At 42.4% G+C, this 144,179-nt stretch overlaps 1 protein-coding gene across 1 annotated transcript; it reads left to right on the forward strand.

The window, feature by feature from the left end:
* Positions 1-18,392: 18,392 nt before the first annotated feature.
* Positions 18,393-105,923, forward strand: TFEC (transcription factor EC). The gene is made up of 8 exons (XM_090042241.1): positions 18,393-18,433; positions 35,961-36,212; positions 38,045-38,140; positions 80,544-80,658; positions 81,539-81,595; positions 89,966-90,041; positions 99,525-99,672; positions 100,609-105,923. The coding sequence occupies exons 2-8, from the start codon at positions 36,036-36,038 to the stop codon at positions 100,987-100,989; spliced, it is 1,050 nt and encodes a 349-aa protein (XP_089898367.1). The 5' UTR covers positions 18,393-18,433; positions 35,961-36,035; the 3' UTR covers positions 100,990-105,923.
* The last annotated feature ends 38,256 nt before the right edge of the window (positions 105,924-144,179 follow it).

The raw sequence follows: 144,179 nt of genomic DNA on the forward strand, positions 1-144,179 counted from the left end.
TTACTAATAGTCATAGCCTGATGTTAAAGCTCATCCTCTTAATGGTTTGTTTGCTTGCATGTTCTAAGCAATACCCTTAGATGTAGTGTGAGAGTCTTGAAAATTAAAGCAGGTTTAGTATCTTTCTTCTTAGTAGAAATACATAAAAATAACTGAAAATACTGTGCTTATTACCTTTAATTTACATCTATTTGCCTTTTATGTTCAGACATGTTTGCCTACTTTCCTCTATTGCATTCCCTCCTCATCTATCCCTACTCTCCTCTCTTACCCTTTGGTAAAGCAGGACCTTTTATACAAAGAAAAACAGAGGGAGAAAATCTGTCTCCTGAATGTGAACCTATGACTTTGCTTGGACAAATAGGTTTAAAACCCATATTTTTGGAACTAGTTAAATACTTTCAGATATACCCAGAGCAGAAATGATGACCATTCCCTAAAAATAAAACAAAATTGCATCTCAATTGGATGATTGAGAACATGGCCACAACTTTTCAAAAAAGCTTAAGGAAACATATTCTGATTTTTAGCAATTATTCATAATTTTGAAGAAATCATTGCATTACAAGCCCCCGTTGATTATAGCACTTCTTTAATCTCATTTCAAGATAAACTTTCTGGATCACTACCTATACCTGAGTTGCCCTTTTAAATACCCCAAACCTTGATCCATATTCAGAACTTTTTTTTAATCTACCTGCTGTGATAAAAGAGTCACCTCATCTTGTATTAAATTTGTCTGGTATGTGGAATATTATTATGTTATAGCTTTTAGGATAGGTTTCCTGCTATATTTCAGAGAGTCTTACTTTTTAAATTAATATGTCCTTTTCAGTTAAAAAAAAAAGAAAGTGTTGTGGTTGCATTGGGAGATATTTGGAATTTATTTTCTTCATTTGGAACACATTGTTCTTCAGCAATTACATAAGGATACATTAGGTTAATTTTGGAGGAGGGTAACTGATGTGTACCATATTTCGGTGCTTTTTAACATCCAAATCCTGCCTCCACCCTCTACATTCTAATTAGGTGTGTTTGATGCTTCCACTGCAGACATGAGAGATCAGGATTTGGGAAACCTTATATTTAATGTCCTCTGTTCAGCAATTCGGAGCTCCAATCTTTCAATAGCACCTGTATCCAGCATGGTGAACAGGGTGGCAGAGAGGGGACAGAAGCCAGGGGCTGTGTACCTACCCACTGATCATTTTTTTCTTCTTCCCAATGGAGCCTATTACTCATGTCATGAGAAGCTTGTGCAGCATCAGAAGCTTCAATATTGGCTGTGGGGCAATCCAGCTACTGTGCCACTCCTGTGGTGAGTTCCTGAGCATGCAGCTCAATCAGTCTGACTGCATTCTGGTTCTAGTGTCTGGCTGAAACGGTAGCTGCAGAACAGTCTTTAATTGTTTAGATGTTAATAATTTATTTAGACGCTCATGTTTTAACTGTAGTTGAACTTGCAGTGTTTTTTTGTGACAGGAACTGATTAGTTTACAAGTTATTTTCAATGTCATCTGGGTTTTAGACCATGGTACAATTAAACTATTGTACTTCTTTAGCTGTTGCATTGCACCATAACTAACTGGGGTTAAGCTAGACCGTTAACCTAATATACTACTTACTGAGGAGACAGGAACATTTTTTTCCAGTTTTCTAAAATGAAATTTGTTTTTTGATAAAGCAGCAACATGTTTTTCACTGCTCATTTCAGCAGAAAAATTGTCAACACTCAAATAATACTCCATTTTTTCTAGTAGCCTGTGTTATATTCAATTATAACCATTATGAATGTGTAGCTGTATGTATGTATTTTGGTGGATGAGTGATAGAAAGAAAAACTCTTTACATTTCCCATTGTAAATACTATATAGATGTGTTTTTGTTCCCAAAGGGAAAAAATAAGAAATTATAAATAAAATGTAACAATTACGGATTTGAATCTGGTTACTTTAATAATTCTTAATTGTACTTCCTTCAAAGTCTTGCCCAACATTTTCCAGTTGGATGTATAAATGAGGATGGGGTTTTCAAAACCATTTAAATGGCCTAGGAGCATGAGTCTCAGTAAAAATCGGTGCTGTTTCTGTCCTTAAGATAGGTTTATGGTTTTTAAAAAGCCAATCTATATGCACACTTTTGCACTTAGCTCAGTTTCCTAATTTTCAGTGATGATATGCAGTGAAAGGTTCTCATGGACTTCAAGGTGCTAAACTGCTTTGAGAATCAGACCACCTGTTTATCTTACATCTATACTTAGGCACTTCAAACATTTTAAAACAGCCTAAGTCACTCAAAATCTTAAGTCCCATTTTCAAAAGGGACATAGGATCTTAGTGAAATTAAAATAAAACTTTTCTTTTAGGGTTTTAGAAAAATAGCAGCACAATATCCCATTGTGTTAGACCTGTGCAAACACCTTGTTAGACACAATCTGTAACCTGATGATTGTAACAAGAGAAGATGGACAAAAGGTGGGCGGATAAAGAGAGTTCAGGGAGGTGGCTTCAGTTGCCTGAAGTTGCACTGCAAGTCTGTGGTAGCACAGGGACAGAACCTTGCTCTCCTGAATTTAAATCTAGTGCCCTATCTACTGAATTCACTTCAAGGTAATATATTATTTACTTTTGCACATATCTCTACATTTCCAGGTTTAAGTCAGAGTTACAAGCAGTGAGTAAGGTATGAAGAAAAGATCTTCTCTGACAAAGTTTCCAATATAGTCAAAAACAGGAGGTACTGTACAGTTTTCAAGCAATGGAAAGCAAAGTCTCGGAAGATGTTTAGCTGGTTTTGCAGATACACCGAGCAATGCTGCAATCCATTTCAACTCTGTTGAATATACCAGAGTTATGCTGACCATTTGAAATTAGTCCAGCCAATGTGGATAGTTGTATTTTTTTTCTTACTTTTTGGGTACATCTATACAAGTTGCTATGGTGCTGTAGCATCTGTTGGCAAAAACCGTGATGCTGCCACTATGTCTCTGTAGCAAAAGGCTCAGTCATTATAGGGTGTTGCTATGATGACATAGTGGCCAAAAATAACTGTGCGTGGCCCATACAGCACAATACAGGCTGTTACTGCGCTGTCTTTTAGTGCTTCCAAAAGGAAATACTAAGTAATGGTGCTGTAACAAAGGTGCTGTATGGCCATGTGTAGATGCGCCCTTTGTATATTAAGTGCTGAATGTGCTCAGGGCTGTAGATCAGTTTCTTAGGTGGTAGTAGACAAATGAATGACTAGTGGCCAGAAAAGCTCTGTCATTTGGCACTTAATTCCATTGGCTAAAATTCACTGAAACATAGCTACAAATATTCAAAATACTTTCCTTGTTTTACTTTTACATAAAATTGCTTTAGTTCCACACAGCTGTTACGTTGGTGCAAATTCAGGGAGTTTCATAGATTTCATAGACATCAGGGCTGGAAGGGACCTCGGGAGATCATCGAGTCCAGTTGGTGGACTATAAGGCAGTTACTTATATTAAATATAATACACATTTTGAAAAGATTTGAGAACCAGCTACTGAAAAGGACACAAAACAGATGTAGCTTCCTCAAAGAGCTCACTGTTGAGTACAGACAGAAAAAGCATGATCCACGAAACTGAGTTGGGAAAAAAAATTAGAGATGTATTTAGTTACTCTACTTAGCTTCTTCAATAACATGGAAACAAATATCCAAACTTAAAGATGTTTACCTAAACAAGAGTTACCTTGTACACCTAGTACTTTGTGCTTATCCATATTCCGAAGAGATCACTCTTATAAAAATCCCCAGTGGACTTCACCATTTTGACTTTCATCAATCTGTACTTTTCTGGCTGGAAATCTGTTTAAAATCAACTTCTAAAAATAGGCCAGTGAAATTTCATGACCGTAAGCAGCTATGACATGGCTCATATTACTACTTCTTAGAGTACATTGTTGACCCTTGCAAAGTCACAGGAAAGACGGCATTAGCTTAGCTGTAGGCTATTGTCTTCACAGAGCTCTGGTACCTACTGAAGTATTCTTTGTTTTACAATCTAAAATGTTGATGCAGTATAAAGTTAAAATGAAATGGATTGGATCCTCAAATGGTGTAAATCAGTGTAGCTCCTTTTACTGTAATGGGGCCCACCCTGTTTTATACCATTTGATGACCTGGCCCAACATGACCAATCTACATTTAGCCTACCTGCTCTCGTGGTTCAGTGCTAGAATCCTTGTCTACTATGTGGGTAGACCTAGGTTCAATTCCCAGATGCCCATATATCTACAGTCATTGAGGCACTGAGCATTTGGATTTAGACTGGTGTTTAGAGTCTGTCTCGGTGGTCTAAAGTGGGATGGAAGGTCTGGGCAGCCTCCACTTCTCCATACTCCTGCCTAGGCATACTCATTCAAGGTCCTGGTGACCTTTCACATATACAACATGATCCAGAAGGAGCAACAGTTGCCTACTACTACATTTAGCTCTTATCTTTCATTGTAGAAAAACCCAATGTTATTTAGTAAATACAGTAAAAATCATATCAGTAACACATTTGAATAAAAGTATTTAGATATGACAAACATTAATTGAAACAAGTACTGTTTCGCTGAAGTCCTGGAATGTTTCAGGCAACGATATGGGGCCTTAATTTCAGGAAGTATATCTATGGTGCGACTAAAGTCTAAAGTACTAATCTGATACCTCTCTGATGGGGGAGTGGTGGGGAGCAAAAATGCCAGTTTATTCCCCCCAGAAGGGTTAGGGTGGGTAGGAAGGTTATGTAGCACACATAACAGGAGGACTTTTAAACATTACTTGAAGCTCCATCAGCAGGTTTCCTAGGAAGCAGTGGATATGTAAGGTTTGATTTTGCAAGGTGCTGAATACCTTTGAGACATTTTCATAACCCCCTGGATAAGCTGTGCTTGGACTTACTGTCCTTACTGGGGTTGCTCAGAGCAACCCAGGAAGCATTCACCACTTTACTGGAATAACCCCTTTAAAGTTGCCCCTTCCTCTGCCTGAATCCCTGAGTGAGCCACATTGTCCAAATATTTCCTGGTTTCCTATAGGATAAATCCTCTTGTACTAAACTATGGCTTGTACAGGTATAAAGGAGTTCAGTTCCTTGCCTGGATCTTCAGTTTCTAGCATTTTACACTAAAATCCAAGAAAAAAAATTAACCAATTATAAACACCAACAGGAATCCTAGTTTATCTTTATAGTTATTAACATGATAGCAAGTTGAAATATTCCTTCTTCCTAACCAAACTGAATTAATCAAACTTATCTTTCTCTTTGATGCCTATAACTCATCTTCCATGATGCAGTCTGCAAAATGCTCAAAGGGTTAAATTAAAGATGAAATAGCATGCAATAGCATTTGGCAAAACCTAAAAAAAAATCATATTTAAATGATAAAAAGCCTTTCTACAGGGTTAGTTCCAAACTGTGTAGTTCCTGTTACATTTAATAATGTAACTTCATACATAATGATAAAACTTAATTCTTTCAAATTTAATTTTTGGAATTACCGGAATGAACTTTTTCTATTTATGTCAAACAGGAACTGAAACAATTCACTTGCTGTTTGCCCCAGTATTATTTAAAGTTAAATGTTTATGTAATATACAACCTTTCTTCCCCAACATTTGTTACTGGGATTTAATATTAAAGCTGTTCTTTCATGTTAATTCTATCAATTTCAAATTTTCTACGTGCTCTCTTTTGAGTTAATGTAATTTCAATTAGATTTTATTTTAAATTTTAACTGTGTAGAAATTGTATGTTCTGTTTTTACATTATGAAGTTTTGCCAAGAGCACGCGCCAGTGTGGACAATCACTTAGTATTTAGAAAATGGCAGCAGCTCTACTAAATGAAATTAAATAAGAGCGCTCCAAAGGGTTTTGCAACTACTGGGAGCCTGAAAGATGATATTCTTCTTTGGCCTTTTTCATAAAACAAGGACTAGGGATACATTCAATGAAACTGAAAACAAGTACATTTAAAACTGATAACAAAAAGACTTCTAATGTGACCTATGAAACTTATTATTGCCAGGTTTCATGAAGGTCATCCAAAACTTCTGTTTCATATTAATAATTAATTCCACTCTTATTTGAAATTCAAAAGTGACATCCTGTTGTCTTATGTTTTCTCTGGATAACTTTTGGACTGACAGCATGGTTGGTAGTCAGTGCTAAAAAACATAAGTAGACTCTACTCTGTAATGGTAGAAACTCAAAAACAACTGTGTCCTGGATCCACAGAAAAGGCTTGAATGGGATTTAAGTTCCCAAGTCCAGAATTGAACTGCTCAAAATTCCAGCTCAAATGCTACCTGACCCTGGAAGTCTATAGGCATCATAGTTTTCAACCTTAAAGTTCCCTAAACAGCTACACTTCTGCTTGTGCACATGTCTAAAAATGCAGTCTCAGAGGAGCTGATCAGCCCCACCAGGATCTGCAAACAGGATCCATAAACACAGTTTCTTCCACCTGAGTTGCCTGAGGGTTTTATCTGATAGGAATTCTTAGAACATGTATACTGAACTGGGCTCCAGACAAAATGCAACAGCAGCCGTCATTGCTTTAAGACGACAATGACATTTCCATTCTACCACATAAATTAGCTCAGTGCTAGAATAGTCACCCAAGATGTGTACTACTCTACTCTTATTTTCTCCTGTGCCTTAGGGGATTCAAAACCATACCCCCCACCAGGACATCTAAACCACCACCATGAGCACTTGCAAACAGCACCAGTTATGACTAGTAGTTGAGCATGTTCCCCCTGCCTCCCAATGCCCAAATATCCTATAACCTGGAAGCTATAGGCAGGTATCAGGTATTACTTTGAATTCCACCCTTGCAATGGAGGGATCTAAAACTGATGACCTCTCTACACTGTACACAGATATTTGAGTTCAGGTACTGGGAACAGCTATAGCTGCATTAATTCACTGCTCCACCTGGGCTAAAAAGCAAAGCATCTTATCCCTGGTAGAGTGCTGTACTAAGTTGACCAAATTGCTTCTGGTACCCAAAATAAATGATAGAGAGCTACTTTAAGAATGTCTTCGAGGAGATGATCACCAGGCTATTGGCAAAGAAGAAATGGAGGGAGGGCACTGTCTGGGACTTCTAATATCTTGTATTGAGTTATATAAAATGCACAAACAGACACAAGAGAACCCTATCATCAGTGGATTTCAGTCACTCTCTTTTTAGTTCTTCTGGTTCTACCACTTCTGCACCCTTGGCCATGTAATAGCTCGGCTTCAGCTGGTAGGGTGGAAATTGCCCCTTCAGCTTTGCCAGTTCCTGGGTTATTTGGGTACCCCTCAGTGAAGTGTAAATCTGAAATCCTTTTGGGTATGATGGACTAGGTCCTAGGTTTCCCATTTCAAAGTCAAATATTTTAAGCATAGACTATTATATATAAGATGGGTGGTAACAGAACTGCTCCCAGTGTTTTAATACTGGTTGCCTAAACACAAAGGGATGACTTACACACTTATATCTGCTTAGGGATTTGGAGTGGGAATCTCCAATTTCACAGGATCATCTAAGTCTGGGAACATTTCCTAGTAGCGTATTTTGGTGTATGTCTGTAGTGTGATAAACGTTGTGAATCCTAACAGGTGTTTGATTAAAACTGTAGGGAAATTAGGGCTGCCTATACATGAGCTCTGATGCATTCTATTAGAACGTATTGGAGCAGACTATTAATTGAGTTTGCCCCATGTTTTAACTGGAATGCTGCAGCATCAGCCATGGCATCACATGTATTAAGCCCCCACACATTTAAAAATGGGTGCAGGGCACTTTATCGAAACTTCATTCAAAGTGTCCCACAGCCATTTTAAAATGCATGGGGGCTTAACGCACATGACACTGTGACGTTTTAATTACAGCAGCTTCACAGAAACTACTCTAATTAAACCCACTCCCTCCCCACCTGTGAGCACATGAATAGGCAGCCTAGGTGGCTAACTTGGATTAATAAATTCTACTTCTGGAACCAGGTACCTAACTTTTAGGCTGTACTAATTGCATGTGGCCCTAGGTGCCTGAAAGCACTGTGACACTTATATCCTTTTGTGCATCTGGGTCTATTTATTTATCCAAAGACCTATTCTCTTTGGTTTTGGGAACATAAGGGATGACTGCTTTTCTCCAGGCAAGTTCGAAATATATGTTAAAATTATGTAGAGAGTTGGGAGTGGTGTGCAGAGATTATCATTGAATGTACGCTGATGAAGAGGGGTGAGGGGGGATGTTGTGATGAATGTCCACACTGCAATCCATCCAAGGCTAGATAGAAAGCATGGTTATCAGTCACTGTGCTCTATGTTTTACAACAGCTGAGCTCCCAAAAGCACCAGTTCCTATTGTGCAACTGAAGATGCTCCTTCAGCCCCTGTTCAAAAAGAGCAGTAAGATGGACATATGAACTAGTTTGTTTAAAGTACTTGGATATATTTATAGCCTTTCAGTAAGTTTGTTAAAGTAATAATATTAGTACTGGATCCATAATAATCGACAAAGGTATATAAAAGTGATTTTTTTCTTAGCTTCCTATGACGGTGAACCAGATGTTACTATAGCTTACAGCAGACTTTCAAATCTGGAGACATAGGTTTAGAAACCTGCTGTAGTTTCACAAATGAAATGTGTTAGCTCCTATTAATTAGTCCTTTGATACACGTCCTGGGATGTGTATCCTTATCACAAAACCACTGTATTGTATAAGGATGGTAGAGGTAAGCCCCAGTAATTGAATAACTGTAGTGCTCCCAGTGAGGTGTACAGAGAATCTTCTATAGCTGTACAAGCACTCTGTAGCAGCAATTATTGTTTTGTTCATAATTTATACGTTGTCTAGCAGTAATTTTCCACTAGGGTGCTGTGATATTATGGGGTGTTACAAGTTCCTTTTAAGGGTGCCACAGGTTGCTTTGCAGTATTATCATTGTTAGGTGTGCACGCATTTACTCATGATTAACAAGATAGGCCCAGAGATTTCAAAAAGGAATCCATAGTGTCAGAAACATTGTGACCTGTTGGAGTCTTTCTGGGTTCTTTGAAACAGCAGAATTGCTCTACTATTTTTCCATACATAGAGAACTGGCATTCTCTAAGGAGTGCCTTGAGTCTGAAAAGGCTGATGGCAGTACATATCAATAATAATAGTAGCAGTAAACAGCAGTTCTATCCTGAAGACTGTGAAATCTAGTGTAAGGTGCGGTGGTGAGTGTACAGCATGGCAGCTGGAATTGGAGATGTGCCAAACTCATTTCCTATGAAGGGCTATCAGGAATCCATTTGATGTGAAGAGCTTTTGATCTGCTGAGCTGGGCAGTATTTAAACTGGTGGTCTGCAGAGAAAAGCCTGTTTTAGCTCATCAGCAATGCTCCAAGTCTTCATCAAACATTAGTATTACACCCTGAAGTATGACACTTTCTGATCTTTTGAGAATGTGCTTAAAAAAGGGTGTGCCATTTCCTGGACACTTCCTTGTTCACATTAAATGAAAGGGAGAGTTTCCATTACCCAAATTCGAGTAATAAAATGCAACAGCAAATCAAAAATTCAAATTGACTTCTAAATGAGATATTTTGTTCTATAACTAGAAACGCAGTCCTTTCATCCTAATGATGGGTTTGGAGTCCTTCCACCAGTTCTTATACAGACATGTTTTGTTTTCATGTCCGTGCAAGTTATCAATAAGATATCAACCCCCAACCTTCATATCTACAGCTCTAGGAGGGAGTGTGCATTCTATTGCCTATTGTGTAGATATACCTCTGTAAGATGACATAACACTAGGGGCGGATCCAGAGGGGTACAGTAGTGCAGTAAAATGTCGTGGCTCACCTACATTTTAAAACCAACTGCCTGGCAATGGCAGCAGAATTCCTATTCAACAATGGGGGAGTCAGTTGACTTCATTGCTCATTATAATCTACTTAATTTCTTCTACAGTTCTGCTGTCTCTTACCTGCTTCTGGTAATGTAGCTCCTATTTCACAGTGCTATGGGCTGTTTTTAACTCGAGCTGAAAATGTGTGGAAATGTCAACTCAGGTGAATGTTAATTCAGTTGTGGAAATAACTTCCAGTGAAGTATTAGATACACTGTCAAGCCACTCAAGAAGGCTAGATTTTGTTTCATGAATCTGAACAAGAGATGTGCATTTAATTCTAATGATTATTTTTTAAATCAACATACTTTGATTACTTTCTGTCTAGTTTGTTTTGTTTTTATACATGATGTATGATATAGCAAACTAATGCACATTCCTATAAACTTAAACTTGCTTTTGCTTCAATCTTAAACTGAACACTGTAGTCCTAGGTTATTAGTAAAGCTTCCAGTTTCTTTTTAATTAGAGAAAAATGTGTTGTGTTGCATGTAATAATATACCATACTATCTGTACCCCTTTTCTCAAAATACTATGCACATGCACAACTTGCACGCATTTTTTAGTTACACAAGAATCTTGGAAACTTGTTGAATCCTGGGCATCAGAATTCTTTTCGTCAGTTACTTATTCTGGAAGAATAATGTGAATGTACTAAAAATTCTGTTGGAGTCATTTGGAAAGGTTTGATGCAGAATTTCTGAATATAAAAGAGTGATCATCTGGTGGCCCATCTGGCATGTGGCCTGTGAGGGGTTAAGTTGCTGCCCCTGCATTCTGACCCAGCTGCTGCTGCTGCTTCCCCCATTGTGTCAAGTGCAGCAATAGGCAAGGCTCTGGGCTCTCCCTCCTTCTGACTTCCACTTCCTGTTTTTGCTCCGGGGCCAGGGTGGGGAAGTATGGCCTGCAGTACAAGGAGACCCCTTGACCTGGAATGCCTACATAGCATGGTGCAGTGCAGCAGTGGAGCTTGCAGCCAGGGAACGAGATGAAGTTAGGGTATCTCATGCAGTGGAGGTGAGAGTGTCTGTATGTGCCCTGCTGGGGGGGATGGGGGCATGCAGCCAGATTAAGCCAGTGTAGAACTGGATCCATGGACTGATGCCCCCCTCCCCTCCCTGCACAGACTTCACACAGGATCTGCCCTGTGGACTGCCCCTGTACCGTCATCCAGCCCATGAAGCCAGGTTAGGGTAGGTGCCATTAGGTTAAGAGTTTAATATTTCATGCCCCTTTTGAAATTCAGTGCCACTAAGTTGCTGAGGTTTGGCTTGTGTATATTATAGACCTGGTTTTAATCTTCACTTCAATTTGAAGTGATTTTATACAGACTCTCAGTTACTTCAGTTATGGAACTGGTGAATGATAATTACCTCACAATATATGAAAACTTGGCTCAGGATAATGGTAGTAAAGAGTAGAAAAATATTAATGACAATTAGAAGAGCTGGACCAGGAAGTCATAGTCTGTAGGTTCAAATCTTGTTGGAATCACTAGCTAGCTGCTACCTCCTGGGAAAAGGGAAGAAGTCATGCCTCTCTTTGATACATGATTCTATCTATGCTTTTATTCAGCCATATTATACAGGCCTTCAGTTTGTAAGGGTCAAGTATTTAGGCTTCATTTTTGCAGCAGAAGATATCATTACTCTCTCAAGCATATACTTCTTATGAGATTGTGTGTATTTTATGTGTAGCCCTTCACATAGGCCAAGTACAGAAAGTCAAAAAGCCCAAGGCAGAAACAATTCAATCTTCTCAAGTTCTCTGAGCTGCACAGACTGAACTGGCATTCCCTTTGCAGTTGGGAAAGGCAGCCAGATGCCTGCACTGACCCGAGCTAGAAAGTGGAGGCCGCTACAGCACGCCTCCCAGACTGCCAAGCATTGCTAAGCCCAGCCAACCAAACTGAACCCAGCCTAACTGGTTACCTAGCACCCCCCCCAGCCCCTGCTGTCTCCCTATGGGGGGTGGGAGGACCCCCATCCAGGTGCAAGCCCCTATAGCCCAGGGTCTGCCCATGAGGGGGAGCCCAAGGTTTGCCTCAGGGGGTTTCCCCTGGAACTCTTGGGATCCCCCAAGCCCTGGTCTCCTCCCCTGCTGTGGGAATCTGGGGGATTTCCTCCTCTCCCACTCACCCACACAGTTTGGCTGATGCTCAGCCCACCTCTGCAGGTGGGAGGGGGGAAGCACTCCCCCATCCCTGCAGTTGGAGGGCTGCCCACATGGGGGGGGCACCTCAGGGTGTTTCCCCTGGCCAACCCAGAGTCCCCCTTTCCCCTCCTACCCCTCCAAGATGACAGGGACAGGCAGGATGCAGGCTAGGAAGCAGCAGCTTTGCTGCCTCAGCGGGGCTGGCCTGGCTTGCCTGGAACAGACACTGAGGCTGAGGCTAGCCTGCTCGCCCTGCAAGGTAGGGTTGGGAGAGGCACAAGGCATGCTGGGATGCAAGGGAATTGGACCTAGCTTAAGTCAGGGAGTGATCTGAAACAGAAGTTCAGTAGACTGGTTTAACTTAAATTAGTTAAGTCTGATATTGCATCCATCCAGGTCTATTTTAAACTGGGTTTGGCCATTTTGAAACTGGTCCATGTGCACTGAAATTCTGTTCTGTTACAGGTTTAAACTGGTTTCCAATCATTTATACTGGTTTACGTGTAATTTCTGTCCATAGCCATAGTGTTGCATGTGGTGCCTGATTTTTTAATATGTTTCAGGGACGGATAACAAAAAATAAATTAAACATTCCTAATGTAAACTGGTGATGTTTTTGAGATTCTTGAGAAAGATTCAATTATATTTTGTGTTTGACAAAAGATTGTTCTTCAGGCCTGTTCCAAGTGCTAAAACCAGCCCTAGTTTGAATGGAGACTTGCTCTGAAGTACAACACATCTGTAACCATTGTTAATAAGGACAAGATTTTAATTTTCTGTATCGTGTGGGTGCACAGGTGGAAGGAGAAGATGTAAGACAGGGATTTATTAGCCCTAAGTGCCTAGGGTAATAAAGAGTCCTGTATTCTGCATCCGGAGAATCCCAAGCTTTTGAAAAATAAAGGGCTGGCTTCTCAGCTGGCATAATCCACCTAGCTCATTTGATTTCAATACAGCCGCGCTGATTTACGTCATCTGAGGTGTAAGTCTCATTTTAAAATTTTTCTGAGTTTTGCAAGGAAGGCCACACTTTGCATCTGTCTTTTAAAACAAAAAAATCATGTAAATCTTGTCCCCATCTATACTCATCAAACATACTGTTGAGTTTGATAGTCCTATCATATTTAAGCTACATATATTGTTGCTTTAATGCATTCCCTCACTACTTTGATAAAAGCCTTAAGATGCTGCCACTAGTCCTTTGATGTTTCCTTCTGATGTTACAGAATCTCTCTTCTTTTTTTTCTCTCTCTGCCAAAAATTCTGTTTTGCATAAACATGAGCAGGGAAGACATTTCTAGTTATGGGTAGAAACAACATTTTATCAATAAAAGGACAAAACCCAGGTAATATAGACTTTTATGTGTTTTTGTTAAGCTCTCATAGATCAAGAAAATGTCCCATGTGGCTGTTTACACTGTGTATATGGCAAAAATGTATCATTAATACCAAATTAAACATTAACATTGTCAATGTATTTTCTTATAGTGCTGCATCTACCTCCCAGTAATATGTATGAAAATTATGTCTAGGTGTCTGAAAAAACAGACCTTTATTGCTTGTGAGTTAAGAGTTTGTTTCTTGATCTGGTCTTCTATAAATCTATATCTTCTTCTCAAACTATAATTAAGGATTGATTTATTGTTAAAATTGAGGCTAAACTCAATATTGGCATGGCATATATTAGCCTCCAAACAGTATTTTTATCTTGAGGGGGGAAAAAAAACTTATTAGACCATTTTAATGTTTGTAAGTAAAAATATCAGGAAATAACTATTTTATCATTAGGGATTACTGTTGGAATGTCTGCAGATGAAGATCAAGCTCTGAACTCTGCAAAACCACAGTTTGCTGCTCCAATGAATTTGCAATCTGAATAGATTTTAAAAAATGTTGAAAAAAGGGAATTTTATTATTATTATTATTTCCATTTAACAGATGGGAACCTGAGGCATAGATGGCTCCTATAGATGTGGAGCAAGACTGCTCTGATGTGCTGTAAATCCAGCACATTGAAGCAGATTCGATTAATTCGGTGTGCTGGAGCACAGAAATTAACATGCTCCAGCAGCTTCCAGCATCACGTGCATCAGTGTCCCCACACTGAAAAATGGTGGTGGCATGCTTTAAACTAAAACTTGTTCAATAAGCTTTAGTTCGCAGCACCCTGCTGTAATTTTTCAGCATGGGGACACTGTTACACATGACACTTGGGCACTTTTAATTAGATCAGCTTGCTAATTAAAGCCTCCTCCCCCCTCACCTCCCAGAGCACACCTATAAATGCCCAGAAAGAGTTAGGGTGAAGTTACATGTTATACTCAGACCATGCTAAGGGTACTTAAAACACAAGCTTCTGCACATTAAAGCTCTTTATGCCAAGTGCCCTCTGAACACCTCAATTTTACTACTTTGGGTGAGGGCCACACTACCTAGCTCAGGGGCAGGCAATTATTTTGGGCAGAGGGCCACTTACTGAGTTTTGGCAAGTCATTGAGAGGTGCATGACAGGCAGCCCGATGCAGATAAATATTAATTTTCTAAATTTTTTTAGGGGCCCTGCGGGCCAGATAGAATGGCCTAGCAGGTTGCATCTGGCCCCTGGGCCGCATTTTGCCCACCCCTGACCTAGCTCATGTTAAGAGGGAAAATGAGCAGTTTGCAGTCCTCCAGCATCCCAAGATGCACTGCTCCGAGCCTCCGTCCACCCTTTTCCGAGAGCAGAGATAAAACCTGGTTGTCCTGGATCCTAGCAACACCACTGCTTGCCACCCCTCTAGTAGTAAGTCAGAGCTATGCAAGCAAGACACGGTATTAACTCTTAACATACAACTGCTCATAGACCATTCTAACTTCATCATGGTTTAGCATGTCACAGATTTAGTATGGCCTAAGTGTAACATAACTTCACCCTAAGCGACTTACCCAAAATTGCACAAGAAATATGTGACAGTCAAGGATTGAAGATGCACACACCTCCTGAATTCCAGTCATGTTGAATTAAGCAGGACTTTACCAGTAAGTGTTGTAAAAAGGATTTTTTCCTTAGGAACGGCATGACATATTACTGTAAGTAATTCTTACACTATTTCTGAAGACAATACAGAGCTGCAGCCTAGTCTAGTCACCGAAGAATGCAGAATTAAATCAAGAACTTCCATTTTATAATTCATGCATTTGTGCATCATTGGGTTAGTCAAATTCCTTATTGATTTATTTGAGAATAAGATTAAAACAAACATACTATTATACAATATCATTTTAGGTTGAGATTTTGAAGTAAGTCTAAAAGATTTATTGTTCAACTCCCATATTGGTTATTGAGTAAACCATAAATGGTCATCTTCTTCATATGCAGGTCTCTGCTTTGACCCTCTGAATGCAGATCATGTTCCCCTGGCTTCCTCTCCTGCTCATCCTCCAGGCAATTGAAAGTTCTGGACCCTAGATTCTAAGGACTTTTCCTTACCGTGTGAAGATTTTGACTTTCACTAGCCAGTGAAATAAGTGGGATGTTTTCAGTGGTAGACCTCTTACCCAAAGGATAAGGGAGCAGCCATATTCTACAACCCTTACTGCCTTCATACACAGGGCTAAGGGGTGTAGGAAAGAGTGCATTAGATTAGTTTTATCTGGGTAACAGGCCTAAAACATAAGTTAGTGATAGTAATAGCCACTCTTGATCTTTCTTATAATATGGGTCTCATGCCAACATCTAATCCTAATACCAATGCACAGTTGTGTTCTACTGGAACAAGAGGCACTTCTCTGCATGTTATGGATCTACTCTGTAGCTGCAGTATCTGTAGGGATTCTTTTGTCCTTCACCAACCAAAGTATGGTCAGTGCACTTAGACCTGACAGCTCCTCTCTAAGCCCACCTCCAGGACTCTCTGGCATCATGACATTCATTGGGCCTACTACTGAGCAGTTCTATACTACACAAGGGGTTTGGTTGGTGTTTTAGTATGCCACTTCTATACCTCTCACATAATAAAACTGCAGGCAGGGTCCTCTGCTCATGCTAGAGGGCACAGAAAGATTTGCCTCTGAGATGACAGTCAAAGGGAGCTTCAAATTCTTCATTTGTCTTTCTGTTGACTACCTGAAACTGATCACCAGAAGATTACTAACCACAGCAAAAAGGCTGTGGTTAAGCCATGAGGTGGTCAAAATCCTCACTGACTTCAGCATCATTCTTTTAATAGCTTTGTAAGACCTTTCTTATGCTAGTCATTTCATTCCAACTAAACCAGCTTAAATACTTGTGCTGGACGCAATATTTTCTGCAAATAACACTGTGAGCTGAACATAGAAATTGCACAAGCGGTGAATTTCAGTGTGCAATTAATAAACTCTTTCAGTTGCTTGTGTGATTTATTTATTTATTTTGGTACGAAAACAAAGTTGGATTTGTCCCATATTAAAATAACTCCCATACAAGACTTCCAGTTATCATCACTTTTTCCCTTTTGCCAAATCTGGTTATGGATTCTTAACATGTCTTTCTACTTTTCTTGCTACTGGCACCTGACCTATCCCAGGCAATCCACACTCTTCACTCTCATGATAGAGAGAAGAAATATAGATAACTTCTGTCTTCCAGCATTGCTGCCTTCATTGCAATATTTCTTTCTTTACAGCTTACGTAGTTCCTATAAGCTGATTTTGCTTATTATTTGGTTTTCATTGTGAAAGCAAACATACATTATCCCCGTTTCACTTTCCAGTTTCATCCCCTGTGTTTTCTTGGTTAAATACCTTTTGGTTTTATTTTAAAAATATCCTGGCTAATAGTACAAAGATATCTAAAAATACGTTTACAAGTAAAGATGGAATTTAATGCTCATGATTTTTGGTCCTCCAGAAGGTCTTTATTGAGCCTCTTTTCATCTCATCTCTTTAGGTTGGATTAACTAATGTCCATGGTTCCAGATTCTAGTTATTTTTCTCCATATTCTTTTCTTCTGTTGGAATTGTCAAACGTGATTCTGGTCTTCTGTATATTCATCATGAGTCAACATTTCCTACTCCTCCATACTGAAATTTCTGATCATTGCTTCAAAGCTTTCCAGCAAATATGATAATATCATCTGCAAATCAAAGGTGACTCAGGTACTCTCCATTGATATTTCTACACATTTCTTCTATTCAGGGTTTATGAAGACCTTCCTCAGGCAGAAGGTGAAGTGTTTTGGTGAGAGAGTTCAACGTGCTCTATTCACTTGCCTTGTCAAACATAACTGTCAACTCAACTGCACTAAAATGTTTTTGAAGACAGAAAAATCTACAGTAATGTGAACTGAACCTTTGGAAATGAAAATGAAACTTTAGTAGTTAACATGAAAGTCTTGCTTCAGGAATTGAAAATGTGGGTAAAATTTAGCTGGGCTGAAAACTGGAGCATTAATGTGACATACTGAATTCTTACACTGGAAATTCAGATTTGGGGGTGACAATGGAAATTTTGCACTTCAAATTAGTGGCATGTCTATGGGAAGGGTAGTGTTGTGCTATATTTGGAGGATTTGTGCATATTGTACAAATACAACTAGGACAGAGGAATCTACAGTAGAAAAATAAGGAGGGGAAAAATCAGCAGAACAAAGAATGGTACCTATTAAAATCTGGGGCCAGTTCTCCTCACAGTTATGCATCATACATTCTGGCAAGTATCTACTCTCCCTAGTAATATTTTCTTTATATATATAATATATATATAGAAAGAGATAGTATTATGTAATATATAATAATAATAATAGATATATAAAAGGAAAATTAATGTAATCAATTATGGAGGAGCAAATTACTTAAGAACAGTGAAGTGTACACTGAACTGGGTTGAGGATGTTTCTAATGCTTGAGGGACTGTTAATCTTAATGCAGAAGAAGCTGATCCATTCTAGACAAGAATAATAATATATTGTACTAATATGAATACTGAATCCTATCCAGGTGTTTCTCCTTGTTCTCTTTGCAAGGAAATAGTGGTGACAGAGCAATAAAGTGATTAAAGGAAACCACTAACATGACCATACCATTATCCTGTAGGTTCACTGCAGCATTGATTCTTCAGTTAATAATACACCAAAGACACAGACGGGCTTTTTTTCCCTTAAAAGTGCTGTTTCATTTCTTCTTTTTAACTGAAATTCCAGCTAGTATTCAGGAAATACCCTAATGCACCACTTCTCTTTTCTCTTCCGTCAACTAACTGGATTTGCACAAACCATACTATATATTATTTATGGTCAGATACTTTATGGTCTTCTCTTCTCCCTAGTAAGCTGCTTGTGTTCTGGTAACTGGAATGTGAGAGTTGGTGCTGCTTTGTAGAGGTGATAAAACTGATAGAAATCCAGTCACTACTGGTAGGTAACTACGCTGGCAAGTCAATATTTCTGCACTTTACCATAGTGATGAAAAGCAATCTAATCAATTCTTGCTCTATATTGCATGTATAACTTAATCACAGTTTATCTGTTATCAAATTGGATGCATTGTTTTCCATACTGTGGCTTACTAATACTGCTGCTAACTCATTCAGCAATTTTACCGTTTTACACTGAATTCTTTGTTTGCTGTGACAACTTGTGACATTCCTTTATTGTCACACCAGATATAACAACTAAAAAGTAAAATAGAAGTCAGACCAAAGGCATAAGTATCCACAGACCTATTAACAGTGTGTTTCTTTTTTCATGATGATTTAATTTTAAACGTTTGTTTTACCTCATAACAGTTAAATTATACTACTCTAGGAAGAGCCTGTGCATGATTTCATAATGTAGTTTCTTTTTTTTTTTTTAAAGCTGGATCTGTCTGCTTTTTTCTTTAATTATATTTAGAAACAAGCCCTTTTCACTGAGGTAAATAACTGGAAATTATTTTCTGTGCAATTCTATATTTATAGCTTGTACATGGTTTTTTCCCATCAGGACTACTGTATTTGAAGATGTAGTAAGTTGCCTTATACTGTTCTGTATGCCTTAGAATTAATATGCCTAATAATAAGTTATGCATAATAATACTTAATTCCTTATTGACATAAAATTACTCTTAAAATTAAATGGGAGTTTCATCTGCTTAAAGGCAGTGGGATTGGTATTTTTATTTCCTTTTTGGCTGATTGAAATATTCTTATATAAGTAGATATAATGACTGAAAGCTGATGAATTGTAAATTGACAATCAAGAAAACTACCTTTGAGATTGATAGGGAAATGTCCATATGCTAATAATAGCACCTAGTCCTGCAGTTCCTTACTGTTGTGGAGTTGTGCTTTCTCACACCATTGTCCTCTGTATAGAGTATATTCACGTAAGTAAAGGTACATCATGCCTAGCTCTGGACATAAATGATTTGAAGTAAAATCACAAAACCAAATGCTATTTTGAGGTCAGTTTGCCTTTTAAATCTGTTTTATGATGCTTGTGGAACTCAATAAGCTAAAAAAAGGTAGTTCTGTTTTCAAATGGTTTTTTGCATTGGAGACGGAACTGAAAGTTTGATGTGTTGCACATTAGGAAGATTCTAAAAGATATATTTTTTTCTTAGCTAATTGAGTGGCCACTAAACTGGACATGTAATCAATTAAGATTTGTGAAAATATATGTTGTATGTCAAAATAATTCGCTTAGTTTACTATGAAGAGTACCGATTTATACTATTCTAGTGGGATTTCTAGTAAAAGTGGAATATAGCAAAAATGAGTTTTGTGGTGTTTACAGTTCTACCACCAAAATTTTTCTTCCTACATTTTGAGCTCCTGGTCACTTAAATGCACTTAAATACAGGATATTCAGATTGGCATAAGTATGAATGCTACCTTTTTTCAGGTTCTGACCAGAAAAGTACAACTTTAGGACAGATGCACACACAATGAATGAACTCTTATGAAGCAGCAGGTTATGTAAGTTTAACTTGCAACTTCTGCTCCCACAATGGGTACTTTTATTAGTGTTGAAGATCTTTATTTGACTGTAGGCATTAACAAGTAATAAGACAAACCAATTTTAGAAATGGTCAAATTAAGGGTTACTTAACTCCTTCACTCGAATGCTACTTTTCATGTATCCGCAGTATAAATATGATGCTCTAGAATTGTAATGCCAAGAAAAAATCAACACAATTTTGTGTAACATGCAATGAATAATGTTAATAACACACAAAGAAGAATATAAGGACCCAATTTATTTCTATACTATGAAACAATGATACTTAATAGTAAATAAATGTGTTGCATGAGCTAATGAGAAAAGTTGAGTGATCAAGAGAATAATTTTATTCCAGTAACATTTAGAACTTCAGTAAGGTATCAGAAATATGCTGGAGAGAATAGAGTCCACATCTTTGTCATTCATAGCCATAAAACACTGGGAATAGAAACTGTTTGGCAACTGTTACATTTGCCTGTTGACTGCTCATAATTATTATATGCTATTTTCTTTTTCTGCTCCATCCCAGTACCTGTGGTTGTCCACTAGTATTTTGATGGAAATATCACTTAACTATATTAGCTATTCCAGTTTGCTCCTGTACTGTGAAGATGAACTTCATGGACCAGATCCTGAGCTGATGTAAACTGTTGTAGCTCTACTCATGTCATGGGTACACTGCCAATTAACACCAGATCAGGATCTGGCTGCAAAATGCTTACTTTGCCCATAATCCTTTACAATACTTTCTATGGATTAGTAAAAGAAAGTAGAATCCAAGAATGCAACATGCTGAAGGCAGGCTAAAAACATTTTGTATTGTATTGGTTTGGATATTTATGTAAGGAAAGATCAATTTTGAGATGTATCACCAACAATCCTTACTGCTGCTGTTAAGGATTCTTGATCAAACAGCCAATTTCCTTGCTAAGGAACAGTTTACTCAGCACTATCATTTGACAGTGTTGAAAATTGGTGATGGTGGTGGTTGTTTTATATTTTGTTCTACTAACAACCATATACATAATGACAGTGAATGCCTCCCTTGTGGTAGGTGCATTATAAACATGCAGGACAGCCTATATCTGCCCCAAAACAACTTCCATTTCAAAAGGACAAGTTTTCACATTCCCATGTGACCATCATGTTTGCTTGGGAGTCTTCCATTACTTTTGAAGTCTTTTTTGTTTACAGAAGCTAAAAATATTCATGATCATGTTGTATATGTCATTAAAAAATGAAGCACAACATAGTCATGACCATCTATCATGTAATGGTATCAGAACTTTATTACACCTAATCTGTGTTTATAATGGTATAGTATTCAGTAATAAATATGTAGGAATTGTGTTGTTTTAAAGGTAGTGCACAAAGATATAATTTAGTTTCTTCTCTTTCTTGGTTCAGGAAGACAGTACACACAGAGGTCAATAATAAATGATACCACCATCTGGTGGTGAAATTGCAAACCAATTCTTTAGCAAGCTAAACATTCAACTATGTTACATATATGTTTTCACAAACAGGTTCCAGAGTTTTGTGGAATTCCATATGAATTCTCGTATGTGAAAAATTTTGCTTTACACCACTAGATGAGATTCTTCATCCGACTTCACTAAGGATAATTCCATATTTATACCAGAGTAAATGAGATTAGAGTCAAGCCTATTATGCCCTGCTTTTCTCCTGTAGTTTCTTCCTGGCAGACAGAAATACAGATAGTTTCTTGCAACTAAAGTTGTTCTCGCTGATAACTTGGAATGAGAAGGCAATCTTGGCTACTGATATTAAGAGAAAAGAAGGAAAGGATGTAAGGAAACACAAACTTGAACACAGTAAGATCCAGAGTAATATTTCTGCCACTGCTTTTCTTGAACACCATGAGGAAATTCATCTCTTATTAACATCTTGGATTTGGCCTGCTGAAAGTGACTGAATAGAACAGCAGACAATATTATCTCCCTTGCATCTCAAACAATAGACTCATTGCTCTTTGAGTTACCCCAAAGAAAGATATGACCAAAGTAAGAACTGATGCTTCTTTTCACTGCTTACCCATGGTCCCTTGAGCTAACATCTTGGTTTGTTTTGGGTTTTTTTGTTTTGTTTTTTGCAGCTCCCAAAGTTTAAGAGATTCGGGTGAACAAGCCTGAGTATCTGTCACATGAAAAACGATGAAGAATTCAGTATTGTGTCTTTTTTTTTTTAATGTTGAACAGGGGATTTTATTAGACTAAGGAAAACACTGTTCTGCAAAAGCAACTTTCTCTCTCTGCTCCACTGCATAGTGTTTTTTTCTTTTAACTTTTTTTCCAGACCCCCTCCCCACTGACTTCCTGATATTAATTTAAAGAACCAGTACACACATTCTCATAATTCTCTCTGAAGCTTCTCCCACAACCTAATTTCTGTTTCACTCATAATGTCCAAATGTGTAAGTTTCCATAATGCAATTCTTTCTTGCATGATTTGATCAGGTGTCGATTAGTTGCTCATCTTGTTTTAACAAAGATAAGTAAGAATGCAAAAGCCACCCTTTCACATTTCCCATGTTGTCTACAAAGTTCTCTGAATTCTAGCTTTTACAACAGACATTTTTTGTTGTGATTTTTTTGTTATAATATTCTAGATCTGTGAATAAAACACTTCCCTTACTTCTGGTATTTTATGTTGCAGATTTGCAATTGCTGCAGCAGTCAAATAAGGATATTTTTTAATACAGCTATTTTGTTTTTATTGTGAAAACCTAGCAAAATAAAGTAGTTACAGGTAAACCTAGCAAAATAAAGTAGTTACAGGTCTCAGTTGAATTAACTTAATTAAAACCAGATAATAGTTTTTTTTTCATGTTCAAAAAATACCTAATATGAGTAGTAAAATCTTAAGGTTTCATGAAGGGTTTGCTACCTATACTTCAGTTGGTGGCACCTTGACACTATTGGGACAATTCATGGAAATGAATGATATTAAGTGAGTAATGGTATCAAAATCTGGCTTTTCCTTTCTGCAGACAGCTGTGTCTGGTTTCTCTCCACTGAACACTTGTAAGGAACACAGTTGTCAGTCCCTTTAATAATATCAGCAATAAGGTGCCTTACAAGCCACTGTTCATTGTGATTAAGGACTTCTAAATTTGTTCCATAATTTAACTGTGGTACCTTGGTGTGCTTGTATCACCCTATTAGTTGTACCATATTGTCTTGCTCCTTTTTTATTTTTGAGCTCCAATCTTTAATGTAAATCAAAGATAAGCTTTGTAAAAATGACTCCAGTAGCCTGCATTTTTTTTAAACTTTACATTTGTGGGACCCATTCTATGATCACATGGCTTACTTTAAGCCCTGTGCTTATAGTTTGGGTCCCACTTGTGCAGACATTTGGCAGTGCTGGGAGCTGTGCTGGGAACCCAATCTAAGTAGCTTGGGGTGGGTGCAGAGGCAGGTGGGATGGGGGTGGGCTAGTGAGTGTATGGGAAGGTTGGCAGGATTGGGGTGGGGGCTGGTGGGTTTGTGTGGGGGAGATTGGTAGGTTCATGGGTAGGGTCAGAGACTACCCTAGCAGGGTGTGGGACCCGGGGCAAATCAGCCTGTGTGGGGCCAAGCCTGGGGCAGTAGCCCACCCCACCCCAATCCCATGTGCTCTGGATATGAAGAAGCTGGTGGTGGCGGCTGGGCGGGGGGAGGGAGGTGGTGAGCAGCTGGATGTGAAGCCAGTGGTGGGAGGGGTGGCAAGCAGCCAGATGTGAAGCACTAGGCAGGCCCTGCAGGAGGGGTCATGGCTGCTTCGCCGAAGGTGGTCACCCCAATTCGCTCCCCCCTGGGACAGCCCTGGGTAGGGTTGTCCATCTGGGGGTTGAAGGATCAGGGGGCTAAAAATAGCCTGGTCAAAGTGTGGTGGGGGGTCGGAATAGGGCATCCTTGGGTTTGGGGTAAGTAGCTGGGCTTTCTCAGCCCCAGGGCTGTACTCTGAACATGTAGAGACAATCAGTAGATCACATTAACCCATTCCCAATCCCAATTCACTTCCGTAGATGAACTAAGGTAGATCAGTCTGGATATTTTTTTTCCTGATCTAACCTCCTCAAATATCTGTAGAGATTGACACTTAGATTGACTTAACTATAGTTAGGTTGATCTAAATGCAATTTCTGCGCATACCTTTAGACTCAATGTTTTTACATTTGTAAGTCCTTTTGACTGAAGGATTTATTTTCAAACAACAAAAAGGACTGCACAGTAACAGCAACTTACATTTTAAAATGTGATAAGCTGGCCTTAAAGCCTTAGGGCTTCTTTCCCAAAAGCCAGAATCAGATGGTTTTGGCAAAGGAGCCATAAGAGGCATGTATATCCTGATTACATGGGTTCAATTAAGGAGCTCAAAGTCTCAACAGTATGTCAGTGCAATCATGACTGTATGCTTTGATGATACCCCTGTTGTTGTATAGTCCTGATCTTTTTGTGTGAACAATGATGTTAACACCAAAAAATAGAGGAAGGAAAGGAATGAGTTCAACCAAGGCTGCATGAATGTCAACAAACATAATCATGGGGGAATACTGTCATTTGTTGCCCATACATCTTAAAAATAACTTGTAAGGAAATGCCTCTAAGAGTTATACTTACGTGAATTACCAGTATGTACAGACTTTCTGTCCATGATGTAGTAGTAAAGATTAACTCCTTTCCTGAGGGCTGACATGATTGCATTGACAGGAAGTTGTCAGCCATCTTGTGTGTAGGCAATTGTAATAAAGCCCTTTTGAGAGCAAGAAGTCTCCTTGCCTTCCTGAGCTATGAGATAGTACATATGAGACAGCAGATATTCTACGTATGCATTTGTTTTCATCTCTTAGAAATCTTCCTGATGTAACACTGTCATTTGAATGGTCTTTTGTCATTAAAGTGCCCCTTCTCTACTTCATTTCAACTGCCAGTTTGCTAAACCACTTACTCCTTTAGCTCCAGCTGTGTCTGCTTGAACTTATTCCAGTTTTCTGTCAGCTAAGTTGAATTTCACAAAACTGAAAATAATTTCATTGTAAAAAAATTCTGCAGTGATTATTGCATCCTACTCTGTCTTTATCTTGCAAGATGGTTGGAGTGCAGTGAGTCCTGGTAGATGCATTCTTAGTATCTGAGTTGTTCTGCTTGGGTAGTAAAGCCATTCCCACAGAAGTTTGCAGGACTGGCAACCTGTTCGTCCTCTTTATTTTCAGGTTTTATTCAGACAGACCAAAAGACATTTCTGGGTGTGTTTAGCCAGTTGGACAAACCCTGGAACTGATGTTATTTATAAAGCAGAATTTGCTTCAGAAGTTTGTTAACCAGTCTGGAAAATCTTGTTAGTTTGTTTTCAATTAGATTTCTGAGAATTTTATTACTGAAAATGTACTACTTAAAAGATTTCTCCCCAAGACTCTCTTTGAGTCCAGTAGGAAGAGGACAAGGTCAAAATGTGAACATCTAGGAAATAGGTGGTTAGAAGAAAATACTGTAGCTTAAGATCCTGATTCAGGAAAGAACTTTGTGTACTTAACTCAATCCCTATTTAAGAAAGCATTGGTTTCAGTGAGACTTAATATATTTAACTGTATTTCTCCTATGATAGAAATAAACACCTGATTATCATAACCACAATCATATAACTCAATCTGATATTTCAAACTCTTGGTTCAATCTCATCAGTGGCTTTGTATTACACAATTAATCTGTTTTTTAGTTAAAAAAGTGTTCCCTGTGTATTATAATTATTTAAACATTAAATCTTACATTTTCTTTTGTGTTTGAGATCAACACAAATACCCTATACACTTCTTATAAGAACATACATAATAAAATTAATGTAAGGATTTATTATTTTAGTTGCTACTGAGCTACAATAACAAATATATACCCAAAATCATACAGCGTTTTTGTATGGGCTAACAGCCATGATAGAGATATGCATTTCCCCCTGCTCTCCCAATATATAACTACCAGCTATTTTAGGATATTGAGATACCAAAATAGAGAAGGCCATAATGATAGCTGAAGACAAGGTCTTTGTAAAAGAACTAAAAATGTTGCTTCTTTAGTCTTTTTGTCCTTGAAAGAACATTCACAACTTCTTGATGACTATGATGTCAAAAGGTTAAACTGGATGAAAAATAGTGCATTAGAGTCACATGAAATTTTTTTTTTAAACTTTAAAGCTATTATATGGCATCAACTAAACATAGTTGTGAATCGCCAGACTGGATGTCTTTTCCTTTGTAATCTCTCTTCATGCATATTAACAAACAAGGTCTCCATCTAACTAGATCAAAGTTTCAATCAATGCAATTTCACATAAAAAAATAATTACACTGTTTAACTTATATAATTAATTGACATAGTTACATATACATCTAGACACCAAACATTAAAATGAACAGCAATGTTATTTGGTGATATTTTTGATGGAATAAAAATACTCTGTTGTTAGCTTTAATTGAAATTTATTTCCAGCATGAAACAGCTTGACAAACACATGCTGTTTCTAATAAAACTTAACAAGTTTAATAAAATGATCAGGACAAATAAGCAATTTTTGTTCAGTGCTGTTAGAAGTTAGGAAAGGCTATTTCATCACAAGATATACTAATGTTTTTAAAGGAAGTTGAAGAACTAACTGAACAAATGTTATAATAGTCCATATTTCTGCTGTGTTTGTTATTTTAAAATGGAATTGCAGTATCTTTGGGTACTTAGAAAACATTTCAGTAACAAAGAAGTTCTAATTAGGAACTTACTTTATCATACTACAATAGAAAAACCACATAAAACCTTATAATTACAACAGTTACTCTGAAGTGTTGTATTCACAACTAATGTGATCACATCTGTGTGAAGAATTTTGTATATATAAATACTGGCAGAAATTAGTTTCTGTCACAAATGGACAACCTTAATGAAGTCCACTGGGTGTCTACTACCCAGAAGCTTAATTTCATCCTGGGTGCATCTATATGAGATGCTGGATATGCTGTAGCATCACGTGATAGGAAGTGTGACGAGATGCTACTGTGCAATCAGCATCAGTTAAAAGCTGTTCTGTGCAGTCGGTTGCCATCATTATCATGTTGATGATTTTGTAATGGACTTTTCTAGTTATAAGATTAGTTTGCTGAAAATTCAAAATTAGTTTTCCTCAAAGGAAAGGTTGTAAAATCATTTTGTCTGATTTCCTGTTCATCACACACCATTATGTTTCACCCAGCTATCCCTGTGTGCTCAACAAAAGCATAATTTGAATTTGGCTAAAGCAAATCTTTGAGACAGCTGTGAACTCTTGATTTGAATATGACAACCAGAAATGGGCCTCTTTCCCTGGTAACTTGTTTCAGTGTTGTTTATTGTTTCAAATGTTAATTTGTCGGTTTCAGCTTCTGAGTAGTGAGTGGTTCTTCCTATGCCTCTTTTCTGATGAATTAAAGAGTGCTTTCATACCCAGTATTTTCCCCAGGGAGATGCTTATGCACTATAATCATCATGTCTCAATCTTTTTCTTGCTAAGTTAAACATAATTGAGATAATTATGTTTCTCACTATAAGGCATTTTCTGTAGTCCCAAAAGTATTTTTGCCTCTTTTTTTCACTTTCTCCAATTTTGCATCAGCTTTCTTAAAATATGGACATCAGAAGTGTGGGAGTTTTATACACGTGCTCCAGGAGGCAATGAGGCAGGTATTTTAATTAAAGCGGTTCTGAGAGCCACTCTAATTTAAAGCTCCCGGACTGTCATATGTATCAGCATCCCTGCATTGAAAATATGGCCACAGGAACACTTTAACTAAAGCTCATTCAATGAGCTTTAGTTAAAGTGTCCCCATGGCCATTTTTCAGTGTGGGGATGCTGATTATATGTGATGTGGGAGTCGGCTGGAGCATAGTAATTGCCACTCTCCAGCTGACTTGATTAATTGAGTCTGCTTCCACATGCTGTAATTGCATGTGTATAAGTGCGTGGTGTGCTGTATTTTTCTCAGCTGTGCTGTATTCAGAAGTAAAATTAATATACCCTATTCAACTCATTATGTCCTTGTTTATGAATTCAAAGATCATAGCCCTTTTTGTTCCATCATACTAGATGCTTATGATTAATGGCTTGTCGATACTGAGTTTAACACTAAATAGCATAGGACCCAATAGGGCACTATTGATACTCCGTTTGATTTCTCATTGAAAATTGTTTTTTAGATCTGTTAGGCATTAATATGATTAATGTGTGCTTTACTGGTCTAGTGACATTTTTAAGTAAAATGTTACATGAGGCTAAGTTAGATAGGGGCATGCAGGCAGAGCACTTTAGGCAAGTTCAAGCTTTCCTCTGGATTCATGGCAAAAATGACTCTCCACTTGATCCAGCTGTAAATGGGTACCCAGTCATTCATGATGGAGTGTCAAAGGCAGCTGGATGTGATATTAACTGCATCATTCCTTTGTGTGACGTTAGCTACAGAAACCGGTGTGAATTGACCACCCCAGATGACCCTTAGGAGTAAACCTTTGAGTTAACTTAAATATCTAGGTATCTTATAGTTACATAGTTAACTTTATCAACCAAAATAGCAGTCTTATTAAAGAGTATAATTTGATTTGTTTGTCAAGACCTATTTTCCATAACACAGTGTAGACTGGCATTTAATTATATTCTTAACCTTTCATTATTTATTAATTGAATTTAACTTCTCCATCATTTTTGCCCAAGATTGATGTCCATTCAACCAGCTAATAAGTATAAACATTGTTATTTATTGGGCTATTTGAAAACATTGCTCATGACTTGAACACATCTAGCAAATATGTGCTTTCTCTTATGCCTGTAAACACAGAAATGGTTTTTCAACTGAAAAATACCATCAGCAAACATAGAAATAAACTTATGGATTTTTTAAAAAAAGAAGTCCTAATTGTGACATTGTGCAAGATATTAAAAATGAAAGTAAAATTAAGCTGAATTTAAAGTTCCTCTGGGGAAAAATATTGCACAACTTTACCACAGATTTACAACAGCATCAAGATCTCTGCTTAAATTAGAAAGAAAAAATAAAGAGTTTTGGTTATTTATGCACAACTTCTGAAGACGGTTAAGTTTGTACTCATAACTGACTAGTACTCATAACGGTTAATGGGATAAAAATTAGAAATAAATAGGATTGGGAGCATTTTGACTGTTCAGTCTTGAATTTAGACACCTTTTCCAATGTGTAGAGTATCTGGATGCTGTATTTGGTTAGGCTTGAATCCTGAAGTTTGGATTTGGATTTACATTGGGATTTGATGCCTCCAGGATTCAGGACTCATGAATTAAGGCCTGTGGCTGGGGGTAGTAGATATGCTGGAGGGTAGGGCTAGGATTCAGTGACCTACACAAATTGGAGGATTGGGCCAAAAGAAATCTCATAAGGTTCAACAAGGACAAGTGCGAATTTCTGTACCTAGGACAGAAGAATCCCATGTACCAGTACAGGCTGGGGGCTGACTGTCTGGGAAGCAGCTCTGCAGAAAAGGACCTGTGGACAATTAGGTAGATATGAGCCAGCAGTGTGTCCTTGCTGCCAAGAAGGCTAACGACAGTAGGTGTGTTGCCAGTAGGTCAAGGGAAGTGATTCAGCACTGATATATATTCAGGACTGGGAAATCTAAAAGAATGTGAAAATGGATGGGGTATATAAATGTTCCCTGATAGAATTTATGCTTTATTCCTCAGCTCCATGCCACTCACCTGGGCCATGGGGTCAGAAGTGGTGCCAGAAGATGGAGCACCACTGTTCCAAACAGTTCTTAAGTGAGCCTCAATCTCTCCTCTCCACTTTGTATAAATAATTAAATATTCTTTGAACCAGATTGGGGAGATGGTCTCAAGTGGTCAGGGTACTTTCCTGGCATGTAGGACAGTCACCTTGGAAGTCCTTACTCCCATGAAGTCAGACATGGAACATCTGGAGACATTGAGGCAGAATGGTGCTAGAATACCCAGTAGGCCTGTGCAAATAGGGAAGTATTTGATTTGGATCCGGTCAATTTGCAGGACAGTGATTCGATTCAGAGATACGGGTCACTTTCCTGAATCGATTTGGCTGAATCAGCTTCAGAAGATTCAGCACTGATTCAGAGACATTTAGTAATTTGGATTGGCTAGGGATAGGCAGGCATGGCAGCTACCCCATGGTATGGGTGCAGTGTGGCTCTGCAGGGCACTGCATGCTGCCTGGGAGCTGGGACTGCTGCTGCTGAGCAGTGCCAGCCTCTGGCTGACACATGGAGCTGCCTCAGCTCCCAGACAGTGCACAGCACCCTGCTGAACTGCTCTGCACCTGCACCATAGGGCAGATGCTATGTGGGTACCAAGCGGGGCAGGGCGATTCTCGCTGCCTTGCACTGCACAGGAGGGCTCTACCATGCGCCGTCAGAGGCCCCTAGTTGCTGCTGCAGGGGCTGGTGAGTGCGGGGTGGCTTTCCCTTTTTTTTTTTAAGAGCCAAGGAGCTGGGGGTGGGGGATGGGTCCGGGCAGGGCAGTCATGGGGGCTTCTCTCGCAGCTCCTCTGGCTGTGCCTGCTTCTGCCCTGGCAGGGGAAGCTGTGGGGGCTATGCACTGCTGCCACTTGCCCAGCCGGCGGGGAGGGGGGGTGAACAATACAGATGCGGTTTGCTCTGGGTGGGGGCAGGATATAGCCCCCACTCACAGTGCTGCTGTGCCCACATCAGTGCTGGGAGCAGGAGCTCTTCCCTGCTGCCACTTGCCAGCCAGCAGGGGGGTGTGCAGAATGTGGGTGCAGCAGCACTGGGAGCAGGGGCTATGCCCTGCTGCCCCTTGCCCCCTTCCACCTGGAATGAGCTGCACCCACATCCCGCCCCCCCCGCCCTGGCTAGGCAGTTGGCAGCAGGGCAGAGTCCCCACTCTCAGCACTGCTGTGCCCTCATCCTGTGCCCCCCGCCACCCCTCCCTGAGTAATAAACCCCTCACCCTGACCAGGAAGCTTGTCCCAGCCCCAATCCCTCCCTCCCCCATGCCCCTTCCCTTCCACGTCCCCCAACCCCAACAGACTTCCCAGTTGGAGGCAACTCTCATCTGCCTGTTTAGTCTATGGCCGAATCTCTGAATCGGCAAAATCTTTTCCAAAACTTTTTCCAATTCTATTTGGATGCTTCAAATCAATTTGGAGCTTTTACTTGATCTCTCGATTCAATTCAGATTGGGAGATTTCAGTCTCTGAATTGGGTTGAATCTCCTCTGAATTGAATTGGCTACTGAAGCTTTGCACAGCCCTAATATCCAGCTGATACCTAGCTGGATTGCTTGACTGACCAGCTCTGTCTTGTGTAAGGTTCCAAATCAGGTGGATTTGCTCTGATAAAAACAACTGGATTTATCCACACAGTTATAATAGCTCAGTCAATATTGTTTGAGAACCTCACAGGAACCTAGGTATGAGCTAGAGTTCCATATAAGACCGAGGCAGTTTTGTGTTTTCCCACTGGAGGATTCTTCGGCAGCAGAAACTCAGTACCAACAAGGGAAGGCAGCAGTGGAATGGACTTTTGCAGATGTCAGTAGCACTTTAATTTTGGGTTTTTGGACTTTTATATCAATATGTCCTTATTTAGCCCCCAAATAATTAAGGTGCTTTGAAAAATTTCTTCTTCACAATTAAATCATTTACATTTCTTTTTCATAATTATTTTTTAAAAAGTGAAAAAATAATATGTTTATATACTGTAAGCCAGTGATTCTGAACAAGGGTGCTGTGACACCTTTGCATGCTATGAGATCCTTTTAAGGGTGCCATGCAATGTAATCACTTTTAGGTGTGCAAACACCTACGCATGATTCTCAGGATATAGTCAGAGATTTCAAATATTAATCCATAGTGCTCAACACAATCTGACCTGTTGTCATTTTTTGAGTTCTTTGCAACAGAATTGCTATAGTCATTTTTTTCCTATAGGCAAAATATGAGTGAAAGCTAAGACTTGGCATTTTCCAAGGGGTACTTTTAATCTAACAAGGTTGAGAGCTACTGATCTAAACAGATAGACCCAAATTCGGCTAACATTTAAAAGTGAATAATTTTATGCACATGAATAATCCTACTGAATTCAATAGCCCAAATCAATTAAAGGGACTACTCATGTATGTAAGAATTCATTTTGAACTGGGTTCTAAAGCAGGAGTCGTCTTTGGGGGATAATGGCAGAACATAAGGATACTTACTTTATTGTTTAGTCCTCTAATCCCATGGACTGAGTGTTTCAGTGACAGTGCTTTAACCAGCATGTGTGAATTTCTCCAGTTGAGCATACATGATGAGGCTTTTGTTTTCAACTTGCACAGAAAGAATTGCTAATATAATAGTTAAATAAAAACTCAAAATGAAATTTTAAATTGTTGCCAAAGTTACAAATACTAAAAAGAGGGATTTCTATTAGCTACTGCAAGCCTAAAATGACCATAACATTATTGACACAAGATAATGTGAATCATCTGGTATGCCAGTGGAGAATTAACTTGTTTTCAATCATATTGTGTCTAATTCATATTTCACTTTCAAACTCATAAACTTTATTAATAATGCTTTGAATTTTCACTCCTACTTTAAGTGTTTTGTACAGGGAGGCAATTCTGTCATTTCTAATGTTTTAAGCATTTGACTTTACAACCTTCATTATCTTCTAACATAGCATTTTCTTTTATATTTTATGTATTTTAGTTAAGTTTTGGAAAGCTAAGTCCCCCATTGAACCTAAACAAATGTGTCAGTGGTCTACAGGTTCCTTTAACTCAATAGTTAATGGAAATGCATAGTTGGGAGCATGTTTTCCAAAACTGGCACAGGTCGCTTCAACTCAAACAGTTCAACTTTTGTTCTACAGTAGTGGCTTTTGTAACTTGCATGTTAGAGACCATGGGCAGGTCTGAAAAACTATAGCTCCGGAAATGGCTGCATCTTTTAACAGAGGAGCTTTGCATTCTTTTCCTGTGTCTGTAATTCCACAACAACATTGTCAGGATCATTATATATGCCAAGAGAAAATGGTGTAAGAAGAACACTTATAACAAGCTTGATTTCTGACTACCACTGGTCAATGCTTACTTGACTTTCATTCGTGAAAACCATGCAGGGGAATGACACAATGTAGGAAGTGGTGTTTCTTTAGGTAATCATATTCCACAGGAGTTTTAGTTTTCCCTGGCACTGATGACCCCAAAATTCACAGTAAACAAAAGAGAGCTATCACTCTCCCAGTCAAGTTCCTTGTAATAATATCTACTTAATGATGAAATTTCCTATAGTTTGACAGAAAACTTTAAAGGATGGCACATATTGATTTATCTAATGAACTATAAATTCCTTATAATGTCCATGTTTTTTTTATATCTAGTAATACATTTGAATGTTCCATTCAAGAATGTTGAGTTAATATTGCTTTATGCAAGATTAAGAGGTCATCACCTTCATTTAAGTATGGTATGGAGGCCAGTGCAAAACTCTCTTCAGTTTGTCTCTGGATGACCCTTTCAGCCCTACTTTTCTATTATTCTATGATTCTTTTTCTATGATTCTATGTAAAGGAGTCCTTTAGGGGTTCCACTGACAGAGCTAATGGAAGTTACTATACAATACTGGTAGCATTTCTGCACTAGCCTAGATGGGGTGAAGGTCAGGATAGGTTTTGCTTTTATGTGAATTCTGTAGTAGTAGAACTTTGCACAGTTAACATGGGGAATATATGGCTACTTGTGGAATAGCAGCGTGAAGAAAAGTGATCAGCCACTGTGGACCCTTGGCCCTATGTTTAGGTGGATTTTATCTCACTTACTATGCAGCACACTACTCGGAGAGACCTCATATATCTATGTTTAAGAAGCATGGAGTGGATTTTAAGCTGAAATCCTAATTGATGAAAGCACTTTGGCACATGCCAAACTTTGAAAATGGGCTTAAGTTCCATTGGCTCTGAAGGAACTTAAATATATCCATAAGTACTTTGGAGAGGGATAGACTTAAGCATGTATTTAAGTATTTTGACCAAGTAAGGCCTAAATAAATAGCAAAATACATCCTTGCCTCAACTAACATGAATGGAGATCTTCAAAAGGAGACTGGACGCGCACCTTGCTGAAGTTATTTATCCCCAGCAGTCTTTCCTGCCCACAGCAGGGGGGACTGGACTCGATCTTACAAGGTCCCTTCCAGCCCTAAACTTCTGTGAATAATTCAAGCAAGACCTAAATAATATTTTTTGTTTGAAGTCAATCCCAAATATGTTGTCTTTTCAGAAGTCATATAAGAGCTTAAAGTATCCCTAACTTAAAACTATAGAGTCCTCTAAAAAATGCACTTACGCTGCTGATGGATATAAAAAAAACTCCCACCCCAACACTTTACCAGAAACAGTAGCATGTTAACTTGACCTAGCTCTACAGCATCTGTATAGGTCAGGTGCTTTAGTGGGGCTTTTTGGTGCTTTTATCTAATGTTGAATCAATCAGCTATTAGATAAAAGCAACAAAAAGCCACACTAAAGTGCCTAACCTATACAGACATTGGGCGAGCTGGCTCCAAATAACACAATGCCTCTTCTGGGCATGTGCTGGGTTCAGCATGGGGGCACACTGAGTTTAAAGTAAAGCGCCATTTTTTGGGGGTGGGGGGAGGGGTTGCATCTGTAAGCAGCCTCTATTTTTATATCATTATTTTTAATAAAATTGTACTTAACTTGAAAACTTATATCAGTATAATTAATAGTGTGTTTGTGTGTGTGTGTGTGTTCATTATAGATTTAAATCTTTTTCTATGCCTAGAAATTAGTTTATGTAACTGTAATTAAAATAATTCTAAATGGACCAGTTTAACACTATTAAAATAATATAAGTAGTGCAATATAGTAGCAAAATGTAGCTAATTTAAGTCCAATACATTTTTATATGGGTTATTTATCTCTGCTTGTACATGTTAGGGAAATTAAAAATCAGTTTAAGTGGAATGAAGAAAATAGAGGAAATAATGGCTGCAAACCAAGCTTTACCATTACTGACCAAAATGAAACATGCTTATACAAAGGCTGTTTCAGGAAAATTTATTACAAGAAATTTGTGTCTAGTCATACCATAGCCTGGAAAGAAAGCCACAGGGCTGAGATGACAGTATAGTTTGTGTATGTAGTGGTTAAATTATAGGAATGTGACATTGATCTGAAATGGGAGTCTTTTGAAGTAGTAACTGTCAATCTGTGCAATCAAAGGATGGCCCAAGTCTTACCCAATTAGGTCTTTTGGCATGACCACTTTATAAATTAAGTCCTGCTGTCTTAAAAAAATGTCATTCTTCAAGCAGAGACTCTAAAGGACTGCACAGTTTCGGAATAGTGAGCACCCATTCACTGCCTTGCCTTTTCTTTTTGCAAAAATGCCTCATTTACCAGACTGCTCTTACTATAAGGTGAGCCAATCATATATGTTATCAGATTCAATGAATATCTTTTGCTGTTTAGTTACTCTACTCTATGTTTTGGTTTATACATTTGTTTGCTGTGGTAGACACAAAACAATATGTATGGCGTGATGTTTAGTTTAGCATACATTTGTTACCATTTTATGGAAGGATAATCAATACTTTTAATTATAGACCAGTCATCAGTTTGAAAAAGAAAAGATATGTGATATAATTGCAATGTAGTCTCAAGATTATGCATAGTGATTGAATTTTTCCAAATAGTTGTTTAAACAAATCATATAGCTATTTTGGAGGAAAATGTAAAGTAGTTAATTGTCTAAAGGGAATGAAGTCTTAAAAAAATTAGAGATTTATAATAACAGTTATAAATGTCTGGCATAAATGTCAGGTCTTCAGCTGTTCTTCAGCTGCCTTTATAGATAACAAATCATACTGATAAATACAGACTTCAACAGGTTTTTTTTTTCTTTTTCTCCATAGGTACAAACACACTTGGAAAATCAATCTAGATATCACGTACAGCAGAGCCAGAGACATCAAGTGAAACAGTACCTGATGCTTGATACCAAACTTTCCAGCCAGACACTCTCACTGTCCCATTCGCATACAGCCCAGCCTGCAGGAGTTGCGCCTGTACTAAGAAATGGACACATGCCTCCTGTCAGTGACATTGGTGATCCAGAAAGTCCAGTTTCCAAGTTATTGCCTCTTGGAGAAGAACATGAGAATGTGGTATGGCATGTTGATCTAAGATATAGACAAGGCCGAAGGAAAGCGGGGGAAATAGTGATTGCTTCTTTGAGGGGGGAAAATGTTATTTGGCACAACTTGTATTACTTGTGAGTAAAAACTGAATGTAGATGCCAGTTTTTGTGCAAGCGCTTCAATGTTTCCTTGTCTAGGGTCTTATTTTGTACATTCATTCACCAGAGTGCTCTTGTCTTAAAAAGACAGTTCCATGGCAATCAATAAGCATGTCAGTGTACACAAGTTTTTGCAGGAACAGACCCTTAAAGTACTACAATATTCAGAGCATGTGTATACAAAAAACACCTGAAAAATATAGAAGTTGAAAGTAAAATATTGTCATGAATGTTCTGCATATTTGCTTTGAGGGGCAAACTCTTTTCCAAAGTTATTTCTCTCTAAAAATATCAGTCCAAATATATAATAAAATTAAATACCAAAGCAGTCTAAGGTGTAAATGTAACAACTGTTCATTAATTTTTCAGTTCACTGGCATATTTGCATCTGAGCCAGTTCTACAGTTGGTATAGAATGATGTAGATCGCCACTTGGCTGAGGATCTGGCCTGTATATGTTGTAGACAAGATGTAGATTGTTGATCTTTAGTCTGTTTGGTCTTTCAATAGATTTCAAGAGCTGTTGCATAGTAGCAAAAAGGAAAATTCATATTCTGTTATAAAGTGAGATTCTTTGTCATCTGAAGGACTTTAAGTGGAATAAAATAGTTCTTATGAACAGAGAGGTATCGCAGGGTAAAAAATGTATATGACTTGAATAGTCATTCAGCAAGTATGTGAAGAGGCTGGGGAAATTTAAATCCAATACCTTTGCTTGTAACCAGCTTGTGGGTCTAGCGTATTTTTCCTCCTCCACAGATGTTATTGACAACTGGCACACAGCAATTGAACAGAGCTACCAGAAGTGCACAACTATTTTTTGATTGTCTTGGCAGTAGCAGCATGAAGTCCTATTCCATATAGCAGGAATCCAGGCACCCAATGCAGCTGCTCCACCCATTTCTCCTTTAAAAACTTCTCAGGGGTTTAGAGGCCCATATGCAAGCCTTCATCAGTTGAGCACATCTAACGTACAGACAACAGCATTAGAAGTGTTTTGACTTGGCTGCTTTGTAGAGACAACCAGAGTTTGTGAACCAATCAAAACTGTCTAAAACTTAAACCAAACCCAAACTGAAACTAAGCTGAACCTCTACTGACATTTGAAAAAGGGATTCTTCCCCCCTCAATTTCACATGCTTTTTCAGTGCTCTGATTAAAAAAGAGAGCGATGAGAATGTTGGATTAGTATCTATTGTGTATAAAGATGTGTCCTTTTTATGTTTCAAAACTCATCATGTAAATTGGCCTCCTGAATTTTGGCCATGGTGTGAAACACTGTGGCATGAGTGACTCAGACTCTTGAATAACCACAGAGTCTTTGCAGCCTTCCTGGAACAGCAGACAAATGTGTTACGGATATGACACTTGAGTAGGGGTTGGGGATGCTGGTTATTAGTTGCCCACAGCCTCCTGACATCTGATCTTGGTGTGGCTCAAAAAAGGACTGGGTTGAGGACTGCTGGTACTCAGGGAGGGGGAAAGTAACAATGAACCACAAACACTTTTGTTTTACTCAGAGGAAGTAAGAAATATGAATGCACAGCTCAGCTAGAAGAGTTTGTTTGCAGTAAAAGAGTGTGATCTTTGCTTTTCATAGTTGTATTGTTATGATACTGGTCAGGATTATATTCTCTTTTGTTTCCTAATCCAAAAATATGGCTCATTTGTAATGATTAGTTTTACATTATCGTTTATTAGATGGAGGAGGTTATTGATGACATAATCAATATGGAATCACGTTTTAATGATGAAGGGATAGGTTGCTCTGAAGCTCCCCTACTAATGCAAAGAACTGTAAGTATTTTTTTTTTTACTTTGGTCCTACTGCTACTAATATAGAATCACAGTGGAAAGATTGAGGGGGAAATAAACTGTATTACCAATGGGTCAGATTTTCTTTCCATTTTCTTGAGTTACTTTTTTTTGTGCCTGGATATGCCAGATGAGCTGAGGGGGATGACATCTATACTCCCTATATGTGGCCAGCCATAGGATCCAGGGTTCCAGCCCAATCCCTCTATTTTTTACCAGGGGATGGAATAATAGCTTCAGTTTGTCAATTTAGAGGTTTGAAGAATCATAAGAACAATGAAAACCTTTTTGATGCCAAGTTAAAGACCTGTTGTAGCACATAAGTTCAGAGCTGCCTTGAGCATGTGTAATTTTTTTTCCTGTGTTATTCTGAATGAAGTGGTGAAGTAAGCTTTGTTGCAGATGGCCTTGTGCTGACCTTTTGTATCTGGATAAACAGAACTAATATTGAATACATTCTAAGTGCTGAGATGAAAATGCAGCCTTTTGTATGAAACACACCACTAGGATAATAATAGCTTAGGAAAATGCATTATTCTATTAGTGATACAATAATATGTTAATAATATTAAAACACTGTTATCGTGTGCTGTTTCCCAAAGTGTGAAGCATAGTCTATGGCGGGAGCGGGCAATTATTTTGGGTGGATGGACGTTTATTCAGTTTTGGCAAGCTGTCGAGGGCTGCATGGGTAGCCCCACCCCTTGACAGGTGTCCCACCCCCTGGTAACCATCTTGGGGCCAATGCCTCAGGGCCAGCACTGGTGTAGCCCAGAGTGGGGTGCAGGCTGGCAGGGGTCTGTGGAGCTGGGCTGGGCTGCACCAGCAGGGAGAGGGGGGAGCTGGCCCAGCTCCATAGAGCCCCTGCCAGCTGGGACCCTGTATTCCTGCCACCCTGATCTGGGCCCCACCAGTGCTAGCCCTGGGACACTGGTGTGGGCCCCATGCACTTGCCCACTCCCAGTGCCCTCCAGCCCCATGGTTCAGGCAGGGGGCAGTGTGCAGCCTCAATCCCCTGTTCCCTGGCAGGGAATGAGCTGGTGCTGAGCATGGGTAAGAGTGTCCCCTCCTACTCCCCATGGCCAGCGCTCCCTGATGCAGCCACTCGCAGCCCATGCAGGGCTGTCCTGAGCAGGCACAGGCAGCCCCATGTGGGCTGCGAGTGGCTGTAGTATGGGGCCCTGGCCATAGGGTAGAGGAGGGGCCAATTTTCCCATGCTTAGCAACAGCTTGTAACCTGCCCCCTGCTGCCAGCCTGGGCCTCATGATGGCTCTGGATTCGCCCATTGGGGCTGCACATAGATTTCATAGATTTCATAGACATTAGGGCTGGAAGGGACCTCGGGAGATCATCGAGTCCAGCCCCCTGCCCAAAGGGCAGGAAGTCAGCTGGGGTCATAGGATCCCAGCAAGATAAGCATCCAATTTACTCTTGAAGGTGTTCAATGTAGGTGCTTGAACCACCTCCGCTGGCAGACTGTTCCAGACCTTGGGGGCTCGGACAGTAAAGAAATTCTTTCTTATGTCCAGCCTGAAACGGTCTTGCAGGAGTTTGTGACCGTTCGACCTCGTCATTCCTTGGGGCGCTCTGGTGAACAGACGTTCCCCCAGATCCTGGTGGTCACCCCGATAAACTTACAGGTCGCCATCAGATCACCCCTGAGCCTGCGCTTTTCCAGGCTAAAGAGTCCCATGGCTCTCAGCCTATCATCGTAAGATCTGTTTTCCTGACCTCTGATCATGCGCGTGGCTCTCCTCTGGACTCTCTCAAGCTTCTCCACATCCTTTTTGAATTGTGGAGCCCAAAACTGGATGCAGTACTCCAGCTGCGGCCTCACCAAGGCCGAGTACAAGGGGAGAATGATGTCCCAGGATTTGCTCAAGAAGCATCTATGGATGCACGCCAGCATTTTGGTCACTTTACTAGCCGCAGCATTGCATTGCAGGCTCATGTTCATAAGGCACCAGCCTTATGGAGGCACCAGCTGCGGCTCCCCTACTTGCAACACCAGGCAGCGATTGCCATCACCGCCTCTGGGCTGCCCAGCATGTGAGCTCCAGGTGGGCAGCAGCAACAGCAGCAAACACTGCCCAGCATGGCAAGTGTGGGGGGGTGCGGAGCTGCTACCGCCATGGTGCTGCCCCGATGGGCAAGCCAGGTGCCAGCGTGGGGCCCAGGCTGGCAGCGGAGGTGAGTTACAAGCTGGTGCTGAGTTTGGGAAAAGCAGCCTCTCCCCATGGCCACTGCCCTGTGATCACAGCCCATGTGGGGCTGCCTGTGCCTGCTCAGGACAGCTCTGCATGGACTGCGAGTGGCTGCAGCAGGGAGCGCCATCCATGGGGTGGACAAGGAGCTGCTTTTCCCCGGGCTCCTTCCCTGCCTGCAGTCCTCCCCCACCCCCATACCTGAGGTTCTGGCACTGGTGCAGCCACATGGTCCCAGGCCAGAAGCCTCTGCCGGGGGGCGGGGAGCCCTGCTGTTGCGGGAGTCCAGCCGGCTTCCCCTGGGTCCTACTTGCCCTGGATCCTGGTATTTTTGAAGGAACCAAAGACAGATGAATATTTATTCTCTAAATTATTTAGGGGCCTCGCAGGCCAGGATAGAATGGCCTTGTGGGCTGTATTTGGCCTGTGGGCTGTATTTTGCCCATCCCTTGTCTATGGCTACCTCACATAGGTTACAAGTTTGAAGAAGCAGGCTGGATAAGATTTGTAAAGGTCATGAAATGCAGCATTATACATTTGGCTGCCAAATAATAATAGCTGTCAGTGCCAAGCAGCTTAAACTTTCTTTAAGAGATCTATCTCAGCCTTGATTCCTGTGTGAGCCTTCTTTCTTGATTTCCTTCTCCTTTATAGTGGGAATATTGTCAATAGGCATCAAGAATGAGTCTTTGCTGAGCAGTTACTAATCGCAGAACTATGTGAGGGACATTTCAACTGGGCAATGTTATGGATAGAAGGCAACAGGTTTCATGAAAAGGGGGATTTGGAAGCTCTCTTAAAAATGAGCTATGGGAAACCATAATAATCAAAGCTTCATTAATCCTTATATTTAGTAATGGGACCTGTGCTCTGTCTTCTGTGGGCATGTCTACATGTGCACATTTAATGCGCAGCAACCTGCATTATACAGATATCAAATTTATGCCTGATTAGTTACTGCACAGTAATGTATGTTTACAGGCCTTACTCCACACAGACACACACAGTGTTACTGCAGTTTAATGCCTGCACATGTAGACACCAGTCTAAACACCACTTCCTGCACATGCTGTGCAGTAAATTGAATGTGCAGTAAATGAACGTGTAGACACACCCTGTGTGGTGTTGTATTGATGGCTGTCTTTTAGAAGATGTAAGTTACTATCTTGTTTTGTATCTGTAAAATACCAAAGGCCTGAATCTTCTTCCCTTTGAACCTATTGTAACACCACTGGAACTCCACTGGGGCAAATAATATCATTCATTTGCATGACCGATGTTACAAAAGCAGTTGCAGAACCTGGTTCAACTACATTTGGTTCAGTTAAACTATAACCATTGAGGTTTAGTTATCATACAGTGATGATAATAACTAAATGGTAGCTGAATGAGATATAACCCCATCCATATGTATTATGTTACGTGTTGTAAACATTATTGGGTTGTAATGTGTAACATTTATCATGGCCTTTAGGTGATGGCTTGTATTGGGGAAGTTAAAGTGGGGGTAGCCAGGGAAGCTAAAAAAGCAGCACAGGGTATGTCTTTTAGGGTGATGCAATGGATTCTGCATAGTACATCTGGACTATACCAAATGTCAGTAGGGAGGAAGGTGATTAGGCCAGGGTTCTACCCCTTTCATGTAATCTACGAATCTGTCTTCTTTGGGAAATGGTCCTTTGTCACAAGCCCAAGCCCAAACCAAAAACAGTAACTGCCATACCTACTAAACCTCAGGGGTTCCCTGTGATTTTTCAGGCAGGTGCACAAACTTGCCTGCTAAATGTCAGTGTTTATAGTGTTGCAGTTATGAAAAGTGTATTGAATGGAATGAAAGGGAGAATAGAAAGATGGGACCAAGGCCCCTGCCCCACTGGAGCTCAGCAACAGAGCAACAGGTACAAACCTCTTGCAGCCCCAGCACAGCCCGCCAAGTTGCCAGCTCCCGCAGGCAACACAGGCTCAACTGTAGCTACTGCCCCCATTCTCCCCAAGACAAAACACAAAGTGTTTGTCATGGGAGACTCAATCCTGAGGGGGACTGAGGAGGTAATCTGCTGCTCCGACCCCTTAGCCCGAGAAGTCTGCTGCTTCCCAGGGGCCCAAATCCAAGACATTGCAGAGAAGATCCCTAAGTTCCTCCAGCCCACAGACCATTATCCCATGCTCCTTAATCATGTGGGCACCAATGACATGGTTCAGAGTGCTTTCAGCTGGGTCATGAGGCACTACACGGATTTGGGAACAGAGCTAAAGGGTCTGGGGGCACAGCTGGTGTTTTCTTTGATCCTTCCAGTCTCGGGCTATTGGCTGAGGAGGGAAAGGAGGATCCAGGTAGTTAACCAAAGACTGCAGCACTGGTGTCATCAGGAAGGCTTTGGCTTCCATGACCACAGCCCGCTCTTTGGTGAGAAAGGCAGCGAGCTGCTGGGAAGAGATGGCTTTCACCTCTCTCTGCTGGGGAAGAGGTTCTTCTTGGCCAGACTGGCTGACTTGCTCCACTGGGCTTTAAATTAAGCCTGCTGGGGTTGGGTGGGACTACTGCCACTGCTGGCCCAATGAGCAACCCTTGCAAAGCCAGCAGGCCAAGGTACTTAAGGGAGCCCATCCCTGCCCCAGCCCTCGTACAATCCATGGGCAAGGCAAGAGCCCCCAAGAGGACACTTGCTTGCCTGTACACAAATGCCAGGAGCTTGGGGAATAAGTGGGATGAACTCGTCCTCCTACTTAACACAAATAATTATGATGTCATAGGGATAACAGAGACCTGGTGGGACTCCACCCATGACTGGACCATGGGTATAGATGGCTATACCCTGTACAGAAGAGATCGAGTATATAAAAGGGGCTATGTACTATGTTAAGGAAAGCTACACATCCCTGCAAGCTGATACTGGTGACCAGAATGGACGGCTGGAGAACCTCTGGGTTAAAATCCATGGGGAACACAGCATGGGGGACACAACAGTGGGAGTCTACTACAGACCTCCCACCCAAAGTCAAAAGCTTGACCAGAAGTTCGCCTTGGAACTGGCTGAGGCTGCATACTCCAGGACCATGGTTGTCATGGGTGACTTCAACTACCCAGACATCTTGTGGGAGGGTCACTCAGCAAAATCCGAGCAGTTGCAAAGCTTCTTCTCCTGTGTGGATGACCTCTACCTGACCCAAGAAGTCTACAGGCCAATTAGAGGTAAAGCGCTGCTCGACCTGGTACTGGATTACCTAATCAGTGACCTAGTGATCAATGGGAAGCTGAGTGACAGTGACCACAAGCTGATCACCTTCACCATGCACCGTAAAGCTGGTAAGTCAGTCAGCAACACTGAAGTCCTTGACTTCAGGAAAGCTGACTTTGACAAGCTCAGGAGGCTTGTCAGTGAGGCCCTAAGGGACCACGACCCCAGGGGGAGGGGAGCCTAGGAAGAGTGGTTGCTTCTCAAGGGAGCAAGCCTCAATGCACAAGCTAATTTGATTCCATCTCAGAGGAAAGGCGCAAGAGGGCACAGCAGCCCCCCATGGCTCTTCCAGGGGTATAACAGACCTCCTGAGGCTAAAAAGAAAAGCCTACAAAGAATAGAGGATGGGATTCACCTCCAAGGAGGATTATTCTGCACTGGTCTTGTCCTGCAGGGAGCAAACCAGGAAAGCCAAGGCTGCAACTGAACTCCAACTAGCTTCGAGTATCAAGGACAATAAAAAGTCCTTTTTCAGATATGTGGGGAGCTGGAGGAAAAGCAAGGGCAACATTGGACCCCTGCTAAACCAGATGGGGCAACTGACAACTGACCCCAGAAAAAAGCCAACCTATTAAATGGGTACTTTGTGTCAGTCTTTCATCAGTCCCATGGGACACCCATGCCCACTATGTGACAGGGAAGTCTGGGTGAGGGTGATCCCCTCCCCTCCATAAATGCTGACCTTGTGAAGGAACACCTTGAGAGGCTGGATACCTTCAAGTCAGCTGGCCCTGACAATCTATACCCCAGGATACTCAAGGAGTTGGCAAGCATCATAGCCCAGGCCCTGGCATGAATCTTTGAGAACTCCTGGCACTTTGTGTAGTGCCCAAAGAGTGAATGCCAATGTGGTACCTATCTTCAAGAAAGGGAGGAAAGTGAATCTGGCAAACTACAGGCCCATCAGCCTGACTTCTATCCCAGGGAAAGTCTTAGAAAAGTTTATTAAAGAGGCCATCCTTAATGGACTGGCCGACCCCAGCATCCTGAGAGACAGCCAGCATGGGTTTGTTGCAGGTAAGTCTTGCTTGACTAATCTCATTTCCTTTTATGACCAGGTGATCTATCACCTGGACAAGGGAGAAGAGATTGATGTCATATATCTTGATTTAAAAAAAGCCTTCGATCTTGTATCCCATGATAACCTCTTGGCGAAACTGGCTAACTGTCCTTGGGTCCACCATGATCTGCTGGCTGAGAAATTGGCCTTGTGGTCGACCAAGAGGGTAGTAATTGATGGAAATCAATCATCATGGTGCCCTGTTACCAGTTAACAATTTCTTTGCCTCCATTTTTCTGAGCAGGGACTAGGACACCTCCCCCACTGGGACCTCCATAGACCCAAGGGGAGGCCCACCCAGGCCTAGGGTCAGTGAGGACCTAGTCAGGGAACTTCTGCAGGAACTGGATGTATTTAAATCAGCTGGTCCTGATGATCTCCACCCCAGAGTGCTGAGGGGTCATTGCGGGACCCCTGGCATGGCTTTACAAGTACTCATGGTGCTCTGGTGTGCCCGAGGACTGGAAAAGGGCCAATGTGGTTCCCATCTTCAAAAAAGGAAGGAAGGAGGACCCAGGAAACTAGGCTAGTTAGTCTTACCTTGATCCTGGGTAAGCTTTTTGAGAGAATTATCCTGGCGCATGTCTGTCAAGGGCCAGCAGGGGAGATTATGCTTAGGGAAATGAACATGGGTTCATTAGAGGTAGGTTCTGTCAGACCAACCTGGTGGCCTTCTATGCCCAGGTCACAAAATTCTTAGATGCAGGGGTAGCAGTGGATGTAGTATTTCTGGACTTTAGGAACGCCTTCAACACTGTCTCTTACCCCATTCTCATTAAAAAAAACCCAGGGGACTGTGGTGTCAACACCTACACAGTGAATTGGGTCACTAACTGGATGGAGGGCTGCACCCAGAGAGTGGTGGTGGGTGGGTCATTTTTGACCTGGAGGGATGTGGGAAGTGGGGTTCCACAGGGCTTGGTCCTTGGACCTACAGTGTTCAACATCTTCATCAGCGACTTGAACGCGGGGATAAAAAGCACCCTGTTCAAATTCGCAGATGATGCTAAGATGTGGGGGGACGTGGGAACACTAGAAGGAAGGAATAGGCTGCAATCAGACCTAGACAGATTACAGGGATGGGCGGATGAGAACAGGATGGGTTTCAACACTGACAAGTGCAAGGTGATGCACTATAGGCTGGGGAACTCCCTTCTCATCAGTGCAGAGGCAGAAAAGGATCTTGGAGTCATCACTGATGCCAAAATGTACATGGGCTGACAGTGTGGGGAAGCAGTTAGGGAGGCCAACCGTACCTTGTCATGCATCCCCAGATGTATCTCAAGCAGGTCCAAGGAGATGATCCTTCCCCTCTGTGCGACACTGGTCAGGCCACAGTTGGATTACTGTATCCAGTTCTGGGTGCCGCACTTCAAGAGGGATGTGGACAACATGGAGAGAGTCCAGAGGAGGGCCAGTCGCATGGTCAGGGGGCAGCAGGGCAGGCCCTACGAGGACAGGCTATGGGACCTGAACCTGTTCAGCCTCCCCAAGTGAAGGCTGAAGGGGGATCTAGTAGCAGTTTACAAACTAGTCAGAGGAGACCAGCAGGTATTGGGGGAGTCCCTGTTCCCCCTAGCACTACCAGGAGTGACTAGAAAAAATGGTCACAAGCTGGCAGAAGGTATATTCAGACTAGACATCAGGAGGTGCTACTTCACTGTCAGGATGGCTAGGATTTGGAACCAACTTCCAAGAGAAGTGGTGCTGGCTCCTACCCTGGGGGTCTTTAAGAGGAGGCGAGATGAACACCTTGCTGGGGTCATTTGACCCCCGTACTTTTTCCTGCCATGGCAAAAGGTCGGACTTGATGATCTGCTCAGGTCCCTTCTGACCTACCATCTATGAAACTATGAAGACTCTGTCCTTGGAGCCATATTGATCAGCATCTTCATTAAGGATATGGATATTGGAGTCAAAAGTGGACTGGCCAAGTTTGCCAATGACACCGAACTCTGGGGCAAAGCATCTACACCAGAATACAGGAGAGCAATCCAGGCTGACCTGGACAGGCTCAGAACCTAATGAGATGGATGAGAACCTGATGGTGTTTAGCACTGTAAAATGCAAGGTTCTCCATCTTCAGAGGAAAAACCTGTAGCATCCTTATAGGCTTGGCAATGCTACGCTGGCTAGCACTATGGAAGAAAGAGACTTGGGAGTCATCATTGACCATGAGATGAACATGAGCCTGCAGTGTGATGCCGCAGCTAGTAAGTGACCAAAATGCTGGCTTGCATCCATAGATACTTTTCAAGCAAATCCTGAGACGTCATACTCCCCTTGTACTCGGCCTTGGTGAGGCTGCAGCTGAAGTACTGCATCCAGTTTTGGGCTCCACAATTCAAAAAGGATGTGGAGAAGCTTGAGAGAGTCCAGAGAAGAGCCATGCCCATGATCAGAGGTCAGGAAAAGAGACCTTATGATGACAGGCTGAGAGCCATGGGGCTCTTTAGCCTGGAAAAGCGCAGGCTCAGGGGTGATCTGATGGCCACCTATAAGTTTATCAGGGGTGATCACTAGTATCTGGGGGAACATTTGTTCACCAGAGCACCGCAAGAGATGGCGAGGTCAAATAGTTATAAACTCCTGCAAGACCGTTTCAGGCTGGACATAAGAATTTCTTTACTGTCCAAGCCCCCAGGGTCTGGAACAGCCTGCCATCAGAGGTGGTTCAAGCACTTACACTGAATACCTTCAAGGGTCCTGCTTAGGTAGGCTGCAGAGATCACATTTTTTACTTTCTTCAGAGCTACTGTTGTAAAGCAGGTGAATATATGATTTCCCCAAGTCAAAATTCAAATGTAATACATTCTTGGTTCTATTATGAAAGGAGCTCCAGGGACAGGGATGTGGAAGTCAAGTTTAACATTGCAGGCTTTGTAGGGCCTTGTTACACCTTATACTGTGAGCTGCATATATGTTGATTAGTGTTAGTGCTAGCTCAAGCTTGGAGCAGTCACATTACAGGTTAGTAGGGGTCTGAAGTACTGAAAAGTAAGAATCCTCCCTCACCCCCTGTGGCGGGCCAGTAGGGGGCGCTCCTGTGTTGAGCTGCCCTCCTCCCTGCGCCTGACCACCTTCCAGGCTCTGAATGCCTCCCTAGGGCCACCTTATGCTTGGTTGGCCCCTCTCCCGGAGCACACTCACTAGTCTGGGGGTAACTTCCCCGCCAGCACCCTGAGAAGGGACTGTCTCGGCCCTGTGTCCTTGGGGAAACACAGGCCTAATAGTTCGACGGGTACTTGACCCAGTACAGGCACTTGGGGCACTTCCCCAAGTCAGGGGGCAAAAAGTAAAGTCTCTCTTAGTCCACAGACCTAAGGGGTCTCTTAGGCATAATTTAGACCCACCCCTCAATAATTCTCCCACACCAGTCAAAAAGGAGAGCTTTATTGATTACAAGGGGTAGGGTAAACTAGGGTACAGGATTGAGCAATATCTTAGAAATCCTAAAGAGCAAACAGTCTGGCTGAGGTAGCCTTTTGATCACACATCTGAGTTACTGCCAGCTAGATATCTAATCAGCTCTCGAGTAGCTTACTCACATGCTTCTTCCAAAGGCAGGTGAAGTTTCCCTTTAGAGGCAGGCAGTTCCTTGCTCATGAGTTTTGGGGTGAGAGAGAGGTAGTTTCAGATGGTAAGGCTTCTCTGTGTCCCCCGCATGGCTACTGCTTTACCTCATGGCCGAAGAGAGAGCCCGCCACCTTCCCACCTCTAACTTATATAGCCCCTGTGACCTCATTCATTTGGTCCAGTGGAGGTCAGCCCCAGTTGGCTGTCAGCCAACCAATTTGAAATACATCACCTGTTACCGGGCAGATTCCAGCTGCCCAGGTAGAAACCCCTTACCCAGGTAATTTATGCAAGTCACATAGGCAGAGGGAGCAGGTTTCCCCCCTCCCTCAGGAATGCAGCCGGCTCAAGTTACCTAAATAGACAGGCTGAGGGTGCGGTCCCCTGTGTGCAGAGCCCACCCTAATCAAATGGTTGCAGCTCAGAGATTTTAGTCACAGTGTCACAGGACAGAGATTTTGGGGAGAAACCAAGGTGGCTTTCTGCCACACCCCGCATGGAATTACTTACTTATGTCTGCCTGCTCTGTCTGTCACAGGGGGCAGCCAGGAAAGGGTTAACCTGCCTGCCCACCACCACTGCTGCTTTTGTGGCCCAGATAGTAGTAGCACTGGCAGTGGACCAGTAGGCAGGTTAACCCTTCCTTGGCCACTTCTCTGAGACTATGGTTGCCTGCACTAGTAGCAGGGGGGATGGGGGGGACAGGGGGTGAAAGGACATTGAGTGGGGATCTGGGATGCCTGGGAGGGCAGTGAGCCCAATATGGGCCAGCGGGGGAGGGGGCAGTTGGGGTGTTTACAATAAGGTGTAGTCTAGCATGGCTGCACCTTAGTGTAACATGAGCTGGGTAGTATGGATCAGAGATAATCCTGTCCTGGAGTGGTATAGCTTTAAATTACCTAATGAGTGCTTAAAACTGGTTTCAGGTGGTAATGTGCAGATAGTGCAGGGATTAAGAGCTCCAGGAGCTACTCAAATTACTGTGTAACAAGGACTTTCGTTTTCTACACTAAGCGGCCATTCTTGCCCATGATGGTGGTTCACAGTTACAGTATAAGAGTAGCATGGGGTGAATCCTTCCACTCTGTGAAACTTCACAAAGGCTTATCATAATTGCTCCTAAATTGCACTGGAGCGAGATCAGAACCAGGCTCTAAGGCTAGGGACAGATGTTCAAAAAGCCTGAACTTGAATTGATTCAATCTTTGCAGGTTAGCGTAACTTGGCTAGGCTGAACCGGTTTGTAACCAGACAGACATTCCCTCTGGACTGAGGAAATTCAGGCACATGCCTGCAGTAGCTCAGGTCAGAAGCTGTGGGGTACTACAGCAGCCCTGTCTTCCCTTCTACTGTGCTGAGCTTGGTTGGGGAGGGAATGGCCAGGCGTTGGCAGGACATTCTCATTAGGGAAGTCTGCCTGCACCATCCCAGGCTCTTCCCTGCTTGCTGCTCAAGTGGGAGGACTGTTGACAGCCCCCAGCCCCCTGCTAGCACTCTGAGGCAAGGGTGTATGTGCAGTGCATGTATTTGTTGATGATACAGAGCTTTTCAATCCCCCTCCGTGCTTTTTTATATTGTCTGCAGCAAACTGACAAGCGAGAGAGCCAGCAGGGGGGTGATAACAGTGTTTATCACCCGATCAGCAAAATAATAACCTCTCTCTGTTACTTCAAACTCTTACCAGCTGACCTGTTGATTAGCTCCAAACAGCCCTAAGCAGTCACTGTTCTGCCTGCCTGTCCCATTGAAGTTGGAGACACACACATGTCTGCATTAGCTAGCATACCACATGCCTTGGATCCATGGTGCTGGAGTCCCTGCTGTGGGAGATGGGAGGGATGGGGGAGAGCGGTTCCTGCATGAACAGTGAGAGGTGGGTAGGGCAGGGGGAAGCCAGGCAGACCCTACTGTGCCCAGAAGTCTCTGCTGGAGCTCCAGCCAGGGAGCAGAGGGGAGGGGAGGGGAGGGACCAGCCCTGCTGTGGCGCAGAGAGCCCTGCCTAGCCCAGCCCAGAGAGCATGCTGGGATGCTGGGGGAGTCTGGTTTAACTTAAACCAGCAAGAGGTCTAGGACAGACATTGAATAAACCAGTTTGAGCCAAATTAATTAAGTCTGATACTACAATCAATCAGATTTATCTCAGACTGGGTTCAGCCATTTTCAAACTGGTTTATGTGCACTGAACATCTATTCTGTTACAGGTTTAAACAAGTTTCTGATCATTTCAGCTAGTTTATGTATAATGTCTGTCCCTAGCCAAAATGACTATGGACCTAGCTCCTTATACTTCATTATTGCTGCTGGGAGTTACTGAAGTATTTTTAGAGACAAACTTTGGGTTTGTGCTTCTTTGGCATTATTTTTGGTTTCTTTTTTCTTTGTGGATTGTATTCACTCCAACATTGTCCTAGACTTCAGCTTTATTTTCCTTCCTACTACAATATAAGACTAATAATTTCACAAAAAGTTTTGCTTCATGGGACCTAATCTATAGAACGTTTGTGTTTCTAATCTCTCCTTAGTGAATGGGGAGTAGGGATGGGGAATTTGTATTGCTGTCCATTGCGTGTACTTATAAGGAAATATTTGTCTTAGTTGAATCTGCGCATGCTCCACTTAAATGGACACATTAAATGAGCACAGTGAATTCGATGAGACTGCTCATGTGAATAATTGCTCAGAGGTTCAACATCTACCCTTAATTAATGAATTACAGTCATGAATTAATAAAATCAGAGGGGTAAGAACAGGAATGCTTTCCCCCCTCTCTTACAGTCTTAAAAACTGGTATAGCTACCCTAAAGCATCTTATCTGGGTTTTATTGAGGTTAGGCCTAATTGAATTTATATCTTAAAGGTGTTTTAAAGGAGCAACGCAGTCCCTTCCCTGTCTGGATGCAGCCAGCAGCTGGGCTGGCGCTGCACTCCTCCCACTCAGCTGAGGACTTGCCTCCGTGCCATGGCTCCTGACAAAGGGTGCTCAGTCCACAGGTGGATCTCTTGGGCGCAATCCTGCATGGCAGATCCATCTGTCACATGCCTTTGGGCTGGAAGAGCCACTGTGGGTCCTTGCTGAGCAGCAGCTGCTACAGCCTGGGGGTTAGGCAGGCAGGAGGTGGGCACCACCTGGGGCTCCAGGTACATGCAGGCCTAGAGGCACCACATGGGTGCAGTGCAGCTGTTGTGGCAGGTGGGAGCTCCTATGGGTGCTATGGGGGGGAGGGTGCTGGGCTCCATGCAAACTGCCCCTGAGGTATCCAATGGCAGCCCCACGACTGCATTTGCTCCTATTTAAGCCCAACAGCTCTGCCCAGCTCTGTTCCTTCAGGTAATCACTAGTTACCTCCCTTGGAGCAGCTGCATGATGCTGCGGCCCAGATCCACACTGCCTCCCAGGCAGCTCCTGCCAGAGCCGCTCCCTTGCCAGCAGGCAGCACTGAGCTGGGAGGTATATGGTAAACGTTAGACAGTATAAATATAATTACCGTTTAACCTTTTGCATCCCTAATTTCCATGCTTTTCAGGTTTTTATTATATACCACAATGTGACCTTAACTGTTAAGGTTAAGAAAGGTAGTTTTTGTTGTTAATACATATGTATGTTTTCAAGACTCTAGGGAACACACTGTAGATTGGGAAGAATAACACTGAGTTCCATGAAAAGGGCTTATAATTTTCAATATTTATTACAGAGTGACAGATGAAATACCACTATTTTGCCAATACTTTTAATCAGAAGTAACTACAAAACCTGAGATGATCTGTGTCTAGCTTCTGATGATAAACACCTTTTTAATAATCTGCTTCATGCTGTTATATCTAAAACTTACATTAAAAGAATTATTGAATTGATTATTTGGATAAGAAACCAAATGTCAAGTTTCAAAATTTCTGTTCTTCTCAAGAGGGAAAATGAGACCTTTTACAAATCGTCATGAAGAAACTATAGAACAGCCAACAGCCGGGTAATTAGGGTATTCCCTTGGGCTGTGAGAGACCCAGGGTCAAATCTATGTTGAATCAGACAGGGTAGTTACTTCAACTTGGCTTTCCCACATCCGATTCAAGTGCCAAAATTTACCAGACTATGAAGTCAATTGTGCTCATGTAAAAAACATTTAAATAGAATAGCTCAAGGAAGAATAATAGAGAGAGAACTATTTTCTTAATGGAAAAAAATTGTAACTATGTTTTATCAGTTGTATTGCTGAATAGAGATGGCAAAATGGTCTTTATATATTTATATATCCATTTGTAATTTTTAATTTATTTGTCTTAGTGTACATTGGCATGTGTGTTCTAGTGAGTTTACTAGCAAGAATGTTTCCCAGAAACAGTGAATTATATATATTAAAAAATAGAGAATATTGATAGAAGGACATCTCAAATTAGTACATACGATTTTTAAGAACCATGCACATGCAGTTAGGGAACATAAGCAATCCTGGTGACACAGAAACAAAGCTAACCAAAACAGCTTTGAAAACAGGTTCTTTTCATAAATCTACCACATATTTGCCAAAGTTATTCATTCATGGAAAAACAGATTAAAGCCACAGAATGCTGTGAACTATTCCATCAGTGCTAACTTGGGGAGCTCTAAATTGCAATGGAAGCCATTGTGGATTGTTGACATTTTGCAGTTCACAGCACCTCAGAGATTTTAGGCTGTCATAAGCACTGCGTTCTTTGTTAGGAAACCTTTTCTAATTATGAATTTGCCCAATGACTATCAGTCCTGTTTTGGCTCCTGTTTGATATATTGAAAGAGTACTTTCTCTCATGGTGTTTGTGCTCTAGGCTAAATTAGATAAAAAAAAAAAATTAAATAGAAATGCTATTTTTAGAAGTCTATGAAATTTGCTTGAAGCTCAGGAAAGGCCTGAGTTTCTTTGATTAAAATTGTAAGCAAAATTTGATATCAGTTATAATTTTAACATAATTAGTTTATTGGATCCTAGTTACTTATACTGATAGACATTTTGGGGCCTACCTTTTTTAAATTACTAAACCCTCAAACATTGAATGATGTTCTGTCTATTACAGTAAATAGAAACAATACTTGTTTTCATTAAAATATCTCTTTAGAACATATGGTTAACTGATGCTGCAAGCAATCAAATTATGCTGTCCAGGGGAAAGCTACAAAGGAAGTCCTGAGATAAGAGAAAAGCCATGATCCTACAGATTGGCAGGTTTTTCAGGGCTCAAGGCCAAAAGCCTTCATAGGCATACATATAGAGATGTAGAGTAAGGAGCAACAAAACTCACAAAGAATACTTTACCAATCCTATGGAAAGCAGCTGGAGAGTGATAGGAGAGTGCATACATTTGAAAGCTCTATGGTTCTGCAATTCCATTTCCATGCAACCACTAACATGTTATAGACACTTATATACTAATTCAAGTCGATTCAGTTTTATTATTAAGGATTCTGGCTAAATGCCATGCTCTCAAAGACGAGGTAAAACACATAAACCCATAATATAAATAAGTTTGAACAAAGTAACCAAACTACAAATATTGTACAAAAAATAGAGCCCACCAACCTACAAACATGACTAATATATAGTAGTAAATCAAGACCTGAATCTATAATGTTGTACATATATCCACAATTGATACAAGAAAATCAAGTCTAATGTTAAAATGTATCACTCATATCAGTAATAAAGGATATTTAACTCTAATCGCCTCAGCCTTGTAAGTGAAAATTGTGAGACGGTTTACTACATTTGGATCTGTTGACTGTAAAAGCCAGATTAGTTTCTCTCTGTTTGAGAAATGTATCAATTTCTGCAAGTGCGGTAATAAACAGGTTCTCCTTATGTCATTATATAAAGTACATTCTAATACATAGTGGATAGTATCTTCCAAAACTCCTAGACAGACTGGGCAACATCTTTTAGCCCTTGGAATGCAAAATCCATGTCCAGCCAGAACAGCTGTGGGCATCTGTTCAGTCCTGAGTCTAGTCAAAGAGGATCACCACCACCTATAAATACCTTTCTTCTCCCCCTCTTCTCCCCGCCCCCATCTAATTTCCAAAGAGTATATAAAAGGGCATTGGGAGTAGCCCTAGCCACTGCAAAATCATTCTGCCTGGCAATATTTTGTATCCTCTGGAAAACCCGAACTTTTTCTATGGGGGAGAAAGCTAGTGCAAAAGTGTGGGAAAGAAAAGCTAACCATGGTGATTGGAGAGGAGGGGGATTATTAATATCTTCTAGGTAGCATAATTTAAGCAGATGAGATGGTAAAAGGGGCAGGATTTTAAACCAAAATCCTGCCTTTCTAATAATAACATTAGTTAAAATAGAATCCATTCCCATCTCTAATATCAGAAAAGATGCAGGAATTGAGGGAGGAAGACCCCTAAGAAACATGTTCTGAGGTATGTCTACATCATTACTAGTGGCATAACCCCTTACTTCAGTGCCATATTAGATCTGAGAGGTAACTTTGGGTCTGTATACCGATATAGGAGCTTGGACTGATCGTCCTGCTGTAGTTTCATAACATTTCTTTATAGCCACAGCTGATTGGGCTGCCTTAGTTTTAGCTGACTGCCTCCTGTACTGCTGGCTCTCTGAACTCTGCCACCCTCCCCCCACTTTCTTGCAGAGTTTGCCTAGCGTGCAAACACTGCTTTTATGATATTGTATTTGAGGTTCCAATAGGCAATGGTGGGAATGATGGAGGCAAGCAGAAGAGTCACTCTACTAGTCACAAAGAGTAAAAAGTGGCTGGGAGTCTCAAAGGGCCATTGTCCTTCCAGCAAATAGAAAGAAATATCAAGAAACTGAAGCCTGAAAAATGTCTTGCATTCTTCCTGAGGCACTAGAATAAACAAGAAGCCATCCCTGCAGCTTAGCAGAATAAAACAGTGCACAGCTGTGTTAGCATGTTGCAATGGAATGCTTTTTCAGGGGCCTGCAGGAATTGCTTCGCCCTGCTAATGAGGAAGGTAGCTGCACTCTTCAGAGGTCTGACACTACTAGAAGGAAGGATATAGTTTAGCTGTTCAGCCCAGTAAGCAGATAAATGGCTTACTGAGCAAATTCTCAATTGTCCAGTAGTTCAGTCAAGTCTAGGCCTTGGAACATTTACAATCTTCAAGCAGTCAGAATGTACTGTTGGGAGCAATCTTGCTGTGGTATCAGTCTGGACTGGCTGACCTGATAGGTCTTTTCTAACTCTAACTTCTATCATTCTGTTAACTGCAGTGGATAGAAAGTTCTCATTATAGCTGTTGAACCCCGCATTTGATTCTATGGAGACTCTATTTATTGACGAAAGCACCATGCGATCTGTCTGGAAAATCTCATTGCTATTGCAAGGTCTTTGAGGTCACAGTTTCTCATCATGGCATTAATAATTTGTATTTGTATTAATTATTTGTCAAATAGTGATAGCTACCATTTGGTATTTGGACAGATTACAAAAATTACCATTCCCAGAAACCATACAAAAAGTCCTGGTAGGATAGTCCTCAAAGTACTTTACTTAATAAGTATGATGATTATTTCATCATGAAATAATAGGAGATATTCATTTGGGGGTGCATATAATACAGCTAATATAGGCAGCCCAGTTCTGCATATAGTATGGTTGTTTTTAATCAGTAAACATTGGTGTCATCTAGCAATTTTTGTCAACTGCTAGAGTTCAAAACCATTCTGCAGAAAGGGCCAGAGTAAATATTAACAGATCCTTTGCTTAGCTTGGGTCACTTGAAAAGGCTGCATACCAACAATGAAAATGCTTTGTCAATCACATTCTATACTGGATTAGTCTTAAAGTCCACGGAAGAATCAAAGTTCACCCTGGTACATACGCTTCAACATAGCATTCCCTGATATTGCTTGCAGGTTTAACAAAAAAGAAAACATGAAGGAGAGAGAACAAGCTTTAACTATTGTGGAAATTATAGACTCTTCAAAAATAAAACTGGTGAGCAAATATTTTCCTTGTCGTTCTTCAATAATCTGAATTTAAAAATATGTAGTGTGTGTGGACTCTTGAACTATTAATCCTAAAACTAATTCTAGACTGGAAGTTACCTCTCTAAAAGGCAGAGCACTAACAATGCAGGATGTTAAATTAAGTTTCCCAGAGCTGTTTACCATAGCAAGTGCAGACATCTCAAATCAGAGAGGACACTAAGTTCTGATTGTCATAGAACTTCAAATGAATTTTGATTACAAGCTTTTCATCTCTTATGAGTTTGTAGCAGCTTTTCATCTCCCCAGTTTGCAGCAGGGGTCTATGGGTGAACTCAATCATGGTTGTGGAGGCACAGGACTCTGCATCAGATAAACCCTCTATATGGGGATTGCATTGAGAGCGTGGATATGGAATGGTTCTCATACACCAACTCGGTATCATGGAATAGTAGGATAGGACAATACAGCACCTACAGCAATTGTAGTCTAGTCACAAGTCCACCTTTACATGACATGAGTACCCCACCACATAGCATGATGAGGCATATGATATATCCTCTGCATTCAGAGTAGCCCCTTTTCTACTAGAGGTGGATAGGGTACATACACCCTTGGGAGAGGTAGGATACAACAATTCACCCTGTGCCTGAAAAAATTTTGTGTAGAGATGGTAGACAGGATTCTTTAGAATAGGATCTAATTCTCCTAACTTGCTCACTCCTTTCACTTTAAGTAAGTTTATACCATCCTATCAAGTCAGGATCTTTGAGGAAAAGTGCAAATAGTTATTTATGTAAGAATTCTGAAAGTTGATGTTTAAAACAGTATCTTGATAACCTTACTATTGGTAATATACCATCCCAATTGAGGAGAAGGCAAGGGTCCAAGTGAATGTACTTAAATATTATAAGTCTCTACAGTACTCTACTAGTACTGTTCAAATGTCAACAGTACTGATTTTTATCAAGTACAAAGTTAAAGAACAGTAATAGAACACACAGATCTCTCTCCAGTTCTGCTGAGCACCTTCACTGTAGTCAGTGCAGTCACTGTAAACGTGCAAGCAATAAGGACTCAAATAGCAGCAATGTACAGACAATGTATAGTTCTATATCTCCTTCACCCCACATAATCTTGTTTCCCCCCTAATGGCATGAAGATAGTCCAAGGATGAACAAAAGCTGTTTGAAGCAGTACCTGAACAGGACGGAGGTTATGCTGCTGAGCAGAGGAAAGCATTGTGAAACGTTTGCCGTAGCATGGTCTCCTTTGGTTTTAAGGTACGCATCACAATTGGTCAATTCAGTGTGAAATTCAGCAAGTCTGAATTCCTCACTGAGAACTTCTTAGATAGTAGAATCTGTAATGTTTTCTTTTAGCTCTTATTGACAAGGCAATACAATTCCGTTCAGGAAGTTGACATACATAAAGTTTCCATGCCTTCATCATCTCTAATCTCTACAACAGCAATGCAGTATCTTTATTTAGTCTTAGTAAAATTTGGGTAGTTCAAAGTCTTATATTTTGCCAAAAATAATACAGGGGTAGTTGAAATATAAGCACTGTTACAGACAGAGGTCACTCTAAATCAGTGGTCGCCAACCAATGGATCTCAATCCACTGGTAGATCTTGTAGCCTCTTGTACTAGATCTCAGACCCTCTTGGGGTAGATCCAAGGCTGGGGTGGGAGCCAAGTGTTTGCGTGCCCCAGCCCAGCAGGTTAGTCCATGGGGGTGGTAAGAGGTGGGGGCTAGATTGAGGCCCCTACGGTAGGACAGTGCTGCAGAACAGCGTTCCCTCTAAGCACATGCCACACAGCTTAGAGGGAACGTTGCCACAGAGACAGGACCAGGGGTAAGTTGAGTGAGGTCCCAGCCAGATGGGACTTACCTGCTGGGGAGATGTGCCCCCAAATAATTTTTTCTCCCTCTGCCTCGATCCACGCCCCCCTTCCCACCCCACAGACTTACCTGCTGGGTGGGGGGGATGGTGGCGGCGGTGCACAATGGATCTTGGGTTGCTTTTAAATGCCAGAGGTGATCTCCTACTTAAAAAAGTTGGAGACCACTGGTCTAGGTGATGTAATAATTTTCCTGAGTTTCAAATGTCAATGCCTTGGTTCCAGCATATCTAAAAGATCACCACCAACTCCAAAATGAAGGTAGCAGTGAACAGTTCTTCTCTTCTGATGTAATAGATTTTTTTTCCATGAGGATAAAACTTATCTGTGCAAGAAACAAGCTTTCTTAGAAGCCAGTTAATAGGTATGGTGTGAATTCCCAAAGGAATTATGGACTGTAAATATAAGACTTACGAGTCTCCTCTTCAAGTGCAAGGTGCATTTCTTTGACCTTGCCTTCTTTAATATAAATATGTAGGAGTGTGCATATTTAAATTCAACAGCAACAAAAAAGAAACTTGACCCAAACAAAGCAGAGGAATGAGAAAGAGAGAATAAATCATATGACAGACATCACTTAATATTTTACTGGCAAGAACTGAGATATTACTGTGGTTAGTGCAATATAAAGTCTTGTATAGAAGCAAATATTACTGTGAGATTAAAAATATGTAAGAATGTGTATCTAACAGAGGATGCCTATATTAATATTTTAATATAAAGTCAATTTTATTCTTTCCCCTCCTTTTTTACTTTTTGTATGTCAGGTTTTTGTGCTGACAAAACAAACGTGCATTTGTTCAGGGAAAAATTTGAATGATTTGATATGTGGAATTACAAGGAACTGTTTGGGACCTTGTATTAATTCAGGGGTGCTCAACCCCTCTTTCCCTCCACCTCCCACCCCCCCTGTGGGCCAGATCCGGCTCCTGGCACCATGTCTTCTAGCCTGCAAGGCTCCCTATGGGTTTATAGGGACTCCTGGAGGCCATGGCCCTGCACACTAGATTGGGCATGAAGCACAGTACAGGGCTCAATGCTGGTGGTGGAGCCACTTAGGAGTGGCACATGGCTCTGGAGCCTGACCTTGGCCTGATGTGCTGGGAAGAGGTGGTGTAAGGCCCTGGGGGCCGAATTTTGGCAAACGGGGCTAGGTTGGGGCAGCACAGGACCTTGGGACCCAATCCCAGCAGGTGGGGTCCAGTCCGACCTGCAGACCAGGCCCATGCCTCTAATTTGGCCCACAGGGTCAAAAGGTTGAAACCACTGCATTTGTTCACTAATTAAATATTACTCTTAACATGAGCAGTAGTAAAATAGCTAATGATGGTCCAAATTAAATTGTGCACTTTAGGCTTCTGGACCATGAGATGAATGGGATAGATTTTGTTTCTGACTTGTCAGTTGGATCAGTTTGCTTTTGCTTTTGTCTTGGCTCTCATAATATATAGAAACATTAAAAAAGCACATAATTAAAAGTTTCCACCTCAAAACACAGCTCTCTAAAAAGAGTTTGAGCTTACAGGAAATTTCCATTGCTTTTCCACTTCTGATCCTGCATTTGGCTAAATGACACACACACGCACACACACACTTTTCCAGGAATATGCTGTAAGTGCGAATCTGGATCTGGTTCATTTTTCAGTTGTGAATAATGACCCAGCTTGAAGATCATTATTCAAAGATAAAAAATGAGCTAGTTTTCATACATTATATATAATATATTATAATATATCTGAACATTAGGTACTTGGTTGAGCATCATACGATTATGAATCAGGTTAAAGATAAATATAGAAGGTGCTGCAATTTGTCCTGGGTGCAAGATAAGAGACCTGAAACTTGGTACATTTGCTAGTTTTCTTTATTTTTCAAGAAAAATAGCAAAGGGAACTGCTGTAGTTTGTTGTTGTTTGTTAGATATATTTATTTCTGATTTATTTCCTAATATAAGTAAGTGTTTCATAGGTCAATTACATCAGCATCTAAAATCTTCAACTGTATTCTAGTGTGCCAGGCAACATAACAACATGTAGTAAGATACAGCTCTTGCCCCAGACAGTCTCTAAATTAGGGGTTAGCAAAATACAGCCCACGGGCTGGATTCAGCCTGCCAATTGATTGGATCTGGCCCACAGGGTGTGGCTGCCAGGTGATTTGATCTGGTGGCTGCAGCTACTCCTGTGGTGTTCCACATGGGGTTGAGCCTAGCCTGGGGCAGCCCGCACCTCGCTTCAGCCTGCACCCACTGACCTGGCCCTGGGCAGCATGCAGAGCTTCTGTGGGGGGGGCTGCTCCTGGTGCAGCTGCAAAATCTTGGGTGCTGCTTTGCTCTCCTCACCTCCTGCAGCAGCTGCTCCTGCAGGCCAAATCAGCACCCTCCCCACCACAACAACTCACAGGCAGGGAGCAGTGATCGGGAGTGAAACAGGCTGGCAAGACCAGGATCATGGAGCAGGGTTGTGAGGCAGCCCCCTGCCTCACAACTCATGGCTTGGAGGAAGCTGCAGCCAAGTGGCTCCTGCCCCAGCATGTAGGGTTCTGGCCCCAAATCTTGGCTACCTTCCACCGATCCTGCCTGGCTTGCCTGCCTGGCACAGGCAGCCAGAGTAGTTGGAAGGCAGCCAGGAGCTTCCGGTGGACAGCTCCTGCCCCAGCATGTGAGACTCTGGCTCTGGGTCCAGCTTTTTGCTGCCTTCCACCCACTCTGCCTGCTGAAAAGGGCTGGTGCACAGCATGCGCTGCCTCAGGTGGGAGCAGTCAGGGCTTGGCCTCATGCAGAGTGCACAGGATTAGCTGTAGACTGCAACATCTGGGTGAGCTTTGAATATGCCCCATGCCCCCTCCTCCTTTCTTTCACCCCGTGCTGGCTCTTGGGACCCTAGTACCTAGGCACCCATCCCCACACATGAACACATGTCCTGCTCGACACTTTCCCACTCCCCTCCCAACAGGGCAGGGGGCTGCCTCACATCCCTGCTCCATGAAAAGTTATCATCCAGTGGGTACGCCTGGATGTTCACTAATGCACCTTAGATACTGCTCATTTAGTTTAGTACTTGCTTAATAAAGTACTAACTAACTAGAGTTACTGCACAGTTGTGCTGGCACACAGTTATTTTGTGATGCTTAATGTTTATTAGCCTAGTAACACTGTGCAGTAAGCTATTAGTGCAGTTTTAAACCATCTCACTATCATTCAGTGTTACTAGGCTAATGTGCAGTAAGCGTCTCATGTAGACACATCCACTGTCTTTTTCATAGAGAGAGGTTAACAACTTTCCCTCATAACGCAGCAAATCTCTGACTAAACCAACAGCTGAACATATCTCTCAAGCTCTGCTTCAGTGCTGAATCACAAAGCTTTCCTTCCCATCTACTGTTTCTTTTGGTTTTCTAAGCAGCTACCACAAAAAGAAAGAGTGAGAAGTATTTGAACTAATTCTATTTTCCCCTCAATAAAAAAGGGTAGTCTGTAGTATCTTATCTATTATTGGAGGCATCTACACATGCATTTTACTGTGGTGTTGGCCAATTAGCACTGCAGTAAAGTGTCACCATCTATACACATGGCGCAACTAGCCCTCAGTAACTAATTAACACTGGGGTAGGATCGTACTGCCCAACACAAATACTATCCTACAGTGGAGTTTAGTGGGCTGTAACCCATGTGTAGATGGGAGCCAGGACTGGCTGAGGCATGAAAGTGCTACAGTGTAGGGCTACCTGCCAGCTAGTCCCAATGTAGCACACTTGTACCCCAGCCAGCCCCTCCTCAGCAACCTGAGCCATGGCAGAGCAGCTCTGGGCTGGCAGGCTGAGTCTCTAGGTCCCCTGACAGCCAGGGCTTCACCATTCTAGCTCAGCATGCTACGATCCTGGGTGCACATGTAAACACTGCACCCAGGAGCAATAAACTTCAGAGTAAACTGCTCCAGAGTTTATTCAACCACACTAATTGCACATGCACGTGCGCCTACTGTTTAGGAAATGTTCTTGCAACAACTAGTTCAATATCCAGTTATTGACCAAACTGAAGAAAAATTCAGTGCATATTCTGAAATGCATATGTCTGTTTGAAAGATTAAGCCAACTCTGTTAACTGGATACATTGAATAAACAGAAAATAAATGATAAGCAATTAAACACTTTAAAAAAAATTAGAAACTGAAAAAGTAACACAAACAAATTGAATTTTATTTGGTATGTGAAATGTTTGATGAACTTGGGTCCAATAGTAGATGCCTTTTTCAGAGGTGTAGCTGATGCCATCATAAACCTTACAAAGCCTGGCCAAGATTTTCATAAATTCATAGATGTTAGGGTCTGAAGGGACCTCAGTATGTCATTGAGTCTGACCCCCTGCCCTGGGCAGGAAAGAGTGCTGGAGTCAGATAACCCCAGCTAGGTGCTTGTCCAGCTTCCTCTTGAAGACCCCTGGGGTAGGGGAGAGCACCACTTCTCTTGGAAGCCCATTCCAGAATCTGACAACCCTTACTGTGAAGAAATTCTTTCTAATGTCTAACCTAAATTTGTTCTCTTTCAATTTATGGCCATTGTTCCTAGTTACTTCAGGGGGTGCCCTAGTAAATAGAGCATCTCCTATTCCCTGTTGCCCTCCCCTAATGAATTTCTAGGCAGCCACAGGATCACCTCTCAGCCTTCTTTTGCGAAGGCATAAGAGTTTTAGGTCCCTCAGTCTCTCCTCGTAGGCAGGCCTGCAGGCCTCTGACTATATAAGTGCATCCCTCTCGAAGTGCGATGCCCAAAATTGGAAGCAGTACTCCAACTGTGGCCTGACCAGTGCCACATTACCTCTCTGGACCTGCTTGTCATGCATCTGCTAATGCATGATAAAGTGCGGTTAGCTTTGTTGATCACTTCGTCACATTGATGACTCATGGTCATCTTGGTGTCAACTATGACTCCAAGATCCCTTTCTGCTGCTGTGCTGCTGAGAAGATCACGCCCAGCCTGTAAGTGTGTTGGTGGTTCTTTTTGCTCAGATGTAGCACTTTGTACTCGTCTTTGTTGAACTGCATCCTATTTTATTCTGCCCATTTTTGCAACCTGTCCAGATCCACCTGGATCCTCTCCCTACTCTCTGGTGTGTTAACTTTGCCCCATAATTTGATATAATCTGTGAACTTGCACAGGGTGCTCTCCATGCCATCGTCCAAGTCACTGATGAAGACATTGAATAGCACTGGTCCAAGGACTGAGCCTTGTGGGACTCCACTGCCCACATCTTTCCAGGTTGATATCAACCCGTCCACCACCACTATCTGGGTGTGACCCCTAAGCCAATATGCTACCCACCTGACCATGTAATCATCTACATCACAGCCTGACAGTTTATTTGTGAGAACAGAATGAGATACCATATCGAAGGCCTTTTTAAAGTCTAGGTAGATGACGTCTACCTCGACTCCTGAGTCTAAGCATTTTGTAACCTGGTCATAAAAAGAAACAAGTTTAGTCAGACAGTATTTACCTGCAGTGAATCCATGCTGATTTCCTTTCAGCATTATTTCACCTGCTGGGCTCCCACAAATGAGATCCTTAATTATTTTTTCCAGAGTTTTCCCAAGGACAGAGGTGAGACTAATTGGCCTATAGCTTCCCAGGTCCTCCCTCCTTCCCTTCTTGAAAATAGGGACCACATTGGCTCTTTTCCAGTCCTCTGGGACCTGACCAGAGCACCATGAGTGCTCAAACAGCCGTGCCAGTGGCTCTGCTATGACACTAGCCAATTCCTTCAGCACCTTTGGATGGAGCTCATCCAGGTCCGCTGATTTGAACACATCCCACCCCTCCAAGTGCCCCTTCACTAAGTCTGTGCTAACAGTTGGTGGGCTGGTTTCTCTCCTGTGTCTCTTTATGATCCAATTGCAGGATTTTTCTTGGTCTGTGTCTAGGAATACAGATGCAAAGAACTCATTGAAGAGCTCAGCTTTGTGTCTCCCCCACCCTCGCTGTCACCAGTTGCCCTAGTTTGTCCTGTAGGGGTCCTATGCTACCCTGTGCCTTCCTTTTGCTCCCTATATACCTGAAGAAGCACATTTTGTTGTCCTTAATTTTTGTAATTTATAATTACATTTCATAAGAAAGCTTAGTATGTAAATACAATGGTGGTAACATGTTTTTCTCAGTATAGAAAGGCTAGTTTCACTTTACAAACTATTTTGTAAAATTAAACTATAGATTAGAGTCTGGTATTAATATGTGGGTTTTACATAGGGAGTAAATGTAAATGAAAGATTGGACTACTTACATTCAGTTTCTTATTGCATATATTTAGGAGCACTGTGCACTCGTATTAGTAGGTCAGCTTAGTGTAGCTGTTACTAGTAGGTGCATATGCACAAAGGCTTCTACTCTTAAGATATGTATATATCTTCCAATGATCTAAATGTATGACAACATACTTTTTGGAGATCTAGCAAAACAGCGATGGCTGTTCACTATTTTAGTGCCTCTCCCTAACTAATCCTAAAATTATTCTGAATTGAATGATTTTAACTTAATTACATGGATAAACAGTTTAACCCTCCGGTTTAAAATCCACGGGGAACATGGTACAGGGGACACAACGGTGGGACACAACTACAGAGCTCCCACCCAATGTCAAGATCTTGATCAGGAGTTCGGCCGGGGAACTGCCTGAGGCTGCATGCTCCAGGATCATGGTTTTCATGGATGACTTCTATTACCCAGACTTATCGTTGGAGGATCACTCAGCAAAATCCGAGCAGTCACAAAGCTTCCTCTCATGCATGGATGACCTCCACCTAACTCAAGAAGTCTATGGGCCAGTGAGAGGTAAAGTGCTGCTCAACCTGGTACTGGCTACTGGGGATGACCTAATCGGCAACCTAGTGATTGATGGGAAGCTGGGTGACAGCAACCACAAGCTGATCACCTTCACCATCTGCTGTAAAGCTGGTAAGTCAGTCAGCAACACTGAAGTCCTTGACTTCAGGAAAGCTGACTTTGACAAGCGCAGGAGGCTTGTCAGTGAGGCCCTAAGGGACCATGACCCCAGGGGGAGGGGAGTCTAGGAAGAGTAGTTGCTCCTCAAGGGAGCAAGCCTCAATGCACAAGCTAATTTGATTCCATCTCATAGGAAAGGCAGCAAGAGGGCACAGCATCCCCCCTGGCTCTCCAGGGATCTAGCAGACTTTCTGAGGCTAAAAAGAAAGGCCTACAAAGGATGGAGGATGGGATTCGCCTCCCAGGAGGAATATTCTGCACTGGTCTGGTCTTTCAGGGAGCAAACCAGGAAAGCCAAGGCTACAACTGAACTCCAACTAGCTTCGAGCATCAAGGACAATAAAAAGTCCTTTTTCAGATATGTGGGGAGCTGGAGGAAAAGCAAGGGCAACATTGAACCTCTGCTGAACCAGGTGGGCAACTCACAAGTGACGCCCAGGAAAAAGCCAAACTATTAAATGGGTACTTCGCATTGGTCTTTCATCAGTCCAATGGGATGCCCATGCTCGCTATGGGACAGGGAGGTCCAGGTGAGGGACGTACCCTGCCTTCCATCAATGCTGACTCTGTAAAGGTTGTAAAGGTTGGATACGTTCAAGTCAGCTGGCCCTGACAATCTACACCCCAGGGTGCTCAAGGAGCTAGTGAGCATCATAGCTCAGCCCCTGGCACGGATCTTTGAGAACTCCTGGTGCTCTGGTGTAGTGCCCAAAGACTGGAAGAAGGCCAACGTGGTGCCTATCTTCAAGAAAGCGAGGAAAGTGAATCCGGCAAACTGTAGGCCCATCAGCCTGACATCTATCCCAGGGAAGATCTTAGAAAAGTTTATTAAAGAAGCCATCCTTAATGGACTGGCTGACGCCAACATCCTGAGGGATAGCCAGCACGGGTTTGTTGCGGGTAGGTCTTGCTTGACTAATTTCGTTTCCTTTATGGTCAGGTGACCTATCACCTGGACAAGGGAGAAGAGATTGATGTCATATATCGTGACTTAAAAAAAGCCTTTGATCTGGTATCCCATGATCACCTCTTGGCGAAACTGGCCAATTGTGGCCTTGGGTCCACCATGGTCTGCTGGCTGGGAAACTGGCTCCATGGCTGGACCCAGAGAGTAGTAATTGATGGAAGCCAATTGTCATGGTGCCCTGTGACCTGTGGGGTCCCCCAAGGCTCTGTCCTTGGACCCATATTGTTCAACATCTTCATTAACGATGTGGACATTGGAGTCAGGAGTGGACTGGCCAAGTTCGCCAATGACACCAAACTTTGGGGCAAAGCATCCACACCAGAAGACAGGACGGCAATCCAGGCTGACCTGGACAGGCTCAGCAAATGGGTGAACGAGAACTTGATGGTGTTTAACGCTGAAAAATGGAAGGTTCTCCACCTTGGGAGGAAAGACCTGCAGCATCCTTATAGGCTCGGCAGTGCTATGCTGGTTAGCACTACGGAAGAAAGAGACTTGGGGGTCATCATTGACCACAAGATGAACATGAGCCTGCAATGTGAAGCTTTAGCTAGTAAAGTGACCAAAATGCTGGCTTGCATCCATAGATGCTTTTCAAGCAAATCGTGGGACGTCAGTCATTCTCCCCTTGTACTCGGCCTTGGTGAGGCCGCAGCTGGAGTACTGCGTCCAGTTTTGGGCTCCACAATTCAAAAAGAATGTGGAGAAGCTTGAGAGAGTCCAGAGGAGAGCCACGCGCATGATCAGAGGTCAGGAAAACTGACCTTATGATGACAGGCTGAGAGCCATGGGGCTCTTTAGCCTGGAAAAGCTCAGGCTCAGGGGTGATCTGATGGCCACCTATGAGTTTATCAGGGGTGACCACCAGTATCTGAGGGAACATTTGTTCACCAGAGTGCCCCAAGGGATGACGAGGTTGAACGGTTATAAACTACTGCAAGAATGTTTCAGGTTGGACATAAGGAAGAATTTCTTTACTGTCTGAGCCCCCAAGGTCTGGAACAGCCTGCCATTGGAGGTGGCTCAAGCACCTACATTGAACACCTTCAAGAGGAAATTGGATGCTTATCCTATGACACCAGCTGACTTCTTGCCCTTTAGGCGGGTGGCTGGACATGATGATCTTCCGAGGTCCCTTCCAGCCCTAATGTCTATGACGCATCTATAAAAAAGAGGAATAGAGATTATGAAAGGGTAAAATAATCCATCCAGAACTCTGTGGGTAAGGAATTAGCTAAGGGGTATATGTCTATGGGCTATTTGGCTTGAGGAGGTTATAAATAGAGTTCCTCAAGGACTAGTCTTTAGTTCAGTATTATTCTATATTTTCATTACTGGCCCTGGCACAACAAGTAGAAATTTGCTGATGACATTTAGTGATGACATGAAATTGGGAGGCATTGTCAATACAGAGGAGGAGCAAAATATTATCTCAAAACTATTCAGTGACTTTGAGAACAGATAGAATGAAAATGGAATGAAATTTAATATTGTAAATTGCAAGAACCTCCACTCAGGAACTGCAGGCTAGTATTTCTTCCAGCATTAAGAGGGGGACTTATTATCTAGAAATGACAGAGGAGGAGAAAGCCCTGGATGTATTAGTGATCACAGGATGACAATGTGGCACCAATGTGATAAGGCTCTGAAAAAAGGCAAATGAGGTCTTCAGATGTATCAGGCAAAGTCTTTATGGTTGAGATAGTGAAGTATTATTCCAATATACAATACCCTGGTGAGACCTATTCTCAAACAGAATGTACAATTATGGTTGTCCATTTTTAGAAAGATTAATACAAGCTAGAACAGGAGCAGACTGAATGCTATGATAATTAGGGGTGTGGAAAGCTTAAATAGGAAGCATGATTTACAAAAGAAGGTTGGAGTAACAGATTTAGTCTGGAGGAGAGAAGAATACATGAAGGGTTGTTATGAAGAGAATGATGACAGACGGTTCTCTGTGGCTGCAGGGGACAGGAGAAGGAGTAATGGTCTTAAATTACAAAAATGGAAATTTATATTTGATATTACGAAAAATAATTATGAGGATGGTTAAATATTGGAAAATACCTAAAGAAGTTGTGGAATCTCTATCTTTTGAAGTTTTTAAGAGCAAGTTAGACAAAACTTTACCTGGAATGGTTGAGACAGGAATGACCTTGCCTTGAGTAGGGGGTTGGACTAGATAACTTCTTGAGGTCACTTAGCACTATTTTTCCTGGTTCTTTGATTTGTCATAACATGTTAGTATTTTCCATAGAAAAAATGCTATTTGGTGTGATCACTGTTGATAACTATCAGCTGTAGTAGCAACCCTGATCATGTCTATAGCCATACTTTTTTAATTTAATCAAGTATCACAAACTTCAGTATGTGGGGGGTAAGAATAGGAGAAATGCAGGGAATGTTTCTGGGAATGCTATGTGCTATGGACTCCATCTTGCAAGGCAACACAGAACCCAAGCCAGAGGCTTGCTCAGTTATTTGAATATACAGTCATTAAAGATCCCATGACACTTTTTATGAAAGCAAGAGTGTTAACCCCAGTGTCCTTGCCAAATGCTAACTTGGTTAATTACATTCTTTTTTCTTTAATTCTTCTTGCACTTTTAATTATAGTATTATTCAATTCCAGTACCACACTGTCACTGGCTGTGCCTTAACTATTTGCTAAGGAAAGAGCTATTTTTTCTTTAGGGCTGGCTACATTTCATAAGTGGATGAAATGGTTCATTATAGATGTGTTTTTATATAGGAGAGTGCATTTGCTATGTACAAAGTACTTAGGCATTCATAAATATTTACCTGTCTGTGTATCCACCTAAACTGAGGTTAAGTATTTATATTTTTGGGAGAGTACTATAGAGTCTATCAGGTTTAGTGGTGCGACATTAAAGTAAATAATGGAAAGCACATAAGTGTTAGAATTTGCTGTTAGGTTATTTGGTTATTTGTTTTTGTTTGCTTTTCTAAAGCAGGTATGTCAAACATGACCTGATGGATGGATCTGGCCCATGAAGCTGTATGATCCAACCCATGGGTTTTGGACTGACCCCACGTACCTCATGTGGTATGTGGAGCTGATCCTGCCTGTGGGCTGGACCTGGTGTTATGAGCATGTAAGCAGCATGGGACATGTGCTGCATGCAGCACTCCTGCCAGACTGGCCCTGCGTGTTGACTCTGCGGCCCGTCTGGGTCGAGTTCTGTTGGAGCTACTGAACATGACTGGTCCAGTAGGCTGCTGCATGCAGTGCGTGTCCTGTGCCAGATCCCTGTGCTACATGCAGCACCCACAGCACTGGGTCTGGCCCTCATTCTGCCTGGAGTGTAAGCTCTGGAGTGGGGCTGACACATACTGCCTGCAGTGTAGGGGATGACGCAAGGATGGTGCTGCCATTGGCACCCCACTGGCCCTGTATGCTGGCTGTGGTATGGCCCAATTCAACACACACACCAGCCCAGAGACCCTCATACAACTCCCAGGACTACATGAATGTAACATCCCTGGTCTAAAGCAACTTCAAATACTCAGAGATTTTTAACAATTAATCTAAATTTGTAAACAAGTTTAAAATCATAGCTCATAATGTCTGGAGGAGGAAGGTCGAACCACTCTGGAAGATCATCTAGATTTTAGAAAAAGAAGAAGGGATAGGACCTTTGACTTCCAGACTTCCTTTCCTAGCTTTCTCACTAGCAGTGTAATAATAATTTGTATTTACATAGCACTTTACAGGCATGTATTTCATTTGATTGTTTCAATAATAAATAAATATATTTATCCTAATTTTACAAGAGGAGAAACTGACACTCAAAGAGGTTAAATAACTTATCCACAGTCACAGTAGAAATCAGATCTCTAAGGGCCTTGTTACATGGTAATTTTGGGCAGCTTCTAGGGCTCTAAATATTTGGATTGTCCATACATTAACGCCTGAAATTAGTTTTAAGCACTCATTAGCTGGCTCAAAGTTATGCCACTCCAGGCCAGGATTATCTCTGATCTGTGTTACCCAGCTCATTTTACACTAAGGTGTGGCCACTATAAGCTACAGTGTGTATAATACCTCACCTACACTTCATCCGCCACTAGACCAGATTGGGACTACTGCCCCCTTGCCCCTTCCTGCCCTCACTTACTAGTGGCTGCCCGCATTGTCTGTCCCAGAGGACCAGGTAGTTAAGGGTTAACCTGTCTTCCTGGCTGCCACTAGAGCTGTGTGAAACTCCAGGTGCTGATTCGATCCAAAGGAGATTTGGCCTGATTTTGGCAGCTGAATCTCCAAATCCGAATTGAATCAGGAAACTAATAAAAAGGTCTGAATTGATTTGAAGCTCTCCAAATCAATATGGAAAAGATTTGTTTGATTTGGAGATTTTGGCCTACCTGCCACCACCTCTGCTGCAGCTCTCTGGGCTGAGCTCAGCCAGGAGACAAGCAGCGTGGGCTGAGCAGGCAGATTAACTCTTCCCTGCTTGTACACCTGGGACAGACAGTCGTGACAGCCACAAGTAAGTAGGGCAGGGGGGCAGAGATGATCTCCAAGGGACTAGGGGGAGGAAGGGATCCTGGGCCCAGGGGGCAGGGGGCACCCAGAATGGGAGTGGGAGGGGATTTTTACCTTTTGGTCCTCCAGGCCCCTGTTGGCCTGAAGTGTGACTATTCCAAACTCAAGCTAGAATTAACATTGATCAACATTTGTGCAGCTCACAGAGTAAGGTGTAACAAGGTCCTAAGAACTGAAACTTGCTCCTAATCCTCTGTAATGCAGTGTGTAGCATAGTTATTTTAGAAAAGTACAAACTGGGTATAAACAGGTATTTTGATTTACTTCCAAGTGGCATAAATTTCTAAATGAGGTGCCACGCAGCTGAAAAGAACACTTGTGTCCAAGCAAAATAGCTTAGGACTGATTCCATGAAAAGACCTAGATGTTGCAATCCTTGACATTATAACACCTAACTTTTTGGGCTCCTTATGCAATGTCTGGAAAGAGTAAGGCTCCTCAGAAGAGGCTTGACAAGAGGTAGCACAAGCAAGGGGGAGCTGCTTAGTCTAATTGGTAGGTTTAATTAATACTGAAGTGTGAAACATTGCCTTTCCCAGGAGTTTAGGAAGCTAAGTCTTGACAGCAGGGAAATACCTGTATAATAGTGGGATTCACAATGTACAATCTTTAGTAATGCCTTTTTTCCAAGATATTGTCAAAGGAGGTGATGACAGAACTACTATGTCTAGGGGTAAGAAATACAACTTCAATACACTCCTCATCTGTTGAGTTCAAACCCACAACTTTTGTCTTTCAAAAGTCTCCTAATCATCTGGAAATAGGCTATTGTGGGTGGTAATACTCACAACTTCTACTGAAATTCTGCGTCTATAGAACTTAATTCAATATGCATTGGGCTGGTGAGAAAAAATGTGATATTGTAGTCCAATGGTTAGGGTGTTTGCTTGGGAGAATGATTGTGGTTCTGGCAGCCTTTCGCTGGTGTCTTTCTTGATTTTGTTCTTTCCTTTCCAAGTGATTTTGGAGGGTAATTTGGGGTAATTCAGTCTTGCCAAAGTGTGTCTTGCATACAGCGTCTTAAGAGTCTGTTTTGACACTGTTCCTGTTTAACACATATATGGGATATTTAAGAGAGTGAGATGATTTGGACTGCACCTGCACTTCTCTTAGTATATGGATGCCATCAAGCTGTGTTTCATTTTTATTACATACAGATGGTGTTGTGGCTGTTCTTTCCCAGTACCTGGTTGTGATTTCAGCATGGATGAGAAAAAAAACTGTCTGACACTTAATCTGTATGAAACAAAGATGATGATTGTAGGTTGGGGAAGATCCTGTGCCTTGTGCATCCATTGTGCAGGAATGATTTTAGCCTATTTTAAAGACTGAAGATGTTTGTCCACCTTTGTTAAAATGATTGTCACTGTAGGTATAGTTTTGAATTGACATCTGCTCTTGGACAGCAAGGTGACTTCCTTGACCAATGGGCCATTTTTGTATTGGCATCTGCTTAGATATTGTATGACACTTTTTCTCAGAGTTGGACCTTGTTATAATTCATGATTGTATGACTGGATTGTAAAAATGCTGACTTTATTTAGATGATACAGATGGCTTAAGTATTGAGAATTATGAAGTGATCTTAAATTCATCTTGTGTTTTTCATCCACTCTCTTGTCATCTACAGCTTCTTATTTTTTTCCTTTAATGGTAAGAGTAGCATTACAAATTATAGTGTATTTACTGCTAATAAGTTTTTGAACACGTTTATAGAACTGCATGAACAGTTTGTATGCAAGAAAACTCTTAATTTTTTTAATAGTTATCATTTCCTAGCCTTTCAAAAATCAATTAATATGACTCCTTATTATGGGCCCCAGTCAAAAGCCCATTGAAAACAGATTCATATTGATGTAGGGAGGTTTAGATCAAACCCTGGATAACCAGGGAAGTCATCTTCATACGGCTGCAAAGGGCCAAAGTATGCTTTAATTTCTACTACATTAGGAAGTCTCTAAATACATACTTAGAGCTAATGTAATTTCAACTATTATAGTTATAGTATGACTGCAATAAAGACTTAACAAAATTAAAACTAGAATGAGTACTGTAGTACTCACTGGTTCACTACTAAGGAATGAAATACAGGTACTTAGGGTAAGAATGCTCTTAGCATTCAAATCCTTCATATTAAATGTTCCTTGTTCATGAGTAATACTCAACTGAATTCTGAACATTCTTTAAAATGTATTTTCATTGAGAGATCAAATATTTAACTGGATTTTCAAAACTGGTTTGACATGGTGATTTCTAATGGTGTTTAGGAATTCTCAGGCTCTGTAGTAGGAGATTTCTACATAAGGTACTTAAAGTGTAGAGGAGATGTTGCTTGTGTAGGTTCAACCTGTACGCTGGTTGTTTCATTCTATGACTGGTTATTAGGAGAATTTCAGGTGAACTAAACTTCTAGGTGAAAAATTAGAAACATTAAAGTTTTCATAGATTGTAAGGCTGGAAGAGATCTTGGAAGATCTTTGGGTCCACCCCCTGCACCAAGCAGGAAAGATAACTGGGGATCAGATGACCCCAGCAAGGTAATGGTAAAGTCTCCTCTAAAAAAAATTTCTCATTAGGAAGGTAGTGAGGCACTTGAACAAGTTACCAGAGTGGTTGTGGAATCTCCGTCTTTGGAGGTTTTTAGGACCATCTAGACAAAGACTTGGCAATGGCTGGGATGATATAGTTGGGGGTGGTCCTGCTTTGAGCAAGGGGTTGCACTAGATGACCTCCTGAGGCCCCTTCTACCCTAATATGCTATGATTCTCTGAAATTTGCATGTGTAAATATATGCGCTTGAGTCAGGGGCGATGCGTAGGGGGTGCATGCAGGTGCACGTGCACCCCCTATGTGTGGCGGGGCACCCCCTGCAAAAAGGCACTGCCGACACGGTCAGCAGTGCCTGCGGGTGGTCGCTTCTTGCCACCTTGCTGCTGGCACTGCTGGCAGCATCTGCAGGCAGTTCCTGATCGTCCTTAGCCGCTGCTGCCGGTAGTGCCTATGGGTGGTCGCCGACTTGTGGTCAGTGCTTGCCACCCTGCCCCCACTACTGACTGTGCTGGCGGCATCTGTGGGAGCTCTCCGCTCCTGCCACCACTGGCTCAGCCATGCCCCACCAGCCACTGGGGACATGCGCCGTTCATGACTGAAGTGCTCAGGGAAGCAAAACAATAAGATGACTTGAAACAGATCAAAAACTAGAATTTCCATTCTGCAGGAAATTCTGGTACCTCTCTTCCAACAAAAAGTAAATGAAAAAACAAAACCTCTAATTATGCTTTGTTTTTTAAAATTAAATTTATTTATGTTAAAGACATGGAACAAATAATGTAACACTAGTATGACATAGATAAAGGCTGAACAAATCTTTCAAAAACACCTCAGTCCCAACAGCTTGGGGATACAAGAGGCCCATTAAGGAATGCACAGAAAGAGTTAAATAGGGGCTCAGAACAGAGCTCACCAGAAATTTTGTTGGAAACACACTACTTTGTTGAGCCTGAAATTTATTTTGAAATAACTCCAGTTTGACAAATGTTTGTCAAATCTAAGGCAAGGTTCCTGGGTCCAGAGATTGAGAAGAGACTTCCCTGGGACCAGAAACTTTTGTTTCTTGCATCAATTTTCTACACATGGTGCTTTCCAATTCATATTGGGTATGGCTCTCTCTACTTCATAACTGAACCAGGAAGGATTTTTCATCAGTGATCTGCGTCCTTGATAGTGGAATCTTGTTTTGTCCATCTGATACATCCTCCTTAAAGAACTCTCCATTTCTGTTTTTATAAATCTATCCAAATATTTCTTAATCGGTTTCACTAATAATTTTCATCAGCTTTGAGAAATTAGCCTTTTTAAAGTACCAAATATGTTTTACTGTTTGGGATTGTCCTTTGTTTGCCCATAATAAATGTAGTTAGGATATGTTCACTGTTCTCTATGGATTAGCAATTTCCAGTCCAGTGATTAATTCATCCTTATCCAGCATAATGAGAAACAGAAGTACTTCATGACATGTCTAATATTTTTTGTGTTAGAAAATTGCTTTCTATATTTTCCAGAAACTTTAATAATATTTTTATCTGGTTGAATGGAACCACCAGCAAACATCTCCAAGGTGGAAGCCCCACAGAATAATACAATTTTTCTTCCTGTATATTACAGTCAGATGCTTAAGAAGGAATTCACCCTGTCCTCTAGTTTGATCTATTGGTCTCAAGCCCAGCCAGAATCTTCCCCTTGGTTTTGTTAGTTAACAAACTGATCCACAGTTAATGCAACCAAGTCCTGAAGTTCTGAGATGATCAAAACTCCAAAAGAAGTAACAGTGTCTTTATTAAAGGGCATAACTGTCCTTTTACCCATTCTGTCTTTTTAAATCCTGTTATAACCAGAGATGATAAGATTTTAATCATGCTAATTGTCTCATCAGTTTTCAGAGGTGTCAATTATAACAAATGTCTTAATACTTCTTAGGGTGGCATTGCTGATTACCTTTAAACCATCATAAAGACACTTAAAATGGGAGCATTCATCCATTAAAATATGATAACCTGTGCTAAGTACCCTGTAAATGTCTTAAAGTTATGCCAGTTCAAGCTGGGGGTATCTTTGATCTGCTTTACCCAGGTCATTCCAGGGTATTGTTAGTCTGCTCCAGGGAAATAAAATGCTTTATTTTAATTTCTCCAGCATCCCAGGATGCATCATTACTTACATTTCACACTCCTTTTCTCCATGGGCAAACTTGCAACTCTCCTGGAATCTACTGCCCATGGGAATGGTGCTGGCTCTGGCCAGCATCCCCTTCTGCCCCTAGGGCAGGGGTGGGCAAAATGGTGGATCCAGCTGGTAGCTGGACTCCATTTCCCAGCAGCCCCTGCCCACATGGCTAGGGCTGGTCTCATGGAGACCCAAGCTGCAACTGTGCTGTGATAGCACAGGGCTGGGGTTGCCATGGAGACTGGTCCCCGCTACCCTGGTAGGGTGTGTGGCAGGAGAGGGCAGGAGGCTGTTCTGGAGCCCTGGGATCTGGCAGTGGGAGCAGCTTGGTCCAGGGCCTGCACATTTGATCTGCAGCCTGCACACTGTGGGCAGATACATGCAGGCAGCAGATCATAGCTCTGCCCTAGCTCCTTGCAGTGGTGACAGCCTGGTCTAGAACTGGGGCAGAGCTGCAATCTGCTGCCTGCATGCCCCTACTCCAAGCATGCAGGCTGCAGATCATGGCTATGCCCTGGACCCAGACCAAGCTGTCCCCACTGCAAGATCCCAGGCCTCCAGAGCAGCCCCCTGCCCTGCCCTACTGTGTACCCTGGTAGTGTGGCTAGGGCAGGTCTTCATAGCAACTCCAGCCTTGTGCTATCACAGTGCAGCTGTGGCTGGGGTCTCCCTGGAGACTGGCCCCAGCCATGTGGCAGGGGCTGCTGGGAAATTGAGTCCACTGCTGGCTGGATCCAGCCTGTGGGCATGACTTTGCCCACCCCTGCCAACTCTGAGGACTCAGATGCAGCTCACCAGTCTGCTGCGGATCAGTAACCTCCAACATGTGCCAAAATCTGGCTTGTGAAGGCATTTTGCATATATGTGTGCCTGGGGCAGGTGACAGGGAAGCTGCAAGGGGCCTAATCCTTGTTGTGGCAGTACAGCCCCAGTCCCTTCCCCTTCCCCACCATCTGCCCCAAAGCATGGATGCATCTGCCACCAGCAATGAGCTAGGTCAGGGCTCTATGGATCCTGGTACTTGCAGCCTCCTCACCACCTGCTGCAAGCAGTCTGGGCTCTGTGATGGGTGGCAGGGCCTGCTCATTGCTCAGGCTGCATGTGGCAGGCAGCCAGAAGGCTGTAAGCAGCTGCATTTGGGTGCCCAGCTTGTTGCTGGTAGTGGTTTCACGTGTGCCTCAGGGTGGCTGACATAGAAGGGCAGGGCTGCATTGCCACAAGAAGGATTGGGTCTCTTGCAGCTTCCCTGACATTTGCCCCTGGCACACCAACATCTTACAAATTGAGGTTGCAGATGTTTTTGCCACTTTGCCCCAAAATATTGCCAACTCCTGCTCTAGCACCCCTGTGTACTTGATTGGCCATCTGTTGGGGCAAGGGGAGTGGTTAAAAAGCAAATTAACTGATAATGAGAACAGATAATTGGATTTTAGTGCTGGGCAACCATCTTCTTTCCCATCCACCCTGACCTCTCCGTACTGCTGCCGGCCATTGCACCGTGGCTTAGTTTCCTCTCCCCCACAGTATTAATTTGAACTGAATCACTGTTCATTTGAAATGGCTCTGTCAGCATCCCCGTTACCCAACCCATGCAGTTAGCCTGCTGGGTCTCAGCTTTGACCCAGTGTGGCATGTATGCAGCCAGCCCTCTGGGTCTCAGGTCCATGCTAGTATAAGCATAATTGAACTCCTGCCCCCTTTCCCACCAAACGCCCTCCCCAACCCAATCCCAATTCAGTGAAACATGCAAAATTTTGGCCCAAGGCCTATATATTTTTTGGGTTTTGGGTTCCCCCCCCCACGCTTTTCTCTTTACTTTTTCCCCTTGCCATTCATTACAAACAATTTTTTTTTAAAGACTGTTTTTCTCCCATACACAACTCTGTCAGGCTCCTGCTCATTATAGTGAGGGAAGCCACATTGTCGTGTCTCTGTCTCTGAGCTACCTGCTGCTCCCCTCCCCCACTTCTCTCACCCCAAAGAAGGAAATGAGTGCTGGCTTCTGTCCACACCCTTGCTCACTAGTCCCTCCAGGCTAGGGACAGCAGTTGTACACAAACAAATTTAAGTGATGAGAAACGGGCTGTAACAAAACATAAGTTCAGTGCACATAAATCAGTTTCAAAATGCCTGAAACTTGTTTAAGATAAACTTGGTTCAGTGTAACATCAGACTTAACTGATCTGGGTCAAACCACTTTATGTAACTTCTGTCTCAGACTCCTTCCTGGTTTAAGTTAAACCAGAGTCCTCCGGCATCCCAGCATACTCTGCAGTCCTGGGCTGGGCTGTGCTCTCTGCTCCAGAAAGTAGGACTGGCCCCACCCTTCTGCTCTCTAGCCTGAGCAGGAGTAGAGATGTGCCCAGACACATCCTGGCATGGCCCAGTTAAGGCAAAGTGGGCAGGGAGGGGGTTATTTCTTCCCTCCTTCCCCTCCACACCACCCACTGCAGCCTGGGTCTCTCTGTGCAGGCAAGCTGGGGCTGGCAGATCCCAGCTGTGGTCCCCGGAGGCAGAAGGGACAGAGGTAGGTATTAACCTTCTATCTTAATGGGGCCATATCTCCCTCCCCTGCCACTGCAGCAGCAATGGGATAGGGAGGGGCAGCAGCCTCTATCAGAGTGCCCAGGAGGGGGTTTATTCCCCTCTCCCTTTCCTGTCTGACTGTCAGGGACCACAGCCATCTTAGCATGGCCACATTAAGGCTAAGGGGGCAGGAAGGAGGTTAATTCCCCCCCGCCACTGGGGTACTGGAGCCAGGGTGGATCAGTCCCCCTCTACAGCTATTGCAGGGTGGGGAGGGGGACTCTGTGCAGTGCTGGATGGGGACTCTTCCCCATTCTCCCCTACCTGTGCCACTTCAGTGCAGGGATGGGGGCTCTGTGAGGTGCTGTCCAGCCTGATCCAGCCCAGCCTGGGCATGGGGAGTGGCTGTTGCTGAGCTGCAGCTTACTGAGAGCGGCCCAGCAGCCCAGGCCAGCCCCAGTCAGCCCTGGCTGAGGCATCTGTATGGCAGGGCCAGCCTAAGCCACAGGGGTGGGGGCCTCCTCAGTGGCTGCAGCTTGGTGACAGGGAAGCTGAGCCCTGTCAGTGAGAGAAGCCTGGCTTGGCGTGCATGGGTAGTGCTGGCTGAGCAGCAGGCTACCAGGGCCAGCTTGGAGGCATAGCAGGGGCTTGTGTGTCCCCAGTGAGCCCTTGTGGCAGGCACCTGCTGGGCCAGAAGAGTCAGATAAGTCCTTCTCTGAGACCAGGCAGCACTGCACAGGACCCCTCTCCCTGCCCTGCAGCAGTGGGGGAGAGGGAGGAGGAGGATTGGAGAGAATCCCCCTCTGAGGCCAGGCATTGGAACTGTGTGCCTAGATTGCTCCTGGATGTCAGGGAGTTACTGTGGCAGGCAGAGCTCTCCCCCTCTTCCTTTTTCCCTGTCATGGGGGTTTGACCGTGCCCCTGTCTGGCTATGCTTCCTCTTCCTCCACCCTCTGAACCCTGCAGGCCAAGGTAGGGATTTAAACTCCTTCTCAGTCATACTCAGGCCTGCTGGGGCCTGGCCATACCCCTCATTCCCCCAGATCAGCTTACCTGAGGAAGGTAAGGGAGGGCTGCTCTAGCACCCCCAGGCTTCTGGCTTCAGCTACTGCATGTGCCTGAAGTTCCAGAATGAAAGGTGGATGTCTGTCCACTTGCAAATCAGTTCAATCTCTGCAGGTTAGACTAATTTGAATGTCTGTCCCTATCTCTGGTGCCAAATTAGTTCTGCAGGTCTGAGATGGCATTAAATCTTAACCTGTGGCTACACTGAAAGTGTTCTAACTTTATGATGGCAAAGCATTCCACAAATACAAAATGTTTTAAAGATAACCTGTGACAGTCCCCTTATTTGTTATCCGGAGGAAAGAGAATTTATTTCTCCTATTGTCACAAATCATCTATGTTAATTTCTTCTCTTAGGTTTGGGGTTTTTGGAACTTGACTAACAAAAACCACAGCACTGACTCTTTGTATATTGGTCCAGGTTGGAGGACAGCTTCACCCAGAGGTTGCACAGGCCATAAAAATAAATAATACTATCTTTCATTTTTTTTCTCCTTGTTTCTTGCTACACTCTGGTTTTATTGTCTGAGGAGTTGGTGTGGGTCGCACAGTTGTTTTCTATGTTTAGTTATGCCAGAGGAAGTGATAATTAGTGATGAAGGGTTGATTATATAGTAGTGGAAGCACTGACTCAAACAGACATTACTTATTTCTAGAGTTCTAATTTTTAGGAGTTATTGAATTATTCAAAGAAAAGTACTCTTTAGTGGCATTATCTGAAATTCCTCAGACCATACTTTCAACATTTTTGTTTCTTTTGGCATAACGTGCTACACTTTAGAAAGAACAGAACAACAATAATAATATAGGTTATCACAAACATGGAACAGATCAGGTTAGCTGGTCTATCCTTGTAGCAGTGCAGGATTTTTACCTTATAACATATTTTCTCTCCACTCCCATAGTTCTCTCTCCACTCCCATTTTAAATCTTGCATATAGTTAGGCCTTCTGCTCTTTAAACTGTTTATGCTCTAACAATATCAAGTTTTAATTTTAAGTCCAGTGGCATGGTTAAATATTCACTAGAGACTAGGTTAAGATTAGCAAGGTTATTTTCCCTTTCAGCTGAACTCATGTTTGAAGTGTAGTTTCAGTAATCCTGTTATTGGAAATGTTGCTATAGCATTAATTCAGAATTAGACATCAGGACCATATCCTGCCTTCAGTCTGCATACAAAATTCATACAGACTTCAGTCAGCATGCTTTGCACGTGGAACAATGGCAGGCTTTTAATTTTACAGTACAGGATAAGGGCAAATTCTCATGTCAGAGCAATGGTTTTCACCCTTTTTCATTTGCAGACCCCTAAAAAATTTCAAATGGAGGTGTGGACCCCTTTGAATTGTAAGTGTGGGCATTTATATACTTTTGATTGATCAGAATAACCTTTTATGGACCCCTTAGACATAATCTGTGGACCCCCAGAGGCCCACAGACTACAGGTTGAAAACCACTGCTTTACAGGCATCTTTGAGGAATAAATATATGATGATGCATGAATACACATCTATGAAAGTGATTTTCTATAAGCATTTACATTTTTTTTAACCTTTAAATCCTTCAACTTTATTCTGATTCTCTTTTTTCCTATTTTTTCCTTTGTTTCCTTAAGCTGTCTAATAACATTTTGGATATATACAACAGTGACCAGGGAATATCACCTGCTAATATGGGTCTTACAAATGCTTCCTGCCCAGCTATCCTACCAGTAAAAAGGGAAATCACAGGTAATATATTTCTGGGATCTTGGCATGTTTGTTGTAAAAGTTCAAGTAATCTTACAATAAGATACTCGTGAAATGTATTTTTTCTTTAATATTATGTTACTTAAGACTTACAGGGTATGTGCTATTCCATTTAAAAAGCTGAGCAAAGATCAAGGGAAATGTTTACACTGTGTTCTCTACTTTAGCAACTTAGAAACAATGTCTATCCTGTGACTTTTATGAACATCATGCTTCTAATGAACCTAATTATTTTAGGAAACCACGGATCCTTCCACATTTTGGCTCCTGATCAATGGTATAAATAAATTATCATCCATTAAATTTGTTCCAGGGTAGAACAAATGGCTCTTTTAAAAGCTTACAATAAGTCTATTCAAGGTAAATCTATATTAATGGATTAACAACTTTAAAAGTTACATTCAATTAATCCAAAGAATGCTAACAACCATGTACAGTTTATTAGTGTCACTCAAAGGAAACAGTGAGTTTGTTCAATGTGAGTATCTTAAAATCTGATTTACTCTTGCATTATGGGATATACAAATCCTGATTCACATTAGTTTATTGTAAGGACTTTTTTCTGTGATGTAAAGTTCAGTAAATTGGAGAAAAGTACTAAATGCAATGTACTTTTTCAGTATTTCTAAATGTTTTAAATAAAAATGCATGATAAATACATCTTTAGAAACCTGCCAGACACTTGAAAATGTATTACTGGTTGAATGTAGATGTAGTGGCATTGTCTTTTTGTGGGAATTGATAAAAAATGCTAAAGGCATAGCCTAAAAACCTTGTCTTAATGAAAAGGGGCATTGTAACAGGAAACCAGTATTGTAACTTCAACCCAAGGACTTATTTAATAAATGTTCCTTTCTGTCAGAAGCAGATACACGAGCAATGGCAAAGGAGAGACAAAAAAAGGATAACCACAACCTCAGTGAGTATATGCTCTTCAATATTATTATGTTGTGTAGAGAGAGTACAGGAAGAGAACTTGCCAGCTATCAGCTCTTTGCTGTTGTCCAAGATTAAAAGAAGAGATGCATATTTGTAGGTAAAATGAAAAAGCACTCAGTCTACAAACACAGAGAAACATATTTGTTTTCTTTCTCGAGATGAAACTGTTACTTTGAAAGTGTACTGTTTTTTTCACTTGCAGAACACCTCCCACATGTAGAATTAATTAATTAAAATAACACCTGTTTCTTTAGACTATTTAATAATCTTTGGTGCAGACATAAGTTATATTTATTGCACAACAGGCCCCCTGAAAGCACTCTACAGTCATGCCTGGACACATGTTCATGGCTGCAAAGTGCTATAAAGGGGCTGATCACATGACAAATTAACACTTATCTAATGAGGGATCAGATGAAGGCACTCCGAAGTGGAGCACCATGTCTGTTCCCTAGGGTCAGTCTGTCAGTGCAACCAGGGCTAGGCTGATGCAGCCCAGCCCCATCCCTGTTGTGGTCTGCAGGGAGGGAGGAGGGGGAGGGGAAACTGTGGGCTAGGGTTTGCCCAGCATGAGCTGGAGTGTGGGGGGTGTGGACTGGAGCCCCACAACCTTTGGACCCACTCCTTCAGTTCAGGCCAGGCAAACCCCAGCCTCAAACTGTCTTCTTCCTCCCTCCCCCTGCAGACAGCACTAGAGCTGGTAGGGGGTGTGGGGCTGAATGAGCCCTGCCCCAATCATGGGACAAGTAGACAGGCTCAAACTCTAGCCCCCTGACCTAACAGGCAAACATCTGTTGAGTTGACGGGGAGGTGGAGGGTCACTCTAACCCATGGCACTTTGACTAAGGCATTCCCATTCTCTTCATAATTTAGTATGCTAATTATGATTTGTCAGAAGCTTTCAAAGAAACATTTTGGTAAATATATCAACCCTGGTAGGATGCCAGGGATCCCAGAACTTCTACAGCTTGTGACTCTGGGGGAATCTTGCTATGCAAACTGCTTGAGTAACAAAGATTCCACGGCTTCCATGGTATGCGACTCCAGGCAGCTTCACCATGTTAACTCTTTTGCATTTGAGGACATTAGGGCTTCCTGAAGACTTTATGCTTGGGGTTCCAAGACTTTTCAGCTCCTTCATCCATTACAGAAAATGCCCTGACTCCAGGGATTTTCCAGACTGCTTCTGACTCTACAAGATACCCTCATGTAAGCAGACTTCCTAGACTGATCTTGAATCCACAGAAAGTGATATAAGGCAAGCTTGAGAGCCATGTCTGCCAGCTGCTCCATTTTATTTCAGAAAATGTTTTGGGGAGCATGGTCTTTGCAATATCATGTTTTGCTTTTAATAAGCTTACATTGTTCTGTGGGGATGATGTAGTCAAACTGCTGCCCTTTGCATTCAGAGTGGAAGCTGGTGAGGCTTGTGATGGTTTCATAGTTTCATAGTTCGTAGGGTCGGAAGGGACCTGAGCAGATCATCAAGTCTGACCCCCTGCCATGGCAGAAAAGAGTACTGGGGTCAAACGACCCCATCAAGGTGTACATCTAGCCTCCTCTTAAAGACCCCCAGGGTAGGAGCCAGCACCACTTCTCTTGGAAGTTGGTTCCAGATCCTAGCTGCCTTGACTGTGAAGTAGCGCCTCCTGATATCTAGCCTAAATCTACCCTCTGCCAGCTTGTGACCATTATTCCTAGTCACTCCTGGCAATGCTTGGGGGAACAGGGACTCCCCCAGTGCCTGCTGGTCCCCTCTGACTAGTTTGTAAACTGCCACTAGATCCCCCCTCAGCCTTCTCTTGTGGAGGCTGAACAGGTTCAGGTCTTGTAGCCTCTCCACGTAGGGCCTGCCCTGCTGCCCCCTGATCATGCTAGTGGCCCTCCTCTGGACTCTCTCCATGTTGTCCACATCCCTCTTGAAGTGCGGCACCCAGAACTGGACACAGTATTCCAGCTGTGGCTGACCAGTGCTGCATAGAGGGGAAGTATCACCTCCTTGGATCTGCTTGAGATGCATCTGTGGATGCATGACAAGTTGTGGTTGGCCTTCCTGACTGCATCCCCACACTGCCAGCCCATGTTCATCTTGACATCAATGATGACTCCCAGATCCTTTTCTGCCTCTGCACTGATGAGAAGGGAGTTCCCCAGCCTGTAGGTATGCTGCTGGTTCGTCTTCCCTAGGTGCAGCACCTTGCACTTGTCGGTGTTAAATCCCATCCTAGTCTCATCTGCCCACCCCTGTAACCTGTCTAGGTCTGATTGCAGCCTATTCCTCCCTTCTAGCATACCCACATCCCCCCACATCTTAGTGTCATCAGCAAATTTGAATAGGGTGCTTTTTACCCCCTCGTCCAAGTCACTGATGAAGATGTTGAACAGTGCAGGCCCGAGGACTGAGCCCTGCAGAACCCCACTGCCCACATCCCTCCAGGTTGAAAATGACCCATCCACCACCACTCTCTGGGTTCGACCCTCCAGCCAGTTGGAGACCCATTTGACTGTGTAGGTGTTGACACCACAGTCCCCCAGTTTCTTAATGAGAACGGGGTGAGAGACAGTGTCGAAGGCCTTCCGAAAGTCCAGGAAGACTATGTCCACTGCTACCCCTGCATCTAAGGATTTGGTGACCTGGTTGTAGAAGGCTACCAGGTTGGTCTGACAGGACCTGCCGCTAATGAACCCATGTTGGTTGCCCCTAAGCATAATCTCCCCTGCTGGCCCCTCGTGGACATGTACCAGAATACTTCTCTCAAAAAGCTTGCCCAGGATTGAGGTAAGACTAACTGGCCTATAGTTTCCTGGGTCCTCCTTCTTCCCCTTTTTGAAGATGGGAACCACATTGGCCCTCTTCTAGTCCTCTGGCACCACACCAGAGCACCATGAGTGCTCGTACAGCCATGCCAGGGGTCCTGCAATGACCTCAGCTAATTCCCTCAGTACTCTAGGCTGGAGATCATCCGGACCAGCTGATTTGAATACATCCAGTCCCTCCAGAAGGTCCCTAACTAGTTCCTCACTAACCCTTGGCCTAGGTGTGCCTGCCCTGGGGTTTGAGGCGGGGCCAGAGGGGGTGTGTCTGTTCCGGTCCCTGCTCAGGAAAATGGAGACAAAGAAATCATTAAATATGTTAGCTTTGTTGTCTGGTGTGATGATCAAATTTTCTAGCGTGTCCTGCAGGGGCCCTACGTTACCCGGGATCTTCTTTTTGCCCCCTATGTATTTAAAAAAGGACTTCTTTTTGTCCTTGATCTGGGAAGTTAGTCCCATTTCCATCTTCGCCTTGGCCTTCCTGACTGCCCTCCTGCATCCCCGAGCAACCGCAGTATAATCCTCCCTGGGGATGGCCCCTCCTTTCCATTGGGTGTACACCTCCCTTTTAGCTAGGAGACATTGCCAGATGCTTTTGGTGAGCCATGGGGGCTTTTGTGCCATCCTGCCCCCTTTGATTCATGTTGGGATTACCTCCCTTTGGGCTTGCAGGATTGTCTCCTTAAGGAGCGACCACTCTTCTTGGACACCTGGCTCCCCTCCCCTCTGGGATCTAAGTTCTTCCCTTACTCATTGAAGTCTGCCCTCCTGAAATCTAGGGCTGCTGCCTTGCTGTAGGCCTTTGCCACCTTGCACTGGATGGTGAATTCCAGCAGGCGATGATTGCTGTCACTCAGGTGGTTGAGCCTGAGCCCCCTCACCAGGTTGTCACCAGTGGCCAGCACCAGGTCCAACAAGGTATCTCCCCTGGTGGGGCTGTGGACCTCCTGGGTTAGATGAAGGTCCTTCATTCTGGCTAGGAACCTACATGAGCAGTCAGACCTGGCTGACTGCTCTTCCCAGAAGAAGTCTGGAAAGTTCAGGTCACCCATGATGACCATGTCCTTTGACCTAACTACCTCCGTGAGCTGACTTATGAATTCCTGGTCTAGCTCTTCCTCTTGGTTGGGTGGTCTGTAGTAGACCCCCACCATTAAGTCTCTTTTCCCTCGACTGCCTCGTATTCTAACCCAGAGCACTTCAGTGTGCCCCTCCTCTAATTCTTTGCTAATTGACAAGGATGTGTATTCCTCCTTAATGTAGAGCGCCATGCTGCCACCTTTCCTCCCTGTCCTATCCCTTCTGTACAGCCTATAGCCCTTGATATTCACCACCCAGTCATGCGTTGGGTCCCACCACATTTCAGAGAGCCCCACTATGTCTGGGTTGGTGTCAGCTAGCAGGAGGGTAAGTTCCCCCTGCTTGTTTCCCATACTATGAGTGTTTGTGTAGAGGCATTTGAGGCCTCCTGAGGATGTGTGCACTGGCCCCCTACTTTCAGCATTACCCTGGCCCCTGTTGCTTACCTGCGTATATGTTCCACTTGTTGGTCTAGGCTGGGCTGTACTTGTGGGTGTTGCTTAGTTTGGCAGTCCAAGGCTTCCTCCGCCCTCATCTTCCCCTTCCCTCAACGAGCCTAGTTTAAAGCCCACTGGAGGAGATCCACCAACGTAGACGAAAACACACGCTTACCTTTAGGGGAAAGGTGGAGCACATCACATCTGAGCATGTCTCTTGTCGTGATATGCGGGTCGTTGTTGAGGAAACCAAAGCCCGCCTCGAGACACCATTCCTGAAGTTACCAGTTGGTCTCTGCGATGCACGTTGCATTCCGTCTTCCACGTCCGCTCACTGGTAGGCAAAAGAGAAAACCACCTGCGCTCCTATCTCCTTCAGCATGCCCCCCAGACCGTGGTAGTTCACCATCAGGTGATCAGGGTTTCTCCTGGCCGCATCATTAGTACCCACGTGGATTAGGACCATGGGGTAGTAATCGGTGGGCTGGATCATGGCCTGGATCATCCCCTTCACATCCTGAATCTTTGCTCCAGGTAGGCAGTAGACCTTGTGCGTTGAGGAGTCCTGACAACAGATGGGGGCCTCGGTACCTCTCAGGATGGAATCGCTTATGACGATCACTCAACGCTTTTTCCTCCAGGACTGCTTAGCTCCTTCAGCCTGCTCGGATTGTGGAGAGTGTGGAGTTGCCTCCTCTTTGGTTGCCTTGTCTCCTTCCTTCTCCTCCAGAGTTGCCAGGGCCTCGTACCTGTTCTCCAGCTGGACTGGAGGAACTGGTACTGCTGTGTTACGAGCAGTCCTGGTTCTGGAGGTGACCGTCTGCCACTCTGCAGTGGAGGGCACTTCCCGAGGTGCTTCTTCCTTGGGTGTGTGGCCCTGCAGGGGAAGGAAATAGCTATCAATTTCATCCTCCACCTCCCTGATTCCCCTCAGCCTGCTAACCTTTTCCTGGAGGTCCCTCACCTGCACCTCCAGGGCCATAAGGCAGGTGCCTACAGGGCAGGTGTGGGTGTCCCCAATCCCTGCCCCCCCAGGCCTTGCTGGGCAGGGGCTGGGCTCATGCAGGCCAGCTCCCCTTGGGCTCTGTCTGGGTGGAGGCCTCAGACAAGCCCCCCCCCGGGCAGGGGCCCTGGCAGCACTCCATGTCAACACCATCATTGCTGCTTGTTTATGGCTTAGTGCAGTGCCTTCGCCCTGCCCTAGCAGGAGTCTCCCTCCTGGCCCTTCCTGCTTGCCCGCCGGCACGAACGCTGATGCAAACACTGGCGTGCTCTTAGAAAACGCTCCTGTTTGTGTGCTCTGTTCGTACAGCGCGTCTTGGGAGTGCGGCTCCTGGTTCTTAATGGCTGTAGATTTTCATTCCTTAGATGTAGACTGCCTAAGAAAACTCTCTCCTAAATGTATTTGCTTCACACCTATAGTCCAAGTATCATTGTGCCTGAGAGCAAAGCTGTTGAACTTGACCCTCATCCTGGGACTTTGTTTAGATATCTTGGACCCAGGCCATCTTGAAGATGGGCCAAAATCCAATGCTACCTTGAGGCAGGAAAGTAGGAATTGCATGGCTAATATGGCATTTAAGTTACTTGTGCAGATTTCGGGTCCTGCTGTTCTAAAGACAGTGCATAACTGTGTAAATTACACTAATATAGCAGAAGAGGACAGCCCTCCGTACTTCTAGCCCAGGAGGCTAAGATTAGGACACTTACTCAGAACAATGGTTTTAAGCCACACTCACCCCAAAAGAGTTTACAGCTACAGCTTTTATTTCCTAGCAAAGTGCTTTTCTTTCCACTTGTTGAAGCTGGCTGCTGGGCAGACAAGTGGAGAAGATACTTAGGATTAGAAGGAGAGCAGGCAAAAAGCAGACCTGCTTCTGTGGGTCAGTGAGCTGGCCACTGCCTTTTAAGGGATCTGGCTCTTGCTTCTGTGCCCATTTCCAGGTGTCCATTTTCTTTATGTCCATTAAAACAAAAATGCAGAAACATCTTCACTAAAGTTTGCTGTGTAAATGCTGCTTACCTGACTAAAAAGGAGTTGGATTTGGACAAGGAGTTATAGACTTGACTAACACTCCAATATGGGGAGTCAGTGCAAAGGACAGGTTTGGTGTGCTGATGGCAGCATATATTGCTAGGTTAACACACTCAGAATTTCCCATTGCCTCTGTTCTGGTGGCATCCTGACTCCTGTTATTTCTTCATAATGCAAGTCTTTCTTTTTTACTGGGACTTATTCCCAGCTTGTGTTTCTGCATATGGCTTTTTGAATTTGGCAAAGCTAAGCAGATATAGTTTTAAAATGGTCAGTTTGGAATTGGCCCCTGATTTATTGTCTTTCGCTTTACCAGCTTGTAAACACGTTTCCTTCTAGTTTTGCCTTTCTTGTTGCTACGGAGATGGCACATATGAACACTATGTAGAATGCTTGTAATACACAGTTTGGGCATCCTGTAACAGAAGATCTATATATCATAGGTCATGAGTAAAGAAAAACCTGCTTATGGTGGCTAGCTAGTGGTCTAAGTAAAAGTAGATACAATCAGACAGCTTGGTCTGTGAGGTGTTGTATCTAAGGTAGGTCAGTACATCCCTTTAAAGGCAGGTATAAACTATCACTGGAAAGTCTTTTAACCTCTATGGTAGATACCTTATAAAAGTACTGCAGCTCATCCAAATCCTATCATGTACCTAGAAAACTAGAAAAATGGGCTGGGAAGTAGGGCTGGGTGCACTGACTTGAAGTGGCAAAAGGATGAGAAGCCCATTCATAGCAATGTTTTGCTAACAAGCATACCTGAATGGTCAGAGAAAGGGAGTTGTTTTAAAGGTTATAAGCTATTCACTTTTTTCTTCATTTTTCTTCTGTAACTAAACCAAAACTAAATTGAGATGCCTTATCAGGATAATTTTATTGGACTGGTAAATCTAGGAACATTAAGCAAGTAGTCTCTGTTGATTTAATATAATTTTTTTAATTTATCTTGTTTTAAGAAAACTATTGTACGGGTAAGTTGATGCAGTCTACCTTCAAAGTAAAGACAACCATGTAATCTCTAATGCAGTGTTTCTCAACCTTTTTAGATTCAAGGCACCCCTAGAAACTGCCAGCTCTTAGTTTTCACTTGTTTTTTGACTAGAGAAAAGAATAGAATGAGTAATTTTTCTGTTGCAAAAAACACTGAAAGGCCATGATGTCTCAGAATGGTTTAAGCACTATGAAGTCCTATTTGAAATCTCCAGGTTTATCTTGTGAGTCATGCTTACACACCTAACAGGGCTAACATTGTGTGGCACACCGCAGCACCCTTGAAAGGATCTCAAGGCACCCCAGGATGCCATGGCTCCGTGGTTGAGAATTACTGCCTTAATGAGAGGTGGTGATGCAAAGGCTGAAGAATCATCTGGAATGTCTTTACTCAGCCTTAATCAGGATGATTAAAGGGGTCCTCTTCATGTGATTCTTGTTGCTGTCAGGTTATAGCAGGTGAACACAAAGGGAAAAGGAGGATTTATCAGAAGTCAAAATTTGCCCAAGCTTCTGGGAATCCTGAGTAAATGTGTACAACAGGGTTAGGCTCTTCATGCTCCCCTGGAAATGAGCAGCAAAATTCTACAGATCTCAGTGGCAGCAGGTTTGAGTCCCATACAGAAGGATTTGGGGAATAAAACATTAATTTCACAATATGAGCCTGATTTCATTCCTAAGGTTGGGTTCTACAATGAGAGTGGGTTCTACAATCAGCTGTTCTGAGGACCAGAGATGGTCCTTGCTTTCATAGATTTGATAGACATTAGGGCTGGAAGGGACCTCGGGAGATCATCGAGTCCAAGAAAGTTCATTGGAAAGGGGTGAAATGTAGACATCAAAGCAACATGGGGTTTTCATGTGCTTTCATTTGAGGGAAGAAATATTCTTTGGACAGGACCACTCATTTATAACTAATTCAGACGTTTCATATAGATTTTTTTCCCAAGAATGTTTCATAATGAAAGTAGAAAATGTTTCTTTTTAACAGTTGAAAGAAGAAGAAGGTATAATATTAATTACCGAATCAAGGAGCTTGGCACGCTTATTCCAAAGTCCAATGATCCGTGAGTTCAACAATCATTTCTATAACAATGTTTATACTTTAAATACAGGGGGAAAGGTCTGAAAACATGCCATGAGAGTGGGTCATATGATGCAGAATCTTGCATCTTCTACATCACTTATTTAAATCCAGTTTAGCAGGTCTGGTAGACATCAAAAGTTATTAAACCACTGTCAGCTTTTTGGAGGCTATTTTGAGAGGACTGTGTTTTAGCAGTCCACTTCTTCAGAGAGAGGTCTCCACACTGAGGGGAAGAAATGTTTTGGGGAATAACTGCTGTGCTTGTTTGTAGTCTCACTAGATTATAAAGGTAGAATGATCGTAGGGAAAGAAATATCCTCTCATTCTCAGAGACGGTCCCTCTGGTGGGATAAGACAACATGTACACTGCTGTTACCTTCCCTTCATACTGAAGTTGTTAGCTAGATGCATTTCACAAAACCCACATTCACTGAAAAAAAAATCAAAAAGTAAAGGTGGAAATGAAAGACCTTTAATGTTTTATAAAAAATAAAAATTGCTATATTTTATAGTGATATATTTATTTACTGTAACTAAGAATTTATATTGCCTGAACTCTACTTCTTTTGTATAATGTTAATATTTGTCATCAGTAGGGGAAAAAAGACCAGTCTATAAGACAGTCTCTTTCAGGATTAGTGGTAACAGTGTTATTTAATGCCTGGACTTTAGCTTTGGATTTCTCATGCCACTCAAAAAGCCTAAAGAGCATGACTGAGACTTGGATAAAACTGGTTATACAAATATTGTGGTTTTCATTTGCATGTCAATGGAAGCCTGCATGATGCTCTGAATAAAAATATCTATTGACACTTCAGCCTTTCTTCCTGAGGGCTAAGAAAATTTTGATTACATTCAGGATTTCTATAAGACTATAAAGCTGTGTGAGACTTACATGAGTACAAGCTTGGCATAACAAGCCACTTTGATAGAAATCACCAGTGAGAAAAGTAACACATCTTAGTTGCCTCTACAGACTGACATTTTTACAGATTCAGCTTTTTCTATAGCATCAACCCAACATTAATTAAATGGGCATGCTACTATAGATGTTACCAATACAAGGTTTGGTTGAACCAGTTCAGTTAATATAAGGACCTCCAAAACTCCTAAATAATATTTTGTTCACTGCTGACATCCTTAGTAGAGAGGCAAGGATTTTTTGGGTTGATATCTTTTATTGGATCAAATGCATAGTTGGGATAAAGTTAGACAAGCTTTCAAATGCAAGAAGGTTAGAACAAGAATGATCTGAAGAAGAATGTTTGTCTACCTTTCTCCCAACTATGTAGTTGGTTCAATAAAAGATATCACCCCAAAAAATCCTTGCCTCTCACAGTTTCTGGACCATCAGGGATACAACATCACTCCATATCCTTCATAAGCATATTGGGTCTAACAGCATTTTAATCATAGTGTCATACCTGTCTAAGAATTGTGAGGAAAGATTACTCAAAGAAACATGGATGGCAGTGTTGGTTTGTATCTATGAAGTAGTAATTACACTGCAGTTAGAAATAGGAATGACTTACAAATTCCAGAGAAAGGTCCTCATTCCCTGAAAGTGTGGAGGGGTGCTGGAATTGAATTCTTTTGTTTGGGCTCACTTCTAGATTTCACATAATTGAATATATGAACAAATTGTACTGATCTGTTAAAGTGTTGCTTTATGAAAAGGTTTTCGGCAATGATCATGAAGAGGTCATATTTTTTCTTTTCTTATTCTGTCAGCATGACAAGCTTGGTGTGACAGTCACACAAGCTCGTACTTTCAAAAGTGATCAGTGAATTTGGATGCCTCTGTTTTTTCAGATGTCCTATTTGATACCTTTTAAGGGGCCTTATTTTCAGAGGGCATGTTATCACAGTCTTCATTTGGTATCCAAAATGTGGCATCCAAATTCAGTAGTCATTTTTGAAAAGGTAGGTTCCAGTCCAATTTTACTTATGCTTGGTCAGATAAAAAGGATCAAAGGATTAATGCACATGAGGTTTTATTTTTGGTTGTAAATAAAAATTAATCTAATAGGTTCAGTGCATCTGAATAATTATTTACTCCATGGCATTGTCCTTCACTTTCACTACCTCCAAGTGTTCCCATACTCTCTCTCTCTCTCTCTCTGTCTCTCTCTCTCTATATATATTATAGATAGCTAGATATAAATATATATTTCTCACTGTTCTTGTTTTCTTTCTTATGCTCCTAGGTTGCTCTTCCTCTTTATGTAAAAAGATATTTATTATCTCCTAAAGACTTTCTCTATATTGTCATGTATCATCCCTCCATGCCATTTTCTCAAATGCACCATTTACACCTCATTTATTAATTTAAAAAATGCTTTTGAAACTAGTGATGCAACTGCAAAGAGAATGGTATGATTGTATCTTACTCTTATTTTGTTACTTATTTGCATTCAGCTGAGATTCAGTTTCTGAATGTTTCTGCTAAAACCTCTTTACTTCTTTTTTATTTAATTTTGTAATTTGGGTTATAGATTATGTGAGTTAAAGGGATGAGGATTCTAAATTCACTTTATCAGGGGAAGGAGTTGGTGGTAGGAATCTTGGCTCAATTAAATTGCAAAGCACTTTTTAGTTTAATTTTCAGTAAATACATAGTTAAGTGTTAGGTGCTTTAGAAATGTAAAACCATAAATAGATGGTCAAATATTTTAAAAATCAAAAGAAGAAACCCAAATACCATTTGGTATTTTGTTGAAACTCAAAACTAGTTTATTTAAATATATGTATTTCCAGGTTGAGCTGAATAAACCAGGCTCCAAGTTGTGCTGGAATTTGAACACCTTTCCCATGATATGTCTAGACAGATTGGAATTACCAGAAATGACAAGAGAAAAGCCTTTCATCTGAGAATTCCAACCTAATATTGTAGATATGAGAAGTTCAGAGATTCCCTAAGCCTTCAGGGAAGAATAAATGGATTGCTGTCACCTTCTCTATGCATTCAATGTCTCTCTGTTGCCTGCTGTATTTTGAATTGTTGTGTGTCTGTGGAAAGCCTTGATAGACTCAGTTCTTCTGGCTTTCTGCATCAATTATTAAATGTTATGTAAATAGCGGTCCATTTATAATGATGATATAAAAGCAGATTTGCTTTGAGTGAGCTGCACTGAATAGCACTTACTCATACAAGTTGTCTGATACAAATCAACAAAGAGGTTCAGAATTGAACCCTTCAAATGCTTCTGCATATTTTTGACTAATTTCTTTTGAGGAACTGGAAATGTACATAAATATATTCTGATTTGAATAGATTTGTTTGTTGTTGCTTTGCCCAAGTTATGATTGATAAAAACAACATTCAGCCTAAAACTTGCTCACAAACTGAGTTCATCATTACTTTGTATTAAAAATATACGATGGGACATGTTTGTTTCATGAGGTTGGCTCTTCAGCCCCATTGAGCTGCTGATACTGTGTTGACTTCAGTAGAACTACTATGATTTAGACCAGCTAAAAATGAGCTGGCCAATGGCTTTGTTTTTTATTCCTGAATAGACATGAATGGTTTGGGAGAGTGTATAATGAAGTTACTGGGCATTTGTTGTTTTCAGTTGAAGTTGGAAATGGCTAATGTAGTAAGACTGAGGCTGCTTACCAATGTGAACCCCTCCTCCCCCAAATGGTGCTTTAAGCTTGGTGCACCCTCGCAGCAAGCACAGTGCATCCCCAGAAGAGGCATCACATTAACTGGACCCAACTTGCCCAACATCTGTATATATTGGGAGTTTCAGTGGGGCTTTTCAGCACTTTTATCTAATAGTGATTGAATCAGCTTTAGATAAAATTGCCAAAAATCCCTGCTGAAATGCCAGATCTATATACACACTGTGGAGCCGGGTTGAACTAATGCATTGCCTCTTCTAATAAAGCGCTGTTTTTTGGGTTTTTTTTTTCCACTTCTGTCATCACCCTGAGTGATTTCTAAGACATTGTATATCTGTTGTTTTTTCTTTTAAAGTTGAATCAGGCCTTTCTGAGACACTGCAGTTATTTAAATTAGCCCGTAATAACAGTAACAATTGTTATAACATATTCATTATACTAATTTAAGGACAAATTATTATTATTATAGTAGCATCCAGGTGCCCTGATCAGGACTTAAGTTTCACTATGTTGAATAGCGTACTGACACACACAAGGAATTTACAGTTAGAAGCCCAATCTTGAAAACATTTAGAATTGAGCTCAATTGAAGAGTTATTCACATGTGTAGGTATTAATGTGATAAGATAAAAATTAAAGTGATGAATACTAGAAAGGAAATGGAGGATCAAGAGTGAAGAATAATAACTCAGCAGTTCTACATGCTAGCTAGATATACAATTTGCTATTTCCAAATATTTTTAAATATAACTTATTTTTTAAATATTATTTTTAAATGTTTTATTAAAAAATAAAATCATCAATACCTACTGCTCATTCCCAAATGAGTTTGTAGGGCTGATAGCTAGAGAGTCGTAATTTTATCTGTAACTGAAGTATGGCTGACATGGAAATGATTATGGAGCAATAAAGATGAATTTTGCAATGCCATTTTAGTTATTTTTCACATATCTGCATCTTAATTTAGAATTTCAGATTTATCATAGAAAAAATTGAAAAACAAGAATTGAATTAAAAAATTCCCATGACAATTTTTATCTTTCAGTTACCATAAATAAATAAAAGGATGATGTATAAGACCCATAATATTCTCATACAGTATCCTTTTTTAATAACTTTTTTGTTAGGCATGCCACAGATTGGCTCCCTGCCCTCCCCAAGTGCCACTCCAGTCACTTTCCCTTACTTGATCTGCTGCCCAGTTTACTGCTCCCTGCCCAAGACGCTGCTCTGCTTTTTGTTTCCTGCCCTATGCTTCTTGCCTGATTTAATGCTCTGCTTTTTGCTCCCTGGCCCATCTACTAGGGCTGTGCGAAATTTTGCCAAGTATTTTGTTTGAAAGCTGTTTTGATGAGTTTCAAGCTCGAAGCAGCAAAATAGAAATGAAACAAAAAGCTTCAAAACAACTTCAAAATGAAATGAGGGCAATCAAAACATTTCAGGTTTTGAAGCAGCTCAGTGGTGGGGAGAGCCAGGACTGCACTCTGAGCGGCTCTGCAGCCCCCTGAGCTCAGCCGGGTGGCCGGACGTGGAGCACAGCCCTGGCTCTGCCCACTTCCCACCGCTGGGCTGCGCTCCAAGTGGCTCTGCAGCCCCATGGAGCATAGCCTGGTGGCAGGAGGCAGGCAGAGCCAGGGTTGTGCTCTGGCTCCACCAGCCCTATGGAGTGCAGCCTGGTGGTGGGTCCCAAGTTGTAGGGGTAGTCTCCTGTCATCCAGCCCAGATCCAGAGGCCTGCACCCCCAGGAGTCTGGCACAGCCCTGCAGCCCTCCCAGGAGTGTGGGCCCCTGGATCTGTGTGCTGGATGACAGGAGGCTGCTACTGCCAGCAAGTGTGACAAGTTTTGCTTTTTTGCAGTTTGAGGTGCAGTTTCCCAGAAACCTCTATACCCATCTCCTTGACACTCTGCAGGCTTCATGCCCTCAGAAGAGGCTACCATCCCTGCAATTTTCATCAGAGTCAGGCAAGAAATAACAAAGTTGTAGGTATTTTCATGATTTCCCATTATAGCCTATGGGCTAAACATCAAAACGCATCAAAAACAGTGAAACGGTTTCGATGAAATGAAAAGATGAAATTGAAATACCGTCCCTTCAAAATGGATGTTGAAACAAAACAGGGGTGTTTCACATAGCCCTGCTATCTACCACTGTGTTGCTTGTCTCCTTCCCAGTCTGCCACCTGCTACACACAGGGGCACATACTGCAGGTTAGCCACTTTAAGGATATACTGTTGATAAGCACGTTTCCCCACACTGTTCTGCCAACTGGGCACTATTTTGATGGATTATGTTCCTGCCCTTCCAATAGTGGATACCCTAGACAGAGACAGTATTCTGATGTGGCTTTTCTATGCTCCATTTTGTTACCATGGGTAAAGATGCTGAAGAAAACCAGCGCAAGGAAAACCACTTTCATATAGAGCCAGCACAGAGGCTTTTTTATTACCTGCCTGTCTGCCAGGATAAAAGAGTATGGATGGAGCTCAGCTTAAACCAGATTAATGCATTGCTGTTTCATGCCTTCCACTGAATCTGTCCTAGTGTATTTAAGGCTGTGTCCCCTTCAGGCTCTGGAAAATTTAGCTATAAGGAGAGTAGATTTGTACCTTATAGAGTAACTAAATTAGATATATATAGCTCACACTTCATCTCAGTAAGTTGGAGCTCACTTCATCAGATGCTGTGAAAGGACTTGCATATACCAATGTATAAAACATAAAGAATGATTTGAATACAAAGGTAGAAGGGCAGGGGAAGATGGGAGAGAGGGAAGAAGGGCAAGGAGCAGTGCTGGGAGAGGTGAAAGCAAGCAATAAACCCATAGTAACAAGGGAGTCACAAAAATTAATCTAGGTACTGGAATAAGAATCCATAGTCCGTGTATAAACCATACTTAACACAATCCAGCCTGTGGATGATTTCTTGTTTCACAATTCCCCATTCAAATCAGTTTTTAAAGGTTTGCTGCCTGAGAACAACAAGCCTGAGGTCGGCAATGGAGTGTTGGGGGAGGGACTCCGTTAACCCTGGGACAAGAAAAACACTGTAGCAGGTTGATGCAAGGACCAAGTCTGGCTTTGTTGATCTGAGTGGCTACAGTTTTGGAGTTGTATTGTAATTGTGGGAATCCCTGCTCCAGACCCTCAAGATGTGCATGCTGGTTGATGAGATCAGAGCAGATACAGGTGTTATCACCAAGTTTGTCTGTAGATGGATCTAGTGGTGTGTTTAGGACGAAAGCTGGTGGCATGAGGTCAGGTGTAGCAGTTGGCTGGTTTCTGATACAATGTGGTGGCACTGTGGCCATTGCAAACCTTCTCTGTGGTGTTTATGAAATCAATTTGCTGGGTGGAGTATTCCAGAGTTGTGTGATGGGCTGGTGGAACTTATTAAAGTCCTGGTGAAATTTTTCTAGAGATTCCTTCCCTTGTATCTGTACAAGGAAGATGTCATTTATGTACCTGAGGTATGCTGGGGGATGAGATGGCATCCGCAGAGAGAAAATAGACATCAATTTATGTCATAAAAATATTGGCACATTGGGATTTAGTACTCTTATTTAGCAAAACATCCCACCAATGTTGTATAGTGTGGAGGGGGTGTGCATATGCATGCATATACACACATGCTCACAATTGCCAGGTAGGAAGAATTTTGTACTTTCTCTCAGGTATTGAACAATGAACTTGTTGGATAACAAACTTAAGAAACTATCAGTGGTGTAGTTCAGTTCCGAGTTTCCAGAGTTTAAAGGAAAGATTCAGAATTCCTTACTGGAAGAGTATTGCAGGGGCCAGAGGCTTTTTGTCAGGGTTCACAATGGTAGGGGCAATCCCCTCAAATGTGTAAATGTCACGTTACAAGCTATGTAGCATTTATTCCTTAGCACTTGCGAGTCGACTAGATCCATCTCCACTGGAAATCTAAATCCAGCAATTAGGTTCACAGTGAAGATTTATCTTAAAGTAAGAGAAAAATTAGCACCATTATATCAGGAAATTCAAACTGTCCAGCCAGTACCATTATGAGAAGTCGGCAATATTCAGAATATGATAATTAGGGTTATTAATATTATGGGGAGGGAAAAAGCTTGCAAATAACTGATTAGTGGGTTCAAAGTGCAGCCCATAATATATGGTTTATTATTAGATTGAAGGGAAATATTCATTGAAAAAAAATTTTGTCAAAATTTCCGTTTTAATTCATAATGTCTGTGATTAGCTGGAGCACCTGTGATTTTTTTTTTTGCCAGATTTCATACCTATACTCAGTAGTTGTAAATAAATTTGTTCCCTCACCCCATCTAAGCATTTCCAAATTGCCAAATACTGTCTTTGCAACTAATTTTGTAGTGTTGTATTTTTTTTTCAAGCTGAACTAGTTAAGTGTGAGTAATAATATACTTTGCATAGTATTATTCTGTCCTTTAATATGAGGGGGTGACCTTATGTACCTAGGAGGATTGTGGATGTGTTTCCCTGAAGGAGATGTTATAGATATTATCATTTCCTTATCTTTTTCCAAAACTGCCATCAAAATTCACTAAGGCACTTGCAAAATATAGTCACTCACTCTTTTATTTGAGAATGAAGGAAATATTATATTTTACTCACCACAGGTGTGTATGTATGAATAGCATTTTTGAAGGCTTTCCCTAAAATAGTAGAAAAAGTATAATTTCAGTGTTGTTCAGAGTTTGCAGTCTAAACAGCAGTGGGAACTGCTTATTGATTTGTTTTCATAATTTATATTATTTTCACCATACGTAGCAAGTATCCAAGTACAGACCTTTGGTTCAGAATCTAAGAAGTGATCCACCTCCAGATTCCTACAAGCCATAACCAGTCAGTTTTTACACCCATTGCAAGGCTCATGTGAGTCCTTTCCTCTGTTTAAATTTGTATTGACTTTCTGGCCTGGAAGTTAGACCATCCTTATCTATAATGCCGGCTGTATGCTTACCTGTATTACAAAATTTTAAAACTTTTATTAAAAAAAATTGACATCCTTAATAAAACGTTTTCTTGTTTCAAGGCCAGTCATCCAGCAAATGTCCTGGAGTGCATGCTTATTTTAAGCACGTGAATAAGCCCATTGACTTTATGGAATCACTTGTGAATTTAAAATTAAATGTGTGCATCAGGGCTTTGCTAGATCAGGGCCAAGGATTTGTCTCATCCTTGTAAAGGATGTATTTATTTTCAGTTGGGATTTATATCAGTTGTCTACTTAACCCAGTATATGTTTTTTGAGCTGTTGTCAAAGGGTTTGAATGAGTCAGTTTTGTCGTGTTACACAGTGTGATTGCTAAACTGTGATTTGCCACCTCTATCATCAGTGAAGATCAGCATTCAGCACAGACCATTTTTTTTCCCAACAAGCATAAAAGCAACCTCATTAGAAAGTCAGGTAAAGGAGTAGTATATTTGAAATGATCTTTAAAAATTTAGGCTTAAGTCTTCAGTAATGTATATTTCCTAGTTCATTAATGCAGAAATACTGCACATAGATTTTAATCTTAGAGTTAATAATAAAAGCAATTTTCACTAAAAATATAAAAACTGTAATGGTAGAATCATGATATTGCATTTAGCTCTCCCACAAAAAGTCACTTTATTACTTTCTTTTGACACTTATTTTCATTCTGGGATTAATTTTACTATATAAGGGCTTCTTAACTATTCTATTAAAATTTCCATTCAGAAGCAATAATATCTAAGAGTGAATAATAGTCATGTAAATCATTATTTCATATTAATGTAAAAGATTTTGTAAGTTCTTATGAATTCTGCTGACATGCACAATTGTGAAAAGGTTATCTCTACATTCTGCAGTGATATGCGCTGGAACAAAGGAACTATTTTAAAAGCATCAGTGGAGTACATCAAGTGGCTACAAAAAGAACAACAGAGAGCCAGAGAATTAGAACACAGACAGAAGAAATTAGAGCAGGCTAACAGAAGACTTCTACTTCGAATTCAGGTTTGTATAAGACTGTTACTATGAACTACAAAGCTTTCTCAATACTTATCCCTCATCCAATTTTATTCACCGACATAATTTCCAAAATGCCATTTACTAAAAGTGCATTGGCCTTGTGACAAAGGTACAATTTTTCATATAAAAATAGAAACAGATTTGTTAAATTGTGTGTTTTTTGTGTTTTTTTCATTGACTTTTAAGAAATTCCTTTAATCATTAGGATTTACATAAGGTAATGTGTAGAGAAAGACCAATAAAGTATTTGAAAGAACATTGCCGCCTTATATACTGTCCACATTATTCTAGAGAAAAAAATTAAAAATAAAGAAAGGAAAAACATTCCCTAAAACAATATTGGACACTAAATCCTCTCCCGTATTTTCTTTTCCCCTTTGTAAAAATTCCACGGCATTGCATTGCCTTGGGGTACGTTGTGCCATGTTATATTAAGTCACACATCATCTGCTCATGTGACATGAAGTATCAGAATATGGCCTTCCATACCTTGAGATGCCAGATTTAAAGAAATATATGTGCACACACATATATATCATTGGATAAGATACCTGCTATTTCTCCTGATAGGAGTCCTGAATCCTTGTGGATAATTAACGAGTAGAAATGTCTGCAGCATTTTTCTATCACTTTAAAGTGGTTCAGTACTGTAGGTAATAGTATTAGGGGGGCTGTCATATCTCTCATGTTCCCATAGGAGATCTATTTAACAACAGGATGAGAATTAAAAAGAAAACTGGCATGTGTTACTCATTGTTATTATCCTGGATTATACACATATTGCATTTTTAAACATATTGTTAAAATTGAATTAAGAATTATCATTAATGTGTATGCATTCTGTGTAGGCATGCTGTTATCTACTGTGGTTCTAAAGAAATCAGACATTTCTAAATCATTATCTTTTTTTTTTAATGGTAGGAACTAGAAATCCAGGCTCGTGCTCATGGTCTGCCAGTCATGTCTTCACTCGCTGCTGTGGATTTAGCTGCCCAAGTCATAAAGCAACAGACATATCCAGAAAAGAATGTCTTAGACTATTCTCAGCAAATGACTCTGACTCATGGACCAAGTTCTGACATTTGTGATGGATCGATAGCCTTTTCCGATCCACTTTCACACTTCACAGATCTATCTTTTAGTGCTGCTTTAAAAGAAGAACAAAGGTTAGAGGAAATTTTACTCGATGACACAATATCGCCATTTGGAACAGATCCACTCTTGTCTTCCACATCACCTGCTGCATCAAAAGAGAGTAGTCGGAGAAGTAGCTTTAGTACTGATGATGGAGATGATTTGTAGAACTAGATAGGCCCTGATGATATTTTTTTTAATCATTTGCTGGTGCTAAAAATTTGTGTTATGAATTTAAGTTTGATGTTGGTGCTTTAAATAAGAAAACAAAAAACTGTTGTGGTGATGAACTGTTGTGTGGGTAGGGCTTAGCTGAGGCAAACTTCATAGAACAATAGAGCTGTATCTCCTTATCCTGGAACTAACTACAGATCCTTCTTTATTTACCAGAAAGGGTTTTTTCCCCCCATCTTTTCTTCTATTCTCACAGAAGTATTAAAATAGTTCCCACAAAACCATGTCACAAAATTATATTCAAATACACTGTTGAATCTAGTACTCATTTCTCCCAAATTTATTCAAGAATTTTAGTTGTAAGCATGTATTAATTTCTTTTTAAGTGAAAAATAGAAAATTTGAATAAAAGCAATGGCTATGTAACATGAACTGCAATGGGGAAATGTTTGAATGGGATCTACCTACAATAGAGATGTTAAAATCATTATAAAAAGTGGAAGACTAATGCTGCATGAACTGCATGCACTTCTATTTAAAATAAAACCACAAAGTTCATGAAGTTGTTTTTTGAATCCATATTTCAGTTTTTATTGACCTATAGAAAACATCAAACATTCAGTATTTATTATTGTGCATTTTAATGTTACCAAAGAAAACCAGAAATATAATGATAGGGATAAAAAAAGCAATCAAACAAAAACCAAACTTATCGGACAGATACAGATCAGGATTCAGCAATTTAAGAAGAAGTTACTCAATCAACAGAATAAAGTAAGAGTGCATGTGGGCGTGTCTACATGAGACACTATGTCGCCATAGTGACAAGCATGAATCATGATGCTGATGCTACTGCACAGTAGCTCATTGCTACTGCGCAGTAGGGTCAAAATCGACTTGAGCGCCACTGGGACTGCACAATAACAACTTGCTAAAGCAAGTACTAAATGATTGAGCAGTAACAGCTGTGTAGTTGGGCGCATGTGTAGACATGCTCTGTATATACAGGATGCAATGGAGATATTCAGTGTTACAATTAGTAAAAATTAAAACAGCCACTGTTGCTAATAGTAATATCAGTTATTTGTCATGTACCCAAGTGGTGTCCTTCTTTGATGGAGGCTAATCACAAATGAATAATAGGATACTGTATTTTCCAAGAAAACTTTTTCAAGCCATGAAGTGTGCCTTGGTTCCTTTCATGGCATAGTAGGGTTTTTCTAAAGGGATAAGTCCTAACTCTATACCAATATTTTTGATCCAGTTGGATGTGGAGGATGAGATATACTACATTCACTTGCATGCATTTTGGCAGAGAATTTCACTTCAAATTTGCCTCTAGATTCATTATAAAAAAGATAAGTAGTGTCTGGAGCCAAAGGAAATATTCCTGAAGCTGTTGTTCTGATCCATTCCTTTATCATGCTCACATGCTAGTAATGGGCATTCAAAATGTATGGATTTGACTCAGAGCTTAAGCAGTTAGAGGGCAGGCAGAAGACGCATCATCTTCATATGCAGTGAAATTTTGGAGTGTGATATATATTTTTGGTGTAGATTAAGTGCAATCATTTTAATACTAATACATTGGAAAATAAGCTGGCACAAGTTCTTTGCAGTTCTTTTTAAATAAAACAAAAGTATTTGTTTTGGGGGTCTTTGTGAAAGGTAAAATATTCTTAAAAATGAGAATTGTTGTGTTAAGTTTTGCTCTCCCAGAACTTACCTAAAGAAGCATCATGTGAAGTATTGCAGCAAAAGGGGATTCAATCAGGCTGTTATTTGACTTGTGTTTTAAATGCATAGGCCTTTACTTCTCAAGTTGTCTTTATTATTATTATGTAGAAATTATGCAGAGTTGGCAAATAGGACCTTCATAAGTGTTATCCAGGCTGCTGTATAGATGGTTCCACTGAACTACATGATTTATAAGGGTCATAGCACACCCTATCCGTTCTAAATTCTTGTGTTCGGCATTTTTTTTCTTAACTGGAATTTTACCTGCTCATTGGAATTTCACTTGGATTTTCTACTAACTCACTGGGAATTTCACCATGTGGCAAAAACTAATCAATATCTATCTAAAGAAATCATATCAGTTTTTTAGTCTATTTAAAGAGTTCTGTTAGCCTGTATAAATGCACTCATTTAGCCAATAAGCTCTTTGGTACAAAGAAACCACATTCTTGTCATGTACATATACATGTTTAGCCCAACATGCCTTGATGGAGGCTCCCAACTGTGTTGCTACAATATAATTAACAAAAAAATAACTGATGCAGAGGTTTGGGTTTTTTTGTTTGAAATCTTGGAAGTGGGGATGGGAGTCCAAATGAATATTAACCAAAGGTAACTGGATATAGGAAGAAGAGCCATTTTAATTAGAGTTGTTCAGTAAGCTTGGGGCATAACCCACCATTCCAGAGAGTCCACAGGTTACAAAATGAAAGTAAAATCTGAAACATGATACAACAAAAGTAACATTTATGCCCAGGCACCTAATTTAGGATTCACGTTGTCCATTGCATATGAAGAAGGGAGAAGATAGATGGCTAACCAACTGGCATTTGTCCTTGTAGTTTCTATTACATTAGATTTAAATACAACAGCATGGATTTGCTCACAGTGGAGCAAAATGAATTAAATATGAATGTGTTACATGATTTTCCCATTGAATTTGTACATGGAAGATAGACCATACTTTTGGACTGCACTGACTTGTAAAAAAAATCAAATTCAGGATTTTTTTTAAAGTACCATCTTAAAAATATTTCAGTGCACCCATTATTTTTTTTAAAGTTCATTTTCATTCTTCTGACAATTCCCTCAGTATAAAACATCACATTTTTTTTCTGCATGAAAACCCTAGCAGGCTAGCAGTCATTTCTATTGCCACATACTGTCTTGCAGTATCTGTCAGTAAATATGCAGAGAAACTACTCTTCCCAAGCTGCAGTCATTCATAGTAACACTATGTGTATATGTGTGATGGTAATGCTCTTTCAATGCAATTGAATTATGTTTCCAATGGGAAGTTGTCATTTCAGATTGTGATTAGGATTTTCATGAATTAGTTCAATTCAGTGAGAGCTGTTGTGTTACTACTATAGGTGGTTACATAAGGTGAAAAAGATTTCCTCTAACCCGCTGTAAGGGAATGCATCCCTGAGAGAGGATAACATTCACCTGGCTCTTTGGTGTCAGAGGCTATAGTTTCCCAGTATGGTTTGATCTTTTAGTATAAATCTTAATGCTTATGAGAAGGTCAATGGAAGGCTACACAGTTAAGGAAGCTTCAGAAAGGTATTCAGCACATCCATGGCCCTCTATATGTTGGTTTCACTATTCCAAATTTCCTAAAATAGCAAACTCTCCCAACTCAGACTTAGCATGATGCAGTGCTTGTAATCTTGAACACAGAAAAGGGTTTTTATGTATATAGGAACAAATCCTGAAGTCCTAACTCAGGAAAAAAAACTTCTTTCAATGTCAATGAGAGTTTTACAGGAATAAAATCTGTGCTAGGTCTCCAGGGTTTGATGCATTAAAGGTATGTCCAAATTATTTCTAATACAGCTCTGTTTGATGAAGTTTGGTGTACTATGACTAAAGCCCTAAGACGCAAATTTAAAGACTTACATTTCTACTAGTTGGAGGAAAACCATTCCTCCCAGTATATTTAAGGACTTTTTGCCTATTTCTAGTAAAAGTGGTGGTTGTATTCTTACAGTGTACATGAACCAGTGAGCTGATAATTATACAAAAGCAAAGGCAGCTGAAATATTACCATCTTGTTTAATTCATGAAATGGATATAGATACTATACAAAGAAAAGAGATCTAAATTATTTCACTGCCTGTGTGGATACTGTGTAAGAGGCTAAAGTAAGTGCAAACATTTTAACAAACAGGAATGCAGTTGCCTTATAATCTGAAGGACTAAATATAATTCAGTCATTTAATCTTAATAAGAACATTGTTATAATACCTTTTGACTTTAATAGGGCTGTATACATGAATGGAGGATGTAAAATTATTGTAATTTAAAATTATGTTAAGTCTGTTAGATCAGCAAAGGCATTTACATTACTATTATGAGACAGTAGAATATTTTTATGATAATTGCTATTTTTCATTGTTAATCATACAGTATCTGTTTTCTAAGTAAATGTATGTGACAGAATGTATTTTAGTACATACTGTACATGCAGTCTTTATAGAAAATACATTTTGTGTGTGCTGGAACTTTATGTTTATTATATGAATACAATTAAAGAAATTAAAACATCTTTTTTATATGTCCCTTGTGAAACAAAGACCCACTAAGAATGTTACTGCAAGACATTATAATAGCATCACTAAGAACATCTAAGGAAATACTCAATAGACAACACTCTTAACAACTGCTAACCATTTAGTCCATTATGATACATCATGATCCAGTAGCCTCCCATTAATGAAAATAATTGATATATTCTTTAATATGGTCTCCTGCCATCTGCTTATTCCTGCTGCTAAGGCTTTGATTTATGGAAAGTGTTTTCAGAATGTTGCAAAATTGCTAGCAGGCATGATAGTATCAGTTAAATCGCTAAGAAGCTCTACAAAAACCTTTTAATGTACTAGATGTTCCCCAGACAATCTAGGATAAACAGAATATTGTATTTTAAGATGTAAAACATTTTTAAAGCTGATAATTAGGCAACATTTTGGCACTAAAAAGATACCCTTACTAAATGAATTAAGTAAGAATTTGTGTTGAGTATTTTGAATCCCTCATATCAAAAGTGCTCCTGTCTATAGCATGTATTTGGCATTGTATGTATACGAATGATGCAAAAATGATGAAATATTAGTAATATATATTTAGCCATGGTTTTCTAGTATTTCATTTATTTCTTTTAAATTTTGGTTGTCATAGTATTTTCTGCAGTGTTAGATAAGCATTTCATTTTAAATAAATACGTCACCTAGCTTTTTTTGTTTCATTAATCTGTTAATTAAGATATCTCAAATAGTTCAGATATATGATATAGTTGTAATTTTACTTACAAGTCTAATTTCAGGGAAGAGCTAAAGAAGGAAACACTGTTTTTGTACACATTTAGGATTTGATCATGAAAGATGCACAGTGCTGTCTGTGAGGTGCTCGGATCACCTCATTTCCCTACAAAGATATATCTCATCCTCGTGGTTATTCACACCCTCTGATGATGAAACAAACAACATCGGGAAATCAAATCAGAAATTATTAAAAAGGATTGGGAAAAGCACTATGCACTTAACTACTTGATTAAAAATAGTTATATTAGAATAAATGGCAGCTAATCAGGTTTGATGTAAGCATCATTTGTATTGACAACCAATGGGAGATTAAAGCAAAACCTATGAAGTTTTGATACTAATCAGTTGCAGGACCAAAAATCTAATTATAAAGGGGAATACAGTAGTGAAGTATGATAAGGCTTATTGGTTAAATCACTGATACCCATCAAGTTAAATATATTTCAGTTTCATTAATTGGCAACCACAAGACAAGTGTACTATATTCAGGATGGTGATGATTTTGATGTAATCCACCACATTGTGGTTAAGTATATGATTCATGTAATAAGAAAAAGTTGCCTGCAGGCTATTGTTCCTAGCATGGATTAAAATTTACATACTGCTTCTCCTTATGTCAAAACATCTGGTGCCTGCAAATGCTAACATTTCGTTAAAAAGTTTCACGAGCTAGGAAAAGTGGATTGGAAACATTGCCTGTGAATCGTTCAAGCATTATAATGGAATAAGAGGCTGAGTTAGGAACAGGCAGATTGCAGAAAACACTATTGTAGTCAACATAAGGGATTCAAATGCTTATCAATGTGGTAAGTGACACTGTATTTTTATGAAAGGGGAAAATGCCTTAAATCTAAAGAAAGATAAATCAAGTCTAAAGAAATAATTAACAATTTTCTCAAATGTCATGAACTTTTATTTTTCCTTCTAGGTCCTTCACTACATTAAAATATATATTTCTTTTCCAGCGAGATGTGCATTTCAGCATTTGGGTCACAGCTTGAAATAATTCATGCTTGAAGTTTAGAAAAGAAAATATTTTATGCCATTGTATTTGTTTCCATACACTCAGTGTATTTTCCCTAGAATAGTGTATGACTCCTATCTCTACCCTTCTAACAATTATACATATTCAGGATCACTCCAAGATCATCCTCAAAAGGTTTGGACTATCAGTTTTCCTCAGTTATGTGAAGTTTTGAAAACAAACACCTCCTCTTTTCATACTAGTACCTAGTACCCATTGGCTTCTAGGTACAGTTTAATGTGTTAATTTTGACCTATGAAGAAATTAATACAGTAGTTTGGGTCCCAGGTTACCAGACTAACGCATTAAATTTCCTCTGTGTTTATATAGTGGCAGCTGGGATTAACAGAGGCATTAGAAATAGAGACTGTGCCATATAACAGGATGCTGTTGGCAAAATATGGAAGATTTAGATCAAATTATTTTATGTTTTTTGATGCACAAATTCAGACATTCTTTAGAAGGCAGGTGGTTGGCAATTTTTGAAAAAAAGCTGCCTTTCAAAGCGTCTCAAGTTGTACTCTGTGACAGGACCTGTGCCCAGTGGTGCTATGGTGCCCCTGATAGACACATGGCTCTTGCTCAGTCTGATCCTCCTAGGGGTCCTTCCCTATTGCTTATCTGCCACACCTTGATGTTGTTTAAAAAAACAAAAAGGTTGGGAGGTTGCCCCAAGGGCTTGGAGTGAGTCCACTCTACTGCCAACCAGCCTTCATCCAATCCATTGTGGCCCCTGCAACCCTACTGGTACCCTGGAATACCAAGTGCCTTAAGAGATTTGTTTGTGGCTTCCCTTTGCCCCAGTAGACATACCCATACCTTGCAGATGCTATATGTTAACACTTCAGTGGGGCTGCCTGCCCTACCACAATGCTTGGCCCCCTCAGGCATCAAAACCTTTGTTAAGGCTTTGGCCTTCCAAGCCTTAGCCCCATTGTTCTGGATCTACCTGGCCTCCCTAGCCTGGGTCCATTCTGCTGGACCCTGGCTTCTGGGTGCCAGTCTCCGTCTTGGCCTTCTCAGGTTCTGAGCTCCTGGACCTGGTCTCACAATTTTTGGGTTCTGGGCCTGGACCTCTCAGCCTCAGTCCACCTCTGTTGCCCTTCCTGGCTCAGGCTTTGACCCTTTTGCGTTTTACCTACCTGTGCCTTGTGCTCCTGCCCCTGCCTCTGCCCCTGCCCCTGCCCCTACCCGGGCTCAAGACCTCACATGGTTGCAGGTACCCCTGTGGCCTCTTTTCCTCCCCTATCAGCCACATCTCATCCTTAGCTGCTTAATCAGAACACAAAGACAAGCAACCACTTTAGACTAAAAAAACCCCAACCCCCTTTTCCCATTCTGGGTAAAACATATTTGCTCAGCTCTCCTTCTGTGTGGCTGTTGCCTCTCTAGCCACAAGACATTTCAGGGTTTACCAGGGTGTCTTATGAAGCTCCTCCTTCCTGAGAGCTCTTATTTCCTGTAAAGCACTGGTCTTCTCTCCTTACTTTTCTCCAGGTGTGGGGTTTAGGTGCCACAGAACACTGCCCCTTTGGGTCCGGCGACTCCCTAGCCCTCTACAGATATTCCTCTTGCTTGCTTGCTCCTCCTGGCTGCAGCTTAGCTCAGCTTCTTGTATCTCTTATCCTATGGTTGCCTGGAGTCTTCTCTATTCTTCCCACCTATCGTTGTGCAGCTAGGCTTGTTTCAGCTGCCTGCTTACCTACATAGGCTAGCTCGCTGTGCCTTCTCCTTTCTAGTAACATGATCCTTTGTCTTCTGGTTACAGGCTCCATAAATCAGTAATGGCTTTTAAAAATCTTGGACCTAATCTGTAGAATTCACTTCCTTTTTTGGTTCTCTATAGCTTCCGTTTGTTGACCTTCACAGTGTGCTATATGCATAGGTGGCAGAAGGGGGGCCTAACAGGGCTTAGTTCCCCCCCCATAGGTAGGGAAGCAATAGGGCCACAAGGCAACCTGTTCTTGGGTTTCCAGTAGCTGCAGCAGGGGTGGGAAGGGCTGCAACCAGTGGTGAAGGAGGGAGTGGGGCTGTGGCTGGGTCTGGGGGAGTGGCAGGCACTGCACAGTTGGGGTAGGGCAGGGTGCGGGACTGAGCTATGAGCAGGTCGTCTGGGGGGCTACGACAAATTTTGGGGTGGCTGCAGTCCCCCAATAGCACCAGACCCAATGCCGCTGCCACTGCTCTCTGGCCCTAGTGCTGCCCAGCCCAGGCCAGCCCCTGCCAGGAAGAACCTGATGGGGCCCCAGCCTGCAACATCAGCCTTCCCTGCCCAGTGTAGATCTGAGGGTACAGAGCCCCTATGACCTCCCAGGGCACCTGCAGCAGTGGGAGCCACTACCCCCTTTCTGTGCCCCCCCCCCCAGATGAACCGGCTTTGTCCCACACCCCGCCCTGGCTGTGCATGGCCTGCCGCCACCCCTTCCCCCACAAATTTACCTGATGGGGGGGCACGCACATGCATGTTCACACTCAGCCCCCCCCAATAATTTTTTCTTCCCCTGGCTCTAGGGGAAACTCCTCCTCCTATGGATATGGCTTAATTTTTCATGGGACTTTGTAGGGGAAGTGAAATATGGATAGTGGTGAAGACAGCTGTAGACTACAAACTCTGCTGTTGGTTATTATAATAGTTTTTTATAATGGTTGGGTAACCAAATTCATTGTTCAATAATGGATTGGGAAGTAGAAGAAAATTCAACTTCCTTTCTCCAGGATTATAATCATTCCATTTCCTTGCCAGAGACCTACTGTTTTCAGATTGTCTTTAAAATTTTACTTGAGCAATAAGATTAAACCATGGTTGGTTTATAAATGGAGATTGATATATTAAGACTATGCAAGATAGCAGAGGATTTGACTCAGAAACCCAAGAGATTCCCTCCCTCAATGGAAGGCCCAAGCTTCATACTCCTATTCAAAGAATCTGAGAAAACTTGCCCAGGTTTGTTCTTCTGGTAGAAAAACTTACCTGGTGATGCATGAACAGACATTAAGCCCCTGAAGCAAAGAGAATTTATATTGCTGATGCAGCACAGATAGAGGGCATGCAGAGTATGTGTGCACTAGGGCTCTGTGAAATGGCACTGTTCTGTTTTGACTTCCATTTTGCCATTTCAAAGGGACAGTGTTTCATTTCATTGTTTCCTTTTGTTTCAAAGCACTGTTCCATTTCATTTAATCAAAACTGTTTTGCTGTTTCAACGTGTTTCGATGTTTTGCCCATAGGCTATAATGTGGAATCACAAAAATGCCTATAACTTTGTCATTTCTTGTCTGATTCCAATGAAAACAGCACAGGGAGTAGCCTCTGCTGAGGCCACAAAGCCTGTCAAGTGTCAAGGAGATAGGTGCAGGAGTGTCTGGGAAACTTCACCTCAAACCTTTCTGAACAAAACTTGTGTCACTTGTAAGTATGAAGGCAGAGGGGGGGTGAAAACAGCAGGCGTGGTAGCCTCTGCTGAGGCCTTAAAGCCTATCAGGTTTCAAGGAGATAGGTGTAAGGGCTTCTGGGAAGCTGCACTTCAAGCTGTTGACAAGTAAAACTTGTGACATGTCACTGTGTGTGTGTGTTAAGGCGCGCCCTCCCTGGTGCTGGGGCCTCTACATGATATGGTAGTGTGCCCCAATGAGGCTTCCTACTCCCCTACATCCTCAGCCTGGTCCATCACTTTAAATGACAACAGGTAAGCGGTGTACTGCAGCACAGTAGCACTAGCAGCAACTCAGGCAGCCAAACTGTCACAGCCTTTTTTTCCTCTCCTGCAGAAACTTCTTATCCGGTATCTGCCAAAGGACTGTCCCTGCCAGCCCCAGCCCTGGGACTTAGGTGTGCCTAGAACCCTGCCTCCTTCCTGTTAGCAGACCAGGGACAGGTGCTATGGGTATTGATCTAAGGACATGGCACTGGCAGACAAGGTCCTTTTATTTGGGTCAACCTAATCTAGTATATTTTAGTAAATCAACTGAATAGTTGAAGAAATATATCTTAGCAAGCTTTTGGGTTGAAAAAACCTTTGTCAGGCTGAGGAAACACCTGCAGCTGGTGTGTGCGCTCTTCCTGGATGAAAGGAATAGAAGTCTCTGGCTTCTTTCCTATTCCTTCAGGCTGCTTCCTCAGCCTGACAAAGGTTTTTTCAACCCAGAAGTTTACTAAGATATATTTATCCAACTATTCAATTGACCTACTAAAAGATACCAGATTAGATAGCTTGCCAGCTTCCTGCATTTTGAAATGAGCTTTTTGGTGGTGCTGGCACCATCACTGGCAGCTCTGTATCCCTCCAAGGCGTCCCTGAAAATGAGGTGGATCTTGTGTGCCACACAACGGATGCCAGAAAAGTTGGCATCATGGCCTGCCTTGATCATATTGGCCCCATTGTCGTTGGACATGAACCCACAGTTGAGCTTACCCTGCCCAATGAGCCACCCCTGCACCAAGCAGTTCACGGCCCCCATGATCTTGATTGCCACGTGGGACTCATCCATCATCTCGGCTTGAAGGAGAGCCCACTCACAGCCTGACTGGTCACATGAGTGCCCTGTGAGGGAGAGGTAGGAATGATTTCCACCCTGGCTGCTCCAGATGTCCAAGGTGAAGTGTAAGGCCACTTGTGGACCTGCCTTGCACAGCTCCTCCCTCAAGTACTGCCTGCATGTCTCATACAGGGAGGGCACCACCGTCCTGCTGAAGGTGTTGTGTGTGGGCACTTGGTACAATGGGGCCACAAGTACCATGAGCTGCTTTAACCCTGGCCACTCAGCTAAGGAAAAGGGCTGGCCATCCACAGCAAGCATCTCCCCAGTGGTCTGGGTGATGTCACTCGCCTTTTCAACATGCCCCACTTTCTGTTCGCCTTTCCCCAACTGTTCTAGGGTGGCCTGCCTCTGCTTTAGGATATGGGGGCTTTGGAGTGAGAGGGGGACTTCTTTTTCGGCATGCTCCCACTGGTGCCAGGCTGAGGAGGAGCAAGGGCAGGGGGTGGTGCCTGCAGAGATGCATCAGCATCTCCATGGTGCTCATGTGTTTTGTCCCCTTGCGCCAGCTGGTTTTGGCTCAGCAGTGCAGGCAGATAGCATATGTGGGATCATCTGCCAGCTCAAAATGATCCCAGGCCACACTACCTGTTTGCTTCTGGGGTGTGGGTGTATGTGTGGATGCTGCCTTTCTCCCCCACCCCCTCCTCAGCAGGCAGAGGCACAGCAACAGGAGAAGCAGACTCAGATGAGCCACTTGTCTCCACAACCTCTACTTCAACCTCCTCTGAAGTACCTTCTGGGGAAGGAGACCTGGCTTTTGGGGAAACTTGAGGGGTATGGAGCACAAACCCAGATGATTCCCTCTCCTTCCCCAGAATTTCCCTTCCTATGACACCCAGCTCCAGCTCTTCATCTGACATTGGAAGGCTAGGTTGGGAAGTGAAATGGGGGTGGAGGAGACAGTCATGCTGGTGCTGCTTGTTGTGTCATGGTGAAGGGGTTATGGCTGGTGATCTTGGAGGGGATGCAGACTCAGGCAGTGGCACTGTTCCCTTCTCCTTGCTGCCAGTAGAATTAGAAACCTCATGCCTGCTAGTTGTAGGAAAGAGGCTGCGTCTCAGTTTGGGTGGGGGGGGGGAACTTACAGTTCTCCCTCTACCCCCTCTTCTGGCCCTCCCTGAAAGCTTGAAACCTGCCTTTCCAGCATGCTTCATAGTGTTTCATAGTGTGTTTGGTATGCTGGAAAATCTGTGTGTTCTTCTGTAATGTAATCTGTATTTATGTAATATATGTAGATAATTGGATATATGTATTTATGTAATAAAATATATATATATATGTATGTAGTATGTGTTCCTGAATAAATTCTATATTATAATAAGCAATATATGCTGTGCTTCCCTGCATAGTAACAACTGGGGGCGAGGAGGAAGTTCCCATGCCGTGGCTTCTTTCAGAAGAAAACACGACAGATCTTTTTTTCTCTTGGGAGAATGATTTAATCCTGGTTGTTCTCAAGTTATTTTTCTCCTGGAGAAGCTGTTTTTCCTCTGGGAGAAAAATCCTGAACACCTATAAACTTGTGATTTCTCCTGGGAGAGCAGCAACTCTCCCATGAGAAGCTAAAAGTTTGTACATGGCATTAGTCTACTATCTATATAGGAAACCCTCGCTATTCACAGGTTTAGCATTTGTGTTTTCAAAAATTCCAAACCCGCATTTTAAACACACTTTATACACTTACAGGAGCTCCTTGGGAGCCTACGCATGCTGCCGCTGGGTTCCCACCACTGGGCTCCTCCCGGAGCGGGGTCCCTCCCCAGCCGCCAGAGTACTGCATTCATGAATGCAGTGCCTTATTCGCAGATTTCACCATTCGCGGGGATACGAGAATGTATCCCCTGTATAAGTAAACAAATTTGTGATTCTTCAGTTATGTTGTGGATTTCATAAATCCTTAATGGAAGTATTAATACAAGTTATACAGCTAAGTAAATTCAATTTGTTCTTCAGAACTGTAAAAGAAATCCAGACCTTTGTCAGATGAAATCTTACACACTGTGTTTTTTGCTGTTCTGGTACAGTCTAAGGAAAAAGTGTCAAAGTCTCGACAAACATTTTACAGTTAGCTAATTAATTCTGTAGTGTACATTTCACATTTTTTAATGAGATAAAGCTCCTATAAAATTAACTGGATTTTCATGAAAATATTTTGTTCAAAGTTGTTGCTTTTTTTAAAAATAAAAATTATGTATAGTTTTTTATTCTGCTTTCCAAAATCTAAAAAATATTAGGGGTTGATTTTTTTGGTTTTCTCCTTTTTTCTCACTTTTTTACTCCTCACATTTCTTCTCCTCCCTTTATACCATGCTACTCCCTGCCCCCCACCCCCACTTTTAAATGTAGAAACTGCAACTATGAAAGTAAAACTACAGTTTTGGGTTAAACCAGCCATTTTGTTTATACTTGTGCAATTACTTTTCTTTATTTGAAAATAGGTGATAGGGTAGATCAAAACTGTGGAGCATGCATTATACTTATCAAAGAAAGAAAGCTGACAAGAAGTACTTAAGAAGGGCTTTCTGCAGATTATTTGTGCAATTTTTTTCAGTGTTTATGTCAGCTAAATGAGTTTTATGGTGCAGGGCAACTCACTGATACAAATGACCATAAAAGTGAGTGACGTGTGAAAGGCCAGCATTAGTCTTTTTATTTTTTTCCCCTAAACTTCAGTGGCCTCCTCCAGGTCCTCACTTTTTCCATCTGAATGTACATGGAAGAATAAACTCATCCAGGTAGTTTTTGACACCATTGCAGGGCCATGGCAATCTGAGAAACTGGCATGTTCTTGAAGAAGCTTCAGTCAGCTCATACTAATTTTTCACCGACAGGAAGTTGTGTTTTTACCACAGACTAACAAATAGGAATTAGTTGATCATAAAAACACGAGATGAAAAGGCTGCTAAGAGAGGTGCACAAGGGGTGGGGGATAAATGGCTCTAGGTCACGCAGCATCCCTCTCAGAAGCTGGAGTGGTCAAGGCTAGGGTCAGCAACCAGCCTGCCAAATTCCTAGTACAACTCCCTAATTCCCCACTTCCCCAACTCATTTTTCTTAAATGATAAAAGGGAAGGATCTTCCCTCTTCTCACAGTTTTCTTGGCTTTCAGTAAGGAGATGTTTCTTTTCAAGCTGCTCCTCCCACATCTCTCTCTCCACCTTTTCAAACAGTTCCAGGTTCCTAGGGGAGGTGTTCTGCTCACTTTGCCACAGCCTCCTTCCTCTTGGTGTTCCTGGGCTTATTCTCCTTTAAGTAAAAACAGTTCCAGATTCCTTTTAGGAAATGAGAGCAAATATAAACTTTCCTCCCTTTCCTTTCCCCTGAAGTTTTTTGAGGGCTGCTGCAGCCTCAGTTGACTCTAGCAGAAGAGATCACAGGTATGCTTGTTGTGAAATAATACTAATCTAAACACAATGAAAAGTAGTAATAGAACTTATTATTTAAAAGGCTAAGAAAGGTTGCTAACCCATCAAAGATGAAAAGGGGCATGGGGAGGGAGATCATATTTTTTGGGCTTGGATTTTCAAAAGTGTTTTGTAAAAGGCATTGAGGCTCATATCTTATTGAAAACCAGCATGAGCTGAGCACCTAACTCATTAAAATCTTTGGAAATCATAGGCTAAGTAGTTATGTTAAATCCACATCTTCCCAGTGCTATTGAAAAAGTTCATACTTCCACAACCTTACCCCTCAGAGAGCTCTTTGCTTACTTGAGCAGCCCTATTGACTTCAAAGTGTCTTCTCTCCAGAGGAAGGATTTGCAAGGTCAAGCTTTAAGATACAAGAGATAATGTAGCAAAAAATGAAAATGACAAAAATATATATTCTATCCAAACTTTTTTTTAAAGAGTTTGATCAGACCTTATTTTATTTGAAGTAGTTATCATCCTTGCACTATGCATGGTGACTGCATTGAGGTCAAGAGGTTGCAGTGGGGTAAAGAAGAGAATTTGCTCCTTATGGCTAACCTCTGACATTCAAAAAGCCTGAGCCTGAATTGATTCAACCTTTGCAGGCTAGTCTAACCTGCATAGATTGAACCAGCAGGCAAGTAAATAGACATTCACTTTTGATTCCATAAATGCAGCCACATGTTTGAAGTGGCTCAGGCCAAAAGCCAGGGGGTGCTAAAGCAAGCCCTTTCACAGTGGCCAGAAGGCTGGAGGGAAGCTGAGCTGGGTGAGGGGGTGGATGCTGTGGCCAGGCCACAGCAGGGCTGAGTATAACAGGGGAGGGGTTTAAACCTCCACCCTGGTCTTCAGGGACCCCAGCAAGGGTGTGCCTGTATGGGGATGGGGGAAGCAGCCCTTGCTAGGCTTTGAGGGGTGGGGAGCGTGACCAGCCCCCAGCCCCCAGCTGGCACCAAAGGGTCAAGCAATAAGAGCAGAGGCATGTCCAAACCCCAGCCCCAGGCCTGAGGTGAAGTGGGGGAGGGGGGAATCACAGAGAAGCAGGGCTGGCAGAGACCCTCAAAGGTCCTCTTGTGTCTAGTCCAGGCCCTGACCCCTATTCCTTTCTTTACCCCCCACTCCCCGCTGGGCATGCTTGCAGTGTCCACAACCGAGAACACCCACCAGAGGGGTTCTGTACTACTGGGGAAAAAAGCCACCAAGGGGTCCTTTGGCCATTTTTGCCCCCATGGCCCACAGAGGGGTCCCGAGCTGTGCTCCTCCAGCCCTGAGCTCTGAGACACGGCCACCCTGCTGTAATGTATGCATTGTGTAATGTCATGCATTGTGTGCACTGAAAATGTGATATGAGTGTGTAACAGAAGGGGAGCAACCTTGTGGAGGCTTGCTGACTGACCCTGGACTAAAAGCTAGTTCTTGGGAACACCTCCAGAGGTGAGCACAGGACCCTATGTGCTGAATGTATGTACCCCAGTGGTACTGATCACTACCTGTTTACTTGCCCCCTAAGTATATGTTGTTATACTGTGAATGCCCATTTACCTCTATTTGTCTTTTCCTGTTGGTGTGTTAGCCTGTGACCCTAACTCCTAGGATACTCAATATAAAGTAAATCCCTCATTGGCTGTAGTGATTGTGCCTGACACTACAGGGGTTTGTTACACCCCTCCAGCCCTGAGCCCTGAGAAAGGGCCATATAAACCACACCACCTTGCAGTTGGGTGGCGGGGGGAGTGGGAGAGCTCTGCCTGTCATAGTGGCTCCATGACAGCCTAGCCCAGCCTGAGTATGGGGAGCAAACCAAGCACACTGTTTCTGCAGCCCCAGCCCGAGCCACAGCCAGTTGGGAAGGGCCCTGCCCCTCTATGCCCACCATCAGCAGTGCCCATAAACCAGCCTGACTCAGCCCTATAGCCCCAGCTCGAGCCCTGGGTGAGGTGGGCAGATGGTGGGACTGGGCCAGCTCAGGTTTCAGGGGCAGGGCCCTTCCCAGCTGGCTGCAGCTCAGGCTGGGGCCATGGGACCTGTACACCCAGTCTGCTTCTGGCTCCCTAGGCCCAGGCTAGGCCAGGCTGTCACAGAGTCATTGTGGTGGGCAGGACTCTTCGCCTCCACCTCCTACTCTACCACAGGGTGGGGTGGTGGGGTTTGTGTGGTGCTGTCTCAGGGCTGGAGGGGCACAGTGTTGGGCCCTGCTGTGGAGCAGGGTGGAGAAAACCGGCTGCAGGAAGCCCTTGGTGGCTTTTTTCCCTAGGAGTATAGAGCCCCCCGGTGGGTGTTCTCAGTTGTGGACACTGCAAGCAAAACCACCATTTATGGGAGGCTCTGGCCAGGACTCAGGCAGGGGCTGGGCTAGACACTAGAGGACCTCCAGAGGTGCCTGACAGCCTTGCTTCTCTGAGATTCCCCCTTCCCTCCCCCCTTTGCCTCAGGTCCAGGACTGGGGTCTGGCCATGCCCCTGCTCTGCAGGGTAAAGCGATGCAGACTCCAGCTGGGGACTAAAACACCTCTTTCCCTCAGGCTACTGGTGTCTGGCCATGCCCCCCATTCCTGCTCCTCAAGCAGCAAGGGGGGCACTCCAGAGCAGGGTTTCTCATCCCCACCCCCTTCTCAGCCAGGTGGAGCAGTGATAGTGCTCCAGCTAGGGAGGAGAGGGGTGGGGCCAACTCTGTTCTGCTGGAGCAGACAGATCAGACCAGGGCTGCAAAGCATCCTGGGATGCTGGAGGACTGTGAGTTAACTTAAACTAGGCAGAAGTCTGGGACAGAAGTTCCATAAACTTGTTTGGGCTAAATCCGTTAAGTCTACATTCAACCAGATTTATCTTAAACAGTTTCAGCCATGTTGAAAGTGGTTTATATGCACTGAATTTCTGTTCTGTTGCAGGTTTAAACTGGTTTCTGATCACTTAAACTCATTTATGTGTAACTTCTGTCCCTAGCCTATGAGATCAAGAAGAAAGCTATACAGGCCCATATCTTTATGCACGTACTACAGATAGTTGGAGGTGCACAAGATGTGGAAGAATGGAAAAGAGCGGATTGGAGAGACTGTATCATACTAAACTTCCCTATCTTTCCACTAACCAGTGAAAGTAAAATGATCTGTAAAGCTAACTGTCTCATATGAACTTCCTGTAACATTGTATAGTAGATTTTAAAGCAAAGTGCTTTCAGAGATGTGCCTGTGTACTCTGGCTGCTTCAAAGCCATTTATTTGGGTAAGTGCTTATGGGTCTGAAAAACAAAAAGTGTTACTTTTTAATTTTTATTTGGGAGCTAGTTTTTTATAAGAACTGAGAGCAAGGAAGTTGGGTTTTACAGAAACAGTGTTACAGAAAGACTGTTTTTGTTGCTCCTCTTGTCCTCCTTTGACTGAATTTTTAAATTATCTGGTTAAGTACTGTAGCATGAGACAGTTGTTCTTTTTATATCTGTATTTTGAAATCTAAAAGCAGTTCTGTATCTATCACATCGGGTAATACCTTGGTCTACAAGTAATCTCTCTGACTTCAGTGGGGCCTATATGTGAAGTAAGGTTGTATTTCAAGTGTATGATGGTATCAGAATCCGGCCTTGTAAAACATGGCACACATTATTCCATTTCCCAAGCTCAGAGCACTGTAACTCTTTGCTTCTTTATGGCAGAAACTTCATAAACATTGCTTTCCTATTCCATTATTGAGGCATATCTTCTAGTAAGAAGGCTGAAGAAGTCATATTCCGTTTTTAACACCAAGTCCTAGGTCATCTTCTCCATCTATAAACTGTAGGATCCTTAGGCCAGTATTATAAATAATAATACATGTATGTGGTACATGATTCTAATGATATAATTCAGTTTCAGGTTTTTACTGCCATTCATAAACTGCTTCAGCAGGCCTCTTATAATTTATGAGATCAATAGAACCTCTTAAATTACATCCTAGATTCTGCCATGCATTGCCCTATGAAAGAAAATGGTTTTGAATCCAATATTGCTGCAAGAAGACTACTAAAGGGGGAATGAGCCAAAAGTCAAGTGTCCTTTACTGAGAAATGTAAGGACTAAGACTACTGAAAGCTTGAAAACAATTGCTGTAATACACCATTAATCGTTTGCTTCTTAAGTACATTGTGCTTCTTTAGGCCAATTTAAAAGAAAATTTCCAGCTTTACAGGTGAGAATCTGTGCTGTTTCTTTCTACCACATTTCTATTTTCCTGATTTCTGAGCAATTCTGGCCAATTGCAAAATTATGATTAGTGATTCTCCAGCATGTTATGGCAGACAGTTACCGGAAGATGCTCTTGTATAGAAACTTAATGTGTGCTATCGCCATGCCCCTGGACTAGGACAGGTAGGAGGGGCAGTACAATGGCCCTGTATAATGCCTAAGTCAAATCAATGCTTTCTCAGGTGGCTGTGGGGCTTTCACTGCTTTGATACACTAGGTATGAGATGTATGTGCTAGCTGTGTTCACTATTTCTAATCCCAGCTCAGACTAAAATTGTCTCTTCTGCCTTTGTGAATGGAGGGCATAAATCCCAGTGAATCTAGGTGGGGGAGAATCATAGGCTTCTTTCCCTTTTTTCATTCTCCTCTTACGTTCTTCTCCAAGGAGGTCATAATATGCAGGTGGGGTGGGAGCAGGCAGGAAATTGTTCATAACTCTGCAGATAAACTTGCCAAGTTAGTCTTGACTGTGTTCACTTTAATTCTGGTGCATTCTTCTTCTACAGTGTGTAAGCCCTCCTTCAGAGGAGTCCTGGGAGTTAGTGGCTGGAGGGAATCCCTAGGTGTGTTAGTTCATCAAAGCTATTCTGTAATGAGGATTCTGCCTGAGGACCTAGGAGGCAATGTGGAGGCACAGAAATTCTGTGTAGGAAACCTCATGTAGTTTTTCCTCCTGTGAATGGCTTTTTCTTGCATAAGGAATGATCTAGTCCTCACTTATTAAAATCATCAGGAAACAATTTACAAGGTTGTACTGCAAAAATTGGACTTGCAAAGCAACCAAAGCTCCTCAATGACCATGTTTTAATTCTATTGTGTGAAAATGTCATGACAGTTACTGCATGTGATTATTTGTTACATTTCAGTGATAAAAGCCATGTGTATTAGGCAAGAAAGTGGGATTCAGAAAAGACCCTAAAACAGTCCATTGGCCAAAATACTTGAAATGTGAATAGGATCTTTAGTCATTTATTTTGAAGACTTACACTGACATTTGTGATCTTTCAAAGCATTTTAACAGAGTTTGACAGTGATTGTTGTCTCTTGGGTAACTTTTGACCTAAGCTTTTTCTTTTGCAAGAAATGCAGAAATGATTGTAAGGTATTATATATAGCTAGGGCACCTCCTGTAGATTTATGTTTCAAAACACGTGGAATAGGCATTACATAACCATAAACAGCTTTGCTTATCTAAAAAAGTCTAAAAGGCAAAGATGGCCTAACCGTAGTCATGATTCTGAATATTTTATAATTTTGGAAAACTCGATCTAGGCCTAAAGCCTGAAGAATAAAAATATTAGTATCTGAAAAGCAAAAAAGAAAAAAAATGTACTTCTAAGAAAAATGAAACAAAGCACTTGAAAAGTCTTCGTTTCTTAAGCTGTTTCCTAATCTTATTGCAGATGTGTCTAACTATTTATATAGGATAACATGCTAGCTCATGGAAATGTTATCTATACTGCCTTTGTATCACATTCACTGTGTATTGCTAGGGGATTTTATTTTACAAATTCTTTTTTTTTGTGCAGTTTGATGACACTGTGTATTTTCCATCAACAAAAGAAATGAAATGTATACAGTAGAAAATGAGTCCTGTTTTAAAATGTTCCAACATGTCAGGTATCCATTAATCTATAAATATTCTGTGTAAGAAGTAGAAAGCAATATGAGTTTTCACATCTTTCTGTATTTAATATTTACCTGTGGGCATGTATAAAATAATTCTAATAAATCTGCAGCTACTTACAATTTACAGAATGGGACTAATGCTGGTAGTTGATCCTAAACTGACACAAACCAGATATTCTCTTAATGTTACTCTAAGGAATTTTAAACTGACTCTGTTAAAGCCAAGGTTATTTGCCTTGGGGATGCCTAATAGAAGGGTTATTATAACACTGTCCACAAATAGGTGTCTTGAGAGAGCCAGGGCCATAATACTTCATTGACAGCTAATAGATTGTGCTATTGCTGTATCATAGTGATCTTTGAGGCCAAAGGTCATATCTCTTCCTTAATATTTAAATAAAGATACTTGACTAGAGCAGAAAACAGCTTATTGCCAGTGATGGCTGCTGCTCAATTTACAAGAACCTTTACAAAGTCATGCTAATTCCTGGCCTTCTTAGAATGCACAGTAACCTTTCATAAATCCATCTTTTCCAGATGTCCTTGGAAATGACAGTTATAAAACTACAAATGATTTGTAATGCAAAATGGGGCTGACAGACTTGAAGATTAGTTCTCAATGTACTAAAATGACTAAAGACTATAGCTAAAAAAGGCTTAAAATGCATCAATAAGTACCTGCCAAAACTCCACATGAGTATCTTAAATATGCTTAGTAACTGCTGAAAAATATGAAATACTTTTGTTTATAATATAGCTGGTAGCAGTTTCCCCCATATGGATTTTGGAGCAAAACTTTCCTGTGGTTCAGTCTAGAAGAAAAATGTTAAACAGAACATATTGGAAATCCTCAGATGCTGTTTTTAAGTGTCATTTTTATATGATGCATAAACCAAACTGAGACCAGATTGTGTCCCAATTTACAACCTGTGTAGTTTGATGAAGTTGCGTGGCCCAGCTGGATTTAGAAATCACTATAAAAATGTTCCTGACTGAAATTAGTAATAATTTCTTCATAAATTTTAAGGGAAAAAAATAACTCATTTTATTCTACAGGACTTAGCAATTATACGTATTAAAGGGTTTATAGTTTCAGTGAAATTAGCAGAGCGATGTGCATTTAAAATGTTAGTTTACTTTCTGTAATCTCAGACAAATGTTTATATAATATAGAAAACACGCTGAATTTATTATAACTATACCAGTATGAATAATATGCAGGTACTTTCACTCTTTTAATTAGTTAATAAAGTTAGAAGAAATAAACAGTGACCAGAATTTCTGGATCTAGTTTTCTACTGAACATAGTTTCTACCACTTTTTAAAAAATTATCAGTAGCCCCAGATAGAGAATATATATAACCTCTCACACCCAGATATCTACCCCGGGTCCCATTAGGATGACATCAACATTTCAAGAAACCACTGAGACATGCTGTGGAAAAGGATCCTGCTCAACATATTAGATTCACAATGCCTCTCTTCTTTCATTATCTCTATTTTCAGTTATCACTCTCACTACCTTCACCCAGACCAGTTAACCCTTCCCACATTCCTTTTAGAACTCGGAAGCATTTTTCATAACTTTGAGGTCTTTGGGTAAAATAGCTAAATAGCACACCTTATTGATTATGATAGGGAAATCTGTATTGTTGATATTGTCTTAAATTTTCATGCCTTTTAAAAAAAGCTGGAAAAACGGTAATATGCATTAGAACCAATCAAGTTATAACTTGTGAATACATTATTGCATAAGTCACCTGACTTCAGCAAATATTTTTCTAATTCACAAGTCCTGATTAGTTTATTGAAATGTATTTCACCCAACCAGGTATTTCCAAACTTTTACCCCAACTATTCAGCATTCCCATTTCATAGCACATACTGGTTGGCCTAGATAGTCTGCCACTGTTCCTGTTTTCTGATTGGATGATTGAAAGTTAGCAGCCTCTCCTTTGCCAATGAATACAAATCTATTCATATAAATGGTCATGACTAACAATTAATAAGGACCACAAACATACTCAAAACAAACAGCCATTCAGTAGGCCTGTGCAAAGTGGCTAGTATTCGTGTTGGATTTGGCCAATTTAGGGGGACAGTGATTTGATTCAGTGATTCAAATCACTGTCCTGAATTGTTTCAGCCAAATCTGATTTGGAGATGATCTTTGAATCAACCAAGCCCATCCCCCGCCTGCTATCCCAGCCCCAGCAATGGCTGCTCTGCCTGCCCCAGCTCCCGGCACTTTGAAAAAAAAAGTCTCGATTTACCAGGTGCTGCTGAGTGGGGGGGCAATCCCCACTGCCCCATGCTGTGTGGGGGAGCCTCCCAACTCTCCACCTCTGTCCCAGCCCCCATGGCTGCCCTGCCTATGGCACTTCCAGGCCTTTAAGGAAACCCCCCCACCAGAAACCCCAAACTCACCATTCCCGCCTGGCAGGGAGTGATCCCTGCTTCCCCACAGCATATGAGGGGCTCTGCACAAGCCCCCTGAGGCTGCTGCAGGAGTGGTGAGTCCCGGGTTTTTCTCAGCTTCTTTTTCCTTAAAGGGCTGGAGCTGGGCTGGGCTGATCTGGGCGGGGCAGCCATGGGGGGGGCTGAGGGAGTAAGGGAGGGGTTGGGGGGCTTGGGGAAGAGCCCCCACATGGAGTGGGGCAGTGGGGGGGTGGCAGAGATTGTCCCCCGGCAAGTCAGGGCTTTTTTTTAAAGCACTGGGAGCTGGGGTGGGCAGGGCAGCCACAGGGGGGCTGGGGGAGTGGGCAGGGGATGGGGCTGGGCCCCCTCATGGTCCCCTCCCCACTTCTCCAGCCTCCCTCCTCCCCCACCTGCTGCTTACCAGCTCCTAGTCTGGCTACAGCTTCCTGCTGCAGCCACCGGGAACTGTCCAAGCTATTGAAGTTCTCCAAATCTTTTCTGAAGATCCAGAGAACTTTGAATTGATTTGGACCTTTTAACTGGTTCCCTGATTTGATTCAGATTCAGAGACTTGGCCACCAAATCGGGCCAAATCTTCTACAAATTGAATCAGCACCCAAACTCCGCACGGCCCTACCATTTAGGAATTGAATGAATGTCCATGAACACTGTTTTTAGTTTTCTTCCAGCGTAGCTTATTTCCACCTTAATGATTCACTTTCTTTTCTCTGTTTTTAAGGTCCTTGGCTTAGAATCCATGACAATTACTGCTGTATGGTGGTTAATCATAGGGAACAAATAGAAAGGATTAAAATAAATTCCATGCCTTTTATTTTTAATTATGCTTCTGTTAAGCCTAAGATATAGCTGCAGATGGGTATTGGACCATATTTTATTTTGGAGTTTGAGGACTACCTTGACCCCCTAAGTGTTTGGTGCAGTTGTTGTGATAGTTTAACAAAGGAAAGCAAGCAAGTCCTTCTACTTACTGTGGTATGATGATAGCTGTCAATGAGTAGTAATTTATTTTCTTCCATGACGGTGGATGACCAACAGGTCCAGCTAAGAAGAATTCCTGAGCATATCACACCTTTGACTGCTCACTGTTTTTCCTCTCTGTCTACAGCTTCCAGAAACTTCTGGGTTACATGTGGAGCCTCTAAAGTTCACCACTAGAGGGTGCTGTTTCCTGTGTAACACCTAAAATCAAAATAAACTGTGCGCCAGGTTATTGTTGAAACATCTTAGTTAGAAGCCACAGGGGAGGTTAGGCATCAGGCTTTGCAATTCTGCATGTTGCAATACATACATCTTAGTCACTTTGCTTTTCAGAGGAATCCATAGTTTGGAGTTATGGGAGAGTTAGGCATCTACGACTGGGATTCACATAAAGCAGCAAAATGAGTATGGATCTACTAAAAGTAAATAGTAGTAAACTCCAAGGAAAGGGAAGGGGCATTATAATTTAGGATATGTTTGTCTCCACTCAGGATTCCCAGCCATGGAGGTAAGCACCTAAGCCTATCCCATAAAAAAAACTGAGCAAGAAACACCAACTATCAAAACCCCAGTAGCCTAGTAGCTAGGGCACTTACCTAGGATTTGAAAAGCCTGCATCTAATTTGGAGCTAGAACCTTAACTTTAGCATTTTAGGTAAGTGTCTTAACTGCTTGACCACAAAGTCAGTCTCTCTGGCCCAGTGAACCTTTGCTTATTCATGGAAGTGGAACAGCTTGAACAAGAGAGATTAAGAAATGTTTACTCTTGAATGTCTAATTGCTGGGTCATAAAGTCACTTCCATAAAACACAGGAGACCTGGGTTCAGGTCCTGGTTCCAGGTCAGTAAGAGCATGGAATGAAGCCTGAATCTCTTACATCCCAGATGAATGACCTGGTCTTTGAGTGTAATAGAGAGTATCCTTCTAAATCTCTTGTTTTCCAGCTGTTTTTTTGTGAATTGCACGTGTTCTGCAAATACCTCCTGGAGTGGGTCACACAGGTGTGGTAAGCAGGGCCACAGCTAATGTGGAATTATTGACAGGGTTTGGCAGGAGGTCTTGCTTATCAAAAGAACTTGGGTTCTGCTGGCAAAACTGCAAGTATATCTACATTGAAAGCTCTCCTTCTTTTAGGTGCTAGAGTTGCGCTTCCTTCCTGGCTGAAAGAACTTCTCTTACTTCTTCTCTGAGCAGCTGGAAAAAAGTGTGTAAATGTTTTGCCCTTGCCAGTACAGCTGCTATAGTGGATCTGGGTAGAGCAACCAAAAGCTGTGTATATGTAAATGTACTTTTGTGGCTTCCTTGTGATGGCTGCTATAAACCAGCATGCGTATCTATAGCAGAAGCAGTCTAGTGCAGAGATAGGACTCCAAGCAATTTGGTAGTGCCAGGGTGCACCTGTTTTAGTGCATAGCTAATAGCAGCAAATTAGGTGCTTAAGGTCCTTGGGTGACTACAGGTCTTTAGGAACCCCTGTAGCCCCTTAATGTTGGTGCTAGGTGCCTAAAAAAGTATTTAGGTGCCTTTGTGGATCTCAGCCTATGTTGCTTTTGGTGCTCCTAGTCATTTCTCAGTGCAGCACTGAATAAAGGAGCACAAAAATACTATTATGTCTAAGGGTACGTGCAGATGTTACAATTAGATCAACTCAACTAAGGTTAGGACAATCTAAGTGCCAATCTGTGTAGATGTTTGTGGAGGTTAAACTGGGCAAAAAATGGCTGGCCTGATCTAACTTTGCTTACCTGAGGAGGTAAACTTAGACGGAGACTAGGTTAGCCCAATCTAGTAAACCATCTGAACATAGTCAGAGCACAACTCTTCATATACCCCACCCCCATCCTCAACCCTGACCAAGCTATTTTTAAATCCCCCAATCACCCCATCCCTGGACAGACAACCACTTCCCCCACAGACTCTCCATCCTACTGGACCCACTAGTCCCCACAGTCTTGCTCCCCCTTCCCCTCCCACCCCCACCCCTGCAGCACCTCAGGTTACTTACACTGGGTTCCTGGTGTGACCCCTGGCACTGGCAAATGTGTGCACAACCTGCTTCTGATCTACAGTCACATGGCTTAAAATAAGCTACATGACCATAGATTGGGTGTGGAAAATGTCTATATTTAACAAAAGTGATTAGTTTCATAGTTACACTGGTGTAATTTCAGTGGCTTCAGAGAAGTTATTCCAAATACATACTGTGGTAAGCCTGATCAGGATCTGGTAGTCTATGGTAGTTATAAAATGCTTTCAAAGCTTCCCCAAATGGTTTTCTAAAAACTGTAGTGCTTACCATGTCTTGGGCTGATTTCATTCTAAGTAGAAAATACACCTCTAAACATGCTCCTGCCCTGTGAATGGTAGATGGGCTACATTTGAATGGTTATACAGGAATTTAACGGAAGATAGTTTAAAACAGAAAAAGAAGCTTGTCTAAAGGGCTGATCTCAGAAGGCACAATCTGTTGGTTTTATGCAAAAGGGAAAACAGAGGAAACAAGAGAAGCATCAATGTTGGAGGATAAGAAGAAAAAGAAAATCTTAGCTATAGTTCTAAGATCGTAGGTCATGTGCCCATTTGTCCCCAGATTTGCCACTTACCATTAAGATATGAGAAAGGAAGGAGATAGAAGGGAATACAGGATGAGTATGCGCTGATTTGGCCAGGCTAATATAATGCAAATCAGAAACTCCATCCCAGCAGGAAGAACAAAACAATCAGAAACACATACCTTCACAGGGCATAGTTGGTCAACTGTATTAACCTATCCACATTCTTCTTGTACTTTTCTAAACCTGCATGCTTCTCCCGTAACGTTCATTCTTCTCTTATTTTTCTTAGCTTTTTGCCAGACCGGCAATGACCCTCTTCATATTTAAAAGATTATTCATCATATATTTTATGGACAGCAATCATTATGCTAAATACAGTTTTTCAGTAGATTACCTCCTGCAATGGTACAAGTAATATTTAGGGAGCAGTCCACCACTTTTACACGTGCTCTGACACATTCTGATTAGAATGGTTCTGAGTCAACTCCATTAATCAAGTCTGCGGGAGCATGCTATTTGGAAACCTCCAGCATGCCGCAGCATCTCGTGTATTCAGCGTTTCCACTTTCAAAATGGCAGTGGGGATGCTTTAACTAAAGCTCATCAAATAAGCTTTAATTAAAATGCCCCCACCACTGTTTTGAAATGCGGGATGCTGAATACACAAGATGCTGCGGGTGTTTTAATTACAGTGGCTCCTGAGAGATGCTGTAATTAAAACACCCCCCTCCCCCCGCCCCAGCACATGTATGGGTGCCCAAAAAGAGATGACAAATCAGTATATATGTTAAAAAAAGAAAAAAAAAGTGTGGATGGCGATGGGAGAAAAAAACACATGTAGTTAGTATCACATAATTTGTACACTTAAAAATGTCTATAGTTTTCTGTAAGGAAGAATGAATGGGACACTGGGATACTTAGAAAACAGGATTCATTGACTTCTATTAATCCAGATTTGCCATTTCTTGATTTTCATCTTTTATTATTTAGTTAATTCCCTACCAATTTTTCCCTGTTATGCATCATCCAGAAATCAAAGCCTTGTATACACATTTTGCTTAAGTAGTGTTTGTTTAACCAAAACCTTTGTTATTGGCCCAAATTTCAAAATATTCATCTTTAGAAACATGTTTTGCACTTATGTAGAGGCCAGTTCCCTTTCATCATTAGCTGAGAAGTCTTGGTGTTAAGACCTGAGAGAACTGTGAATAAGTTGCCTGATGAATGGGGTTTACAAATCCCATTCTCCTCACATATTTGAGGAGAGCTTAATTAATGCAAATGAAGAAAATTAAAGGTGTGTGTGTTGGGGGGAAAATTAGGGCAAAAGCTGAAAATATAAATAGATCTGAAAAAATATTACATCTCCCTTAGTCTCAAAAGAGATCAATTAAATCTTAACAAGAGAAAAAGCACTTAAAAGAATTCCTCTGGGACCAGCAAAAGTCTGAAGTGTAGCATTTTAGAAATGCCATAATTTAAGGACAAAACAATATGTTATTTTTATGTGCTGCAGAACCACGCAACTCTCTCACTCTCCCCTTAAAAATCAAACTGAACTTAGTTCATACTCGTGACTCGTTGACACAATACCCTGGATTTTAACACTTTCTACCTATTTTATTTCCCATGCCTGCAGTAGGTCCTTTATTGCTGATATTCTTCATAAATCAGACAGAAATTACTGATTCCTTTTTAAATTAGGTATCACACAGGAGAATGACTGGTAAACAGCAGTACAGTAAACGGATCCATTTTTTTTAGGGAGACTTCCACAAAGAGTTTAAATCTCTGATGAACTGCTTGCTCCATGTCTAATTTGCATTAACACTAAAAACACTATTCACTATTCATATTTGCTCATATCCTTATCTTAGATTAACCACTGTTTAATATGTGGTTAAAATTATTCTGCACATCATCAACTGATCTATGTGAAACAGCACAGAGAACAAAAGAAGCTTAATCTTCCATGAAGCTTCAGTCAAGTGAAACTGTACATAATCCAGAGACAGTTTCTTTTTGATAACCTGTACTTAACACACAGTGCATGTCTTTCCTATCTCTGTCCCTTGCATATTTTGTATCTGTTTATGATAAAAAAATGATGTTTGTTATAATTTTGCTGCCTTTCATACATTTAGGCCTGTGTGCACCCTTTCTATGGGGTCTGGTGCTTGACACTGTACTAACACTGTGCTAGTTGGCACCAATGACTGCTAGCTAGTGTAATACTGGGGGGACACACCGAGTAATGTTACACACAGGAAGAAGGAGGAGTTTGCAGCTGTAGGCCTTTGAACACTAATTGTAATTGCAAACTCATTCAGGCAGAGACTTGTCACTTTGTCTGCTAAGGGCAGTACAAATAAGATGCTGAATAAATACAATACCCTCCCAGCCTCCTCCATAAAATAGTAAGAGTCAGTTGGCAAAAATATACAAAATTTCAGGAGCTTACTCTTGTTGGTAAGCACTTGAATATTTCATTGAACCCTCCGCTAACTTCAGTGGGGCTACCCACCTGGGTAAGTGCTGATCAGTAAAAGGGTTCTAAAAGGCACCAGTGAAATAATTCAGAAGTTCTGTAAGCTTGAAATACCGCATATTAAAATATCATCTGAAGTAGTAGCATGTTTTAATTTGTCAAACTGTTACATCCCTGAACATTGGGCCAAATCTTGACATGACTCCTGAGCCAGCTGAGAATCTAGCTTTCTTATTTTGTCACTCCAGGTGTCACTCTTCTTGGCATAACAGCCCTGTCTGTTGGTCTGTCTTTTCACATATCTATTCCTTATGTTGTATCATAGTGTACGGCATACACAGTAGACCAAGCTTCACAATCTTCCTTTAAGGTACATTTTATTCCTGGATGTAACAGCTCTCAGCATGAATAGAAGGGTCATATGATGTCTAGAAAGAAAGGAGAACAGACCCCTTAGTTTCCAAATTCAAAGGGATTAAAACAATAGACTGCCCATTTAGGAATGAAAAAAGTTAAACCTGAACAAGCTAAGCAAAAACAATAAAACATTTCTTAGTCTCACACATTTTTATTCCACTAGAGGTCTCTCTCGTAACAGCTTTTCTTTTGCTGGGATCATTAATTATTTTACTCAAAGGAACAATTCTACCTTTTAGATTGGAATGCCTCACTTTAAGTGGTATGCTAGAGAAAGATATAATGCCTCCTTAGCTTGTTCTCCTGCTGATGAGTAGATGTTGGGTTGACTGAATGAATCATCCTGGATATTTTAATATACAATGGATATACTTTAGCAAAGAAGTTTGAGCTTTCACCTTGGCTTCCAAAAGGTTGAAAATTTGACCAGATAAAACAATATGCTACAGCAAAAAGTGCCTTAACATTGAGAAACAGACTGCACAATACTTCAAACTCTCCTGAGGACACCTAGGGTCTGGTATATGCTTAGATCTCATAATTGCAAGCATGAACTCTTTTACATTCATATCTGTTTCTTTTTAGAGGAAAGAAAGTGTATTTTCCTACATGAGATGACAGTAAATTTTTATTGTTTTACTATTTCTTATTCTGCATTTGTTCTTTTAGAAAATGGAAATATTCACTTGAAAGTATTCTTTGCTTTTTATTGCTTTCTCATTATGAAAAAAATCATAAACAAGGTCTTTAGTTGCAAGGCTTCTATTGTTTAAAATTCTTAAAAGAAGGTGCCCCAATACTACTATAAGAATGAAACACACCAATTAACCAGCTTAAAATATGATTAAGTTATTGTGATAGCAATAAATGAAAGGCATGAAGAAAATGAAAAGAAATGCAAACAAAATTCTTTCCCTATATGTAATGCAAAACACGTTTGAACAAAGTACAGTAAAGCACACTGATATCAACTGAAAGACTATATAAATATTCATGGGGTATAAAGAATTTTCAGATTTCTGAGGACAGTGGAGGAAGAAAGGTGGAGAGACTGTGTATCTGTCTTAGCACAGGGAGTTGCATGTAAGAGGTAAAGAAGGACATACTATAGCAAATCAATTCCAGTGTGATGTTGGAGGAAGAGCCAGCATAAGTGAACATATTCCATGGCCAAATAGAGAGAAAGGGATTGTATAACAGTGGAGGGGGGAAACAAAGACACTTGAATGAATAACAGCAATGTGACACAACCTGGCCAAAACCAGGTTAAAAATACATAAAGTTATGAAAAAAGATGCACTTCAATAACTGGTGCTGTGAATTTATTGAAAAGGCACATGAAGGGGTATATTTGAGTTGTGCAATCACGTAATTCAGGCTGTGCTGAAAGAGTCAAAGCTGAAGCCTAGTTCTTTCTAACAAAGTACAGTTACACTGCTTGCGTGCTCACAAGCACGCATGCACACACACACACCCCACAATATCTTACTGCAATAGTTAAAAAGCTGTAGATCCTGATTCTGAATTCACTTGTATGTGTTTCAGTCTGTAGTAATTGCTAGCCTTGCTGGAGTCACTTCTGATTTACATTTCTGTGAAATCGCACTCAGGTCCTTAAAAAGCAGTTTCTTTATATTCTTTTTTGACTCCAAAATATTTGTTTAGTCCAATGTTGAACTGGACAGACAATTCCCTTTCAAGGTTTTAGGGGCCTAATTTTCCACTTCTGTGCATCTTGCCATTCCCACCTTTCCAAACTGGATATAAAATGTTGCTATTCTAGTTTTCCAACCTGGCATTCAACGTTGCACAGATGTAAATAGCCACAGAAGTGCCAAGCAGTGGAGAGTTGTGTTGTAATTATTTTTAGTGAATATTTCTCACTGTTTAAATCATAGACCAAACCTTGGACCATTGCACATCCACAGTGTGAAATGTACAGAAGCTGAACAACCTGACTATACTGTACATTCACACAGACTTGTGCATATGATGAGACTATCTACACACTGTAATGAAGCTTCTGGCTCCTTACATGATGTATTCACTTTATTGTTACTGAGCTGGAGAGAGAGGATCCAGCTGGGGTGAGAGCTGTATTGCCCAGCTCAACAAGTAGAGGAGCTTTATGGCCCGAGCACAAAAAATGAAGTAGAACCCTGAAATCAGAGTGGACCATGCTGGAGAGAGACAGCAAGAAGCATGCATGCGTGTCCTCCCTGATTCAGTCTGGAAGAGAGACTCCTTTGTTTATCCGAATAGCTGAGAAACACAATGCGCAGCCCTCTGCATATGAGCTCTGTGCTGGGACCTATCAAGTAGCTAAATCCTCCTTTCATGCAGTGTTCAGACTAAGCAGATGTAGCAAATTTTCCTAATCCATCCCTCTTGCATCCGCATACCATTTTTAATGCTATTGGAAACTCAGTTCAGTCCCTCTCTCCATCCACTGTAACAGATCTGTGTGGGCCATTGTAGCCCTGGGATAGCAGTCACTCCAGAGCACTGGGAAGAGAAGAAAAGGGTTGCAGTATTATTCATTCTTTGTTATATACTGCACTATTGCTGAAGAAGGCAGAATCCCCCACGGAACTGCAGTCTTGTTGGGTGCTGTTGTGTGCACTTCTGAGACAGTCTCTTCCTCAACATGTTACAGTCTAAACATACAAGGTAAGAGATGAAAAATTCATATGAATGGGTTCTTTAAACCCTCTGACAAGCTTCAGCATTCTCCAAGCCAGGTCATCCCCCAGGAGTGCTTTGTCCAGTACAAGGAAAGGGATGGGCAATGGAAGGGATGCTGCTCTCCTTTGCTAACAGCACATGGAGAGCTTACCTACTTCCCAGCATGGGGGGGCATCAATGCTGTTGCATTTCTGTCCTTTTTCAGTTTACTCAATGGAAACATCTACTTCCTTCACTGTTAAGGAACTAACATCTCTAACTGCAGCACTATTTAGGGATTTGACACCTAGATTATTAGTTCATTTTTCCTAGACTCTGACTTGGCCATTGCTCTAAATTAGGAAAATGAGACAGGGTTCCATTTGCTCTACAACTGTCCTTGTTTTGCAGACCCCCTCACCTGGCATCAGAAATAGCTATGGTTTTCAAATTAGCCTACTCCTGTGATTTGTACTGTTTTTAACATTTACTTAGGACACAAAAAATGGAGTCAGCTTGAGAGGTTTTAGGGGTCACACATCCTTAATAGCTGTGGTTTCATAGATTTCATAGACATCAGGGCTGGAAGGGACCTCAGGAGATCATCGAGTCCAGCCCCCTGCCCAAAGGGCAGGAAGTCAGCTGGGGTCATAGGATCCCAGCAAGATAAGCATCCAATTTACTCTTGAAGGTGTTCAATGTAGGTGCTTGAACCACCTCTGCTGGCAGACTGTTCCAGACCTTGGGGGCTCGGACAGTAAAGAAATTCTTCCTTATGTCCAGCCTGAAACGGTCTTGCAGGAGTTTGTGACCGTTCGACCTCATCATCCCTTGGGGCGCTCTGGTGAACAAATGTTCCCCCAGATCCTGGTGGTGACCCTTGATAAACTTATAGGTGGCCATCGGATCACCCCTGAGCCTGCGCTTTTCCAGGCTAAAGAGTCCCGTGTCTCTCAGCCTATCATCGTTAAGATCTGTTTTCCTGACCTCTGATCATGCGCATGGCTCTCCTCTGGACTCTCTCCAGCTTCTCCACATCCTTTTTGAATTGTGGAGCCCAAAACTGGACGCAGTACTCCAGCTGCGGCCTCAGCAAGGCCGAGTACAAGGGGAGAATGACGTCCCGGGATTTGCTCGAGAAGCATCTATGGATGCAAGCCAGCGTTTTGGTCGCTTTACTAGCCGCAGCATCGCATTGCAGGCTCATGTTCATCTTGTGGTCAATGATGACCCCCAAGTCTCTTTCTTCTGTAGTGCTATCTAACGTAGCACTGCCGAGCCTATAAGGAAGCTGCAGGTTTTTCCTCCCAAGGTGGAGAACCTTGCATTTTTTGGTGTTAAACACCATCAGGTTCTCATCCGCCCATTTGCTGAGCTTGTCCAGGTCAGCCTGGATCACCCGCCTATCTTGTGGTGTGGATGCTTTGCCCCAAAGTTTGGTGTCATCGGCGAGCTTGGCCAGTCCACTCCTGCCTCCAATGTCCACATCATTAATGAAAATGTTGAACAGTATGGGTTCAAGGACAGAGCCTTGAGGGACCCCACTGGTCACAGGGCACCACGACGAGTGACTGCCATCAATTATAACCCTCTGGGTCCGACCACGAAGCCAATTTCCCAGCCAGCGGATCGTGGTGGAGCCAAGGCCACAACTGGCCATTTTGGCCAAGAGGTGATCATGGGATACCAGATCAAAAGCTTTTTTAAAGTCAAGATATATGACTTCAATCTCTTCTAACTGGTCCAGGTGATAGGTCACCTGGTCATAGAAGGAAATGAGATTGGTCAAACAAGACCTACCCGCAACAAACCCGTGCTGACTATCCCTTAGGATGTTAGCCTGGGCCAGTCCCTCAAGGATGGCCTCCTTAATAAACTTTTCTAAGATCTTCCCCAGGATAGAAGTCAGGCTAATGGGCCTGTAGTTAGCTGGATCCACTCTCCTCCCTTTCTTGAAGATCGGCACCACATTGGCCTTCTTCCAGTCTTCGGGCACTACACCAGAGCACCAGGAGTTTTCAAAGATCCGTGCCAGGGGCTGGGCTATGACGCTTGCCAGCTCCTTGAGTACCCTGGGATACAGATTGTCAGGGCCGGCTGACTTGAAGGTATCCAGCTTCTCAAGTTGTTCCTTCATGAGGTCAGCATTTATGGAGGGTAGGGGATCCCCATCACCCGGATCTCCCTGTCCCATAGCAGGCATGGGCGTCCCATGGGACTGATGAAAGACTGATGCAAAGTACCTATTTAATAGGTTGGCTTTTTCCTGGGCATCAGTTGTCAGTTGCCCAATCTGGTTTAGCAGGGGTCCAACATTGCCCTTGCTTTCCTCCGGCTCCCCACATATCTGAAAAAGGACTTTTTGTTGTCCTTGATGCTTGAAGCTAGTTGGAGTTCAGTTGCAGCCTTGGCTTTCCTGGTTTGCTCCCTGCAGGACCAGACCAGTGCAGAATAATCCTCCTTGGAGGTGAATCCCGTCCTCCATCCTTTGTAGGCTTTCCTTTTTAGCCGCAGGAGGTCCGCTAGGTCCCTGGAGAGCCAGGAGGGCTGCTGTGCCTTCTTGTTGCCTTTCCTCCGTGTTGGAATAGATTTAGCTTGTGCATTGAGGATCGCTTCCTTGAGAAGCAACCACTCTTCTTGAACTCCCATCTCCCTGGGGTCATGGTCCCTAAGGGCCTGACCGACAAGCCTCTTGAGCTTGTCAAAGTCGGCTTTTCTGAAGTCAAGGACTTCCGTGTTGCTGACTGACATAGTTTCATAGTTTGTAGGGTCGGAAGGGACCTGAGCAGATCATCTAGTCCGACCCCCTGTCATGGCAGGAAAGAATACTGGGGTCAAATGACCCCAGCAAGGTGTTCATCTAACCTCGTCTTAAACACCCCCAGGGTAGGAGCCACCCCCAGGGTAGGAAGCTGGTTCCAGACCCTAGCCACCCTGACTGTGAAGTAGCGCCTCCTGATATCTAACCTAAATCTACCCTCTGCCAGCTTGTGACCGTTATTCCTGGTCACTCCTGGTGGTGCTCGGGGAAACAGTGACTTCCCCAATGCCTGCTGATCCCTCCTGACTAGTTTACAACAGGCCATAAGATCCCCCCTCAGCCTTCTCTTTCGGAGGCTGAACAGGTTCAGGTCCCATAGCCTCTCCTCATAGGGCCTGCCCTGTTGTCCCCTGATCATACGAGTGGCCCTCCTCTGGACCCTCTCCATGCTGTCGACATCCCTCTTGAAGTTCGGCACCAAGAATTGGATGCAATACTCCAGCTGCGGCCTGACCAGTGCCGCATAGAGGGGGAGGATCACCTCTTTGGACCTGCTCGAGATGCATCTGTGGATGCATGCCAAGGTGCGGTTGGCCTTTCTTACTGCCTCCTCACACTGCCGACCCATGTTTATCTTGGAGTCAATGATGACCCCCAGATCCCTTTCCGCCTCCATGCTGATAAGAGGGGAGTTCCCCAACCTGTAGGTATGGTGCCAGTTGTTCCTCCAGAGGTGCATCACCTTGCACTTGTTTGTGTTGAAACCCATCCTATTCTCATCCGCCCACCCTTGTAACCTGTCGAGGTCTGATTGTAGCCTGTTGCATCCTTCCAATGTACCCACGTCCCCCCGCATCTTAGTGTCATCAGCAAATTTGAACAGGGTGCTTTGACCCCCTCATCCAGTGCAGGCCCGAGGACCGAGCCCTGCGGCACCCAACTGCCCACGTCCTTGCAGGTTGAGAAGGACCCATCCACTACCTCCCTCTGGGTGCGGGCCTCCAGCCAGTTGGTGACCCATTTGACTGTGTGGGCGTCTACACCACAGCCCCCCAGTTTCTTATTGAGAACAGGGGGAGAGACAGTGTCAAAACCCTTCCGGAAGTCCAGGAAGATTATATCCACTGCTACCCCTGTGTCTAACGATCTGGTGATCTGATCATAAAAGGCCACCAGGTTGGTCTGACAGGACCTTCCACTGATGAATCCATGTTGGTTGCCCGTAAGCATGCAGTCTCCTGCTGGCCCCTCCTGGATGTGTGCCAGCATAATTTTCTCGAACAGCTTGCCTAGGATCGAGGTGAGACTAACCGGCCTATAGTTTCCCGGGTCCTCCTTCCTGCTTTTTTTGAAGATGGGGACCACGTTGGCCCTCTTCCAGTCCTCTGGTACCTCACCAGAGCACAATGAGTGCTCATAAAGTTGTGCCAGGGGACTTGCAATGACCTCGGCCAGTTCCTTTAGAACTCTAGGGTGGAGATCATCTGGGCCGGCTGACTTGAATACATCCAACCGCTCCAGAAGCTCCCTAACAAAATCCTCACTAACCCATGGCCCGGGTGTGCCTCTCCCGGGGCCCAAGGGGGGCCCAGCAGGGAGGTGGCTGTTCTGGTCTCTACTCTGGTCCCTATGCCAGCTTTACGGTGGATGGTGAAGGTGATCAGCTCGTGGTCGCTGTCACCCAGCTTCCCATCAATCACTAGGTCGCCAATTAGTTCGTCCCCCGTAGCCAGTACCAGGTCGAGCAGCGCTTTGCTTCTCGTTGGCCCATAGACTTCTTGAGTCAGGTAGAGGTCATCCACGCACGAGAGAAAGCTTTGTGACAGCTCGTATTTTGCTGAGTCATCTTCCCACGAGATGTCCAGGTAATTGAAGTCACCCATGACAACCAAGGTCCTGGAGCAAGCGGCCTCAGTCAGTTCCCGGGCGAACTCCTGGTCAAGCTCAGGACTTTGAGTGGGAGGTCTGTAGTAGACTCCCACCGTTGTGTCCCCTGTGCTGTATTCCCCACGAATTTTTACCCAGAGGGTCTCTAGCTGTCCATGCTGGTTGCCAACATCTTGCAGGGACATGTAGCTTTCCTTCACATAGAGAGCTACACCCCCGCCCCTTTTGTCAACACGATCCCTCCTGTACAGGGTATAGCCCTCTATACCCGTGGTCCAGTCATGGGTGGAGTCCCACCAGGTCTCCATTATCCCAATGACGTCATAATTCTTTGCACTGAGCAGGAGGATGAGCTCGTCCTGCTTGTTGCCCAGGCTCCTGGCATTAGTGTACAGGCAGGCAAGTGTGCCCTTGGGGGCTCTTGCCTTGCCCACAGATTGTGCCAGGGCTGAGGCAGAGGTGGGCTGTCTTAAGTGCCTTTGTCTGCTGGCTTTGCAAGGGTTGCTCATTGGGCCAGCAGTTGCAGTAGTCCCCCCATCCCCCAGTGGGCTTAGTTTAAAGCCCGGTGGAGCAGGTCAGCCAGCCTGGCTGAGAAGAGCCTCCTCCCCAGGGGGGAGAGGTGGAGGCCATCTCTTCCCAGGAGCTCGCTGCCTCTTTCGCCAAAGAGCGGGCTGTGGTCATGGAAGCCAAAGCCTTCCCGATGACACCAGCTCCGCAGTCTTTGGTTCACTGCATGGATCCTCCTCTCCCTCCTCAACCCATAGCCCAAGACTGGGAGGATCGACAAAAACACCACCTGAGCTCCCAGACCCCTAAGCCCCGCTCCCAAATCCCTGTAGCACCTCATGACCTGGCTGGGGGTGCTCCGAGCTGTGTCATTGGTGCCCATGTGAATAAGGAGCATGGGATAGTGGTCTGTGGGCCGGAGGAGCTCTGGGATCCTCTCCGCAATGTCTCGGATGCGGGCCTGCGGGAAGCAGCAGACTTCCCAGGCTAAGGGGTCGGGGCAGCAGATTGCCCCCTCAGTCCACTGGTGACCAGGGCTTTGTCATAACTGATAACATTTCTTTGACAAAATGTTACTATGCATTCCAGACTCAGGGGTGATTTAATGCGGACGTTTCAGGGGGCATCACAGCTCCTAGAAGAATTTCACTGCAAGACAATGCCACCTGATAAGAAGGCCTCTACACTTCAGGAGAACATGACTTTAGTAAGAGGTGGCAGGAAAGGGCAACTCCAGAATCTTCTCTAGGAAGAGTAGCACAATGGAGGGAGTAGTGCAAGGGAGGGAGGTAGTTCCCTTTTCTGCAAGGATGAAAAGAGAAATTTGAAAGCCCCAAGTGAAAAGGGAGCAGTGCAGACAATGAGGAAAGAAAAGAGAGCTAGCACTTTCTTGATCTTATGGATAAACTACTAGAAACCTTCCTTTCCAGAGGTCCCGATGCATGCGCACACTGCCTGCGATGGATCTTTGAGTTTCCTGAACCTAGTTGCCTACCTGGAGGAATGACTTCCCTCTTTCTTTGTCCACAGTTAATTTGTCATTGATAGCTTTCACAATTCCCAACGCACAAAGGGGTAAAATTCTGTTTGTAGGAACTTCTTTGCACAGCAGGATCTAAGGGTAGTAGTTTATATGTAGGTGTAATAAATCCAAGGCTCAGGGTTTGTGAAACAAAAGAGGAAGGGAACTAGATTATATCTGTCATCTCTTCAGCCTAAACCCTTAGGGAGATTTGCAGCTTGCTTCAAATTTTTGGTTCCTGCTATTTGTTTTACACAAGAAGCCAAACTTTCTGTTTTGCAATCCTGGTGATAGGTGTCACATCTGAGGACTGGTGCACCCTTGACCTGCGAGCCTGGGTCGGCACGACCGGCTGGACGCGGGTGGGGTAAGGTAATTAGGTGATGGGTAAGCGAGAGGAGTCAGGAAGTTTAACTTGTCTTGGTTATACAGAAAGTTTATTTTTACTCACACTACAGGAGATTGTAGTGTAGGGAGGAAGTTGTGGTTGCGCGGTGTAGAAAGAGAAGTTGAGCTGTTCAGTTCAGCTTGCAGATGTTTTCACTACACAGATTACAAACTGCGTGGTGCAGATTTTAAGCAAAGCATACAGGTAACTTTGATCTGAAGATTTCCGTGAGCTCTTGGCGAGAACGAACGAGCCGGCAGAACGGATACACCTGAAAACTTTTACTGTAGGTGGGGAGAGGTCAGCGACTGGCCAAATCACTGACTATGTCTCCTGGGCGTGCGTGGAGGTCTCTGCAGAAGGCGGAAATCTTCCCAAAGTTATAGTTTACCGCATAGCCTATTACAACACGCCAGGTTTGAATAATTATAGGACTGCCAATCATGACTGTGACCAGACTCTGTGTGTTCTTAGGTTTCATGCGAGATTGACTGCGCATGTGTTTTACATTTCGGCTGGGGGGGGCGTTGGATACAGAACTATAATGATGAAATATGTTATGTTAGCCTTTTGACTTTTTTGCCATCGGCATCTGAAACCAAAGATTTTTCTTTGACAATAGGTACTTTGTACCAGATTACACTCCTAAAATACTCATGACTTTCCTTTGAAATGTATTGTTATTTTAAGGGGTTGGATTTTCATCAATGAATTTGATGAAAGAGTGTTTTAGAACTAATTATAATGCTTTTGAACTCTTGGGTCCAGATTCTAGTCTACCTATTAGGTGCGTAAGTGGATTTAGGTGCTCAAGTGCAATTCTGTTTCATCCTGAAAACTGTTCAATACAAAAGACAGATGGGTCCTCCTCACCCCTTTTTATTGTGACTGAAAAGGTTCAGATAGCAACTTGTTTGTTACTAAAGTAGACCCATGCACTGATTTATTTTTTTTTCAGGGACTTGCACAGTAGAATAGGATCTCACCTACCTACCTAAGTTCATTTATGTATCAAATAGGTAGACTGGCCCTTAGTACATCCGTGATGTCTTCTGCCTTATCCACCAGACAAATCATGTAGAACTCTCTCTCTCTCTATATATATAGCAAAAGTAGAATCTTTCAACCAAGTTCTGCTGTCAGTCTCAGAAAACAATATGGTGGCTGTAGTATTAATTCTGTCTTTAAAAATCTATTATATTATGATTTCTTTCCTCACTGAATTGCAGTAAGAAGCCCCTCTATCCATCATATTTCCATTGTTTTGCAGTTTCGGAGATTACCAGTCTGTTTGTAGTATTTATCAAGTAGAGAATCGAGCAAATACAAGCCATGAGTATAAACAGGGACCTACCTAAATTGCGGAGAGACAAAGTGTTTTTCATGGCCCACATGCAGAGCCAATTTCACAGGCATTTAATGGAAGCCCCACCCCTCAGTGCTGATTGGTAGAGAGGCCCTGCCTCTTGCTGCTGATTGGTAGAGAGTCCTGGGGGGAGGAGGGATGAGGGGGGATCCATCATCTTGATGTCTGGCTGCCCTTTGTGCTGCTCTGCCCCTCGGCACTGATTGGTGGACAGACCATGGAGAGCGGGCGGGGAGGGAAAAGTGGGTAGCCGCCTTTTTGTCTGTTGCCCTTCATGCCGCCCTACCAGCTGGCACCTTCCCCACATGACAGCGAGGATTGCTGGCTCCCACTTGGGAATCAGCATTTTATTTGAATTAAGCTTTTTGGTTGATTCTGCGGATTTTGTGGACAATCCTGGATTTCATGGATTCCATGAAAGGCATGAACCCACAAATTAAGTAGGTCTCTATGTATTAATATCTTTAATTAGCCTGATTTCACCATGAAAGATATATGAAACATCAGCATATTTGTATGACTTTCAAAGTTTGTAAGTGCTTGTAAATCTGCACACATTGATGCTGATCTTTTAAAATCTCTTTGTCAGTAGCCATTGGATATGTAAATGATTTTGTTTAGTGCATAATGCTGGCATAAATAAATAGGTATATTGAACCAGAACAAGTGGCTTTAGCAACTATTTCTGTAAATCATCCACAAGTTGTCATCATAAGCTGAAACACGTCTGCTGGTTTAGTACCATGTTTAGCTTGCCTAACCAGAACAAGATGTAAGTAGTTAGTACACTTGGAGAGCTTGCCAAGCCAAAATTATTTACAAGTTGCATTTTGTGTTTCTGGAATTTTTCAAAAGAAAAAAAAAAGTAGTGGGGAGTTAGCTGGTAAACAACTGAGGAAGCAAGCACACTGTAATCAAGTGAACCCTAAGTGTTTGAATTCAGGGCTGTACAACTTCCGGGCAGCTAATGGCCACATGCAGCATGAGCAGCCTAAGGGTTGCACAAAGCATGTATTGAAGACCCAAGAGGTTTTTGCCATGCAGGTGTGTTCTGCCCCCCAGTTCTGGGCTCTCCCTTACTGCATGAGCAGCCTGGTGCCTCTCCCTTGCCATGTCCATGGCACGAGCAGCTCAGATCTCCTGACCATGTCTGCATGAGCAGCCCACCTCATCTGATCCTATCCACATAGGCAACCAAAGTCTTTTCCCCCACTTGCAGCTGCACATGCCACATAGGCAGCCTGCTCTGGCCCCTCCACAGCACAGGCAGTGGGGAGCCAGCACAGGCAGAACTTCCTGCCATGATTTCTTCCTCTCCTGCTTCATGTACAGCACAGGCTCCCTGGTTTTCTCACCATGCATTCAGCTCGGGCAGCCCAGCCCCCTCTTGCTGCACTGCTCTACCTCCAGTGGTGAAGGCAGAAAGTAGAAGCTGGAGAAGGGAGGGGGGCCTGAACAAATTAGCTGCTGCAGTTGTAGTGGTAGTCTGGGAGGAGGCCTGTAGTCTACATGCTAACCCATTAGAGGCCTCATGTGGCCTGCAGTCTGCCAGCTGGACAGCCCGGTTCTAATCCTCATCAATGTTAGACCCGATCCTGAGATGGTCTGTGTCAGAATAGTTTTACTGAAGTCAGTGAAGCTAAGAGATTTTTGCCTGTTAAAGTTTTACATTCTAAACAGAGGAACATAAACACATTAACAGCTTTCTCAGTATGTGCCCGTTCTTTAAACCTGTATAACTTTAAAAAAATCATTCTAATCATAAAATCCCCGTCAGCTCACAGCCTTTCAACTATATATGACACAGCAGTTTTGTAACTGGTATAAACTGGACACCTAGTTTGTAGTGCATTACATCACATTAGGTTTCCACGGCCAGAATTCATGAAAGAGTAGAAACACACATACATGCATGCACATGCTCACAAAATAAAACTTGAGATTTTCCTTTCTTGAATGGGGTGGGGGTCAAAGGGGCTCCACTGGCTCTGTCCTCCCCCTAACAATTCTCAGAGATCCCTCACCACAATCCAACCTATTCTGAACCAGCACACTGCTATCTGTCACAGTGCACAGAGAGTTTCTAGGTTTGTCTATTTGTCCAAATGCAATCCTAGTATGTGGTTTCAGTGTTGTACCTAGTCCTGAAAGGAATTTTACCCCATGGTCAGATTGGCACAGACTGAGTGTGCAGGGACTTTCCCTTCTTGTGTAGTGGGGGGCATGGCCCTCTTATTGGATCTCTTGAGTGTATTTTTAACTGTCCTTCTAGCAGCAGGATTTTGGCTGTCATTATCCCCTTGCTTTACCTGTGGCAGGTTTGGGTGTTATGTCTTATGGGGTTGACTGTAGTTTTACTAATGGGCTTGACGATAGATTTGTATAGCATGGTTTGGATAAGGATGATCCTGCTTCAGGCAGGAGGCTGAACTAGCTGACCTCTGAAGGTCCCTTCCAGCTCTATTTTTTTTCATAGTTCTGTGATTCTTCTCTGGGGCAATTTTTTCCGGTAGAGCTGGACTGTGCCTTTAAGATTAAAGTCTGTATTGTGGGATATCCTGAGAAGCAAACTTTGGGTTCCACTGAAATTGTGCCTCAGATGCACTACTTTCCAGAGCTTATGGAACAGAGTAAGGGCTTTGTTACATGGCAATTAATTTTGGGCAGCTCCTGGACCTCTTAACACCTGGACTGTTCACACGTTAACACCTGAAACTGGTTTTAAGCACTCATTATTGAGTTCAAAGTTATGCCAGGCTATGGCAGGATTATCTCAGGTTTGTGCTACCCAGCTTGTGTTACACTGAGGTGTAGCCACTCTAGGCAGCACTTTAGTGTAAACACGCTACCCCTGCCAGCCCTCCTTAGCACCTCAGATACCAGCTCACTGCCCTCCCCTCCCTCCTTACTTGCAGCTGCTGGCACTGTCTGTCCCAGGGGAGCAGGCAAGAAAGGGTTAACCCGCCTGCCAGATGGTTGCTGCTGTTGCTGTTTTCTAGGTGGGCTTAGCCCCCAGAAGAGCAGCAGTCCTGCTGCAGCTGGACAGGCAGTTTAACCCCTCCCTGGCTGCTATCCTGGGACATACATCCAGGCAGCTACAAGAGGCAGGGCAGGGAAGTACCCTGAACTAGCTGGCTGGGGAAAACCAGGGTAGGCCTGGGAGGGAGGGGGATTCTTACCTTTAAGTCCTTCAGGCCCCTACTGGCCTGAAGTATGACTGCTCCAAACTCAAGCTAGCACTAACGCCATCAACATTTGTGTGGTTCACAGCATAAGATGTAACAAGACGTTAAGGTCATGTGTAGACGAAATGAGAGGTGTGTGTGCACAACACTTTAAAACAGGCTAAATGCTTTTGTACCGCTTTAATGGTGTCAATGTATGCAAGCTTTGGCAGCGTATTGCGCATGAATTCCAGCTGCTGTAGGAAATTTGGCAGCATAATGTTCCTTAAATGACTTGGGGTCCCAACAGCTATTGAGCAAAGCACCAGGCTCCATGCAGCTCTGTGGCTCTGTAGGAAGCCCTGCAGGCAGCCTGGTAGCAGCCTGGGAAACCAGGCTTCGCCCAAGAAAAGTGGTGAGCCTGATCTTCCCCCCCGGAGTCTGCCTGAGCTGCTCAGGGGCCCGGTGCTTCTCTCTGCAGCTGTGGTGCCCCTGGGACCACCTGACCTGTGTGCCTGCAGGTGAGTGCAGCCTGGTGGAGGGGGCCGATGCTGCCACGGAGGGAAGCACCAGCCCCCGCCCAGCTCAGGGACCGCTCCACCCACAGGCAGGTGACCCTCCCCTCCCCTCCCCGCCAGAGAGGCAGGTAAATGTGGGTTGTCTACAT

This window comes from Crocodylus siamensis, chromosome 4 (genome assembly GCF_052110815.1).
Source record: "Crocodylus siamensis isolate JL-2025a chromosome 4, ASM5211081v1, whole genome shotgun sequence".
NCBI lineage: Eukaryota > Metazoa > Chordata > Crocodylia > Crocodylidae > Crocodylus > Crocodylus siamensis.

What these genes read in the sequence shown, in the direction of transcription:
- TFEC (XM_090042241.1), top strand. Translation starts at nt 36,036, where the DNA reads ATGCTTGATACCAAACTTTCCAGCCAGACACTCTCACTGTCCCATTCG. An exon ending in AGTAAAAAGGGAAATCACAG is followed by an intron (nt 80,659 to 81,538) that starts GTAATATATTTC and finishes CCTTTCTGTCAG; the next exon opens with AAGCAGATACACGAGCAATG. An exon ending in GACTTCTACTTCGAATTCAG is followed by an intron (nt 99,673 to 100,608) that starts GTTTGTATAAGA and finishes TTTTAATGGTAG; the next exon opens with GAACTAGAAATCCAGGCTCG.